We start from the raw sequence: 140,185 nt of genomic DNA, 5'->3' as shown, positions 1-140,185 counted from the left end.
TGTCTGCCTGCACTTTGTCTGAAATATACACAGCAGGGAGTCTGAAATTTATGCCGGGACGAATATGTACCAGTGCTGAGATGGTTAGGATTAGCTGGAAGACTGAAGAGAAAAAAGAGAGTAGCATTGCAAATAGCAATGGATAAATGAAACTACATGTGAAGAATTAACCTTAAAAATATTTTTAAAAATATATAATTTAAAAAATCCCATGTGGAAAAACAAATCACGTGTAAATAAACAAATCATGTGTAAATAAATAAATGAATGAAATCACACGCAAGTCAAACACACGCCCAACATGAGAAAAGTTTTCTAAATGTGTGAAACCTGCGTCAATTTCACGTGGAAAATTCACATGACCGCAATAAAGAAGGAGCTGATTATAAACGTCCTACAAACGTCCCACATGACATCTAGTCTAAATGGCCTTTTTTTTTTGCGTAGACAATTTCAGAAAATCACAAATAAATAAATAAATAGAAATGTCTATATTTAAACTTTTATTGTAAAAACAAAAAGAAACTGGCTGCTAACATGTTGAAAACATGGTTGAATTCATCATGTCACGGTTCCCATGGCGACAAACACCATTTGCTCGTGTTTGTATTAGCTACTGTTCCAGTCTGGTCCTGCTCCTGTCCTGTCATTAGTTTGTTACCTGAATGTGTTCACCTGTCCTGTGCTTAATCTGCTTAAACCCTTTTGTGTCAGTGTATCATCTCAAAGTCTCATCGATTGATTAGTGTGTTACTAAGCCTTATTTTCCAAGTTTCCAAGTTCATGTTTTCATTTGCTTTCCCCTGATGCATACAAACGTTAATGAAGATTTGTAGAATAATACATTTCAGGACGTCCAAAGGTTCTGTGAGTCTCCCAAAGTCCAGATTCAGACACAGACAGCAGGACAGCAGTAGAATCACATTACTGCTCGCTTTGGTTTGCATACTTGAGTTTCTCTCCATATGAGCCCCGGCAACAACAACAACAACAACAACAACAATGTAATATTGATGTGACTGAAGCATGCTGCCCAGGTAACAACCACATTACAATTATAAACTGATCTCATTTCAAAGGAAGTGTAAGAAATATGATTTTTACCTAATAATTTTGTCTTTGCAGTAGTTATTGCACCAAGACTGTAATATAAGATTATATATTCTTTATGACATGATCGCGTTCAGAGTTGCATAATGAATCCAAAGACATTAAATGCGATTTAAGTCCAAGAAAACTGTTTTATTGGCTGCATTTGAGAGTGTAATTATTATTTTATTTCTCTAAACTCTCTGAAGTGTGTTAGAAATGCTATCTGCCCGTCCGTCCGTCCGTCCGTCTGTCTGTTTCCAGCTCGATGAACACGTCTGTAGCTAATCAATATCATTCTTCTTCAGCTGCATCAGATCAGTTTTCTGACCTTGCGGAGAATCGCAGTATTTGTTAACATGTTTCTGAGATCGACCTCTCGCTTGTCTGAGATTTCCGCACAAGACAACCGAGGCAAGTTTTAACAGATGCGCAGTGCCTGTTGAATTCACTGATTTATTTATTTATTTGTTTATTGTATCTTTTTCTTTTTTTTTTAATTTGAAAGGTTTTTTTCCTTTTAATGTGGAGCTTGCTTGAGCTCATGGGTAGGGTTGCCAGGTTTCCACCTGAACTGCAACTCAAACAAACTGCATAAAAAGACATGAGACTAACCCATATTGTAACCCATATTGAGAAAAGGTCGACATGTTATTCTGCAATATGTGGACATTACAGGCTGAACCCGGTAACCCTGCACGTGGAACCAATACCACTTTAATTAACATTATATTAACCGGACATGCATTGTTTGGTTTGAACCCGACCTAAATTTAAATCACAATACGAAAACGGATACGAGTATTTTATTTTATTCTATCAATATTTTTTTTTTATTATTTACAAATTTGAACATACAAAGAACACAGTATAATATAGTGAAGTATGTAAAGACAGATGCCAAGAAAACTGGCCACATTAAGATAAAAGGGACTGGGCTTTAATCTGTCTTATCCTTTGCTCTCTGTTGAGCTTAGCGGTCGTACCCTCCAACATGAAAAAATAAGTACACCCCGTGGAAATTGTTGACGTCTTTGTACATATTTGGACGAGCAAACTTTTGATCATCTTTGAAACAGTGTCTATTAACAAAGTTGATATACTCGAACAAATCCAGAAGGAAAATTATCTTTTTCAATCATTTATTCAACAGAAATATCAATAGATATGATGTTCTTCTGTGGAAAAAGGAAGTACACCCTTGGCCTCAGAAGCTAGTCTTTCCCCCTTTAGCAGAAATCACTTCTTGTAGGCGTTTTGCATAATTGTCCATCAGTCTTGCTGGAATTTTTTTACCACTCGTCCATGCAATATTCTTTCAGCTGCAAGATGTTTGAGGATTTTATTGCAGGTTCTGCACATTTCAAATCCCCCCCCCCAACATTTCAATAGGATTCAGATCACGTCTTTGACTAGGCCGATCCACGACCCTGCTTTTCTTCTTTTTGAGCCGCTCCTTGGTGGATTTGCTCGCGTGCTTAGGATCGTTATCCTGTTGAAAGGTCCACTGTCGGTTCAACTTCAAGTTTTGGACAGACGGCCTCACGTTATCTTCAAGCGCTCTGATATGATGCAGAATTCATAGTTGAATCAATGAATGAAAGCTGTCCAGTCCCTGAGGAAGCGAAGCAACCCCAAACCATAACATTTCCACCACCGTGCTTCACAGTTGGTATGAGGTGCTTCTCCTGAAAAGCTGTCTTTGGTCTGCGCCAAACATGTCTGCTGTTACTCTGGCCAAACAACTCTATCTTTGATTCGTCTGTCCAGATCACATTACTCCAAAAGGCCTGGTCTTTACCTAGATGCTCATTGGCAAACTGTAGTCTTGCATAGACTTCTTTTTGCATCAGACAGTCTGCTCTTGGGCTGAATTAGCTGGGACAGACAGTCCTGGACAAATCGGCACTCGTTTGAAATCTGCACCATTTGTAGATGATGTTCCTTACAGTGGATTTATGTATTTCAGATAATTTGGAGATCTTTTTAAATCCCTTGCCAGACTCATAGGCATCCACAACCTTTTTCTCTGAAGGCCTTACGGAACTCTTTATATCTTAGCATAATGACAACACACACCTCAAAAACAAAGGGAACACCAGAGACTAGATATGAGAGGAGTATAAATAAGACCAATTCCACCTGCACTCCCTGAGCAGGTTCTGATCACTGGCAGTCAATCCTGACCACCTCATTCTAATTTTATGGATTCGAAGGTGTGATAAATGAAGGGATGTGCTTACTTTTTCCATGTGACTGATCTCTTTTTTTGTTCATTTAAATTCTGAAAATGTCGATTTTACGTGTCATCTTCTCGAGTGTATCAATTATTAAAGGCACTGTGTCAGCAGCAACCTTAGTTTTCCGCAGGAGGTCTCCCATCGAGGTACAGGCCAGGCTCAACCCTGCTTAGCTGCAGTGGGAACACAGACAAGAACTGCAGGGAGATACAGCTCTGGCGAAGGCAACACTAAAAGAGATCGATATGACAGCTGAAAATATCATCGGGATTTCCCAGCTGCTGCCATTTAACAATCTTCCAACATTTGTTTCTAGCATATGTTCGTCATTTTTTTTATTTATTTTTTTTGTCAAATGTTTTATGATAACAGGATACGATGGTTCCAGAGTACACATCCTACCCCCGGACAAGTGTGTGTAGAAGAACCGACTATGTTCATGTTGAAGTGTACAGCGAAAGGTGGACACTGTGTGGTGAACCAAGTAGAAATAACTCAAAAAAGAATAATTTTATAAGGACATGAATTCATTTCCTATTCAAGAGTGAAAAAAATGAAAAACAAATGAACACAACGCAAAGCAACAACCTCTTAACACCCACTCTTTTCTGATCTCGAACACTGTGAAGTTCATCTTCAGGTTTAGTTGTATTTCCTCATTCGGCATGCTCTCATGGTGACATTCATTCAAAGGAATGTATATTCATTTTCACAGCAGACGAAGCAGATTTACTGTGTTTAATCAGTTTCCCCGCTGCGCACCGGTGCTAACATTATACAACAACGTCCTGATAAGCAGAAAACGTTTTTTTTTTGTTTTTTTTTAATCTTCTCGTTGTTTTTCCAAATGCATAAACCATGAAGAAGCGTGGCGTTTATTATATGTTAATGAATACAGAGAGGGGAAACATTCACCTCGTACAGACTCGGAAAGAAACCGATTTAACCTCTCACAGTCAGCCTCGTGACTACAGATTTCGGTGCAGGCAGGATAGCATTAATAATGTCATAGCCTCAAGCAAAATGATTTAATAGCAAGGTCACTGGTGCACACGCATCTATGATGTAAGAATCTGGGAATTTTGTTCCATTTAAAACTGGAGATGAACAGAAAGTTTTAGAATTGCGAAAATATTTAAAACTATGAACGGAGATGTTCAATATCTTGAATATTCAATATTCCGCGCTATTTCTAGGTCATTATTTGTGATGTGTTAACTCTTTTGTATTAAAAAAAAAAAAAAAGAAGATCGTCAGGATTTACACAAACTTGTGGAGTCCAAAGGAGCTCGAGTGCATGCTGTCATTAAAGCAAAAGAGGGACAAATCAAGTATTAAGAAACTCTGAAATTCATGTAATTAATTAATTAATTAATCCAAGATTCTAATTTACATAAATTATTGCTGATAATGAAAAATGATGAAAAAACACTGCAGAATAGAAGCATTTTCACTCGTGCTCTCAGACTAATGGACCCCACTATATCTTAGAACAGAATTGGTTCTGCCTTTTTTGTAGAATTACAATTTTGCAGATTTAATTCAGATTATTTCAGTCCCTCCAGGATTTTGCGATCGCAGAAACGAACACAACATCAAGCAAATTCTGCGATACTCTGAGGAGCTTGAAATTTTTTTAAAAATTACCGCGGATTTTCCACAAATCTGTGTCGTCATGTGACGTCGTCACAACGCTCATTCGGCCAAAGCCCTAATCGATTCACGTGCATCGAACACGAGTATAGCTAAAAAAAAAAAAAAGTCTCATTTACCAACAAACATCACTGCGAAAGAGCACGCGAAACAATTTCGTTCGACTGTGAATTCGCCAGTTCAAGTAGTTTACGGCAGCAAAAAAGAACACAAAATAATGTCATAAGTTGCATGGCAAATTTTGAAAAAATGCCGCAGCGAAATCAAGCATTTTTGGCCGCGACAATCACAAAAGCCCTCTGTGAAATCCTGACTGATTATTTGTCATAAAACAAGATTTCTGTGGCTGTGGTGTATTTTTAAATCACCCCAATGTGCTGTAAAAATTGTGACGCTGCAAACCCTGTCATTAATCACTCTGTCCTCTGCTCATCCCCTCTCATGGGCATTGATTAGCACTTGGTGCAGTTCCCACCTTTGACCACTAGGTGCAATAATAACACCATCCATACATCCATTTTCTGTACCGCTTATCCTTATTGGGTCACGTGGAAGCTGGAGACTATCCCGGGGACATGGGACACAAGGCGGGGCAATAATAACTCTATGTAGCTAAACGAGGCAGTTAGTGCAGAGCTACGATTTGCATGAAAACATGCCATTAAATGAATGTTACCAGTTTTACTTTTTAATACTTGAGGTCATTTAAAAACATAACATTTTGACTCTTATTTAAGTACATTTTGGCTGGACATTTCACCTTTTAACTTGTTTTGACACATTATCAACACTTTCACTCGAGTATAATATTTTTTCTGCCTCGGTTGAGGTTTGTATCTCTGTCTGCTCTCGGGCCTCAGTATCATCGCTGAACGCTGAACTCTGAACTCTGACCCCCAGCTTTTTACTGTACTGTATTGTTCATATGAGAACACCGCCTGCCTTTTATCTTCTGATGCCAGTGATGTGCGTCAGAAAACCACAGTCGAGTGGAAGAGGTGACTGACATCTGATGAATGGTGAACTACCACGATCTGAAACTTGCCAGAGGAGCACAGATCACTGCTTCTGAACTAAAGGACACAGTGTGATACTGACATTTCAGTCCTGTGTGTCTCTCATATCAATACCGAGAGAACGTGAAAGCCAAAGCTCTGCGTCAGATCAGCGGTTTGATATCACTGACTGACCCTGATAACAACGACAACAACAACAACAACAAACCGGCTGTGCTAAAAACAGTCATGATTGACAGGTCTGCATTTAATGGGATCAGATTGCATTTGCATGACAAATCTAATCCTGAATAATTAATTGACGTCATAGTTCAAGCTCTGAGAGAGCTCTGAGAGAATGAGAGACAGGAAGCGGCATTCCAGAGAAGATGAAACAAAAAAAATATTTAATTAAACCTCGAACATTATAGACAGCTCCATGTCTTGTGAGATTAGTGTAGATTAGTGTAGACTTTTTCTCTCAAGCCATAACAGTTGATGTTCTCAGACTCACCTCATGTTGTCTGATGTCAATCATCATGTACTGCGTCAAAGTGGATCTGAGTCAAACTGATTAGGAAAGTTAGTATGGCTACCCTGCTGAAGAAAAAAAAACAAACAATTGAAACCCTCATAGAATTTGTAATGGTTTTTATGGCTATAATGGGAATTGTATTGGTCTTAATGGAAACTGTAATGGTCCCTGTGGGTGTCTATTCGTTGCCTTCTATTGGTGGGATGTTATGTCTAATGGATACCATTAAGGACTGATAATGGTAATAGTTTTAATTGTTTGCTGATGGATTGTAAAGGTATTTGTAGTGGAATCCATTGGAATTTCTGTGATGGTTTCTATTGTTTCTTTGTTTTTCTCAGCATGGTAAGCACTCTCCTTTTTTTTACTTTTGTTGAATCGTAATTTTGTTTGTTTGTTTGTTTGAATGAACGAATGAAAGGGTTAAAGCTTTTCTGTTTACAGTCTTTGATATTCAGAGTAAATACAACATTGATGCCCTACCGCTGGATGGAGCACTCATATACTGAAGGCTACAGCCTGGAGGTTGCTGAGGACAGTGCCACATGAAGTATCATGGAGATGGTTTTAGACCTCAATTCCACATGGACGTTCTCGCTGTGGTTGCTGGGACGACGGTTGCTGCGATGGCCTCGGGACTGTATTTACTCCATGCAGTTTTACACTCAGGTCTCCTTTAGTGAACGGTGGACTAGTTCAACAAACAGACTTCATGTTAAAACCATAATGAACTTTCCTTTTTCTCTCACACTATCCGTCGTTACCCAGATGAGGACGGGTTCCCTTTTGAGTCCGGTTCCTCTCAAGGTTTCTCCCTCATATCATCTCAGGGAGTTTTTCCTCACCACCGTCACCATCGTCTCGCTCGATAGAGATAAATTCACACACTTAAAATCTCCATCCTGTGTTTATATGTTTCTGTAAAGCTGCTTTGAGACAATGACCAAGTTTACATGGACGGCAGTAATCTAATTATTGACCTTATTCTGAATAAGACAGTATCCTGATTAAGGTGTTTACATGAGTTACTTTTAGAATATTCCTTTCATGTTCCCGTTTTACATGATATAGAACATAGAGCGATTAACGGCACACGTCACAAGTGCAGTTAATTATCCGTCGTGCTGTATGTGCTAATAGACGACTGCTTGAAGCCGTGGGCTGCGTCCGAAACCGCGTACTTACCGTCTATATAGTAGCTGAAACACACGTATTTCTCCTACTATATACTGTAGCAGGTAAGTACGCAGTTTGGGACGCAGCCATGCTCTCTTGTTTGCCGTAAAACGGTTGAACGCTGCCGTTCGTGTCCTGTCGCACAATGCGGTGAAAACTCCCACACGATGTTAATAGTGTGATTAAAGTGTGCACATGTCTGTAACACACGTCGATAACGCGACTAAAACAGGAATACTCCACACGTCTTAATTCCATCCGTGTTTACTTCGAGTATGACTTTAATCGGATTAAGGTCATCGATAATCTCTGTTTACATGCGAGTTTCTTAATCAGAGTATCGTCTTAATCGGGTAAATATCGGATTATATAATTTGGGCTGCTGTGGTTCATGTGGTAGAGCGGGTTGTCCACTAATCGTAGGGTTAAAGCTTCAGTGTTCTCCTGTGCTTTGGGGTTTCTTCCCCCAGTACAAACATATGGTCTGTAGGCTGATTGGCATCTCTAAATGCCATTGCGATTGTGTCCTGTGATTGTGCCCCGCCTTGTGCCCCGAGTTCCCTGGGAGAGGCTCTAGGCTCCCTCGCAACCCTGTGTAGGATAAGCAATACAGTAGAAGGATGGATGGATACATTGATCACCGATGTTCCGCCATGTTTGCAGGTTGAATTCGGTGAAGCAAGCCTTCACGTAGCTCCTCCTCCTGTGTGCATGGAATTGTGGGCAAAATTAGCTGAAAAAGTGTCCACAAATTGAAAATCGGAAATAGTAGACCATACGGCACCACACATACTACGATTTGGGACACACTAATTGTAATCTCGGATACTATTTAGGACAGATAATAAGGCGAATTAGGACGCAGCGTTAATGTGCATTTGTGGCATGTTCTTGTGTCCGTATTCTGTGTTTTTACCATTTTCCTAATTTGACTATGATTAGACTATGGTTATTGGATTTGCCATAATAAACAACACACTGACTATACACATAGATAAAGAACTAATATTAGTAGGTTATTAAAGTCTTGATAAAACACTTATTTTATTACTCTCTTTCTTTTACCCTGAACGAGATCAGATCTCCTCATGGAGAGCCGCATTATTATGTAAATTAGTGCCATAACACACTCGATTGAACTTTACTCTCTAATAAGACGTTCAGAAGGTGAATCTAGCTTGTTAAAGACATTAACATGCGGTTTTAAGAACTTACACTCTTCTGGGAAGGCTTTCCACTTGATTTGAGCATTAGTGAGTTCAGGCACTGATGTTGGGTGAGGAGGCCTGGGGTGCAGTCGATGTTCCAGTTCATCCCAAGGGTGTTCAGTGGGGTTGTCAGGATTCTGTGCAGGACACTCAAGTTCTTCCATCTTCTTCCAAGCTTAACACACCACGTCTTCATGGAGCTCGCTTTGTGCACACGGGCGTCGTCATGCAGGAACAGGTTTGCCTCTTCATTTCAGTGAAGAGAATAGATAGACAGACAGACCAATAGATAGATAGATGGGTGGATGGATGGATGGATAGATACATGCACCCGCTTTAGGTTTAAATCCGAATACAGATTTGTGGAGCCGCGAACACAGACACACATGTAAACAGTGCCATTGTGTTACACACCTACTGTGCACTTTCACGACCATGTATTTATCTTTGTGTTTCAGCTCAAGGTCAAATGTACTGAACGACGTCGTTTTTCAGGTAGGTTTTGCAGTCATTCCGTTTCTTATTAAAAATGCTGTGAATAGTTCTCCTCAGTTCCTCTTCAGGAATGAGATCAGGAATATGCAGCCTCCTCAATGAAGACCTGTACATTATATTACATTTGGCTTTCATGGGGTCTGAATTTAGCAGACAGAATCAAATCTTACCCTTAAGAGCCTGCAGGAGAGCTCTATAGATCTGAGGAGCCACGAATGCTGTAGCAGCAAGGTGGTGTCTTTGATGTGCTAGTGACGATGATATCAACGACAGATGGAAAATTGCTTCTCCGCTTCTACGCTGAGATTCTCTATAAGAGATTATTTTCGACAGTCATGAAATATAAAACTATAGGAAAGAATTCTGTTTCATGTCACATATAGGATACTGTATTGGGATATCGCACTGGGAACACCGCCCTCTTTGTTTTTTATACCGTGAATTGATTTGTTCATATTTCATTCCCTTTGGAGTGGTTTGTTTGGAGAGCCTTCAAAGAAAAGGGAGAGAATGATTTATTTCTCACAGTCGTGAGGGTGACGTGAGTGTTTTATTTAACACTTTATTTGTGCTTTAATTTGTGATTCCATTTGCCGTAACACTGGCTTTCAGACTCTTCTGATGGGGGAATAAATCCATAACTGTAAAATATAAGCGAAATATTTTAAGAATTTATTTCAGACTGAAGATAATTCCAGTCTACACTGAGACTAAAGCTGACTTTTGGTTTATTTTGTCAGAGCAGATATCATTTTATTTTCTGAGGTTTTACAACTGCTGTTATGACCACTGCTCATTAAACTGAGGTTTTATTTCCTGTCAGCTCTGTTCTTTATTCTGGGTTTTGCCATAAAAGCCATAAATAAGCTGCAAAACTTCAAACCCAGAGGCATTTATTTTATTTATTTATTTAGCATCCGCTGTGAGGAACTTCCAGGTTATGGTTGTTTGCGGATCACGCCGTCCTTGAGATGTTACAGCTATAAAGGGTTTGCTCTTTTGTGCCTCAGCCGGAACATAATGTACAGTTAGGGCTTTCTGTTTGATAAACCATCCAGGATCATAATGTTTGTATGTATTTGGCAGTGTAACTTGTTCAGTACTGTACTTCAATCCGTTCTCTTGATCTGAAGCAAGCTTTGGAAATAAAAACCTTTAAGCCAATAAGGGGCACTGAAAAGTGGCACTGAAAAGCCAGTAAGGGGCACCGAAAACTATTCGTTATTAGGGTTGAATTTCTCAAATCGTTTTCTATAACAGCGGCTCTGACAGTAATAACAGCTGTAACGTAAATCATAGGTTATATTATATTAATGAGTTTCTTCTAATATGTTATTATTTCTAGAGTAAGAATTCATTCATAGGGACTTGTACATCAGCCAGTCCAAATAATAATATAACAAGGCTAACTGGTTTGGGTTTAAAATTGATGTTATAACAAAGAAAGAAGCATACAATGCCCTCCAAAACTATTGGAATGGAAAGGCTAACTCATTTGTGTTTGAGATCAAAATATCGAAATGAGAAGAGAGTTTAGAGTTTCCGCTTTTATTTCCTGGTATTTGTATGTAGATGTGTTAAATGAGATAGAACATAGCACATTTTGTAACGGAACACCAATCTGTAGGCAAGCAAAAATATTGGAACATGTGACTGTGATGGTGTTTCTTGTTACCCAGGTGTGTCCTGTTAGATTGATTGTTTAAAGAATAAATAGCTCTGAACATCTAGCCTTGGTTCGAGCCTTCAGTTTCAACTGTGAAGACTGCATTTGTTGTCGAAAAGGATAAGCTAACATGAAGATCCGAGCGCATTGGGTATATCCAATACGACAATCTGGAATGTCCTGAAAAAGTAAGAAACTGCTGGTGTACTGAGCAACAGACACCGAACGGGTCGGCCGAGGAAAACAGCTGACGACAAAAACAGTGTGAGAGCTGTGAAGGAAAACCCCAAAACAACAGTCAGTGACATCACCGACAACCTCCACAGGGCAGGGGTGAAGGTATCACAATCCACCGTTCAAAGAAGATTTCAAGAGCAGAAGTATAGAGACCATATCACGAGATGCAAACCTCACATCAGCAGTAAGAATCAGAAAGAAATACAGAGATGATCCACAAAAGTTCTGGAACTTTTGGAGAAAGAAATGTGGAGAAAGAACGGATCTGCTCCAAAACATGATCCAAGACATACAAGCTCATCTGTGAAACATGGTGGAGGTAGTGTCATGGCTTGGGCTTGCACAGCTGCTTCTGGAACATTCTCACTAATCTTTATTGATGATGGAACTCATGATGTCTCACATCTCCATTAAACCACATAATACACACACACACACACACACACTATGCTATACCATAAGGTGATTTCATCTTCATTTTTCTCTGTAAGAAACCTGTTCGGTTTGCATTTATATTCCACATCCACATCCATACTATTATTTGGATTTCTCCAGGCCATTTTTGCATATACGCATCTGTGATTATTTGCACACCTCTCCCTCATATGTGCTTGTGAGCGCATATTGAATTTTGGTCTCTCTTTAGCACATGTAGACGTGAGTCTCAGCTCCGACACGCCGCAGCCGCACCCACTGTTTCCTCGGCAGCTCATGGAGGGAACATTCAGAAATAAACCCTTTCATCTGAATTCGCGAGTCGGTTCTCTCAGACACATTTATAGCAGCACAAATTGGTGTTTTCGTTCGTGCACTTTGGGGGGAAAATCAATGACACTTTTCCGCAGCACATTTAGAAAGCAAAATCGATCGAATCCTGAAACGCACTTGCTGTTAGGTCTCTTCTTACAAAGCTGTACATATTCTGCGATAGGCAGACTGCAGAGCTACAGTTTATAATACACACACACACACACATTACTATATAATTTGAATATTAAGAATATTATTTTATTACAAATATTGCTTCTTGTCCATAAACTCAATGTGTGATATATATTTAAGGGCGGCTTTTGTCAGAGGTTCAAGCAGAGGTCGGAGAACAGGTATGCAGGAGCATCATATGAATATTCATAATCATATGTATGAAAATATGCAAGGGTCAAAACACAGAAATGTCAAATAGGAAACACGGGAAGCAAGGCGGCGAAGTGTACAATACAATTGGCAAAACTTCGCAACGAAAACCAGAAACAGCAGGACATACAGGAAATAAGCAACTGATTCAGGGCTAACATAAAACTGGTGAACTCAATAGAATAACAGTGCCAAGACAGGGGCAGAGATGAGACTAGAACCAAAACGAACAAAGGTGCATGGCAAAACATAAACAAAAGCATGCCTATGTAGGACAAGAATCTGTACTGCATACTCAGAGGTACTTCTTTTTATTATTATTATTAATTCTGGCTTCAACTCTGCTTGGCCACGCCTCCTCAATTTTCTCACTTGTGTCTTATTTTGTAATAAGGTTTTGCATGTATAAGGTTTCTACTTTTACACTGGTGAAAATGTCAAACCAACAAAGTTATTATGCTTATAATTAATGTCAGCTGCAATATAATGGCAATTTAAATAAAAATGCGTGGAAGCTTCAGAAATTTAAAAACAACCTCTAGTCCAATACTCCTGTATATACTGTATGTAAGTATTTGGATTATGTTCATAAAGCATGAGATGGCCTTTACAGTTAAAAGGATCCCCGACTGCAAAACGTTTGAGAACCCTGGCTCTAGATCAGGAATGTCCAATCTTATCCGGAAAGGGCCGGTGTGGGTGCAGGTTTTCATTCCAATCAAGCAGGAGCCACGTCTGATTCCACCTGTTTAATCTTGGCTCTCAATAGATTCAGGTGTGGCTTCTGCTTGGTTGGAATGAAAACCTGCACCCACACCGGCCCTTTCCGGATAAGATCGGACACCCCTGCTTTAGCATCTACGGTATTACAGCACATATCAGAGACCTGAAGTGTTTGTGTTTAATAAATGTGTTTCATTTCACAGTCTGGTCCACCAAAGTGTGTGTGTGTGTGTTTGTGTTTCAGAGTGAGACTTAACTACACTGACACTTCACTAATCACACGTTGATCAGAAGACATCAGATGTCCTTTTAGGTAAACTCTGGTGAAGCTATTTTACTCTCCCAGTCATGATTAACGTGATACATACCAATAAGACTAAAAGGCTTATAAAATAAAGGTTTGCAAATAAACAGCTACATGCCAGTCGGTGTGTGAGGAATCATCAAAAAAGAGAAAACCCTCCACGCTTCCACCATTGATCTGTAACATGGGGTAAGGTCCACCACATGAGTCTCATAAGAAATAAATGATGGAATGAATATCTGGTGGTCTTTCGCTGAAAAAAGGAGGATATGTGATATAATATTTGTAATATTAATTTTCTCATCCAAATGTGATCGAACTGCTTTTACTCAATGTAATTTTAAACAGCGTGAGCATGACCGGTTCGAGTAATATTAACGTGATCCAGTTATGTTATAAAACCATGCGAGCGATACAGGTTCAATCCTGACGAGCGAGGGAGTAGGTTTCGGTTAAATTCGCACCCCCACCTCCACACACACACACACACACACACCAATCCTGTTACTCAAACCAGCCCATCTGGCGCCAACAACCATGCCATACTTAGTCACAGAGATCAGACTTTTTCTTCATTCTGATGTTTGATGACATTAACTGAAGCTCTTGACCTGTATCTATATGATTGTATGCATTGTGCTGCTGCCATACGATTGGCTGATTAGATAAACACATGAATGTGCAGGTGTACAGGTGTTCCTAATAAAGTGAGCGTATACAGAACATGATTAAAGACATAAATCTATGGTTCAAGTAGTGACCACAGGAGAAAAGTATCGCCTAGCTGAGAAAACCCCTTTCCTCAGAACGCATGTTTATGTTTACACGGCTATCCCGTCAGTCATTTCATAGACACTCCCTCACACCCGTTCACTCCGCCTCCGGCTAACATTGCTAATACCGCAGCTTAGCACTCATAAGAGCTTATTATAAAGAGGAAAAAAAACAGCGCCTGGACTTGTGACCATTCTCACAAGTCATTATGGGTGGGTTGCACACACAAGTATTAAATTAAGCACAGTTTAGAGCTAATGTAGGATTTGTTGATCTGGGCTTTATTTTAAATCGAGTTGTCTTGCACCACTTCATTTTAAACACAGATTAAGAAATCGAGGATAAGAATTCTAACCTGCGATTAAAACCTCCATTTACCATTCATTTTCTCCGTCATGATGGATTCGCCACGGACAACACTGCGGCAGTGCGTGCGGACTTCATAAACGTGGAAATATACGAATTCTCCAGAGTAACTAAACCGCAACAATGTAAGGGATTGTGAACTTTAAACTTTTGATTAACTGCAGTTATTAATCGCATAACCGATACAGGATGAGAAAATGAAAAAACTGAAACCAAAAAAATGATTAAAAATCTGAGTTTAAAGTGATGGAGCAGGATTAAAGTTAATCCAGGTTTATTATGAAATTAAATCCAGGACTAATGTGATGGTTTAAATGTAAGCCTGCTTATTTTTAAACAAGGTTTAAAGTTGTGTGAAACAGAATTATTAGATAGACCTTGATTTAATCTAGATTTAAGATTTATCCTTATTGGTGCAGCCCACCCTATGCGTTGGATTGTACGTGTTTATAGTGTTATATGGAGCACTTGAAAGTCCAATCTAACCTTTTTTTCATGGGTGGGAAAATGGGCAGGGCGGGCTCAGAGTAAAAACAAACAAACAAACAAACAAAAAACATTCGAATCTTCTTCAGCTCCGTGTACTTTAACGCCTGAGACCTGATCTTGTCTTATTTGAAGAAATCTTACATAATGCACCTTTGAAATTTCACACAAAAATAAAGTAACTCAATCAGAGTTAATCGTTGTTAGTCACACAATGTTCAGTTACAGAGTGCTTATAAATTTATAATTTATTCAGAGAAGTCAACTGAACAGCACGGCTTGTGGTGAAAGAACTGATGAAGACCAATATGAGATACTTTAGCGAAATTGAAATTTCCCAGACAAACATTTGTACCAATAAAAGCAAATTTGTGTACAGTACAATTAGGATGACTGAAGATTGAGACACTTTCCTCTGAAGGAGTACGTATCAGTTTACTTGGTGGTAACTGAAAGCTTTGGCGTTATTAAGATGAAATGTTACATCTTTATTTATATATGTATATATATATATATATATATATATATATATATATATATATATATATATATATATATATATATATATATACAGTGTACAGATATTAAAGGTGCGAATTTATCCCAACTGAGCAAGCCACTGAGTGGCAACGGTGGCAAGGAAAAACTCCCTAAGATGTTTTAAGAGGAAGAAACCTTGAGAGGAACCCGACTCAGAAGGGAACCCGTCCTCATCTGGGTAACAACAGATAGTGTGAAAAAGTTCATTATGGATTTATATGAAGTCTGTATGGCGTTAGGAGCAGCCGTAGTCCCAGCAGTCTGGAATTAGAGAAGATTTGAGCTCCATCCAGAGGCAGAAAGGATCTGGATGCTGGAGTTGATGATTTGTTTTATTCCTCTTATACCACAGCAATTTACCGACGTTAATTTTTTTTTTTTTTTTTTTTATTAAAGAACATCTTTTCATTTTTTTATCCATTTATAGCTACACATGATAGAACGTTGTGGAATTTCTGACTCTTACAGTCAGAGTGATGACACTGGAGACTCCTTCCATACTGTAAACGCCACACAAACATCTCCTTATTGAAAATTTCACCATGTCAAAAACTGCACACATTTTTATATATATATTTTATTTATGTGGAGCTGTTACTATAGAAACCGTAACGTAGGATGTAGAACCAGGGTGTGATTTGCGGCTGCGCTACTGTCAGAGCTGCTGTTATAGGAAATGAACTATACACCAATCAGAATTATAACACCGGTTATAGTAAAATCACTGTAAATTAATTTTTTTATGTTTATTTTTGTCAGTTGTTCTCATACCTTTCTGTGATGAAGGATGTTCAGAGTTGTGGAATTTTTTATAGCTTACAGAAGCAAACAAACCTGCTTATTTCTGTGTCAGTTAAAGCACTGTAACTGATGTCATGTTGTTCCTGTTTGCCATAGCTTCAAGTCAGGACATCTGAAAAACGCTGAGCGCAGCTTGTTAAATAAAAGCTCCAAGAGACGAATTATTATTTATGAGGACATGGGTGGTCCGTCCTAATTTTTCATCATTACAACCCTGAGGTTATGAATTTTAATAAGCCACTTCTATTCAAGTTCACAGTAATTCTTTCCAAAGTGTATTGCTTACAGCTTTTTCTGACACACAGTTATATCATATTCACGCCTTCCATCATTTTAAATATGATACAGAGGATGAATAGAGATGCTGGGGAGTGATCAGATTACGTTTAAATTTTCACTGTAGTGCCTCGGAGAAATTGTAGAGAGGACGACTACGATGAAGAGGTGGTCTAAATTACAACGGGCCTCGTTTATCATGAACGGATACGAACAAGTTTACTCGTAAACCATTCACAAGAGCATTTACGCAGTGGCTGAGCTGCATTACTGGACCATTTTATTCAGTCATTTTCAGCTCTCTGTGAGATTTGTCTTTTATTGTCTTGTGGGCGTGGCTAAATGTAAATCGCCTGTGGTAATTTGGTGTCTGGCGTGTTAACATATGCATGTGTGTGTGAAGAAAAGCAGTGTTACTGAAACTTTTGGAAACACGGCAGGAACGTTAAGATCTGAGTTTTGGCTTGAAGGTCAAATGCACCAAAGCATCGTAAAAGCAAACAGCTGCTTTTATTTTTCACTCAGATGCGACTACTGCATATATTTTATCAGTGACGGCTGCTCGGGATGTTGAATGGAAGCGCTAAAACTGATTTTACCTCCCATCAGTGATCCACTTTTACTGTTAGGAAGCCATTAGGGTTGAGACTCATAGCACCGGGTCTATTCATATAGGCATTACTCATACACACACACATTGAAAGAGAGATATTAGAGATAATGGATATTAAATATTAGAAAGACAGAGATTTATCAGATGATGCCATCCTATAGAACAGCACATCTACAGGGTCACACGATCACAAAGATGTGAGGCTCTCAGGAGCCGAAAGTGACATATGAATGAATGTTCAAGGTCAAAGCTGTCTTTGATGTTAAATATCAGTGGAGGAGGAAAGGCGGAGGGTTTTATTTTCAGTATGCCGGTGTTAAAAGAACAGCAGGAAGAGCTCAGCGGGTCGATTTGTAACCTCGCGGCTCCATCGAGTGACCGCAACCCTCTGCAAATGTCCCCCACGTGCACATCCTGACCCATAAATACATACAAATCCATATCCATATCCATCTACACCTATTTTTCTCTCAGAATGATCTATATATGCTCTGAGAAACCTTCCTTTCATTTGTCCCTACCAACTTTAAAGACAAACCTACGTCTATGACTCTGAGAATATAATTAATTTAACGTCTTGAGTGTCCAGGTGTAATGTTTAATCCCAGAGTTCTGATTATTTTGATCAGGTGATCAAACATGCTGAACAGATAGTTCAATAGATTTCTGCTATGATGCATCCAAAGCTCTTAGCAATCATTAAGTGCCAGGCACACAAAAAGGGCAATGAGTTTGTTATCAGAGGTAACAATGCTGCAGGCACGGAGGTGAAAAAGGCCTCAGGCTGTGAAGTAGCAGTGATGGCACTGCTTGTTCAGCCTCAGCCTACTGTAGATGACATTTCCTGCATACAACATCAGGAAAACGCATATGAACATTCAGTACGGCTACAGAGAGGCACTACTAGAGATGCACACGGCCCACGGCGCTCACATGAAGAAGACATGATTGCACACACCGCACTTCTCATTGTTCTCATTTCAGATGCGCATGGTTCTGACCATTGGGCGAGGGGAGAAAATAAAACAGCAAGGGTGCTGGTCTCCGTACTTACAGGTAATGGTAGATAATTTATCTGAATGTGAAATCTGTGCTCAAAACAATGTCAGGAAGGGAACATCAGCACCAATAGGGTACATACCAGTACCAGAAGGGCCACTCAAACACCGAGTGATTGACGACGTCGATATGGTGAGAAGTGTGAGAGGGAAAAGGTACATGCTAGTGGTGATTTAATATACAGCCTATATTAATCCGTATTGCCTTTAATTTGTACTGTAAACACCTGTGTCGCACTGTCAGCCTCTCTCTTACTCATCCCTCGCTATGTGGTAAGAGTATAAAGGAAGTCTTTCAGCAGACTAACAGACAGACAACTTGTTCTCCATTTCTGGCTTAAAATGAAATGCTTGTTTGGTCCAAATCCAACCTCAGAATAACAGAATAAATAGATTCAACACTAAAACAACAACAGTTTATTCATACAACTATTTACAAAGAGCACATTTTATAATGAATCAAATATAAAATAACTGCATTCAACATTTGAATTATCGCTAAAATTTTTAGCATATCACTAGGTTGGACGTTGCAGTCCAACCTTAACACAGCATGTCTTCATGGAGCAGTGTTACGGCTTCTCTCCTGCATGGATGTGTTCGTGTCTTATGAGAGAACGCTTGTTAGTATATTTCGCCCCACACCGTACACAGATAAACGGTGTCTCTCCTGTGTGAACGCGTTGGTGTTGTCGGAGATTATTCTCTCGATTAAAACGCTTTCCACAGTGTGAGCAGAAATACGGCTTTTCTCCTGTGTGAATGCGTTGGTGTTGTCGGAGATTATTCTCTCGATTAAAACGCTTTCCACATTGTGAGCAGAAATACGGCGTCTCTCCTGTGTGAATGCGTTGGTGTCGTCGGAGATTATTCTCTCGATTAAAACTCTTTCCACATTGTGAGCAGAAATACGGCTTTTCTCCTGTGTGAATGCGTTGGTGTCGTCGGAGATTATTCTCTCGATTAAAACTCTTTCCACATTGTGAGCAGAAATACGGCGTCTCTCCTGTGTGAATACGTTGGTGTGTTTTGAGAGTAGACCTGTGAGAAAATTTCGCCCCACACTGCACACAGATAAATGGTTTTTCTCCAGTGTGAATGCGCTGGTGTTCCCGGAGATGTTGTTTCAACCTGAAACTCGTTCCACACTGTGGACACTGATACAGTTTTTCTGCTGTGTGAATGCGCTGGTGAGTTTGGAGATGAGCTTTCTGCTTGAAACTCGTTCCACAATGTGAGCACTGATAAGGCTTTTTTCCTGTGTGAATGCGCTGGTGAGTTTGGAGAGTATATTTCCGTGTGAAACTCTTTCCACACTGTGAGCACTGATACGGTTTTTCTCCAGTGTGAATGCGCTGGTGTCTTTGGAAACTGCTCTGGTTCGTAAATCTCTTCCTCCTACTGGAGGCTCTTGTGGACACCATGTTCTTCTGTGTCTGTAGGGAGGAAAAGATGGAAGTCAATAACAAGCGACATTATCCCAATGCCCCATGAAGAACTGTAATTTTTTCTATGTATTATTATCGTTAGGGACGCATCAATACCATGGGTTAAGGAGTTTCTAAAACTGCTAATTCCATTGCTCAATAATATCAACACGGTCAACACTCCCCCACACTCGCTTAGCTGAGCTTGTGTAATGTCTCGTCTCCCCCTCCTGAGGAGACGAGCAGATTGACAGAAGGTTTTCAGAGCTGCCCAAATGTCTTCTTTTTTCCACGGCCTAACCAAACCTGAGCTTTCAGAATCAGAATCAGCGTTACTGGCCAAGTATGCTCGAGTATACAAGGAATTTGTTGCTGGTTTATAGCGACCCTACAGTGCACACTTACACATACAGTGCTGGATATAAACAAGACACCGAGTAATATAAAAAACACTAATGACAGATACCACAGGACAGTTTACACACTGTAAAAAAAAATGCTGACTCATCTTAATACATCAAGTGGCCTTTTTCCATTGTTTTTTTTTTTAGTTTTGTGAACTTCAACAGAAAAGTTCACTTTAATAAAAAAGTAATTGTAACTTATAAAATGTAGTTAGGAAAAGTTAAGTCATCTCCACTTCTTTATTCAACTGCAATCCAAGTTGCCTCAACTAGCATTTAAGTTAGATGTACTCTATATTAATTACATCAAATAAATAAAACTGTATCCAAAATGAGAAAAGTATCAAATTAACAAAAAACACAGCATTATCACACTTCAAAGGCTCAGTACATGTATTGTCTACAAACACACAGTATACGCCTTGTACACAAGTTGACCAATAAAGTATTGCTGAAGCACACAAACCAATGAGTAATTATGATCAGAAGCCATTTAAAGTGTTAGTTCACCACAAAATTAAAATTCACTGATAATTTACCCCAAGTAAACACATCCATGATTTGTATGCCTTTGTCTTCATAGGAACACAAACATAGGTCCCGAAAACGCAAATGAATGGGTGCCAGAACCTTCAGTCCAAACAGCAGATAAAGGCCACATCAAAGTATTCCATGCAATTCCAACGTGTCAATGAATGTGTTCTGAACGCAAATGTTAGATCTATTGTAACAGCAATACTTCAGCTCTCTTTAGACCCAGAAAATATAAAATACTCACTTTAGAATCAAATTTCTCGCCAGTGTCTACAACTGGGTCGGGATTTCCGGTCTGTGAACACGTGCTGATTACACGTGCAGAACCATCAACCAACAACCCTGACCGACTGAACGAGTGAGAACGACTCAAACGATTCAAGAAGAGGATTCTGAATCGGTTCATTTAAGGAATCATTACAAAAGCCGCTTACCCATATTCAATGGTTTGAATGAATGAACTGAATCAGTTGAACCGACTCTTCATTTAACCAAATCGCTCAGAAAGCCAACGCCGACGAGAATTTCCGGCTTATTTTAAAACTTATTAATATTTTTGATGCATTCAAACGAATGGGACACGAATGTACACTTCCAATACACTTATATTTTAAACACACACCTACATTATGCACCGCATGCCAAACACGTTCACAAGAATCTGCTGCAGCTGAACCAATCGGTCTGATTAGCATCAGATGCTCACAGACCAAAATGAGGCACGGATTTGCTCGAGAAATTTAACGGCTTGAGAAGTGACATAGGCAGCATGTAACTGGATTATTTTATTCATAAATGACACACACAAAAACAGAACACAATACTCGCTAAAAAAATATTTAAAAAAAAATTAAAATAAGTTAGCTCAAAAACGTGACATAAATTACCTCAAAAAGTTTTGTGGAGAAAAACCATCTGTGAAGCAGTTTACCGCCTACAAATGCATCTATACTCGCAATGCACCTCATCCGTCAGCAATTTCTTAAATACATATAATAATAATAATGAGTATTTGAGTAAAATCAAATACATCCTAATCTTGACATTCATATAAAATAAAATGAATTATCTGACTTGGACGCATCCAAAATGTCCACCGAAGAAAAAGAGCACAATCTTGCTTGTGAAGGAAACCTAGCGGCTTGCGGAAGTGACGTAAGCAGCAATGTAATTGGTTAATAGTTAATACATTGTGTTGAGCACATTGAACACTAGGGAAAACAAATCACCTGAAATACTCAATCCAGCCCATCTGGCACCAACAACCGTGGTTGAAGTCAAAGAGATCACATTTTTCCTCAGTCTGATTTTTGATGTGAACATTAACCGAAGCTCTTGACCTGTCTGCATGATTTTTTGCATTGTGCTGTTGCCCCGCCCCCTCCTCCCCCACACAGCATACAATAAACATCTCCACTGGTGAAAGGAATCCAGTTAAACATTACAGCCATGATAAAATCAGGAAAAAAATATTTGTTAATTTCTGCTGGGGAAAAAAGCAAAACAGACCTCATGTGTGTAGCTCAGTAAGACTATGATTGCTGGATATTAGTGAGGTGCTGTGTGTTTCATCCTTTGTTCGAAAAAGTAACAGCTCCTTTGAGGGGAAACAAAAACAAAAAGTAAATTTTTTCCCCCTGGCTTAGTGACAGAAGGAGAGCAGGGCCAAACAAATATACATCTGAATGAGGTGGGCCTTGGAGGAGCTCAGAATGACAACACCAAACACATGAGTCACACAGAACATACACACTGACTAATTCAAGAACCAGTAAAGCAAACCAATCTATCGCTGGACAAAATATTAGACTTTTACAATGCAACTCTCTCTTTAGAGATCTCTTGAAATGATATGATCATGCTCATGTGCCCTGAGAGTAAATCCTAGTACCATCTCTATTTGTATTGCATAATTATATTTATATATCAGACTTTCAATTTATTGAGTGGAATGAACCTCATTTTGTGAACAATTTGAAGGGAGAAAAGAAGAAAAGCTGTTAATGCTAACCCTGTCTCTAAACATATCTCTAAATCATAACCTTAACCGTTATAACCTTTCATTAGAATTATCAAAAGTAAGACTAACATCATGTTAGCTAAATAAATAGTGAAAGTCCGGTGCCTCACTGTTTTGAGAAATGAACTGACACTGGTTCCAGTTTTCAGAAGAGTGCTGATAAAAATAAAAAAGTATGAAGAATTACAATACCATGATCGTCTTGCATTCACGGTGGAAAATATAAGCTTTCCTGCTTATTGAACCACCTGCCGGTGTGTAATACTTTACTTTTCCAAAATGTTTCTAATACAGCCTGATTCACTTAATGTACAATCTGCATTTTGAACTTAACTTCAGTGAGTGGTGTGTTATGTATTTTATAGCTCTGATAAACTTGAAGCTTTTAGACTTTTCAGAATAAAATACAATGAAATACACTAAGCGAAGGCCTGGAAATTTTAATGACCAACAACCAGCTAATGATGTCATAATGAGCGTTACAGCAAACTTTATGTGGAATCTCATAGACATCATTCCCAACAAGTCCCAACAATTACTGTTTTTATTAAATGCATTCAAATACTGATCTTGCATATGTGCAAATAATTATGAATACATGCCAATTCAAATGGTTGTCAATCACATTTAAAAAAAAAAAAATTATATTAGTAAATAAACAATTCCATTTTAACCCATTTTTACTAATACATTTCAATTATTTCAATTGTTATAATCAATATGAATATTTTTGTACTTGACACTATGTATATAACTACTTCTCATATTTCCTAGCATATACATGTTTCAACATTAAATCAAGTGATTCTCCCCTGAAACATATCTTTGTAAATCAAACAATTACGAATTTACGCATGTAACCCTGTTCCCTGAGAAGGGAACGAGATGTTGCATGTACCATAACACCATGGGAGTGCCTCTCACGTGGCCAGCATCTGAAGCTTGTGTAAAATCATGCCTATTTATAGGCCTGCCATGATAAGGTGACGTGGCAATTAAGCGCATCACGTGATATAGATATGGCACCTGTGAACTGCGCTATCAGCATTTATTATCTGAAGCAAAGACACAATTCACAGGCCTGCCCCGGTATGACAAAGCTATGCAATGTCTCGTTCCCTTCTCAGGGAACAGGGTTACATGCGTAACCCCGACGTTCCCTTTCAAAGGGAGCTTCGACATTGCGTTTAGCATAACACTATGGGAACGAGTATACCCACTCCTTCATACTGAGGGTACGGCCTGTTCAAAAAGACCCAAGCCCGAGGGTCACTGCAAGACACTCGAGCCTGGGGTGGAATGAATATCCAGGCTGTAATAACGAATGAATGTGTGTGGCGTAGACCACCCTGCAGCAGCACACACATCCTGTAAGGACAAAGCCTTCACGGAGGTGACCGCCCTAGTGGAATGAGCCCTTATGCCCAGAGGCATAGCGAGACCGCGCGCCTCACAAGCAATAGAGATTGCTTCCATTATCCAATTAGAGATGCGCTGCTTTGACACAGCATCACTTCTACTGTCGCTGCCAAAGCAGACCACCAGCTGCTCCGACTTACGCCATTGGCCTGAGAGGTGGATGTAAGTACAGAGAGCGCTTACTGGACACAGAAGGTGGATTCTCTCTTGTTCCGATGTGGGGAATGGAGGAGGGTAGAAAGCCTGCAACACCAGAGGGTGGGCAGCCGATGTAGGCACTTTAGGAATATAATCCGGCATAGGATACAGGAAGGCCTTGGCTAATCCAGGGGCAAAGTCAAGGCAGGAAGGGGCAACAGAGAGAGCTTGAAGATCTCCTATTTGCTTGAGAGATGTCAAGGCCAGCAGAAGAGATACCTTTAGAGTCAGAAGCTTCTCAGAGTTTGACTCTAAGCGCCCCTGACAGACCTTCCAGGACCACAGAAAGGTACCAGGAAGGTATTCGTGGCCTGCAGATGGGCCTCAGCTGCCTGACAGCACGCACGAACCTTGAAGTTAGAGGATGTTGCCCCACAGAGGCTCCATCAACCATTGCTGGCCGAAGTGGTGGCCACGTAACCCGATTGTAGAAGGAGCCCACCCCGCTGAGAAATGGATCCCTGTGGATGGGAATCTCCCAAGGAGTGCCATCTAGCAGGGATATTATCTCTGAGAACCATATTCGAGCTGGCGAATAAGGTGCGACTAGCAGCAGACCTAGACTGTCTTGGTGAACTCTCGCTAGAACTTGTGGGAGCAGAGCGATCGGGGAAAAACATACAGATGTGACCTCAACCACACCATGGCGTCCAGCTCTAATTGTGTGGGAGTAGTGAAGGCGGACCACAGCGGGCCGCGTGTTGTCTCCTCGGAGGCAAACACATGAAATCCCGCTTGGCCAAACCTCGCCATATAGACTCCACCACTTGTGGATGGAGCCACCAATTCCTGGGCCTCAGCCCTTGCCCCAACAGGATGTCTGCCCCCATATTCCCAGAATGTACATTGCACTCACTGACAAACTTTCCTTCTGCCCAGAGAAGAATAAGTTGTGCCTGTCTGAGCAGGGGGCACAGACATAATCCTCCCTGGTGGTCAATATATGAGACCACCGGGGTGTTGTCTGTAAACAGATGGTGACCTCTCAACTGAGGAAGAAGGAATTTCAGTGCTAGAAATATGGCCCACATTTCTTGGCAATTTATATGCCACTCCAGATGAGGGCCGCTCCAGATACCGTGAGCTGGACAGCTGTCTAAGACTGCACTCCAGCCCGTGAGGGAGGTGTCTGTCATTACCGTCTTGCGCTAAGGAGACACCCCTAGAGTGTGACCCAAGGCTAGAAACCAGGGACACTCACATTCTCAGAGCACATAGGCATCGCAGCGTGACACTGATTACTCTCAGAGGTTTCGTCCTTGGACGAAACCCCCAACTTCTCAGCCACCACTGAACGGTCTCCTGTGCAATAGGCCCATAAGCTTCAATAATCTCCCAAGATCGGGCTTTATCGTGTTCAGTAATGATAGGATTGACCCTATGCATGTTGGGGATAGTAACGCCCTCATCGTCGTAGAATCCTCATAACCCCTGGAAAAGTTGTCCACTGCACTGGGGAAAGCATACTTTTCTGAGGTTCAACCTGAGCCCCAAGCTCTTCATGTGGGAGAGAACAACATCTCGATGTTGAACCACCACTTCCCTGGATTGTGCTAGAATTAACCAGTCGTCCATATAGTTTAGTACACGGATGCCCTGGAGTCACAATAGAGCCAGAGTGACATCCATGCATTTTGTGAAGATCCGAGGGGATAAAGCTAGCATCATTTCTATGTGGGAATATGCATCTTTTAGATCTATCGTCACAAACCAGTCCTCAAACTGAATGTGTGCAACGATAAGTTTTGGCGTCAGCATCTTGAACCTGTATGTCCGAAGAGTACAGTTCAGATGACGCAGATTTAAAATTGGCCTCATACTCCTTTTTTTGCGGATCAGGAAATAACGGCTGTAAAAACCTCCCTCCCACAGGGAACGGGCTACATGTTCTATGGCCCCCTTGTCAAGAGGGATCTTACTTCCTGCACTAACCTTGGGCTCTGGTCTGTTCTGACTACTGTGGTGAGCACACCTCTGAACCAGGGGTTCAAGCTCTAAACTATACTAAACTGGGAAGAAAAAGGCTCATCCAGCCTTAGTAATCACTTCAAGCAGCTCTTTATATGCTGCTCTCATTTTTTAGCACATCCTGTGGGCTCCTCAGAGTCAGAGAGAAATTATTACTATTATTTTTGTTTTTTTCTTTCTATCTTTTTTTCCCTTTTGGCTTTCCATAGCGGAAGGAGTCATCACGACACGAGCTCCAATAATAATCCAGCGGAGAGCCGAACCCGGAAGACAGAGCAAGAGATAGAGCAGGGCTCGTCTCCGGCTCCTCTTCCGGATCCATAACAGATCCCCCGGCCCTGAGATGGCTAGCTGCCATCCGCAGCGGCAGGCCCAGATACACGAGGCTCTGAAACCCAACTCACTTTGGCTTCCGAGAAGAGCGCGAGTGGAGCTGCTTAATGTAGGCATTAACATGCGCAGCCTCTCGAGGCTGCCATCGCATGCCCCAATCTCTAGACACTTCACCCAGAAAGTGTGCACTATTCCCCGTGATGAAACGGGAGCAAACTGTAACACACTTCCTGATTTCTCTCACTCATATTTTTCTCTCTTGCTTATTCCTTTTTTTTCTTCTCTCTTTTTTTTTAAAGGGATAGAAAAGTTCTGAAATTTTGAGAAAAGATAGCGAGGAAATGAAGCGTCTTTTTTGTTTCTTTACACAAACAACTGCCACACAGTGTTTCACTGAATATAATAAAGGCTGATGACATGGTTCAAAGGTGCCATATTTATATCACATGACACACTTAATTGCCACATCACCTGATCAAGTCAGGCCTATAAATAGGCATGATTTTACACAAGTTTCAGATGCCGGTCATGCGAGAGGCGCTACAATAGTGTTATGCTAAACGCAACATTGAAGTTCCCTTTGAAAGGGAATGTGCGCCATTTTACAAGCGCTGCGTTCTGTGGACCTTGTGCAAGTTGCGCACAAAATGGCGGTCTGGACTCTGATAAACCTGATTAGACCATCAATTATCCCCATTCAACATTTACTAACCGTACAGGTGCTGTTCTAACCATTAACCAATAGGCATATGAGACTCTTTACGCTATTTAAACATGAGTCTAAACAGTTTAGTTGACAAGAGGGGAAGATTAATAACTAAAAACAACTCAACACGCCGTTTCCTCACAACAAACTTTATGTGCCATGAGGAAAAGCCGCGCGAGCTCCCCCTAGAGTACAATCCGGCAAAACCAATCAATCATGAACAACACAAAACCAATTGATTGCAGATCCACTTGAATCTATCATTTTCAGATTTAAAACAATGAACTAAACAAGAGAACATCTTCATAAGCACATTTATCTATATTAATTCCAAATTACAATTCCATGAATTAATAATTTTCACTTTCTAAACACAGATTTTAAATCGGGTTCATTTCAATGTAATTTCAATCTGTCACACATACATTTCCTCCCTTCCTTCCTTCAAAAATTTGTACTTCCAGCTGCAAGCTGATGACATCATAACGTGCATTACCAATCAGAAGCTTCACACGAACTCTCTCTTTCTTAAATTTCTTGAATTTGTGAGAATTGCACAGTATTACCAACTGCCAGGTGATGATGTCATAATGAGTGTTATAGCAGCTTCACCTAAGGGTCATTCTATAATTTGGGTATATTTGGAATTTGACAACATGAAGAAAACAAGTTTTCATTTTTCCCAAAACACAAACAGGATCTTACATAAACCCCTTCAAAACAAGTACTTATTCTATTAGCCAAACGCAGGGTTACTTGGTTTTGGATTTCTTTTTATTTAAGATATATTCCGGTCACCTATGTTACTGACAAAATAAGTATGTTAATAGCTTGGAAAAATATCTAGAATTTAAATAGTGACCTGATTGATGGATTATGTATCCTCTTACCAAAATAAAAAAATAATAAAAATGTATGGAAAAAATATTTAGAGATGTAATAACTCTCTATTTTCACAAAAGTAGTTAAATGGTCTTCATATTTTCTCAAACAAGTCAAATTTGTACATGCAGTTTTGGAAAAAAAAAATACCTTGAGGGACAAAGGACACCTCTGGTAGTCTCTTAACACTAAACATTCTGTACAGTAGACAACTAAGTACTTTTAAAAATTAAAAACTGAGCAGTAACACAGTTGACCATACGGAAACATAGTTGACAAAGGTAACACAGATGACTGGGCATGGGAAAGTAGAGAAATGAACAAGAAACCATAGATCATATGTTATACTTACAACAACATTAAAAAATGTGTTATTGAACAAGTTTGCACACACTGCAACTGGATATTGAACAGAATCTGGATACTGAACAAGTTTGCACCCGCTTAAATTGTTAGAGAACAAGTTCTTGAATGAAACCAAAATAGCTCATATTTGATGTGTTTGTGAGAGAGTGGGAAAGAGGAGAGAAAGAGACAGAACAGTTTAATGCTTAACGTTGTGATGCTGAGAGCTCCTTCCATATTTCTCTGCTTATTTGAACATGAAGTGATGTCACTTGCTTTTGGGAAGGAATTAACCTGAGAATATCTTCAAACAAGTACCACAGCACATCGTCTCGCCTGGGCCAGAAAAAGCCATTCTGATCAATGCATGCACTTCACTCTCACATGTGTTTCACTGACCAAGGATAGTCCCAGAGTAAACATCATCATACTTGACAATGCACCACTGACCAATGAATCAAATATAAAATAACTGCATTAACTCTCGCATTAAAATTAATTTTTAACATTTGAATTATCACTTAAATTATTAACAGATTACTAGGTTGGACGTTAACATTAACAAATTTGGATGAGTTAAAAGTACACTATTACATCCAAACACCTGACCATCACTCCCATATGTGCTTGTTGAACATCCCATTGCAAATCCATGGGAAATAATGAGGAGTGTGTCCCCCTGCTGTTATATAAAGCCCCTACTAGAAAGGCTTCCCACTAGATTCGGGAGTGTGGCTGTGGGGATTTGCACCCATTGAGCCACAAGCGCAGTAGAGGTTGGTTGTTGGGCGAGGAGGCCTGGCATGCATTAGGCATTCCAGTTCATCCCAAAGGTGTTCAGTGGGCTTGAGGTCAAGGCATTGTGTAGGACTCTCCAGACCTTCCAGTCCAAGCTTAACACAGCATGTCTTCATGGAGCAGTGTTACGGCTTCTCTACTGCATGCATGTGTTCATGTCTTTTGAGAGAACGCTTGTTAGTATATTTTGCCCCACACTCTATACAGATAAATGGTGTCTCTCCTGTGTGAACGCGCTGGTGTTGGCGGAGATTATTCTCTCGATTAAAAATCTTTCCACAATGTGAGCAGTAATACGGCTTCACTCCTGTGTGAACGCGCTGGTGTCGTCGGAGATTACTCTCTCGATTAAAACTCTTTCCACAGTGTGAGCAGTAATACGGCTTCACTTCTGTGTGAATGCGCTGGTGTTTTCGGAAAGTACTCGAGTTAGCAAAACTCTTTCCACACTGTGAACACGGATATGGTTTTTCTCCTGTATGGATGCGCTGGTGTGTTTTGAGAGTAGCCTTGTGAGTAAATTTCACCCCACACTGCACACAGATAAATGGTTTTTTTCCTGTGTGAATGCGCTGGTGAGTTTGGAGATGAGATTTCTGGTTGAAACTCGTTCCACACTGTGAACACTGATACGGCTTTTCTCCTGTATGAATGCGCTGGTGTTGCTGGAGAGTATATTTCTGCCTGAAACTCGTTCCACACTGTGAGCACTGATACGGTTTTTCTCCTGTGTGAATACGCTGGTGTCGTCGGAAATTACTCTCTTGATCAAAACTCTTTCCACACTGTGAGCACTGATACGGTTTTTCTCCAGTGTGAATGCGCTGGTGTCTTTGGAAACTGCTCTGGTCCGTAAATCTCTTCCTCCTACTGGAGGCTCTTGTGGACACCATGTTCTTCTGTGTCTGTAGGGACGAAAAGATGGAAGTCAATAACAGGCGACATTATCCCAATGCCCCATGAAGAACTGTTTAATTTTTTTATGTGTTGTTATCGTTAGGGACGCATCAATACCATGGGTTACTTTCACACTGTTTTTAATCACCTCAGTCAACCGAACAAGTGTGGAAATACAGCAGAGAAGCCATTATGGTGACGAGTAACACTGACTGAACATCATCTGCTTCTCTCAACTTCCCGATCTCACAAACCACCATCTGTTATTGATCACGCACTCTGTTCCTAAATTCTGTAATAATTGACAAGCTCAAAATTTCTCATGCCTACTTGGGTGTTATACTGTGGCACATTAACACTACCATCTCTAAATCATCACTAAACTACAACTGTGCTCCTACATTTTAATTAATTTTTGTAATGCTCCTGAAGGAAACTGTTAAAGTAGAGCCCTGAATTACCCATTACATTCTTGGGTATAACTAACACATTTTAAAGACTGCAAACATTTTGTCCATCACTCACATTAGTGAATAAACACTGTAGTGCCACTTTGGAAATGAGTGAAATGATTTAACCTTACTGCTCATCCTCACACTGCACATGTACACACTGACACACAGCATTTGATCAACTCCTTTCTCTCTGTGTGTTCAGTAAAAGACTAAATACTAAACTTTCCCTCAACATCTTGAAAACATGAAGCTACTAGAACAACAAAAGTGAATAAAACTCACTCTGAAATACACACCGAGGGCCTATGGAGCACGTTTTTCTCCCTCTTTCTCAAACAAGAAAAACACTCTTAAACCCAAATTCACATACAATTGTGCACAAAAGGATTCCAATATTACTTTAAAACCGATACTACATCAACACTTACACTCCTTGAGAAATAATGAAGAGATTTACTTTCAAATGTCTCCACAGAAATTGGCCTCAATGGTGAAGACTCGCAGCCATCCGTTTTACAAACACACGCATAAAAACTGCATCACGTTGTAACTCGCGCTGCTCGCATGTGAACTCTCGCGATACTTCTGGACAGAACGGGAACTCACGTACCTGCTTCTTAAAGGGCCAGCGTAACATTTTATCACTAGATGAGAAGGACATCTGTGCACACTGCAGGGACAATACGCTTCATTAAGGGCTTTAATAACCAGTTTCACCATTGGAATGTTGTCTTCTTTTTCACCTGGTTACATATAATATAATATAATATAATATAATATAATATAATATAATATAATATAATATAATATAACATTTGCAATCACAGTGCAGGAGAAAATAAGGAATGCAAAGTGCAGTCTTTTTTATTTAGCTATTTATTTAAATCCCTATCCCATTCATTTCTACGGTTTGGTCATCTGGTGGGCGTGGTTTCGGAGCGCAGGCGCGTTATTCAAACAGAGCGAGACGACCGTTGAGAATCAGACAGCGAGAGACAGCGCGAGACAGCTCCTTTCAGGTAAATTGAGGTACTTCTGTTGGTTGTATGAATAAAACACTTTTATTATCACAATTCTGATTAGCATAGGTTTACAACAGGTTTTATTAGTAGTAGTAATTATTATTATTCCTCTAGTTCACTCTTTCAGTGTAGCAAAACTTTATTTATACTTTTTACACGTTAAACAAACTCCATTATTGCGTTTTAAACGGATATGACAGGATAGATCCCTCAGCTTGTCTTAAATTGACTCTTTATGACAACAATGGGAAACAATTCTCTTCACATTTTTTTTTATGTTACAGCCTTATTCCCAAATGGATTAAATTCATTATTTTCCTCAAAATTCTACAAACAATACCCCATCATGACAACGTGGAAGAGGTTTGTTTGAAATCTTTGCAAATTTATTAAAAATAAAAAACAAAAAAAGCACATGTACATACGTATTCACAGCCTTTGCCATGACACTCAATTTTGAGCTCAGGTGCATCCTGTTTCCACTGATCATCCTTGAGATAGGTCCCACAGTTAACAATGCATGTCAGAGCACAAACCAAGCCATGAAGTCCAAGGAATTGTCTGTAGACCGCCGAGACAGGATTGTAGGAAGATCTATGGAAGGGTACAGAAACATTTCTGCAGCATTGAAGGGCCAATGAGCACAGTGGCCTCCATCATCCATAAATGGAAGAAGTCTGGAACCAGCAGGACTCTTCCTAGAGCTGGCCACCCGGCCAAACTGAGCGATTGGGGGAGAAGGGCCTTAGTCAGGGAGGTGACCAAAAACCCGATGGTCACTCTGACAGAGCTCCAGCATGTCTCTGTGGAGAGAGAAGAACCTTCCAGAAGAACAACCATCTCTGCAGAACTCCATCAATCAGGCGTGTATGGTAGAGTGGAGAGATGGAAGCCACTCCTCAGTAAAAGGCACATGACAGCCTGCCTGAAGTTTGCCAAAACGCACCTGAAGGACTCCTGAAGACCAAAGCTTGAACAAAGATTGAACTCTTTGGCCTGAATGGCAAGCATCATGTCTGTAGGAAACCAGGCACCAGTCATCACCTGGCCAATACCATCCTGACAGTGAAGCATGGTGGTGGAAGCATCATGCTGTGGGGATGTTTTTCAGCGGCAGGAACTGGGAGACTAGTCAGGATCGAGGGAAAGATGAATGCAGCAATCTACAGAGACATCCTTGATGAAAACCTGCTCCAGAGTGCTCTGGACCTCAGACTGGAGCGAAGGTTCATCTTCCAACAGGACAACGACCCTAAGCACACAGCCAAGATAACGAAGGAGTGGCTACAGAACAACTCTGTGAATGTCCTTGAGTGGCCCAGCCAGAGCCCAGACTTGAACCCCATTGAACATCTCTGGAGAGATCTGAAAATGGCTGTGCACCGACGCTTCCCATCCAACCTGATGGAGCTTGAGAGGTCCTGCAAAGAAGAATGGGAGAAACTGCCCAAAAATAGGTGTGTCAAGCTTGTAGCATCATTCTCAAAAAGACTTGAAGCTGTAATTGGTGCCAAAGGTGCTTCAGCAAAGTATTGAGCAAAGGCTGTGAATACTTATGTACATGTGCTTTTTTGTTTTTTATTTTTAATAAATTTGCAAAGATTTCAAACAAACTTCTTTTTATGTTGTCATTATGGGGTATTGTTTGTAGAATTTTGAGGAAAATAATTAATTTAATCCATTTTGGAATAAGGCTATAACATAACAAAATGTGGGAAAAGTGAAGCGCTGTGAATACTTTCCGAATGCACTGTGCGCCTTGCAGAATCTGCAAAATGTTAATAAATAAATAGAATGGATAATAAAAATTGCATTTTGGTTGTTTATTTAGTTTATTTAGCAGTTAAACTGCCCACTTTTCTTCAGAAAAATCCTGCAGGTCTTGCACATTCTTTGCTTTTTCCAGCATCTTCTGCATATTTGGCCCCTTTCCAACAGCGAATATAAGATGTTGAGATCCATCACTTCTCGTACTCGTACACAACTATTACAAAAGGTACGAACATTCACTGATGCTCAAGAAGGCAACACGATATGTTAAAAGCCAGAGGGGTGTAAACTTTTGAACAGGATGATTGAAGTAAATGGTTATAATTTTGTCTTAAGATCTTTTTTTCTTTCATTTACTGCCCTTCAGAAGCTACACGAGATGCATACTTGTTTCCCAGAAGACAAAATAATAACACTTTACACGGATCATCCTGTGATGTAAACGTCTGACCTCAGCTGTAGCTTTGAGTTTGTACTGTATGTGCATCTGTTTTCTTTTCAGTAATCAATAGATCCTGTGTTGATTTGTACAGCTGATGTTACCCGGTGTTCGGTCATGCATGTTTTTCCCCTGGCCTCTAGGCAGAGGGCTATGTGATTGGGAGCTGTATAAAGCACATCCCTATAGCAGGCCGAGACATCACCTACTTCATCCAGCAGCTCCTCAGAGACAGAGAGGTCGGGATTCCTCCAGAACAGTCTCTGGAGACCGCAAAGGCAATCAAGGTGAATCTGCAATCTTGCTTTTATCGTTTTTTTCTCTCCTACCCGCTACCTAATGCATAACAATTCTCGAGACATTCGTATAAAATCTGGGCATGCTGTCACTGTGATTGTATCGGTGAAATTAGATTACAGGCCTCAGCTTTGCTAGATCCAGATGTTTGCTTCAGCATGAGAAGAGAGCAATCAGATAGCATCGTACAGTCTTAACAACATCAGATCTATAAATATCATCTGCTTTGGAAATTATATAAATAATGGAAAAATACGAAAAGGGCGTAAAAATAGTCAAATGGCAGACCAAATGAGAACTGGTGATTGATGGTAATGAGATTTAATTATTGATTTCTGTGCCTTGTTAATGAGGAATGGCTTCAAGGCTAAGCTAGATCTTTGTCACAGAAATAAAAATACAATCGTCTATGCCTACCACGTACAGGGAACAAACAAGGATGAACAAAACTGTGCCTTCACACCAATAATTCACAGCAAGGAATAAAACAGTCGTGTCATGCTGTCGTAGGAAAATAATCAACAATGGGCTGGTGTGATGAAGCGGAGCTTGTTTGGGATTATTTTCCAAAAGTACCAAGGTGTTTTATTTCTCTTATACCACATACATTTCCCCAGTGCTTATAGATATATACTTTTATTGATTTAAATGCAGCACATCATAGTTTTTTATCCATTTTTTGTTACATTTTATGTTGTGCAATGTTCATGAAACAAGATCTCAGTTATGTTTAATAACAGCTATAAACAGTCTTTTCCTCACCAACCTGTCTTTTGTCTCGATCTTGATGTTAATAAGACATAAAAGAACATAAAATGCAGCTTGTCTTGATACCAAGAAACTGCAAAGAAGCGTAAACTCCTCTGACACATATACATATACATTACAGCACAGTGAAATTCTTTTTTTCACATATCCCAGCATGTCAGGAAGTTGGGGTCAGAGTGCAGGGTCAGACATGAAACAGCGCCCCTGGAGCAGAGAGGGTTAAGGGCCTTGCTCAAGGGCCCAGCAGTGGCAACTTGGCATTGCTGGGGCTTGAACCCCCGACCTTCTGATCAGTAACCCAGAGCCTTAACCGTCAAGCCACCACTGCCCGAAATACTAAAATAAACATCACCTTACACACGTAAAACCTACAAGTTGTTGTATAAACTGTTACTATAGAAATGATAATGTATCAGAACAAGCGCATTAATATACACCTGTGATTTGCAGCTGCGCTTCCATCAGAGCTGCTGTTATAGAAAATTAACATCAACACCTTCTGACCAATCACAATCAAGCATTCAAGGTGTAATACACAATCGAGCATTCGAGGTGGAATACACCAATACATGGTGTAATACTCCATGAAATGCTCAGAGATATGCTACTATTAGGATTATACACGACTAGGATTGAGGACAATATTTCTCCCAATATAGTATTTCTATAACATTTAATAGTGCTTGACTTGAATTAAATGATGGATACAAAGCTACAGCTCAGCAGCCAACAGTTAATTACTGATGTTGTTGTTTTTTCTTTCTTTCAACAAGGACCACCTCTTTTCACTGTTTAAGAAAAACTGAGGTTGTAAATCTGCTGTTTCTCCTGTCCTCTAACAACTCATTAGTCAACCAACCTGCCATTTAACCTTGAATGGTCTCTGCCACATGGCAAGTGAATTTTTAGCTGGTTGTCAGATGTAATACAAGGACATCATCTTGAAGTGAAAATTTCCTCGGTTGGGAGCGCTGATTATAGACCCATTGTTGCCTTTACTGGTCCTGGAGCAAAGTCTCCTGTGATAATTGACCCAGTGTGAGTTTTGTTCACAGGTCATGCACATACTGAGCTGTTTGTCCAGTATTTAATTTTGTTCAGCATGCCTCTGAACACAGAACGTCGGTCCAGAAAGGCTTTCTTTACTTTCAGCATAATTGCAGGCCTGCTGGTTTTCAGCAATCAACAAAAGTTTGTACCTGAAGGTCCTATTTGCACTTAGTCCAGCTATACTCATATCCAGCAGCCTCAGTCCGCACTCATGGTACAGACCCATGTTAAATCACGCCCAAGCTGCTTTAGTGTAAATCACAGACAGTGTTTAAATGAAGGGGGAGGAATTACTCACCAATTAGCAGAACATTTTGGAGATTTATGATACTGCTTTTCTGAGGTAAATGTTTGCAAGAGCTATGGCAGCTCTGCTACTATTGGTGTGTGAGTGTGTGTGAATGAGACACCTTGTAAAGCTCCAGAGCAGTACACATATACACGTTATGTATTAGAATAGTATTTTCATGTATGGCTGTCATTATGGTAACAGAAGATAAGGCGTAACCCTTGTACAATAGAGAGCAGCCCGCTATTACATACAGCATTGAGTCATTTCTAATTGCTTATCCAGTATGTTTAAAAAGCATTTTTTTGGCAACCATGAAGTAATGAACAGCTTTGGTTTCTCAAAAAATATTGATGTTTCTAAAATAAATACTGTCTACACAGAGGGCTCGTTGGAAGGGAAACTGGAGAAAAGTCATTCAAATGAAAAGAATCCCAGAGACTGGATAAACTGGATAACTATATTTTTTCATATGACTATTATAATATGAATATTATGAGGTTTTTTTTTTATAAATGAATAAACTCATTATCCAATAATGGGATCATATCACCATGTGGGATGGAAATGTCTGTGTGAAATCTGCTTTAAACTCACAATTGGTGTGAAACGTATTATTGACATCATATTATAGGACTCGTTTTCTCGATTGGGAAAGACATCACGGCAACAGGTTTATTATCGGCACGCTCTAGTCAAGCCTTGTACCGATATATTTACTCCCTCCTTTTAAAGCTGAGAACAATTCATTACGTTTTAATACTCTTGTTACAGATTCATCAGGGGTGATTTTCACGGGCTGCAGCTTGTATTTGAGGGTATTATTTAGCTCGATCACACCTGATCACACCTGACTGACTACAATCGGGAACTGAAGTGAACAGAGTGTTTGAATTCTAGTACTAATATGAGTAACTGTGTGATGTCACGTTAATAAAAACGGGGATCTACAAAGTAATAAAATCCGCCAGAAACGGAATACATGGTTAGCTTTATATAGCTTCTATCAGTGGCTTCATGAATATATAAGCCATAGCCTTGCGGGATAAAGTGTCATTTCATGCTTGAGGCAGAACGTTTATAGCACTATTGCCCTGCTTTTGTTAACACATCATTCTAACACACTGTCCTATATTACTGGTATTAAAAAACATTTTTCTTGCACTTAAGGAGCTAGGAGATTTGTTTTTCAGATTAGATAATAGATGTAAATCATGGTTCTTTCTGCTTCAGTGAGCTCAGCAGGGGTGGAGTGATGTGTGTGACCTTCCCAGGTTGTTGATCATGACACATGCAAGTGCGCTGGGTGATGGATGATCTACTGAAAACCCTGCAGTTCCAGAATCGAGAAAGGCTGGATGAGCTATGTTTGAGTTTGTACTCATTCTTACACACTGCTTCTAGGCTACAGTAATAAATAATGCAACGGAGCTTCTAAAGACGTGTTTTGTTTTTTTTACGATTCAAGGTTTCTGTGAAGACGCCGGTGGGTAACTCTAAACCTGAAGTCTTCTTGAGTTGAATGGGCAGAAATTACGATGTCAGTAACCTTGAACACGTTGCTAAAAAGGCAGCCTCCGAGCCAGTGATTTTTTGAAAGACTTTACTGGATCATAAATCCTGGCGTTTATGTGAACTGCAAAATATCTGAATCCCTGACAGGCATGATGATGTTTTGCTTTGTTTTTTAATTTTTTTTTACATACTGTATTTATCTTTCTCTTATATGCACAGACTGCTCTGTGTGACCTGCATGTCTGACAGAAAGCCCACTTTAAGATTTCTCCCAGCTCTATGAAGTTCTTACTGCCAAACTCACGGCTGAAGCTGTGAATCCACTTCCTCCTGTCCCCTAATCACCGCCGTGAGACGTCGGCTTTATCCAGATGTTTCTACTTTCTCTCTCCTCTCTTTCTCCTGTTTCTTCCTCTTCTCCACATCTCAGTGACTGGACCAAGAGCTCCAGGAGACAGCATTCTGACAGCGCCCTATCTCAGAAATTGGTCTGCACTTATGTAGTGCTTTTTTAACCTTAGTGGTTCTAAAGCACTTTACACTGGGTCATTCACCTATTCACACATACACCAATGGTAGTAGAGCTGCCATGCAAGGCGCTAGCTCATCGGGAGCAAGTTGTGGTTCAGTGTCTCGCCCAAGGACACTTCGGCATGTAGAGTCATGTGGGCCGGGAATCGAACCTTGAACCCTACGATTAGTGGACAACCCGCTCTACCACCTCGAGCAGGTCAGCTGAGGATTCTTTAAACTCTTCCTGCTTTGTAAAATTGAAGCCCTCGATCACTGGAGGTCAACATACAGACAGGAGTAGAGTGGACTTAATTCTATACATTACAGAGAAACAGTCTGAAAATGAGAACCATCTCGATCCATCTTCTTACCCCAGGTGCATGTTCATGAGTGAGCTATCGATTTTAATCTTCACAGACAATGAAATGAAGTCTTATGAAGTCACTGTCACTCATCATTTAATATTTATCCCACTTCTGACACCAAACTGTTAGATCTCAGGAATCTCAGATTATGCCTTATGCCTGTCGGATCGTCTGTCATGCCTTCCAGCCTGTTTTACCATTAACTTCTATTAACATTTAGAAAGTGTGGTTTACCGTGGAGCGTTCAGGCCTGGGGGGTCTAAAATGAACACACTGACTTCTTGCATGCTCATAAAGACATCCCACTTTATTCATGCAAACCAAGGGTATTTATACACATTGATAACAGCAGTGCATGGACGGTTTCTACTGGTCCAGGTGTCAGACAGATTGAAACAAAACACGCAGCACATAGTCATAATACAAAATAAGTCCTGTGTCATGTTGACACGGAAATACATAATAATATAATCAAGGATAGCAGTTGATCAGCTTATTGAAAGAGGTCATTAAATGAATACAAGGTAATTAAATGATTACATTCATCATAGGTATTTGATAGCAGTTCATAATATGAGAGTACATGGTATAAGAGAATTTCCTTTCAATCCTCTCTTTTATTCTAGCGTAGCATAGAATGAACCAAAAGGAATTCTCTTACGTCATAGGTTAACTGTCATATGTTAACTGTTACGTCATAGGTTAAGAGAGGATTACTCTAACGAAAAAAAACAAACCTCGCACTCAGGGGTGGGCGAAAAAAAGTCTAAGGAGGAAAAATTCCCACCCTGCCAGCACTATGTGCTCGACAGCACCCTTTACACTTTTCTCGTGAGTGATTTCATACACACTTGCGTTACAAATATTTTGTCACAGGAACAGAAAAAGACAATAACGTAAAAACATATTAGTACAGAACATATTAGTAGTAACATATTAATACAGAAAAAACTATATGTATATGTGTAAAGTGTGAATCAGGTCAGCCAGCAGGACAGGACTTCCTTCCTTTGTAGACACGTTCACAGATGCTCAGACCTCGTCAGGGGTACAGGTATGTTCTCGAATGGGCAACCTGTCATAGAGAATAGGTGGAGGAAAAATAGAATGGACAGAGCGCATTTGTTAACAGCTTTTAACCAACTTGCATGTCTCCATATTGGTCCTTCTGAGGTCAGAACACTTGTTCTCCTGGAATAAAAAGTATGATTTACTGTGGGGGTAAAGGTAATTTTAATTTAGCACGTACACAACACGTCAAGTAATTTAGACATGTAGTCATCCAGATGAACATCAACACCAATTTCTGTGGATTGAGAAAGGTTAGTAGACATTTTCCAACCAGTAGGGATAGTCGACCGAGTAAATAACACCTCAAAGGGTGAAATGCCTATGGTTTTAGATGGCGTCTTTCAAATTTCAGTAAGAACGGCAGGTAGAAGGTCAGGCCAGGCAGTACTCTTTCGCTGCTGCATTGTTTTGCTCAGACAGTCTTTCAGAGTGCGATTCATACGCTCAACTACACCAGATGACTGTGGGTGGTATGGTATGTGAAATTTCCAGTCAATAGCTAAATAGTCACAAAGCCGTTGAGTTACTTGTGATGTAAAAGCGGTGCCTTTATCTGAGTCAATTTGCAAAGGTACACCGGAGCGCGGTATGATTTCTTTCGCCAAAATCCTGACGACAGTTTTAACATTTTCCCTCGCGCATGGAAAGGCCTCAACCCATTTAAAGGAACGGTCTACAATGACCAACAACATTCTATGCGGTCGAAACGGTCGGCATATGGGTAAAATTGACCTGCAGAGACATTCAAAAAGCATCAAAAGGCCTCTGCTTTACAGCAGAATCAGTGGCATTGTTTGTAGACATATCAAACATCGTGAGAGATGTGTCTTTATTTGAGGACGTAAGTCACGTATACAAAATTTGGAGGTCATATCAGACAACACTCCTGATAGAGAACGATGTGAGACGCCGACTTTGTTTTGACGATCGCGAGAGCTGTTGGTTTAGCACAGGAAGAGATTAGATTGTCGACTAGTGTGGAATTTGAGATTGGCAGGCTTAGAACACGATCCGTCTACAAAAACATACTTACTATTAAACAAAGGAGTATCAGACAGATCAGATCGAATGCTACATGAAGAAACAATTTCTTTTAAACAATCATGATTTTCAAGGGAATGGTGTCATCCTGTGAATTTAGCAGACGGTGTAGAGCATGAGCAATTGTGTCAAGAGCGGTGGAGCATTTAACGGTCAAATTTGCGGTAGCACAGAGAATAGTTTCATAACCACTTCTGCGCTGAGCCGTCATGTGTTGTGTTTCAATGTTGGATAATTCCCGTTTCACCTGTGCAACACCAAAGGGTGTCAGAACCAATCATTCTGCACCTATTACCTACAGAGCAGCCACTCCCAGCCATTGCACGCAGATGGCAAAGTTCCGTGTAGCCTGGCAGACCCAGAGCTGGAGAGAGGAACATGAAACAGTTTTTAAATGTTTAAATGCAGAAACCAGTATGAGTTGTGTGTTTCACTGGAGTATGGGTCCCAGGACTCAACTGTGGATCCAATGTTCTGCTATGCGCTTGAGCTGTTTTGTAGTGGGCAGTTGAGAAGTCATCACAACCGCCTCCGGCCGTCCGACAGCCTTCTCTGTCCTTTTGATAAGAGAAAACCCAAACATTTGACTTCTGTTTTACATAGGTGCAATGTTGTACGTGAAACCTCGAATCCATTGTGAGCCAGATGTTCTAGCAGTCTCAAGGTTGCAGTTCTGCAGCAAGCTTCTGACTGGCGTCGTCTGTGACATGGAAATCTTGCAAAGAGTCTCAGAGTCTCGTGTCACCACACAAGAAAACACGGGGCCAACGTAGTCCTCTGGCAGGCGTGTCCAGGTCAGCTGGCGTCCCCATGCGTAAATGCAAACAGTGGCTGAACACTGAAACAACAGAGCACAATCTACCACGCTAAACCACGCATGGTGTGAAGCTATTAATGTATTAGAAACAGGAAAAACACAACATTGAAACACAGGTCTTGTGTAACTCGCCCCGTGACATCAGGCTTGGGAACAGGATTAACAGGTGTGTTATACTAACTTACACAGGGCTTCAAAACACCTTGCTGCGACAGAGAATTAACAATAACATCAATATCAAGGGCTTTCGATTCAGACAAGGGATATTGTTGTTTTACATACACAGGATGAGAATGTTTTGACTTAGCTGATGGGACATTGCATGTCCTCGTGGTCTGACCAGACAGTTAGGCAGAGTCTGTAAACTGGGATCTGATTCTGAATGAGACATATTCTGCCACATTGAACAGCTGATTTAGAAAATTTACTGCGTTTCCACAATCAGAGGTTTAGAAATTTAGAGCCCGAGAATGCAAAATTAAAAGGACACTCCGGCAGGTTTACGAATTCATGTGTGAAAATTAATTCATGATCCAAACTTTATAATAATTTGTACTCATTCATAACAATCCCTGAATATTATATACAATGGCAATAAGAAGAAAGTCTTTCGTTTGCGTTAAAATGACGTATCACCGTTAAAATGACGTATCAGCGCGCTGTTCTATCCGTGAGAGCAGCGGCAGGGCCCTCTCTCGCACGCTCTCCCCCTCTCTTGCGCGCTCTGTGTTTAGATTAACGTCATCATGGAATTCAAAACACTTTCATTCAGTTTCCAAACAGGGAAAAACACGGAATTCAAATCTAAATTAAGAGTGATTTGGAGCTATGTTTAATTAAAAACACTTTTTTTTTTAATTTAGTGTGTTTCCCTGTTTGGAAACTGAATGAAAGTGTCCTACACTTCACCGCATAATAAATCTTTCACAGGAGAGATCAATCAATATGTAGATACAGTGCAGTGTGTATCTGTAAAGCCGATCTGATCTGTGAGCTGATGAACAGACTGAAACACGATCTAGTCTTTACAGCGACTAGATTTTTACCACCATGTCCTGCAATCTGTCTCTACTTTTACACACTGCTGTACTCGGCTGTGTTATTCAGCTGGATCACATCCTCCTCTAACGTCTCCTCTGTGATTTACGTTATTCCTCCAGAGCGACTCGTTACTAAATGCAGAGTGTTGTTATATGTTATCCTCGGCTTGTAGCTGGGATCTGATTGGCACACGATAACATTATTGAACACAGTGTTCCCCTAAAGAGCACAAACAGGGCTGAGAGATTTACACAAGCTGACCTGGATCTCTGCGTAATGGGTTTTGAGGAGCGTCAGGTGAATTCCTCTCAGAGTTGCTGGGAGCTGCAGGGGTGGTTATGCAAATCCCTGTATGTGTGGCTCAAGGTGAAAAATGACTCCACGTTTTTATTCATGAGTCTGCATCTGCTATTCATTAATGCGGTGAATTAACGGCAGCCTTGTTTTCTGTGTCTCCTCATTCTCCTTCAGGACAAAGTGCTTAGGTTTATGTCCACAAAAAAATGAATTCCCTTAACCCAAAAGTTGAAGGCTGATTGAAGCGTGCCATAGAAACATAAATTGTTTAGTAATGATGACAAATTGCTGCAATCATGTTTTTCCATCTCTAAGCTTTTCAGACATTGGAGGCCATTTTATTGAAAAATACCCAACTTCAGAATAATGGCAGTTCTGATAACGTGTTATTCTCACCAGGGAAAATTCACTTTGAAGGTCTTATAGAGCTGATAATATCAGATCAATTACAGTGTCTTGCTTAAGTATTCACCCCCCAGGAATACTTACACATTTTGAAGTGTTAAAACCTGGAACCGGAATGGTCTTAAATGGCATTATGTGTCATAAATCTACACAAAATATCCCATAATACTGACATTAAATCCATTAGTAGCAAATGGAAAGAATATGGCACAACCGTGACTCTGTCTATCCACCAAAAGTTAGTGAGTGGGTAAAAAGGGGATTAGTCAGAGAATCAACCAAGAGGATAAGACTATATATTCAGGGAGTCATAGGTTTGATGCAGTTGCAGAAAAATGATCGTTTAGTGAAAGAATGTGATAGTATACTGAGTGTATTGAATCAAATGAAAGCTGAAGCTGAAATGTTAAAAGAGTGTGCTAAATACAGGAGAACTGAGTGCATTAGGAAATTAAATCAGAAATATGGGAAAATAGCACAAGTTTGTACTAAAGAACCGAGACTCTCTGCTCTTACTGGACAAATAGATGAACTGGAAAAATTGATAGAACGCTTAAATCTGAGGAAAGCCCGGTAAAAACATACATCCTGTTTTTGCATCCTGTTTTTACAGCCAGTGCTCAAAAACACACAGCTTTAAGACGAATTCTCAAAAACCACAATCCCCCAATCTCTGTCTCGCTGTTAAAATCCAAATAAGGGCACGCTTTCTGTTTTCTACATGCAGTTTCAGAGTTCGCGCTCGTAATTGCATCCGGAGACCTTTTGAGAAAGCGTTGCGGTCTAGAGCAAAAACTTAGACTCTAGCGCCCGAAACCACAAGCAAAAGGTGTATATAAACTGAGGAAAGGCGAGTGTTCATTGCCATTCCTCGGGTGAATGCTTACTCGTTTTAGTTTCTTGTGAAGGAAGATCCTGCGTGGTCTAAAGGGATTTTTTTTTTATGTCTCTTCTTAAAAGAAAACCATTTTCAGACTCTGCGTAGTCGCTGGTTTTTCTTTATTTTATTTTATTTATATTCTGAGTTAAGATAATTGTAATCCTTTTGTTCTTTAATAAACCGAAGTCCATATAAAGGACGATTCGTATATCTTACTCCAAGAGTAAAATTCCTTTGTTACACACTCCTTCAGCATAAGGGAAAGGATTTCATTGGTTCTCTAGCCCAGCGGCACGAAGACTCCGCCTTCTGAGAAGGTAAGAGGAACTGATTTTACTTGCTCGATCAGTTGTATGACAGAGTAGCAAGTAGAGGATTAAAATTTGGGATATTAATTCTCATGAAATTCAATATTGACCAGCTCAAGTTTTCGCATGCATACTTGTGTGTTATATTGTGGCACATTAACGTTACTATCTCTTAAAAAAACAAACAAAAGAAATACCTCAATCGTGCTCCTAAATTTTTGTAATTAGGAGCACAAGTGCTCCAAAAAAGAAATTGTTACCGTAGAGCCCTGAAACTTGTTAACGTAGAGCCCTGAAACAATTCCCCCCAAAAAAGGTGGATGATGATTCATCCACAGAGTAAATCTGTATTATGAAAAAAGTTTTAAATCAAGTTTGTAAAAGTTGTGGGAAGCTTGGTGATGGTGACGTTGAAGTCGAGTGACCGTGGTGTGGTTCGTTTATAGCAAACGGTTATCTGTTTATTTCTGCCAATTGTTTAGGCTTCAGACTTCATAAAAGTTGTGTTCATTTCATCACAAATCCTATTGTGTTTTTGTCGAGGGAACCGGTGTGATGCTAACTTCTGGGTTCCAGTACAAAATGACGTCATCCCTGCGTCACCGCTCTATTGAGTTATTTGGCTGCGTCTCTCCTCCTGAAAACACCATTATTGAATTTTCTGCATACGCCTGAATTGTTTTCATTTGGTTGCATATTGTTATATTGGATGCATATTTTCATTTGGTTGATGGCATTTTTATTTTTACTTATCCTATATTTTGGGTAAATTTTTATTTATTTTTTGCTTCTACCAGATGATGCACTTTAAGGACCAATCTAATTGATGTAAAGATTTGTACATTAGCAGGAATGTAGCACGACATGGAGGTGAAATCAGCGGTCTGTTTATTTAAATGTGAAAGTGCAGTAAAAAGATGTTGTCCCTAAAATCAATCAATAATCGTGATAAATAATCATGATCTGAATATTGATCAAAATAATTGGGATTATCATTTTGGCCATAATCGTGCAGCCCTACTTTGAAATTCTGGAGGGAACATCGGCCGGCATGGCGTGGGGATGTAATGACGTGTGATGTTAATTGATCTCTGTTCTATAACATGTAAAACAGGAACATGAAAGGAATAGTCTAAAAGCAACTCATGTAAATACCTTAGTCACAATATTGTCTTATTCAGAATAAGGTCAGTAATTAGATTACTGATGTCCATGTAAACATAGTCACTGATATTCTGGATGCTGAGGGTGGGAAGGTAGTTAAAATGCATATAAAATGTTTTTTATTTTCTTATCTTCCATGTTTTCTCACTTAAAATGTTATATATACAATATAAATAATAAAAACGCAACCAATTTTTATATAGCACCTTTCCCCAGCCGTGATGGACTACATTTCCCAGCGTTTCCCATGCGCTGCTTCATCTTCACCATAATGTCAATAAACACTAAAGTTTATTTTCAAGGTTTTCCAGTACTTTAAATGACTAAAAGCTCCTTGTACAAGCCCTGATGAACCTCTTAAATAACAGTTTGAGACTCTTTAGTTTTTATTCACAGGAACTGTAAGAGAATTGTTTCCCATTTTCATAAAGAGTCAATTTAAGACAAGCTGAGGGATCTATCCTGTCATATCCGTGTTTAAAACGCAATAATGGAGTTTGTTTAACGTGTAAAAAGTATAAATAAAGTTTTGCTACACTGAAAGAGTGAACTAGAGGAATAATAATAATTACTACTACTAATAAAACCTGTTGTAAATCTACACTAATCAGAATTGTGATAATAAAAGTGTTTTATTCATACAACCAACAGAAGTACCTCAATTTACCTGAAAGGAGCTGTCTCGCGCTGTCTCGCGCTGTTTGATTCTCAACGGTCGTCTCGCTCTGTTTGAATGACGCGCCTGCGCGCTCCGAAACCACGCCCACCAGATGATTAAACAGTAGAAATGAATGGGATAGGGATATAAATAAATAGATAAATAAAAAAGACTGCACTTTGCATTCCTTATTTTCTCCTGCACTGAGATTGCAAATGTTATTATATTATATTATATTATATTATATTATATTATATTATATGTAACCAGGTGAAAAAGAAGACAACATTCCTATGGTGAAACTGGTTATTAAAGCCCTTAATTAAGTGTATTGTCCCTGCAGTGTGTACAGATGTCTTTCTCATCTAGTGATAAAATGTTACGCTGGCCCTTTAAGAAGCAGGTACGTGAGTTCCCGTTCTGTCCAGAAGTATCGCGAGAGTTCACATGCGAGCAGCGCGAGTTACAACGTGATGCAGTTTTTATGCGTGTCTTCTCCATTGAGGCCAATTTCTGTGGAGACATTTGAAAATAAATCTCTTCATTATTTCTCAAAGAGTGTAAGTGTTGATGTAGTATCGGTTTTAAAGTAATATTGGAATCATTTTGTGCACAATTGTATGTGAATTTGGGTTTAAGAGTGTTTTTCTTATTTGATAAAGAGGGAGAAAAACGTGCTCCATAGGCCCTCGGTGTGTATTTCAGAGTGAGTTTTATTCACTTTTGTTGTTCTAGTAGCTTCATGTTTTCAAGATGTTGAGGGAAAGTTTAGTATCTAGTCTTTTACTGAACACACAGAGAGAAAGGAGTTGATCAAATGCTGTGTGTCAGTGTGTACATGTGCAGTGTGAGGATGAGCAGTAAGGTTAAATTATTTCACTCATTTCCAAAGTGGCACTACAGTGTTTATTCACTAATGTGAGTGATGGACAAAATGTTTGCAGTCTTTAAAATGTGTTAGTTATACCCAAGAATGTAATGGGTAATTCAGGGCTCTACGCTAACAGTTTCCTTCAGGAGCATTACAAAAATTTATTAAAATTTAGGAGCACAGTGAAGTTTATGGGTTTTGTTTTTAAGAGATGTAACATTAATGTACCGCAATATAACACACAAGGATGCATGGGAAAACTTGAGCTGGTAAATTAGGACAGAATTTAGGAACATAGCCGCTCTGTGGTGATTGGCTGAAAGTTTAGGAAGCGCTTGATTTGATCTGCAGCGGCGTTTTCTTTGAGCCGAGGACGAACTTTAAACGTCAACATCGCAGTTGATCATGTTCATGTAATCGTGCGCAGTCTAAATCATGATCGATATTCGATTAATTGTGCAGCTCTGATTAATATAGAGTACATCTAACTTAAATGCTAGTTGAGGCAACTTGGATTGCAGTTGAATAAAGAAGTGGAGATGACTTAACTTTTCCTAACTACATTTTATAAGTTACAATTATTTTTTTCTTTAAGTGAACTTTTCTGTTGAACTTCACAAAAAAAAATGGAAAAAGACCACTTGATGTATTAAGATGAGTCAGCATTTTTTTTTTTTTTACAGTGTGTAAACTGTCCTGTGGTATCTGTCATTAGTGTTTTTTATATTACTCTGTGTCTTGTTTATATCCAGCACTGTATGTGTAAGTGTGCACTGTAGGATCGCTATAAACCAGCAACAGATTCCTTGTATACTCGAGCATACTTGGCCAGTAACGCTTATTCTGATTCTGAAAGCTCAGGTTTGGTTAGGCCGTGGAAAAAAGAAGACATTTGGGCAGCTCTGAAAACCTTCTGTCAATCTGCTCGTCTCCTCAGGAGGGGGAGACGAGACATTACACAAGCTCAGCTAAGCGAGTGTGGGGGAGTGTTGACCGTGTTGATATTATTGAGCAATGGAATTAGCAGTTTTAGAAACTCCTTAACCCATGGTATTGATGCGTCCCTAACGATAATAATACATAGAAAAATTAAACAGTTCTTCATGGGGCATTGGGATAATGTCGCTTGTTATTGACTTCCATCTTTTCCTCCCTACAGACACAGAAGAACATGGTGTCCACAAGAGCCTCCAGTAGGAGGAAGAGATTTACGGACCAGAGCAGTTTCCAAAAACACCAGCGTATTCACACTGGAGAAAAACCATATCCGTGTTCACAGTGTGGAAAGAGTTTTGCTGACTCGGGTACTTTCCGAAAACACCAGCGCATTCACACAGGAGTGAAGCCGTATTACTGCTCACACTGTGGAAAGAGTTTTAATCGAGGTAGTACTCTCCAAGAACACCAACGCATTCACACAGGAGAGAAGCCGTACCCGTGCTCACAGTGTGGAACGAGTTTCGCACGGAAAAATGCACTCCAGCAACACCAGCGCATTCACACAGGAGAGAAACCATTTGTGTGTGTGCAGTGTGGGACGAAATTTTCTCACAGGTCTGCTCTCAAAGCACACCAACGTATTCACACAGGAGAAAAGCCGTATTTCTGCTCACACTGTGGAAAGATTTTTAATCGAGAGAGTACTCTCCGACAACACCAGCGCGTTCACACAGGAGAGAAGCCGTATTTCTGCTCACAATGTGGAAAGACTTTTAATCGAGAGAGTAATCTCCGAGTACACCAACGTATTCACACAGGAGAGAAGCCGTATCAGTGTTCACAGTGTGGAAAGAGTTTTGCTGACTCGGGTACTTTCCAAAAACACCAGCGCATTCACACAGGAGTGAAGCCGTATTACTGCTCACACTGTGGAAAGAGTTTTTATCAAGAGAGTAATCTCCGACAACACCAGCGCATTCACACAGGAGAGACACCATTTATTTGTATAGAGTGTGGGGCAAAATATACTCACAAGCGTTCTCTCAAAAGACATGAACGCATCCATGCAGGAGAGAAGCCGTAACACTGCTCCATGAAGACATGCTGTGTTAAGCTTGGACTGGAAGGTCTGGAGAGTCCTACACAATGCCTTGACCTCAAGCCCACTGAACACCTTTGGGATGAACTGGAATGCCTAATGCATGCCAGGCCTCCTCGCCCAATAACCAACCTCTACTGCGCTTGTGGCTGAATGGGTGCAAATCCCCACAGCCACACTCCCGAATCTAGTGGGAAGCCTTTCTAGTAGGGGCTTTATATAACAGCAGGGGGACACACTCCTCATTATTTCCCATGGATTTGCAATGGGATGTTCAACAAGCACATATGGGAGTGATGGTCAGGTGTTTGGATGTAATAGTGTACTTTTAACTCATCCAAATTTGTTAATGTTAACGTCCAACCTAGTAATCTGTTAATAATTTAATTGATAATTCAAATGTTAAAAATTAATTTTAATGCGAGAGTTAATGCAGTTATTTTATATTTGATTCATTGGTCAGTGGTGCATTGTCAAGTATGATGATGTTTACTCTGGGACTGTCCTTGAAGTCAGTGAAACACATGTGAGAGTGAAGTGCATGCATTGATCAGAATGGCTTTTTCTGGCCCAGGCGAGACGATGTGCTGTGGTACTTGTTTGAAGATATTCTCAGGTTAATTCCTTCCCAAAAGCAAGTGACATCACTTCATGTTCAAATAAGCAGAGAAATATGGAAGGAGCTCTCAGCATCACAACGTTAAGCATTAAACTGTTCTGTCTCTTTCTCTCCTCTTTCCCACTCTCTCACAAACACATCAAATATGAGCTATTTTGGTTTCATTCAAGAACTTGTTCTCTAACAATTTAAGCGGGTGCAAACTTGTTCAGTATCCAGATTCTGTTCAATATCCAGTTGCAGTGTGTGCAAACTTGTTCAATAACACATATTTTTTAATGTTGTTGTAAGTATAACATATGATCTATGGTTTCTTGTTCATTTCTCTACTTTCCCATGCCCAGTCATCTGTGTTACCTTTGTCAACTATGTTTCCGTATGGTCAACTGTGTTACTGCTCAGTTTTTAATTTTTAAAAATACTTGGTTGTCTACTGTACAGAATGTTTAGTGTTAAGAGACTACCAGAGGTGTCCTTTGTCCCTCAAGGTCCCCCCCCCCCCCCCCCCCCCAAAACTGCATGTACAAATTTGACTTGTTTGAGAAAATATGAAGACCATTTAACTACTTTTGTGAAAATAGAGAGTTATTACATCTCTAAATATTTTTTCCATACATTTTTATTATTTTTTTATTTTGGTAAGAGGATACATAATCCATCAATCAGGTCACTATTTAAATTCTAGATATTTTTCCAAGCTATTAACATACTTATTTTGTCAGTAACATAGTTGACCGGAATATATGTAACATAAAAAGAAATCCAAAACCAAGTAACCCTGCGTTTGGCTAATAGAATAAGTACTTGTTTTGAAGGGGTTTATGTAAGATCCTGTTTGTGTTTTGGGAAAAATGAAAACTTGTTTTCTTCAGGTTGTCAAATTCCAAATATACCCAAATTATAGAATGACCCTTAGGTGAAGCTGCTGTAACACTCATTATGACATCATCACCTGGCAGTTGGTAATACTGTGCAATTCTCACAAATTCAAGAAATTTAATAAAGAAAGAGAGTTCGTGTGAAGCTTCTGATTGGTAATGCACATTATGATGTCATCAGCTTGCAGCTGGAAGTACAAATTTTTGAAGGAAGGAAGGGAGGAAATGTATGTGTGACAGATTGAAATTACATTGAAATGAACCCGATTTAAAATCTGTGTTTAGAAAGTGAAAATTATTAATTCATGGAATTGTAATTTGGAATTAATATAGATAAATGTGCTTATGAAGGTGTTCTCTTGTTTAGTTCATTGTTTTAAATCTGAAAATGATAGATTCAAGTGGATCTGCAATCAATTGGTTTTGTGTTGTTCATGATTGATTGGTTTTGCCGGATTGTACTCTAGGGGGAGCTCGCGCGGCTTTTCCTCATGGCACATAAAGTTTGTTGTGAGGAAACGGCGTGTTGAGTTGTTTTTAGTTATTAATCTTCCCCTCTTTTCAGCTAAACTGTTTAGACTCATGTTTAAATAGCGTAAAGAGTCTCATATGCCTATTGGTTAATGGTTAGAACAGCACCTGTACAGTTAGTAAATGTTGAATGGGGATAATTGACGGTCTAATCAGGTTTATCAGTGAACACGCTAAGTGAGTCCAGACCGCCATTTTGTGCACAACTTGCACAAGGTCCACAGAACGCAGCGCTTGTAAAATGGAACACATTCCCTTTCAAAGGGAACTTCAATGTTGCGTTTAGCATAACACTATTGTAGCGCCTCTCGCATGACCGGCATCTGAAACTTGTGTAAAATCATGCCTATTTATAGGCCTGCCATGATCAGGTGACGTGGCAATTAAGAGCGTCACGTGATATAAATATGGCACCTTTCAACTGTGTCATCAGCCTTAGACTGCATGGCGTTTGTTTGTGTTCGCCAAGTCTACGTCTGCTGCTAGTAGCACCTATTGGCCAGCTCGAATATGGTTTTCAGAGATATTATCTCTGCTGGATGGCACTCCTTGGGAGATTCACATCCACAGGGATCCACTGTAGACCCAGTGAACTGCGCAATAGCTACAGTCCTGGAGTTCTTACAAGAACATTTCTCAGTAGGCTGGGCTCCCTCTACAATCAGGGTTTACATGGCTGCCATTTTGGCCATCCATGCCCCTGTTGATGGAGCCTCTGTGGGGCAACATCCTTTAACATCAAGGTTTATGCGTGGTGTCAGGTGGCTGAGGCCCATCTGCAGGCTGTGCATACTTTCCTGGGACCTTCCTGTGGTCCTGGAAGGTCTGTGTTGTGGATAAAAAATGTCATAAAATAAACATAAGGGAGGTCCAGATCCAGATCCAGGTCCAGTAACGGTGAGAGAAGGGACTGACGACGGGCACCGGCACCTAGACATACAGAAGCGGTTTTAGTCAGAAATGGATAAATTGGTAAAACACTTTAAAGATCTTTATGGGTTATTAGTCGAAATAGTCGAAAGAAGTGTACGAGCTGAGGAGTGCTAAAACACACACACACACATGCTCGTACAGTCAAGGGCGGGCAAGTAGACACAACATACACACACACTCTCTCTTTCTCATACACACACATGAATAACTTTAATAATATCTTATAGTAATAGAGAAACTCTATAAAAAACAGAATAGTAGGATATGCAGGACAGTAGAACTGTAAGTTGGAAGTACAGTAAACCGCTTTTCAAGTAGTATAAATATATATAAAATAAGAAATATAGTGCAAATATAAAAATAAATTATAAACGAGAAATACAGGAAAAAACAGGAAAATATAACTTACTCATGATTCGGATGGTGAGGATTCTCGTCTCGCAAGGAAAGCCTTAATTTTTAGAGAACCATGAAGAAAGCCAGTTATAAGGGTGGCTGCCCCCCCCCCTCGAGATAACGATAAGACCAAGGTCCCTCCCGGTTGTTTAGTCGTCTTGCTTACATCATTTTTTTAACCTAGGGAATTGAGAATCCTGGTTTTTGAAAACCTAGGTAAATGAGAATCCTGGTTTTTGACAACCTAGGTAAATGAGAATCCTGGTTTTTGACAACCTGGGTAAATGGGAATCTTGGTTTTTGACAACCTAGGTAACTAGAAACCCTGGGTTTTTGTTTCCTGGGTTGTTGAAAGTGCCTGGGTTCTGATTTTATGTGTAAATTAAAACCCCTGGTTTCCATTCTATGGGTAAGTGAAATAGGCCTTTTCTGGAAACCTATGGGTTATCTAGTGTGTAAATACAGTATAAATACTGGAGCTTAAGCTCAGGATATGGGGATCACTTTTGAGAATTCTCATCGGTGTGGATCTCGTGTGGTGGAATGGAACAATAAAGCTGGACCCTTGCTTCTTCTCACTCACGGCTGGTGTGTTTTTTCTATCTCCAACTGGGCTCAGAGGTAGATGTGAGTATTGGCTTCTAAGTTGAGTTTTAAATGTTTTTGGGTAATAAGCTAAATTTGAGCCAACATTTGGCGACCCAGATGGGACTGGGCTAAGATCTATATGTCTGGAATCTCTCCCGTGGGACTTCGCTCTCTAAGCAACAGACAGGCCGTATAGGAAAAGGCATTGCAGACGCCTGTTATTTCAAAGCTCTGTTTTAGTGGTCTGTTGTTACGACTGAGAAGCCCCGGGGTGGGAAGAAAGACTAAGTGGGTCTCCAAAAGAACCTTGAGTGAGTGAGAAGAGGTAAGAGAAGTGTAGATTGTAGAATGTACTTTTTATAATTGTAATAAAGAAATGGTATATGTGTTGTGTGAGTGAAAGTCCTGCAATACCGCTGGAGGAAGGGAAAAAAGGTAGAAAAAGAGTAGAGAAATAGAGAAGTACTCCAGGGCTGGATAGAAAGCAGGTGGAAAATGAGGCCTCAGACCCCAGATACCGGCTACTAGACTAGACTAGCAGTCTAGTGGCGGCTGCATTGGTGGGGACCCCTAATACCGCTGGAAAAGGATTAGATAAAAGATAGATAGACTAGATTCCAGGGCTGGATAGAGAGGGGAATAAATCCTGGGCCCAGGTCCGGGTCGTGCAATACAGCATGCCCGGTGTATGAATGGAATGTGTACTAACAAATGTGTGTGCTTATAATATATGTGCTTATAATATGTATAATATGAGTGTGGTGTGAGAGCGTGTAAGTTTTGGAGACAGGGAAGATGTATTTATTAGTGCTCTGAACATGAGCTCCATACCTGAAGTAATTGGATGAGTTGGATAAGATTCAGAGAAAAGAATTCTTTTGGGGAAAGTTGGATTTAAGTTGTATGACTATAAGCTCCATGCGTACGGAGCTGGTATGGAAGTGTGCTTAATACTTTGAAAACTTCATGTAGTAACATAAATAAGTGTAATAATGTGGAATACAATGTGTGTATGTGAGCTTGCCTGCGTTGTTGATAGAAAGGAGGGGTGTATGTGTGTGTTCCTGTCCGTTCTTATCTGTGAGTCTGTGTGGAAGGACAGGGAAAAAAAAAAAAAAAAAAAGGGGGAAAAAGGTAAGACAATTCGGTGTGTGTGAGTTCTTCAGAGTGAGCTGGGTAATGCGGAGCATTGTGAGATATCTTGCGGACTTTGAATGTTTCGAATCCGGTACATACTTTAGGTGAGTCGGCGAGACTGTGTGTATAATTAATTTGGTATCAATAACTGCTGTATAAGTGTGTTAAAAATTTTGGGGAGCATGCATGCCAATGGCACATATTTTAGACATCTGTTCGACTGCCCATTGTGTAAAGAAGAATTACTAGACCTGTAATATATAAAAACATATTCCCAGATTGTGTGATCCAGGGAAAAAGGAAGACTGGAGGTGGAAAAAAAAGTGTGCATTTTCAGGCCCCAGAAGTCACTGTTAAGAAATGAATGAGTCCGACGCTCCAAATGTGGAGGAGAAAGTCCATTTGGACCTTTCATTTATATTCCATTTATATTTATATTTCATTTCATTTATATTTGTAGCATTTTAGTAACTATTGTTATATAACTTGAAGTTAGTAAATTATATTTAAAAAAATTGTGTTTACAATTATGGTAATTAAGTACATAACACTTAAATTCCTTTTAAATAATGTGGAAAAACTAGTTGGAAGTTTATATATAGATTGTGGCTGGTCAGAATCATGCGCGTCGGAGCTCCAAATCATTCTTTTCATTTTAATTTGAATTCCCTGTTTGTGTTTCCCTGTTTGGAAACTGAATGAAAGTGTTTTGAGTTCCATGGTGACGGTTATCTAAACCACCGAGCGCGCGAGAGATTTGTTTTTCTTCCTCTTTTAGTTATCTAACGCCCTATATTAAAGTCAAAGTGATTCAATGTATATATATACGTGGATATATTCCTGTAAAAATTAAAATCAATCAGTATGTCTTGATGTTATCAGTTCGGAGAGAACTTTAATAATAGTTTATGTGGTGTGTATTGTGCCACTTAGTTTCTTCTGCACAGACATCTTTATCTTTGCCTGACTAATGATAAAATTGATCAGCTGACATGTGAACCTGTTCGTTTTGAGTGATATTAATAAAAAACCCTGAAAAAGTAAAACCGACCCGAGGTAACAGTCTCAGGCTGATCACAATGTGGTCCGTATCAGGCTAGGTCACATCCTCCCTGTTGAGATAATGTTGAGCCTAAACATTTGGTTTTAGAGAGCAGTCTACCTTCATGAACTGACTCGCTAACAAGAGCTGGAGTAACTATAACTAATTTGTGTATCGGTGATTCCTATACGGGTACGTGTCTATACAATATCTTAAGCAGTGTAAGTGCGAATTCTTCTGGCATGTGGTATTCATGTTGTATAATGCTGAATAATTTCTGTATGTTTTCTCTTTAAATGCTGTGTATATGTCCAATGATAAGTAATTAGTAAGATCAGATGGCAGTAGTAGTCTGCACATTTTAAATTCTTTATAATGTGTTGTACGCCTGTTACAGATGTGATATCTGAATCAGTAACATTAGAATAAGGTGATGATTTGATTACTTACTTTTGCCGACATGTTGTGCTGATATGAGTTTGGGAGGTAGTTTAATTACGGTCCCTTTACAATAGTGTAGTTTGAAGTGTTTTTTTCCTGAACCGTAGATTGGTAAATAGAATAGAGTAGTTATGCAAATATATATGTGTGGGTGTGTATATGTATATACATATGTGCTATACGGTGTGCTATGGATATGTCATACAAAGTATACGAGTTACAATATTTAAATAATACAAAGCAGTGGTCACAAACTCGAGAACCTGTGAAGTGAATTGAATTGATAATACGTTATACAGCAGCTGTGAACTGGATGCAGGTGTGTGTGATCTGGGAATTGCAGTCCATGGCAGCCAGCCATGTTTGATGACCGCAGTGAAGGATGGGAAATGTGGTTTGTGATATGAGTAGATTTAACACTACCTTAAAATGGTCAAATACAGTTTAAATGAAATGGATACAATTATAGGACGAATCTTATGCTTCTTACAATTGGGCGTTCAGCCAAGGTAACAACTTGGTGGTAAATTGAAACAAAGCTCACAGATGATAAATTTTATTTTAGACTAAGTTAAATACATATTCACATTCCTCCAAAGTGAGCAACATTTAATTGTCATGAATGACAGTATTTAATCTCTGCAGCAATATTTCCTGATTCACTGGGTTGGGAGCCTCTTCTAAATCAACAGACAGGGAAGTGCAGAGGGAACTGTGACATTGTTTTAAGACTTTCAAAACAACAGGTGTGCTGATATGTTTGTATGACCTTAGACTTCTTGCAGACTGATAACATGAACGATTTACTGAAAAAGCTTTCTACAAGGGACATAGGCGAGGAGGCCGTGTTATTGGATTGTAATGATCTAATATAGTTGGGTGTCCCTGATTTAATGTAATAAATAAATAAGAAAACTGATTTCCAAATTTCTAGTATAACCCCTTTGTCTAATCAAGGATTAAAATGATACATTGAAAGAGATGAAATAATATCAACTGCTAAGTTTAGAAATACAGACTCCACACAATCAGGGCCTTGTGATGTGTTTATATCGAACTTGAGTGATCTGTAAACATCACAAGTCTTAACACGTTAAAAACTGAACTCCTCATTTTGAATTGTTTTTAATAGCTTCCTGCTTTATTAAAATCAGGGTATAGTAAATCACGATAAATATTCACTGTTTTAAGGACTAGATCTGATGCATAAATTGAACATTTAATGATGGGGTTTGCAGTTGTGCGTTCCCAGTTGTCTGTCTCCAGTTTCCGGTACTATTGTCCTGTAAACAATATCTTCGATCCTCAGAGAGAGGATGAAAGGACATGCCCAATTACCATTATTACAGCAAGCTGTGATAACAAAAGCGATAAGTTTTGCGATACAACCAACCCACCCAGTAACCATTATTTATAGTATGATGTATATAGAATATATATATATATATATGTATATATATATATAAGATGTCCCAATTGTAACCTATAACTGTAATTCCATTCCACATGATATTATTATGGATCAGCGCTTTTTCCAAATGACTGCATGTGAGAGCTCAAGGCCATTATTCCTCTTAACAATTCCTAGATTAGTAGGACACCTGGCGCCGCGAGCTGGAAGCGTCTCCTTCGCGGGGCTGTGGGCTCCCCTGTGGTGTACTCCTCTGTGGTCATAGACTCCCTTGCACGCTCCCAAGGCCGTCAGGACATGATTGGGGTCATCCTCCGCCCCATAAAAGCACAACAAATGTTCCTGGACGTTATCAAGTATGGTCTGCAGTGGATCACTGATTGCTCACTAAAGGACAACATCCTGAGATCCGGGTGTTCTTTGGACAAGCCTGACATTGAATGAACTTATGCTTTGCACCTGAACTATGGCTGACAAACAATAACAAAGACTGTGTCTTACATGTGACCGAAGGGGTTGGGTGCTGCTGGGGGGGTCCCGGCTCAGGAGAATGGGGCGCTTACAGGGCTGAAATTTATGTATTGAAAATAATGGATTTGGTGGCACAAGGATTGCCAGGCTGGAGATGCTCTCTTAGTGCAGATCATTGGGAAAATTGCTCTCTCACACATCGATCTTACGTTTATCACACCAGTCGATGTGCCACCCGAACTAAAATTCTTAAACCTGTTAGTGTACCTAACTCACCAACTGTAAGTGTTGTAGTGGTGTCATTAATTCTGTGGAGCCAGTCACTGAGAACACTCACGATTGCCAAGCCGAAATTTGTATTTCGTTGAGCTTAAAAGTTTTGGGTCTGAAATTTCACAAACATTATGAACACCCTGTTCTGCCCAATTGGCTGAATAGAAGTCTATCACTAAAGAATGCAACCTGGTTAAGGGTAGAATTGTTAAAAAAATATATATATATATATAATAAAAAATAAATAAATAAATAATATAAATACTGACGTTTAGGCCCATGGATTGTGTCGTCTGTTTGGAGTTGTTTGAATGCAATGAGGTTCTAGGAAAAAATTGGAACGCCACTTATCGGACAAATAGTTTAATTGAATTCTGACTGCACTTCTTGCTGTATGTATTACAGCTGCCCATGATCTTAGCCTCAGAGGGGAAAGGTAGAGGAATGATCTCTGTACTTGCAGGCAACGATGGAGGGTCACCTGAAGTGTGCTCAAGATTATTTATTATTTTTTTTCCTTGACCAGGGATAGGTCTGGCATACCCTGATTTGTGTTGGATACAATTTGTGCTGATACTAAACGTATTTCGGTAGATGCTCTACCTCTTGCACTAATGACCTATCACATGCAGACTAACAGCAATATGTATCTAACACCGCATGAAATGCTTATGGGTCGACCCATGTCTGTGTCTGTTCCTTATGATGGACGGCCGCTGGAGTAATTACAGATGAATCGGAAAACATATATAAGACCACTAACTATTATGTATGGAGCTATATATTCACAGGAACACAGCTAAGTGCAGTGTTATCAGTGTTATGTGTGAGGCGTCACCGCCTCAACGGGGGGAGGTGTTCGGAGGTGTTCGGAGGTGTTCGGAGGTGTTCAGAGGTGTTCACCCGGAGGTGGGAGTCCCGGAGCCACGAGAGAAGGCTGACTACAGGGCAGCAGCGGACTAGAAGCAGCGGACTAGAACATGCAACCCCTGGAGGATGCTCAATCCTCCAATGACGAGATGGTGGGGAACACGTGAAGGTCCGGTACGAAGCGTCAACGGGGGGTCTGCTCTGTGGCAGACAGGATGAGAAGATGTGAAGATCCATACCCTGGGTGTACGTGCTAGCCTAACCTCTCCCCAAAGGGTGGCTCTCTACAGTACGTAAAGTGCTTGAGCTGAAGACAACCAGCATACAGAGAGATACAGATACTGCATACAACAGACTGTCAAGTATTGTTAGAAAATGTTATAAAATGTTTGTGATGTGACGCAATCAGGCACAGAAAAGTATAATGGTGCTGCCGAGCACATAGTGCTGGCAGGGTGGGAATTTTTCCCTCGTAGGAGGTTTTTTCGCCCACCCCTGACTGCGAAAGACTGGGGTTTGGTTTTTGAGGGGAAGCAAGAATCTGCAGGTCCCGACAAATACAAAACGTACGGCAGTAGTAGTAGTAATGAATGATTAGGGAAACTCAGTTAATCACACTTATAATCGATGTAGGGTATAATCAAAGTAGTTAGATTCAAAATGAGATATATATATATATAAAAGGAGAAGTAAGTTAAGGGTTAAGAGTTATAACGAGGTACATCTACACATGTCTCGGATCAGTGTTGCGTAGAAGTGGTTAATTTAAGGGACCCATTTGAGAACGGGGACGGGCGCAGGGATTATGGCTTCGTTAGGCTTCGTAATCCTCCGACAGCTAGCGGGGGACGGCCATGGGGTGCGGCAGAATCAGTTCCTCCACGCTTAATTAAAGTATTGTATGAGGCTTCATAGCCTCAGAGGGGGGAAATGTTGTGGATAAAAATGACATGAAATAAACACGAGGGAGATTGAGTATGAGTAAAAATGTAATTTTATTGGTAATTCACAGGACGGGTGGGTGCGTAGTCTGGAGGAGAGTAAGAGGGGGAGGAAAATGGGGTGCGTCCTGGGGACATGGGGAAATCAGGGTGGGTGAAGTGAGCGGACCACTGAGAGTCGGGCGGACTGGTGGGTGAGAAGAGGGACGGATGGTCGGGGCCCGGATCGGAGAAGACAACATCATCATCCTCGGATTGGAAGCTGGAGGGGGGTTCTGGGTCTGACTGTGTAGAGGCGTCAACACGCACGTTCGTGGGGCAGATTCTGTACCGAAGAAGAGGGGGGAACCCCGGATCTCCATTCTTGGGGGGGGTGCTGTGAAGATAGTTAAGTAGCATCATGATATCAGCAGTGAGATGCACAAGCTGGTAATGAGTGTCCAGATCCAGGTCCAAACCCTGATCCAGGTCCAGTAACGGAGAGAGAGGGGACTGACGACGGGCACCGGCACCTAGACACATAGAAGCGGGATTAGGCGGATTGGAATTACGAGCAATTTAAGAGCAGTAATAGTAAAAAAGTCAAAAAGAAGTGTACGAGCTGAGGAGTGCTAAAAACATACATACACACACACTCTCTTCCTCATACACACACATGAATAACTTTAATAGAATCTTATAGTAATAGAGAAACTCTATAAAAAGCAGAATTGTAGGATATGCAGGACAGTAGAACTGTAATGATATTAAGAAGTTGGAAGTACAGTAAACCGCTTTTCAAGTAGTATAAATATATATAAACTAAGAAATATAGTGCAAATATGAAAATAAATTATAAACGAGAAATACAGGAAAAAAAGGAAAATATAACTTACTCATGATTCAGATGGTGAAGATTCTCGTCTCGCAAGGAAAGCCTTAATTTTTAGAGAACCATGAAGAAAGCCAGTTATAAGGGTGGCTGCCCCCCCCTCGAGATAACGATAAGACCAAGGTCCCTCCCGGTTGTTTAGTCGTCTTGCTTACGTCATTTTTTTAACCTAGGTAAAACAGAATCCTGGTTTTTGAAAACCTAGGTAAAAGAGAATCCTGGTTTTTGAAAACCTAGGTAAATGGGAATCTTGGTTTTTGACAACCTAGGTAACTAGAAACCCTGGGTTTTTGTTTCCTGGGTTGTTGGAAATGCCTGGGTTCTGATTTTATGTGTAAAGTAAAACCCCTGGTTTCAATTCTATGGGTAAGTGAAATAGGCCTTTTCTGGAAACCTATGGGTTATCTAGTGTGTAAATACAGTATAAATACTGGAGCTTAAGCTCAGGGTATTGGGATCACTTTTGAGAATTCTCATCGGTGTGGATCTCGTGTGGTGGAATGGAACAATAAAGCTGGACCCTTGCTTCTTCTCACTCACGGCTGGTGTGTTTTTTCTATCTCCAACTGGGCTCAGAGGTAGATGTGAGTATTGGCTTCTAAGTTGAGTTTTAAATGTTTTTGGGTAATAGGCTAAATTCGAGCCAACAGCTCCTCCAAGGCCCACCTCATTCAGATGTATATTTGTTTGGCCCTGCTCTCCTTCTGTCACTAAGCCAGGGGGAAAAAAATACTTTTTGTTTTTGTTTCCCCTCAAAGGAGCTGTTACTTTTTCGAACAAAGGATGAAACACACAGCACCTCACTAATATCCAGCAATCATAGTCTTACTGAGCTACACACATGAGGTCTGTTTTGCTTTTTTCCCCAGCAGAAATTAACAAATATTTTTTTCCTAATTTTATCATGCCTGTAATGTTTAACTGGATTCCTTTCACCAGTGGAGATGTTTATTGTATGCTGTGTGTGGGGAGGAGGGGGCGGGGCAACAGCACAATGCAAAAAATCATGCAGAGACAGGTCAAGAGCTTCGGTTAATGTTCACATCAAAAATCAGACTGAGGAAAAATGTGATCTCTTTGACTTCAACTATGGTTGTTGGTGCCAGATGGGCTGGATTGAGTATTTCAGGTGATTTGTTTTCCCTAGTGTTCAATGTGCTCAACACAATGTATTAACTATTAACCAATTACATTGCTGCTTACGTCACTTCCGCAAGCCGCTAGGTTTCCTTCACAAGCAAGATTGTGCTCTTTTTCTTCGGTGGACATTTTGGATGCGTCCAAGTCAGATAATTCATTTTATTTTATATGAATGTCAAGATTAGGATGTATTTGATTTTACTCAAATACTCATTATTATTATTATTATTATTATTATTATTATTATTATTATTATATGTATTTAAGAAATTGCTGACGGATGAGGTGCATTGCGAGTATAGATGCATTTGTAGGCGGTAAACTGCTTCACAGATGGTTTTTCTCCACAAAACTTTTTGAGGTAATTTATGTCACGTTTTTGAGCTAACTTATTTTAATTTTTTTTAAATATTTTTTTTAGCGAGTATTGTGTTCTGTTTTTGTGTGTGTGATTTGTGAATAAAATAATCCAGTTACATGCTGCCTATGTCACTTCTCAAGCCGTTAAATTTCTCGAGCAAATCCGTGCCTCATTTTGGTCTGTGAGCATCTGATGCTAATCAGACCGATTGGTTCAGCTGCAGCAGATTCTTGTGAACGTGTTTGGCATGCGGTGCATAATGTAGGTGTGTGTTTAAAATATAAGTGTATTGGAAGTGTACATTCGTGTCCCATTCGTTTGAATGCATCAAAAATATTAATAAGTTTTAAAATAAGCCGGAAATTCTCGTCGGCGTTGGCTTACTGAGCGATTTGGTTAAATGAAGAGTCGGTTCAACTGATTCAGTTCATTCATTCAAACCATTGAATATGGGTAAGCGGCTTTTGTAATGATTCCTTAAATGAACCGATTCAGAATCCTCTTCTTGAATCGTTTGAGTCGTTCTCACTCGTTCAGTCGGTCAGGGTTGTTGGTTGATGGTTCTGCACGTGTAATCAGCACGTGTTCACAGACCGGAAATCCCGACCCAGTTGTAGACACTGGCGAGAAATTTGATTCTAAAGTGAGTATTTTATATTTTCTGGGTCTAAAGAGAGCTGAAGTATTGCTGTTCCAATAGATCCAACATTTGGGTTCAGAACACATTCATTGACACGTTGGAATTGCATGGAATACTTTGATGTGGCCTTTATCTGCTGTTTGGACTGAAGGTTCTGGCACCCATTCATTTGCGTTTTCGGGACCTATGTTTGTGTTCCTATGAAGACAAAGGCATACAAATCATGGATGTGTTTACTTGGGGTAAATTATCAGTGAATTTTAATTTTGTGGTGAACTAACACTTTAAATGGCTTCTGATCATAATTACACATTGGTTTGTGTGCTTCAGCAATACTTTATTGGGCAACTTGTGTACAAGGCTTATACTGTGTGTTTGTAGACAATACATGTACTGAGCCTTTGAAGTGTGATAATGCTGTGTTTTTTGTTAATTTGATACTTTTCTCTTTTTGGATACAGTTTTATTTATTTGATGTAATTAATATAGAGTACATCTAGCTTAAATGGTAGTTGAGGCTACTTGGATTGCAGTTGAATAAAGAAGTGGAGATGACTTAACTTTTCCTAACTACATTTTATAAGTTACAATTACTTTTTTATTAAAGTGAACTTTTCTGTTGAAGTTAACAAAACTAAAAAAAAACAATGGAAAAAGGCCACTTGATGTATTAAGATGAGTCAGCATTTTTTTTTTTTTTACAGTGTGTAAACTGTCCCGTGGTATCTGTCATTAGTGTTTTTTGTATTACTCTGTGTCTTGTTTATATCCAGCACTGTATGTGTAAGTGTGCACTGTAGGGTCGCTATAAACCAGCAACAAATTCCTTGTATACTCAATCATACTTGGCCAGTAACGCTGATTCTGATTCTGAAAGCTCAGGTTTGGTTAGGCCGTGGAAAAAAGAAGACATTTGGGCAGCTCTGAAAACCTTCTGTCAATCTGCTCGTCTCCTCAGGAGGGGGAGACGAGACATTACACAAGCTCAGCTAAGCGAGTGTGGGGGAGTGTTGACCGTGTTGATATTATTGAGCAATGGAATTAGCAGTTTTAGAAACTCCTTAACCCATGGTATTGATGCGTCCCTAACGATAATAATACATAGAAAAATTAAACAGTTCTTCATGGGGCATTGGGATAATGTCGCTTATTATTGACTTCCATCTTTTCCTCCCTACAGACACAGAAGAACATGGTGTCCACAAGAGCCTCCAGTAGGAGGAAGAGATTTACGAACCAGAGCAGTTTCCAAAGACACCAGCGCATTCACACTGGAGAAAAACCGTATCAGTGCTCACAGTGTGGAAAGAGTTTCACACGGAAATATACTCTCCAAACTCACCAGCGCATTCACACAGGAAAAAAGCCTTATCAGTGCTCACATTGTGGAACGAGTTTCAAGCAGAAAGCTCATCTCCAAACTCACCAGCGCATTCACACAGCAGAAAAACTGTATCAGTGTCCACAGTGTGGAATGAGTTTCAGGTTGAAACATCATCTCCGGGGACACCAGCGCATTCACACTGGAGAGAAACCATTTATCTGTGTGCAGTGTGGGGCGAAATTTTCTCACAGGTCAAATCTTAAAACACATCAACGTATTCACACAGGAGAGACGCCGTATTTCTGCTCACAATGTGGAAAGAGTTTTAATCGAGAGAATAATCTCCGACGACACCAACGCATTCACACAGGAGAGACGCCGTATTTCTGCTCACAATGTGGAAAGAGTTTTAATCAAGAGAATAATCTCCGACAACACCAACGCATTCACACAGGAGAAAAGCCGTATTTCTGCTCACAATGTGGAAAGCGTTTTAATCGAGAGAATAATCTCCGACAACACCAACGCATTCACACAGGAGAAAAGCCGTATTTCTGCTCACACTGTGGAAAGCGTTTTAATCGAGAGAATAATCTCCGACGACACCAGCGCGTTCACACAGGAGAGACACCGTTTATCTGTGTACGGTGTGGGGCGAAATATACTAACAAGCGTTCTCTCATAAGACACGAACACATCCATGCAGGAGAGAAGCCGTAACACTGCTCCATGAAGACATGCTGTGTTAAGCTTGGACTGCAACATCCCACCTAGTGATATGCTAAAAATTTTAGCGATAATTCAAATGTTGAATGCAGTTATTTTATATTTGATTCATTATAAAATGTGCTCTTTGTAAATAGTTGTATAAATAAACTGTTGTTGTTTTAGTGTTGAATCTATTTATTCTATTATTCTGAGCTTGGATTTGGACCAAACAAGCATTTCATTTTAAGCCAGAAATGGAGAACAAGTTGTCTGTCTGTTAGTCTGCTGAAAGACTTCCTTTATACTCTTACCACATAGCGAGGGATGAGTAAGAGAGAGGCTGACAGTGCGACACAGGTGTTTACAGTACAAATTAAAGGCAATACGGATTAATATAGGCTGTATATTAAATCACCACTAGCATGTACCTTTTCCCTCTCACACTTCTCACCATATCGACATCGTCAATCACTCGGTGTTTGAGTGGCCCTTCTGGTACTGGTATGTACCCTATTGGTGCTGATGTTCCCTTCCTGACATTGTTTTGAGCACAGATTTCACATTCAGATAAATTATCTACCACTGCCTGTAAGTACGGAGACCAGCACCCTTGCTGTTTTATTTTCTCCCCTCGCCCAATGGTCAGAACCATGCGCATCTGAAATGAGAACAATGAGAAGTGCGGTGTGTGCAATCATGTCTTCTTCATGTGAGCGCCGTGGGCCGTGTGCATCTCTAGTAGTGCCTCTCTGTAGCCGTACTGAATGTTCATATGCGTTTTCCTGATGTTGTATGCAGGAAATGTCATCTACAGTAGGCTGAGGCTGAATAAGTACCATTGGTGCCGTGACTGCTACTTGGCTTTACTGTGTGTCAGAAAAAGCTGTAAGCAATACACTTTGGAAAGAATTACTGTGAACTTGAATAGAAGTGGCTTATTAAAATTCATAACCTCAGGGTTGTAATGATGAAAAATTAGGACGGACCACCCATGTCCTCATAAATAATAATTCGTCTCTTAGAGCTTTTATTTAACAAGCTGCGCTCAGCGTGTTTCAGATGTCCTGACTTGAAGCTATGGCAAACAGGAACAACATGACATCAGTTACAGTGCTTTAACTGACACAGAAATAAGCAGGTTTGTTTGCTTTCTGTAAGCTATAAAAAAATTCCACAACTCTGAACATCCTTCATCACAGAAAGGTATGAGAACAACTGACAAAAATAACCATAAAAAAATTAATTTACAGTGATTTTCCTATAACCGGTGTTATAATTCTGATTGGTGTATAGTTCATTTCCTATAACAGCAGCTCTGACAGTAGCGCAGCCGCAAATCACACCCTGGTTCTACATCCTACGTTACGGTTTCTATAGTAACAGCTCCACATAAATAAAAAATATATATATAAAAATGTGTGCATTTTTTGACATGGTGAAATTTTCAATAAGGAGATGTTTGTTTGGCGTTTACAGTATGGAAGGAGTCTCCAGTGTCATCACTCTGACTGTAAGAGTCAGAGATTCCACAACGTTGTATCATGTGTAGCTATAAATGGATAAAAAAATTAAAAGATGTTCTTTAATAAAAAAAATAATTTAAAAAATTAACGTCGGTAAATTGCTGTGGTATAAGAGGAATAAAACAAATCATCAACTCCAGCATCAGACCATCACATTGTTGATTATTTTCCTATAACAGTGCGTATATATATGTATATATATATATATATATATATATATATATATATATATATATATATATATAAAAATAAAGATGTAACATTTCATCTTAATAACGCCAAAGCTTTCAGTTACCACCAAGTAAACTGATACGTACTCCTTCAGAGGAAAGTGTCTCAATCTTCAGTCATCCTAATTGTACTGTACACAAATTTGCTTTTATTGGTACAAATGTTTGTCTGGGAAATTTCAATTTCGCTAAAGTATCTCATATTGGTCTTCATCAGTTCTTTCACCACAAGCCGTGCTGTTCAGTTGACTTCTCTGAATAAATTATAAATTTATAAGCACTCTGTAACTGAACATTGTGTGACTAACAACGATTAACTCTGATTGAGTTACTTTATTTTTGTGTGAATCCAACGCATAGGGTGGGCTGCACCAATAAGGATAAATCTTAAATCTAGATTAAATCAAGGTCTATCTAATAATTCTGTTTCACACAACTTTAAACCTTGTTTAAAAATAAGCAGGCTTACATTTAAACCATCACATTAGTCCTGGATTTAATTTCATAATAAACCTGGATTAACTTTAATCCTGCTCCATCACTTTAAACTCAGATTTTTAATCATTTTTTTGGTTTCAGTTTTTTCATTTTCTCATCCTGTATCGGTTATGCGATTAATAACTGCAGTTAATCAAAAGTTTAAAGTTCACAATCCCTTACATTGTTGCGGTTTAGTTACTCTGGAGAATTCGTATATTTCCACGTTTATGAAGTCCGCACGCACTGCCGCAGTGTTGTCCGTGGCGAATCCATCATGACGGAGAAAATGAATGGTAAATGGAGGTTTTAATCGCAGGTTAGAATTCTTATCCCCGATTTCTTAATCTGTGTTTAAAATGAAGTGGTGCAAGACAACTCGATTTAAAATAAAGCCCAGATCAACAGATCCTAGATTAGCTCTAAACTGTGCTTAATTTAATACTTGTGTGTGCAACCCACCCATAATGACTTGTGAGAATGGTCACAAGTCCAGGCGCTGTTTTTTTTCCTCTTTATAATAAGCTCTTATGAGTGCTAAGCTGCGGTATTAGCAATGTTAGCCGGAGGCGGAGTGAACGGGTGTGAGGGAGTGTCTATGAAATGACTGACGGGATAGCCGTGTAAACATAAACATGCATTCTGAGGAAAGGGGTTTTCTCAGCTAGGCGATACTTTTCTCCTGTGGTCACTACTTGAACCATAGATTTATGTCTTTAATCATGTTCTGTATACGCTCACTTTATTAGGAACAAAATTATACTTTTATTATTATTATTATTGAAAGAGCAGTGTACAGGGGGATGTGTATAATAAATAATTACCAGATCCGGAATAGAACACTATACGTTGTGACTATTTCATGAAACAGAAAGCAATAAAACTCAGCTCTGAAATAACAAATAAACCCCCGAATGATGTAATTTAATTTAAAGATGGTGCATCAAAAGATTACAGTTGTTATTTGTAATATTTATGGATGCTCAGTATTGCATTATATACTGTAGTATTGCTGGCTTATATATTAGTTCTGATAGCGAACACAATCACATTACAGTTATTATAGGACTGTTGAATAAACAGGACTTTTCAGTAAAGAAAAACAATACATATATACATACACACACATATATACATACACATACACACACACACATATACATACATACATACATACACATATATATATATATATATATATATATATATATATATATATATATGCCTGCATCCTCCACCAGTGTAGGGAAATTCTTCGACAGGAGGCCGTTCGACAGGTGGTCAGGGAAGTTTGCTTTTATTTTCTTTGCTTTTCCCTTTAGGGGTGAGGAGGTAGGTGTGTGTGTGTGTGTGTGTGTGTGTGTGGTTTGCGTTGCAGAGTTCTTCCGGGGGTGTGTCGGAGCTTCCCGGAAGTGTGAGGGCTTTCTCGCCGTGTGTTCAGCGAGCAGCGGCCTCATCTGGAAGAGAGAACAAACACACACACAGAGACAGACAGAGACAGACAGAGAGCGAGAGAGAGAGAGAGAGAGAGAGAGAGAGAGAGAGAGATTAGCAAATGCCAAAGTCAAACAAATGATGGGTATTGGGGAGAAGCGATGCGCACATGTCACAAGAGTACTTCTCTCTGGACGAGCAGAAGAGTGGCCTCTTATACTCTTGTTTTTTTTTAAGCAGGCTGAGGGTAACTCTTTATGGCTGCAATTTTCCTTCGCCTGGGGCTTGAGCAAACCCCGGCCAATACGGTACCCGAGATACTGTGCCACAGTGGTAAGTGACACTTTTTGGGGCTGGCGGTTAACCCGGCCTTCCGGAACTCCCTCAGAACTTCCTCCAGGTGGAGGTGTGAATGACCACGGAAAGAGTGGAAAGCGGAAGAGTGGCCTCTTATACTCTTCCCTCGTCTGCTGGATGGTGGATTTTTTCCGATTGGCGCACCAATCACCGGCCAGAGGTGTGTCGGCGGCTCCGCCCCACCGTCACATGCTTTCTGGTCGCCGTCAGAGCGATTTTAATACCTTGCGTGCCAGCTTTCGGACCTTCGCGACAATATATATTAGCTGAGCTTGTGTAATGTCTCGTCTCCCCCTCCTGAGGAGACGAGCAGATTGACAGAAGGTTTTCAGAGCTGCCCAAATGTCTTCTTTTTTCCACGGCCTAACCAAACCTGAGCTTTCAGAATCAGAATAAGCGTTACTGGCCAAGTATGCTCGAGTATACAAGGAATTTGTTGCTGGTTTATAGCGATCCCACAGTGCACACTTACACATACAGTGCTGGATATAAACGAGACACCGAGTAATACAAAAAACACTAATGACAGATACCACAGGACAGTTTACAGTGCAAACAAAATCTTAAAAACCACTCACCAAGAACAGTTAAGAGTAAAGTGATATTACAGTGCAGTGATTGTTAGAAAACACTATATGTATTGAACAGTAAATAAATATATTGCTTTCGCTTCTGCAGCTGCTTTTACCACAGCCTTTTTAGTGTTCCTTTACCTTTCAAATGCATAAGGAGGACCCTATTTGAGGATTAATTTGAAATCCTTTTTCTTACCACTCGCACCACTGATTGAGGATCGGAACCGACCGGGTCACATGTGTGGTCCAGTGTCTAGTGTGTAACCCTGGGCTACACGATACACAACTCACTTCATCAACAACGTCACAATCCATGAAAGGCGCATTTATTAGAGAAAGTAGAAACTACAGTTTGCCCAGGAACTAAAAAAACAACAAAAAAAGTTGTGAAAGTGGGTGGTTATCCTGGTCAGTGTAACACCACTTTAAATGACTGATATGATCATATTTTGGGAAATAGAACCAAGTTCAGCACGAAATACTAGAGGAACGGGTGGGTCTGATCAAACTTTTGGCAGGTGCAGGTATACAATAAACTACAGTCCAAACTTTTATTATATCGTGAAAGGGTCATGAAATTGCTCTATTTCAGCACCTATTTAGTTCTAATCACAGTTTTGAAAAATGCTAGAAAAGTAGGCGTGGCAATCCGCAGAGTGGAGGGGAAGAGAGGAGACAACACAACAACGGCTTCTGATCCAGTCGGTTTTATTCCACTTTCATTGAATTAAAATCAACAATCCCACAAAGTGAACAAATACATCACACATGGTTAAACAAGCTCACAGTACATTACACAAATAAATGCACAGCCATTTGCATTACTTTGCATTGAAAATATATATGAACAGGTAGTGCATTTTTAATAACTTCTCAGACCGTTATTTTGCTGCGTTTACTGACAAATAGAAGCTGAAATGAAATTCTCTTATACCATGTACTTTCTTATATTATGAACTGCTATCAAATACCTATGATGAATGTATACATTTAATTACCTCTTTGAATAAGCTGATCACCTGCCATCTTTATTATAGTAGACTTATTTTGTAGTATGACCCTGGATGCTGTGTGTATTGTCTAAATCTGTCTGGCCCTTGCACCAGTAGAAACTGTCCACGCAGTCCTGTTATCAATGTGTATAAATACTCTTGGTTTGCTCGAATAAACTCGGATGTCTATTTGAGCATGCATGTGTCCGTGTGTGTTCACTTAGGCTCCCCAGATCGATCTGAAACGCTCTGAGGAAAACCACACTTTCTAGCTCATAGCAGCACAGAACTAAAAGTTAATAAAAGTAATGGTAGAACAGGCTGAAAGGGCTGACGGAGGTCTGGAAGACATAATCTGAGATTTGGAGATTCCTGAGATACATGGAAATCTACCAGAAGCCGTTCGATCGGTTATACTCAAGGAGCTCTACCGGTTACACTCACGGTATGGAAGGATTGCTTTTTTTCCCTAAAGATTCGTGTCTATGGAAGAGAATTTATCAATCGCTACTACACACACAAGTTAAACACAACGGCTGCGTTGTGATCTTTCAGACTGAATGCAGGGATCATACAGATGCTTCACAATGAAATTCCAGGACTTTTCAAGCACTCGTTCATATTTTATATATATATATATATATATATATATATATATATATATATATATATATATATACATATATACATACACATGTATGTATGTATGGAGAGAGAGAGAGAGAGAGAGAGAGAGTTGTTTTCAAGCACTATACAAGAGCTGTCATTCAAGCATATTCTTTATTCCTTGTTTTTAAACTTAAATAAATAAATAATAATAATAATAATAATAATAATAATAATAATAATAATAATAATAATAATAAAAGAAGAACATAGAAGGCCCATCCATTGATCATTGGCTGAAAGATCTCTCACACTGTATTGCATTGGAAAGAATAACCTACAGTATAAAATGTTGGATCTTTTTATACATTTTCTGGAAAATAACCAACTATTAGATACCTCTCACTCCAATTATTGAAATGTGTATATATATATTTAGGGAATTTCCCCAGTGTAGGATCAGTAAAATTTCTTTTATTGTGCTCATGTATTTGAAAATATCTGGATATATCCATCTTAGCCTTTGTACTAGGGCTGCACAATTAATCAAATTGTCACATTTGCGACTGAAAGGAAATTCTCATATCATGTACTCCCATATTATGAACTGTATTAAGACACCTTGGATGCGTGGAATACTGGGTTGTAATTTCTGTTTATGTGTCTTTGTGCTATCAAATACCTATGATGAATGTATTCATTTAATTACCTCTTTGAATAAGCGGATCAACTGCCATCCTTTAAAATAGCTGACACACGTAGAATATTTTGTAGTATGACCCTGTGCACTGTGTGTTTTGTCTATCTGTCTGGCCCCTGCACCAGTAGAAACCGTCCACGCACTGCTGTTATCAATGTGTATAAATACTTCTGTTTTGCATGAATAAACAGGAAGTCTCTGTGAATAGCATGTGTCAGTGTGTGTTCATTTAGACTCTCCAGGCACGCCTGAACTCTCTGTGGTAAATCACACTTTCTAGCTCATAGTAGCACAGAACTAAAGTTAATAGAAGTAATAGTAAAACAGGCTGAAAGGGCTGATGGAGATCTGTAGACATAATCCGAGATTCCTGAGATATTTGGAAATCAAACAGCGACTGAGAAGTATTTTGGGCGAATGTGAATAAATATTTATTCACCCCGGTGCGAGTGACCTGTTCAGAGTTGTATAATACAATCGGAATAAAAACTACAGGAAGTCCAAAATGCATCTACACCGCACAACAGTTACTTTCACACTGTTTTTCCATCACCTCAGCCAACCGAACAAGTGTGTAAATACTGCAGAGAAGCCATTATGATGAAGAGTAACACTGAACATCATCCGCTTCAACTTCGCGATCTCACAAACCGCCATCTTTTATTGATCCTGCAAAATGACCTGAACCAGCAAGTGTGACCTGCTCGTGTAGACACAGCGGTGTCGGGCGGAGTAAATTAATAATACTAACACTACAAGGTGGGTTTAATTCAAACTTCTTTATTAAATAATTCCTCACTAATCATAATCAGAGACTGTATACTGTCTCTCTACACCAGGGGTGCCAGACGTACAGCCCACGGGCCAAAACCGGCCCCCTAGGGGGTTCAATCCTGCCCGCAGGATGAATTTTGAAAGTGAAAAAAAAATGCATAAAATGCACAAACTAGAAATTTTTAATAAAATGCTATTCCTAAATTATCCGCTAGGGGCACACTGTTTTAGTCCGAGTACAAGACAGGGCACAACTCTGCGACTCAGACAGAACAGCAGATGGTAGCAATGCGCCTTCTGCGGTTTGTTATTATGGTGTAGTCTAACCTCTTTTCTACTCACCCCTACACCCTCATTAGCCAAAATGTCTCTGTCAAAAAGGAGAAAAGTGGATATTACTTTTCTCCTTTTTTGACAAAGGACCAAAAGATGCCAATTTTCAGGAGCAAAAACAAAGTAGTCTAGACAGGACTAAGTCCTTTAAAATGCTGCTTCAGACACAGATTGCACGTAAAGAATACAGTTCTGTGAAAATGAATCCTTGCTGTAGTAATAGTTAAAAAATGTGCAATTTAATGTTAGTCAACAGCTTCACTACGAAAGAGTTTGGTTTGGTGGAATCCTATTGTTCATGCAATGCCATAAATTTTAAAGTGCAATGCTATATTTTTCAGTTCCAAATACCCGTGCCTTAAACTTTTTTGCATTTGTACAAACACTGTGACCAGTTGTACTGCACACATGTAAATGATCATCAGAAGCAAACTGCACATGTTTGTCTATAAGAAATCTGAGGCTGTTCAAGATATGCTATGTAAAAGGATACTACATTAAACATGAAGATTTTCCTAATGTACTTGTACTTCTTTGCACGAAAACAAAAGGAAAAACGTGGACTTATTATTTATAGGTAATTATGCTAAGATTTTACTGGGCCGGCCCACTTGACATCTAATTAGGCTGTATGTGGCCCCTGAACTAAAATGAGTTTGACATCCCTGCTCTACACCAACTCTAATAGACAGCACAATCACTTCATTTAAACTCAGGGTTGCCAGATATCACTAGAAATGTCAACTCGTTTCCATTTTTTTTTATTTAAACCCGCCAAAAAATGGAATTTCAGCGGACATGGCAACACTGAACTGGGGGAACCAGTCTAAAATAGAAACAAACAAAAATAAAATGTAAAGACAGAAAATGTGCTTAGTTAAAGAAATCTTATAATAAAATTATAAATAAAATTTCTATTTGTAATTGTAAATTATTACAAAAATTTTATAATAACTTCATAAAATAAATAAAATGAGAAATGAAATAATGTTTAATTACTATGGGATGCATTTAATATCAATTTGTCATTAACGCGTAAAAACCCATGGTGACACAAATACTGGGATGAGCTGGAAAGGTCCTTTTAAAGCTTTATCCCTGACTTAAATTCTTAAGGGTTAAGCTTAGTTCACAATTCCCATAGAAGGCTATTCGCCTTCTTGCTAATATGGATTTTAACACATTTTTGTGTTAGTCTACTTTTAATTAGGACTGTTTATTGTTTAAGAGATTTTAAAACAAATTGCTGTTGGTCAATTAACCAACAGTACTTCTAATTGCTATTATTTTAATTCAATTAACAGCGACCATGAGCAGAGAACTCACATTTAACTGTTTATGACCTCCTGATTAAAGTTTAAACAAAAAAAAGATTGGTATCTCAAGGCCCCAGACGGCGACTAAATTGGTCGCCAATGCAACTAACTTTTTAATTTTGCGACCATGTTTTTTCTGCCGGTCGGTCGCCAGTGGCCACCGTTACCCACAAACAAAATTTAAAAACAAATTAAATAGAAATGACCATACATCTTGTTGTGTTAGGCTACTGAACTCGCATCTCCTCTTGCGCCTGCGTCTACCTGCCCTATCTCGTGCACTCCTGTATGGCTTCCAATAAATAAACTTTGCACTTTTGTGGTCAGTGGTTGAATCGTCGGCTGTATAGATGAACAAACAGGTTTAATGTCGCGTTTATCGGGTTAAAAAGTTGGAAGTGTTAACTTTATTAAAAGGTGTTTAATTTAGTTTGATGTGGTTTAGTTCGTTGGAATTTGAATGTATACGTTATATGTAGGCTAGCTAACTGCATAGTTAACTAACGTTAGCCAGCTGACTAGAAAACGAAATGCACAAAAAAAAAAATCAGACTTTTTCTCATTCCCTACCGTCCAAACCCTGCCTCCTCTACATCAGATGCTGACGATGTTGAGACCAACTCGACCACTGAAAGTTCTCAAGTGACATTTGAGTCGTCCCAGCCCGTTTCAATCGGTGTGCAATCTTTTACAGATGATGGCAGCCAAGCGCAGCAAGTCGAGTCTTCTTCTCCCGTCTCTGCGGCTCCCGGCCCGACAAGACAGTTTAAACAAGCTACAAGAGTTCGCCTGGTTACGTTATGACAATGGGAAAATGTACGGCACCTTTTGTGCTAAAGCAGGACAAGATATTGCTGGTAAAACAGAGTTCATTACCAGTTTGAGTCATTTAAAAAAAAAAAAAAAAGTGAAGAAGCATGGAGACAGTAAAAAACATCAGAACGCCAGGGATTGTGTCATTGCTAGGTCTGCCCCTCCTGCCACCCCAACCTTGAACGTGCTAGTGATAAAGTAGCAGAAAAAGAGATGAGGGAATTGAAAATAAAATTCAATGCAGCCTAGATGACTGAGCCTGAATAAGCAGGAAATATGATTCAATATGATATACTGAACATTGCACATAGTGTATGTAAAGAATACATTACATTACATTACATTTATTCACTTAACAGACGCTTTTATCCAAAGCGACTAACATGAGAAAAATACAAGCAGAATACATTGTGTAAACTATGGGAGGCAGAGTAAACAAAGTCACACAGTACAGAGGGGAAAGAAAAGGCAGTGTGAGGTAGCTGTTTAACAATGATATCATCATATGTCATTTGACATCACTATATTTTGGCTCCTGAAATTTTGATTTCAGGAGCCAAAATTTCCTAATTGATTTGGCACCTAAATTTTGGCTCCTAGATTTTTTTTTGTTTTTTTTTTGCCTGGAGCCCTGTATCTGGATCGGTTGTAAAAATCCTGATCGGTGCATCCCTAATGAACACCATTAGACTAAAGCGCTTTGCATCTGATGGGTAAATGAACTCACCCGATCACATCCTATATGAGATTAATCCGATAAATACACAATATACACAGAGCGGTTCGAGAACTGACTCCAGCCCAGAACCATGACAGTGGAAATAATAGTGTAGCTTTAAATATATTTAAGAGGAGCAGACTTCAAAGACTGAACATTGAGGTTTATTGTATTTGTTTACAAGGCGGAACAGGTTAACGGATGTTTTTTGCATACAGTCTGTAAAATTAACTGAAAATATTATTTAGTTTATCAGAAGGTAAACTAAAGTGTCATGGCTCATACTATGTTCCTAAATTCTGTCATAATTAACCAGCTCAAGTTTTCATACCTACCTGTGTGTTATACTGTGGCACATTAATGTTACCATCACTGCACATGTACACACTGACACACAGCATTTGATCAACTCCTTTCTCTCTCTGTGCATTCAGTAAAAGACTAAATACTAAACTTCCCCTCAACATCTTGAAAACATGAAGCTACTAGAACAACAAAAGTGAATAAAACTCACTCTGAAATACACACCGAGGGCCTATGGAGCACCTTTTTCTCCCTCTTTATCAAACAAGAAAAACACACTTAAACCCAAATTCACATACAATTGTGCACAAAAGGATTCCAATATTACTTTAAAACCGATACTACATCAACACTTACACTCTCTGAGAAATAATGAAGAGATTTATTTTCAAATGTCTCCACAGAAATTGGCCTCAAGGGTGAAGACACGCATAAGAACTGCATCACGTTGTAACTCGCGCTGCTCGCATGTGAACTCTCGCGATACTTCTGGACAGAACGGGAACTCACGTACCTGCTTCTTAAAGGGCCAGCGTAACATTTTATCACTAGATGAGAAGGACATCTGTGCACACTGCAGGGACAATACGCTTAATTAAGGGCTTTAATAACCAGTTTCACCATTGGAATGTTGTCTTCTTTTTCACCTGGTTACATATAATATAATATAATATAATATAATATAATATAATATAATATAATAACATTTGCAATCTCAGTGCAGGAGAAAATAAGGAATGCAAAGTGCAGTCTTTTTTATTTAGCTATTTATTTAAATCCCTACTCCATTCATTTCTACTGTTTAATCATCTGGTGGGCGTGGTTTCGGAGCGCAGGCGCGTCATTCAAACAGAGCGAGACGACCGTTGAGAATCAGACAGCGCGAGACAGCTCCTTTCAGGTAAATTGAGGTACTTCTGTTGGTTGTATGAATAAAACACTTTTATTATCACAATTCTGAATAGCGTAGATTTACAACAGGTGCTTATTATTAGTAGCAATTATTATTATTCCTCTAGTTCGCTCTTTCAGTGTAGAAAAACTTTATTTATACTTTTTACACGTTAAACAAACTCCATTATTGCGTTTTAAACACGGATATGACAGGATAGATCCCTCAGCTTGTCTTAAATTGACTCTTTATGAAAATGGGAAACAATTCTCTTACAGTTCCTGTGAATAAAAACTAAAGCGTCTCAAATTCTTATTTATGAGGTTCATCAGGGCTTGTACAAGGAGCTTTTAGTCATTTAAAGTACTGGAAAACCTTGAAAATAAACTTTAAAGTGTTTATTGATATTATGGTGAAGATGAAGTAGCGCATGGGAAACGCAAATGTAGTGCATCACGGCTGGGGAAAGGTGCTATATAAAAATTGGTTGTTTTTTTATTATTTATTTATTTATTTATATTGTATGTATATCATATTTTAATTGATAAAACATGGAAGATAACAAGAAAATATCCAAATAACATACATTTTATATGCATTTTAACTACCTTCCCACCCTCAGCATCCAGAATATCAGTGACTATGTTTACATGGACATCAGTAATCTAATTACTGACCTTATTCTGAATAAGACAATATTGTGATTAAGGTGTTTACATGAGTTGCTTTTAGAATATTCCTTTCATGTTCCTGTTTTACATGTTATAGAACAGAGATCAATTAACATCACACGTCATTACATCCCCACGCCATGCCGGCCGATGTTCCCTCCAGAATTTCAAAGTAGGGCTGCACGATTATGGCCAAAATGATAATCCCAATTATTTTGATCAATATTCAGATCATGATTATTTATCACGATTATTGATTGATTTTAGGGACAACATCTTTTTACTGCACTTTCACATTTAAATAATCAGACTGCTGCTTTCACCTCCATGTCGTGCTACATTCCTGCTAATGTACAAATCTTTACATCAAATTAGATTGGTCCTTAAAGTGCATCATCTGGTAGAAGCAAAATATAAATAAAAATTTACCCAAAATATAGGATAAGTAAAAATAAAAATGCCATCAACCAAATGAAAATATGCATCAAATATAACAATATGCAACCAAATGAAAACATTTCAGGCCTATGCAGAAAAGGCAATAATAGTGTTTACAGGAGGAGAGACGCAGACAAGTCACCCAATAGAGCGGTGACGCAGGGATGATGTTATTTTGTACCGGAACACAGAAGTTAGCATCACACCGGTTCCCTCGACAAAAACCCAATAGGATTTTCCCATAGGCTTTTGGATTATTGCAAATAATAATCCCTGTGATAAACAAAAGTTTACAGTACTAACACATTTTATCCATCAAGTTAATTTTCACAAATGAACACAACTTTTATGAAGTTTGAAGCCTAAATACAATTGGCAGAAAAAACAGATAACCGTTTGCTATAAACGAACCACACCATGGTCACTCGACTTCAACGTCACCATCACCAAGCTTCCCACAACTTTTACAAACTTGATTTAAAACTTTTTTCATAATACGGATTTACTCTGTGGATGAACCATCATCCACCTTTTTTGGGGGGAATTGTGAGAACAAGTTTCAGGGCTCTACGGTAACAATTTCTTTTTTGGAGCACTTGTGCTGCTAATTACAAAAATTTAGGAGCACTTTTGAGGTTTTTCTTTTGTTTGTTTTTTAAGAGATGGTAACGTTAATGTGCCACAATATAACACACAAGTATGCATGAGAAAACTTGAGCTGGTCAATATTGAATTTCATGAGAATTAATATCCCAAATTTTAATCCTCTACTTGCTACTCTGTCATACAACTGATAGAGCATGTAAAATCAATTCCTCTTAACTTCTCAGAAGGCGGAGTCTTCGTGTCACTGGGCTAGAGAACCAATGAAATCCTTTCCCTTACGCTGAAGGAGTGTGTAACAAAGGAATTTTACTCTTGGAGTAAGATATACGAATCGTCCTTTATATGGACTTCGGTTTATTAAAGAACAAAAGGATTACAATTATCTTAACTCAGAATATAAAGAAAATAAAATAAAGAAAAACCAGCGACTACGCAGAGTCTGAAAATGGTTTTCTTTTAAGAAGAGACATTAAAAAAATCCCTTTAGACCACGCAGGATCTGATAGTTTTTCTTCCTTCACAAGAAACTAAAATGAGTAAGCATTCACCTGAGGAATGGCAATGAACACTCGCCTTTCCTCAGTTTATATACACCTTTTGCTTGTGGTTTCGGGCGCTAGAGTCTAAGTTTTTGCTCTAGACCTCAACGCTTTCTCAAAAGGTCTCCGGATGCAGTTATGAGCGCGAACTCTGAAACTGCATGTAGAAAACAGAAAGCGTGCCCTTATTTGGTTTTTGAGAATTCGTCTTAAAGCTGTGTGTTTTTGAGCACTGGCTGTAAAAACAGGATGCAAAAACAGGATGTATGTTTTTACCGGGCTTTCCTCAGATTTAAGCGTTTTGTTTTGTGCTATATTACTATTTGTGCTATTGAATTGTTTGTGCTGTACACCAAAGACATTTGGGTTTGAGATCAAAAGATGGATTTGAGACAGAAGTTTAGGATCTCAGCTTTTATTTCTTGGTATTTACAGCTAGATGTGTTAAACAACATAAAACATAGAACCCTTTGCATCAGACCACCCAATTTTTATGCGAGCAATTTTCAGTAACTGCATCCAACCTGTGACTCACTGACACCAAACTGCTGCTTTCTTCTTTTGTGAAGCATTTCCAGGTTTTTACCACAGCTTCTCTCAGTCGTTGTTTGTTTCGGGGGGTTTCTCCCTTCAGTCTCTTCTTCAGGAGGCGAAATGTTGCTCAACTGGGTTTAGGTCTGGTTTTGCACCAATACAGCTTCTCTCCTGTGTGAACGCGCTGGTGTCGTCGGAGAGTACTCGAGTCAGCAAAACGCTTTCCACAGTGTGAGCACTGATATGGCTTCTCTCCTGTATGAACGCGCTGGTGTCGTTGGAGATTACTCTCTAGATTAAAAATCTTTCCACAGTGTGAGCAGAAATACGGCTTCTCTCCTGTGTGAACGCGCCGGTGTCGTCGGAGAGTACTCGAGTCAGTAAAACTCTTTCCGCATTGTGAGCAATTATACGGCTTCTCTCCTGTGTGAATACGCTGGTGTGTTTTGAAATTAGGCCTGTGAGTAAATTTCGCCCCACACTGCACACAGATAAATGGTTTTTCTCCTGTATGAATGTGCTGGTGTTGCTGGAGAGTACATTTCTGCCTGAAACTCATTCCACACTGTGAACACTGATACGGCTTTTCTCCTGTATGAATGCGCTGGTGTTGCTGGAGAGTATATTTCTGCCCGAAACTCGTTCCACACTGTGAGCACTGATACGGTTTTTCTCCTGTGTGAATACGCTGGTGTCGTCGGAAATTACTCTCTTGATCAAAACTCTTTCCACACTGTGAGCACTGATACGGTTTTTCTCCAGTGTGAATGCGCTGGTGTCTTTGGAAACTGCTCTGATTGAGAAATCTCTTCTTCCTACTGGAGGCTCTTGTGGACACCATGTTCTTCTGTGTCTGTAGGGAGGAAAAGATGGAAGTCAATAATAAGCGACATTATCCCAATGCCCCATGAAGAACTGTTTAATTTTTCTGTGTATGATTATCGTTAGGGACGCATCAATACCATGGGTTAAGGAGTTTCTAAAACTGCTAAATCCATTGCTCAATAATATCAACGGTCAACACTCCCCCACACTCACTTAGCTGAGCTTGTGTAATGTCTCGTCTCCCCCTCCTGAGGAGACGAGCAGATTGACAGAAGGTTTTCAGAGCTGCCCAAATGTCTTCTTTTTTCCACGGCCTAACCAAACCTGAGCTTTCAGAATCAGAATCAGCGTTACTGGCCAAGTATGCTCGAGTATACAAGGAATTTGTTGCTGGTTTATAGCGATCCTACAGTGCACACTTACACATACAGTGCTGGATATAAACAAGACACCGAGTAATACAAAAAACACTAATGACAGATACCACAGGACAGTTTACACACTGTAAAAAAAAAATTGCTGACTCATCTTAATACATCAAGTGGCCTTTTTCCATTTTTTTTTTTTTTTTAGATTTGTAAACTTCAACAGAAAAGTTCACTTAAATAAAAAAGTAATTGTAACTTATAAAATGTAGTTAGGAAAAGTTAAGTCGTCTCCACTTCTTTATTCAACTGCAATCCAAGTTGCCTCAACTAGCATTTAAGTTAGATGTACTCTATATTAATCAGAGCTGCACAATTAATCGAATATCGATCGTGATTTAGACTGCGCACGATTACATGAACATGATCAACTGCGATGTTGACGTTTAAAGTTCGTCCTCGGCTCAAAGAAAACGCCGCTGCAGATCAAATCAAGCGCTTCCTAAACTTTCAGCCAATCACCACAGAGCGGCTATGTTCCTAAATTCTGTTCTAATTTACCAGCTCAAGTTTTCCCATGCATCCTTGTGTGTTATATTGTGGCACATTAATGTTACATCTCTTAAAAACAAATCCCATAAACTTCAAATGTGCTCCTAAATTTTTATATATTTTTGTAATGCTCCTGAAGGAAATTGTTAGCGTAGAGCCCTGAATTACCCATTACATTCTTGGGTATAACTAACACATTTTAAAGACTGCAAACATTTTGTCCATCACTCACATTAGTGAATAAACACTGTAGTGCCACTTTGGAAATGAGTGAAATGATTTAACCTTACTGCTCATCCTCACACTGCACATGTACACACTGACACACAGCATTTGATCAACTCCTTTCTCTCAGTGTGTTCAGTAAAAGACTAGATACTAAACTTCCCCTCAACATCTTGAAAACATGAAGCTACTAGAACAACAAAAGTGAATAAAACTCACTCTGAAATACACACCGAGGGCCTATGGAGCACGTTTTTCTCCCTCTTTCTCAAACAAGAAAAACACTCTTAAACCCAAATTCACATACAATTGTGCACAAAATGATTCCAATATTACTTTAAAACCGATACTACATCAACACTTACACTCTTTGAAAAATAATGATGACATTTACTTTCAAATGTCTCCACAGAAATTGGCCTCAATGGTGAAGGCACGCATAAGAACTGCATCACGTTGTAACTCGCGCTGCTCGCATGTGAACTCTCGCGATACTTCTGGACAGAACGGGAACTCACGTACCTGCTTCTTAAAGGGCCAGCGTAACATTTTATCACTAAATGAGAAGGACATCTGTGCACACTGCAGGGACAATACGCTTCATTAAGGGCTTTAATAACCAGTTTCACCATTGGAATGTTGTCTTCTTTTTCACCTGGTTACATATAATATAATATAATATAATATAATATAATATAATATAATATAATATAATACATTTGCAATCTCAGTGCAGGAGAAAATAAGGAATGCAAAGTGCAGTCTTTTTTATTTAGCTATTTATTTAAATCCCTACTCCATTCATTTTTACGGTTTAATCATCTGGTGGGCGTGGTTTCGGAGCGCGCAGGCGCGTCATTCAAACAGCAAGACGACCGTTGAGAATCAGACAGCGCGAGACAGCGCGAGACGCTCCTTTCAGGTAAATTGAGGTACTTCTGTTGGTTGTATGAATAAAACACTTTTATTATCACAATTCTGAATAGCGTAGGTTTACAACAGGTGCTTATTATTAGTAGTAATTATTATTATTCCTCTAGTTCACTCTTTCAGTGTAGCAAAACTTTATTTATACTTTTTACACGTTAAACAAACTCCATTATTGCGTTTTAAACACGGATATGACAGGATAGATCCCTCAGCTTGTCTTAAATTGACTCTTTATGAAAATGGGAAACAATTCTCTTACAGTTCCTGTGAATAAAAACTAAAGCGTCTCAAATTCTTATTTATGAGGTTCATCAGGGCTTGTACAAGGAGCTTTTAGTCATTTAAAGTACTGGAAAACCTTGAAAATAAACTTTAAAGTGTTTATTGATATTATGGTGAAGATGAAGTAGCGCATGGGAAACGCAAATGTAGTGCATCACGGCTGGGGAAAGGTGCTATATAAAAATTGCTTGTTTTGTTATTTATTTGTTTGTTTATTTACTTATTTATTTATTTATATTGTATGTATATCATATTTTAATTGATAAAACATGGAAGATAACAAGAAAATATCCGAATAAAAAACAATTTATATGCATTTTAACTACCTTCCTACCCTCAGCATCCAGAATATCAGTGACTATGTTTACATGGACATCAGTAATCTAATTACTGACTTTATTCTGAATAAGACAGTATTTTGATTTAAGGTGTTTACATGAGTTGCTTTTAGAATATTCCTTTCATGTTCCTGTTTTACATGTTATAGAACAGAGATCGATTAACATCACACGTCATTACATCCCCACGCCACGCCGGTCGATGTTCCCTCCAGAATTTCATGTATCAACATACAGTTGTCTTCATTATGGTACCGTATACAGTTTTGGGTGTTTCGTTTTTAATTTTATGAAAGCTTCAAGTGCACTTTATTATTTGTCATGCTATACGTGCTAATAGACGACTGCTTGAAGCCACGGGCTGTGTCCAAAACCACGTATTTACCTATTATATAGTAGCTGAGACACATGTATCTCACCTACTATGTACTCTAGTAGGTAAGTACGCGGTTTGGGACGCGGCCGTGCTCTCTTGTTTGCCTTCAAACGGTTGAGTGCTGCCGTGTGTGTACGTGTCCTGTCGCACAATGAGGTGAAAACTCCCACACGATGTTAATATTGTGATTAAGGTGTTTACATGTCTATAACACACTTCGATAATGTGACTAAAGTAGAAAAACTCCACACGTCTTAATTCGATTTGTGTTTACTTCGAGTATGACTTTAATCGGATTAAGGTAATCAATAATCGCTGTTTACATGCTAGTTTCTTAATCAGAGTATCATCTTAATCGAGTTAATATCGGATTATTGTTGTCCATGTAAACGTACTGAATGATACAGGTCAAGAAGTTATCGTACAAAGTAGGGCTGCAGATTATGGCCAAAATGATAATCCCGATTATTTTGATCAATATTCAGATCATGATTATTTATCACGATTATTGATTGATTTTAGGGACAACATATTTTTACTGCACTTTCACATTTAAATAATCAGACTGCTGCTTTCACCTCCATGTCGTGCTACATTCCTGCTAATGTACAAATCTTTACATCAAATTAGATTGGTCCTTAAAGTGCATCATCTGGTAGAAGCAAAAAATAAATAAAAATTTACCCAAAATATAGGATAAGTAAAAATAAAAATGCCATCAACCAAATGAAAATATGCATCCAATATAACAATATGCAACCAAATGAAAACATTTCAGGCGTATGCAGAAAAGGCAATAATAGTGTTTACAGGAGGAGAGACGCAGCCAAATAACTCAATAGAGCAGTGACGCAGGGATGACGTATTTTGTACCGGAACCCAGAAGTTAGCATCACACCGGTTCCCTCGACAAAAACCCAATAGGATTTTCCCATAGGCTTTTGGATTATTGCAAATAATAATCCCTGTGATAAACAAAAGTTTACAGTACTAACACATTTTATCCATCAAGTGAATTTTCACAAATGAACACAACTTTTATGAAGTTTGAAGCCTAAATACAATTGGCAGAAATAAACAGATAACCGTTTGCTATAAACGAACCACACCACGGTCGCTCGACTTCAACGTCACCATCACCAAGCTTCCCACAACTTTTACAAACTTGATTTAAAACTTTTTTCATAATACAGATTTACTCTGTGGATGAACCATCATCCACCTTTTTTGGGGGGAATTGTGAGAACAAGTTTCAGGGCTCTACGGTAACAATTTCTTTTTTGGAGCACTTGTGCTCCTAATTACAAAAATTTAGGAGCACGATTGAGGTATTTCTTTTGTTTATTTTTTTAAGAGATGGTAACGTTAATGTGCCACAATATAACACACAAGTATACATGAGAAAACTTGAGCTGGTCAATATTGAATTTCATGAGAATTAATATCCCAAATTTTAATCCTCTACTTGCTACTCTGTCATACAACTGATAGAGCAAGTAGAATCAGTTCCTCTTACCTTCTCAGAAGGCGGAGTCTTCGTGCCGCTGGGCTAGAGAACCAATGAAATCCTTTCCCTTACGCTGAAGGAGTGTGTAACAAAGGAATTTTACTCTTGGAGTAAGATATACGAATCGTCCTTTATATGGACTTCGGTTTATTAAAGAACAAAAGGATTACAATTATCTTAACTCAGAATATAAAGAAAAGAAAATAAAGAAAAACCAGCGACTACGCAGAGTCTGAAAATGGTTTTCTTTTAAGAAGAGGCATAAAAAAAAATCCCTTTAGACCACACAGGGTCTGATAGTTTTTCTTCCTTCACAAGAAACTAAAACGAGTAAGCATTCACCCGAGGAATGGCAATGAGCACTCACCTTTCCTCAGTTTATATACACCTTTTGCTTGTGGTTTCGCAACGTTTTCTCAAAACGTCTCCGGATGCAGTTACGAGCGCGAACTCTGAAACTGCATGTAGAAAACAGAAAGCGTGCCCTTATTTGGATTTTAACAGCGAGACAGAGGTTGGGGGATTGTGGTTTTTGAGAATTCGTCTTAAAGCTGTGTGTTTTTGAGCGCTGGCTGTTAAAACAGGATGCAAAAACAGGATGTATGTTTTTACCGGGCTTTCCTCAGATTTAAGCGTTCTATCAATTTTTCCAGTTCATCTATTTGTCCAGTAAGAGCAGAGAGTCTCGGTTCTTTAGTACAAACTTGCGCTATTTTCCCATATTTCTGATTTAATTTCCTAATGCATTCAGTTCTCCTGTTTTTAGCACACTCTTTTAACATTTCAGCTTCAGCTTTCATTTGATTCAATACACTCAGTATACTATCACATTCTTTCACTAAACGATCATTTTTCAATATCAGCTTTTCAGTTCTCTTTACATCCAACGTGTCGAGCTGTAAATCTCTCAGATCTCGCTGGAGGTGCATAATGTCAGGAACAGCTTCCTTAGTGGCCCCCAAACCAGAAGACTTTCTAGTCCGTCTTCCTCCATGTTGCTGGCTTGCCCCCCTCCTTCTTCTTGGACCTCTTTTTTTCCTCACGTGATTCTGTTTCCCTGGACTGTCAAGGTTGAGGTTCTTTACATAGTTTAATCATAATACAGTTTTAATCATTTCCACATAACATCACATAATACATCATCTTGTATTTTACTTTAAGCTGGACATAACGGCAGGACTGAGGCTACATATATCTGAGATCCAAATCTCCTACAACATCAATTATGACAGAATTTAGGAACATAGTGTGAGCCATGACACATTAATTTACCTTCTGATAAACTAAATGTAATATTTTCAGTTAATTTTACAGACTGTATGCAAAACGCATCCGTTAACCTGTTCCGCCTTGTAAACAAATACAATAAACCTCAATGTTCAGTCTTTGAAGTCTGCTCCTCTTAAATATATTTAAAGCTACACTATTAGTTCCACTGTCATGGTTCTGGGCTGGAGTCAGTTCTCAAACCGCTCTGTGTATATTGTGTATTTATCTGAATAATCTCATATAGGATGTGATTGGATTAGAGCTGCAACAACTAATCCATAAAATCGATAATAATCGATGATGAAAATCGTTGTCAACGAATCTCATTATGGATTAGGTGGTCTGCACACGGCACGGGGGAGATTTACTCATTGTATTACTTCTGTTCCGAACACACGCTTCGGAGTGTAAATACTCAAGTTGTCTCCCAAGTGAAGTATTATACACTTACACTATGCACTAGTGTCTAGTGTGTGGATTTTAGAAAGGTAATATTATCTCAAATTATATCACTAGTGTTTTTTTTTTTACTAACCGGAAGTATAAGCCACTTCCTAGTTGACGGCGCATGACGTCATACACACGCTAGCATTAGTAGACACCCGGGTCACAGACCATGGCTTTCTTTAGTTTACTTTCTGTCAGCATTACCTTTTATTCAGCAACAGTGAACTCTGAAGGTGTTGAAGAAAAGCTCGTTACTCTGGTTGTATTTGGAGAGGTTAACTACGTTCTAACTAGATGCACCAAGAGGTAAGTTAAAGTGAAACTGGTTCTCTGAGCTGCTCGGTCTCAGCTATAACACTGACTGGAATCCTAATGAATCCTAAATGCATCTCTGCTTCATATCTAATAGCGTCTAGTGCAGATAGATGACTTGTACCTTTTAAATAAATAAGTATTTATATAAATCTGATTGCTAGGAATTCTAGTTTTAGCATTTTCTTGCCATTGCTGATGAGTACCTCAGCAAAAATTTTCCTCATCGGTTAAGCTTTATTATCGACCCTGGGTCTTCACGGTGTCGGGGTTTGGCAGACATTTGAATGAAAATCACCTTTCATTCTAATTATGGACATACACAACTCTGAGTGACCATTTAACACAGCCAGCTCGAGCTTTTGGGGGTTATATGTGCATTAAGGTGACACAATTCAAACTGATAGCAGGGTAGTTCTAATAAAATTGCAAAAATCTCATTTGTGTCATTCATTGCTATTTTTATGTAAAGTTTTACTGTTTGATTACACATTACACACCGTATTAACTCACTTTTATACAAAAAGGGATTATAAACATGAGGGGCTACAAGCTAGTAGACATCTTGACCAGACAAATTAAGCCATGGACATTCAAGGAAAAGTTCCAGATGCATACAATTCCTTGTGTTCAAAGGTCAAACTAAAAATGACTGAATGGTGACAGTTACTTTATATTTCTTAAGCATTAATGATTTTTTATAGGTATACTAAATAAGACCAGTCGAAGTGGTTGTGTTTTGTTTCATACTGGTGCTTTTTTACCACTTTTGATCCAAGACATGTGAAGATGCTGTGAATTTGTCACGGGGACTTATCTGTCCATTTTGTTGGATTTTATTCCTAATTTACTCTTGGCCAATTCCCCTCACACCTCAGGTCTCCCCTATCATATTACAGCTACCAACCGGGAAGGCTGAAGACAGAAAGATCAGACTTTAGTAAAAAGTGAATTGACAATAACACATGAAGTGCATAGTATGAACTGTAATCATACAGAAAGGAAGAGGAAGAGAAAAGAGGCGTGGCTTTCTCGCTGCTGACCCTGAGCACTCTCAGAAGGTGGATTGTTTTGTTTGTTTTAAAACTATTTTGAATTGTTCCCTTTTCAAGTTTGTTTGTTCCACTTTTTGAATAAATTAAAGAAAAAAATGAACCTTTCCACGATATTTAAATTTTGAGATGCACCTGTATACTGTAAAGGCACTTGATTGTTTTTTCCTTTGTTAGAATTGATTTTATTATATTTATACTTTATTATATTTGAGTTACATTGTGGGTGTTTTTGTGTGAACGAGATTAACTGTCAAGTGTTTCTGTTACCAAAAATAAAGCTTAGTAGTTTTTAAAGAAAACAATATCAGATGGCTATCGGAATCAGAATAGAAACAGTGGATCCTAATGAACTCTGACCTCCATTATTTGCCCCATAATAGAAGAAACTGAGTCAATGCTTTGTAGAAGAATTACGTTTTATCTTAAACACCAGCACAGATTTAGGATGTAATCCTATAGGAAGTGGTTACAAGGCGAGTGAAACACAGTGTCATAAATTTTCTCTCTCTCTTTGTTTACTCTTCCATGTGTGTTTATTTTTATTCTAGTCCTGACTCCGCCCCCTGTCCTGTCATTGATGTGCTTTATTTGTGCTATATTACTATTTGTGCTATTGATTTGTTTGTGCTGTGCACCAAAGACATTTGGGTTTGAGATCAAAAGATGGATTTGAGACAGAAGTTTAGGATCTCAGCTTTTATTTCTTGGTATTTACATCTAGATGTGTTAAACAACATAAAACATAGAACCCTTTGTATCAGACCACCCAATTTTTATGCGAGCAATTTTCAGTAACTGCATCCAACCTATGACTCCCTGAATATATAGTCTTATCCTCTTGGTTGATTCTCTGACTAATCCCCTTTTTACCCACTCACTAACTTTTGGTGAATAGACAGAGTCACAGTTGTGCCATATTCTTTCCATTTGCTACTAATGGATTTAATGTCAGTATTATGGGATATTTTGTGTAGATTCATGACACATAATGCCGTTTAAGACCATTCCGGTTCCAGGTTTTAACACTTCAAAATGTGTAAGTATTCCTGGGGGGTGAATACTTAAGCAAGACACTGTAATTGATCTGATATTATCAGCTCTATAAGACCTTCAAAGTGAATTTTCCCTGGTGAGAATAACACGTTATCAGAACTGCCATTATTCTGAAGTTGGGTATTTTTCAATAAAATGGCCTCCAATGTCTGAAAAGCTTAGAGATGGAAAAACATGATTGCAGCAATTTGTCATCATTACTAAACAATTTATGTTTCTATGGCACGCTTCAATCAGCCTTCAACTTTTGGGTTAAGGGAATTCATTTTTTTGTGGACATAAACCTAAGCACTTTGTCCTGAAGGAGAAGGAGGAGACACAGAAAACAAGGCTGCCGTTAATTCACCGCATTAATGAATAGCAGATGCAGACTCATGAATAAAAACGTGGAGTCATTTTTCACCTTGAGCCACACATACAGGGATTTGCATATCCACCCCTGCAGCTCCCAGCAACTCTGAGAGGAATTCACCTGACGCTCCTCAAAACCCATTACGCAGAGATCCAGGTCAGCTTGTGTAAATCTCTCAGCCCTGTTTGTGCTCTTTAGGGGAACACTGTGTTCAATAATGTTATCGTGTGCCAATCAGATCCCAGCTACAAGCCGAGGATAACATATAACAACACTCTGCATTTAGTAACGAGTCGCTCTGGAGGAATAACGTAAATCACAGAGGAGACGTTAGAGGAGGATGTGATCCAGCTGAATAACACAGCCGAGTACAGCAGTGTGTAAAAGTAGAGACAGATTGCAGGACATGGTGGTAAAAATCTAGTCGCTGTAAAGACTAGATCGTGTTTCAGTCTGTTCGTCAGCTCACAGATCAGATCGGCTTTACAGATACACACTGCACTGTATCTACGTATTGACTGATCTCTCCTGTGAAAGATTTATTATGCTGTGAAGTGTAGGTCTGGCTGTAATAAATATTAAATGATGAGTGACAGTGACTTCATAAGACTTCATTTCATTGTCTGTGAAGATTAAAATCGATAGCTCACTCATGAACATGCACCTGGGGTAAGAAGATGGATCGAGGTGGTTCTCATTTTCAGACTGTTTCTCTGTAATGTATAGAATTAAGTCCACTCTACTCCTGTCTGTATGTTGACCTCCAGTGATCGAGGGCTTCAATTTTACAAAGCAGGAAGAGTTTAAAGAATCCTCATCTGACCTGCTCGAGGTGGTAGAGCGGGTTGTCCACTAATCGTAGGGTTGGAGGTTCGATTCCCGGCCCACGTGACTCTACATGCCGAAGTGTCCTTGGGCGAGACACTGAACCCCAACTTGCTCCCAATGAGCTAGCGCCTTGCATGGCAGCTCTACTACCATTGGTGTGTGGGTGTGTGTGTGAACGGGTGAATGAGACACAGTGTAAAGCGCTTTAGAACCGCTAAGGTTAAAAAAGCACTACATAAGTGCAGACCAAGTTCTGAGATAGGGCGCTGTCAGAATGCTGTCTCCTGGAGCTCTTGGTCCAGTCACTGAGATGTGGAGAAGAGGAAGAAACAGGAGAAAGAGAGGAGAGAGAAAGTAGAAACATCTGGATAAAGCCGACGTCTCACGGCGGTAATTAGGGGACAGGAGGAAGTGGATTCACAGCTTCAGCCGTGAGTTTGGCAGTAAGAACTTCACAGAGCTGGGAGAAATCTTAAAGTGGGCTTTCTGTCAGACATGCAGGTCACACAGAGCAGTCTGTGCATATAAGATAAATACAGTATGTAAAAAATTCATACACACATGCCTAATGGAGACGATATGATACTTTAAGGAGACTGATTATTGCCATTACAGAAATTAATCATGGAATCTAATACGTGACATATATGGGAAATGTATGGGAAATATTTTTAATGTATTAAAAAAAAAAAATTTAAAAAAAAATTCATCATCATGCCTGTCAGAGATTCAGATTTTTTGCAGTTCACATAAACGCCAGGATTTATGATCCAGTAAAGTCTTTCGAAAAATCACTGGCTCGGAGGCTGCCTTTTTGGCAGCGTGTTCAAGGTTACTGACATCGTAATTTCTGCCCATTCAACTCAAGAAGACTTCAGGTTTAGAGTTACCCACCGGCGTCTTCACGGAAACCTTCTTGAATCGTAAAGAAAAAAAACACGTCTTTAGAAGCTCCGTTGCATTATTTATTACTGTAGCCTAGAAGCAGTGTGTAAGAATGAGTACGAACTCAAACATAGCTCATCCAGCCTTTCTCGATTCTGGAACTGCAGGGTTTTCAGTAGATCATCCATCACCCAGCGCACTTGCATGTGTCATGATCAACAACCTGGGAAGGTCACACACATCACTCCACCCCTGCTGAGCTCACTGAAGCAGAAAGAACCATGATTTACATCTATTATCTAATCTGAAAAACAAATCTCCTAGCTCCTTAAGTGCAAGAAAAATGTTTTTTAATACCAGTAATATAGGACAGTGTGTTAGAATGATGTGTTAACAAAAGCAGGGCAATAGTGCTATAAACGTTCTGCCTCAAGCATGAAATGACACTTTATCCCGCAAGGCTATGGCTTATATATTCATGAAGCCACTGATAAAAGCTATATAAAGCTAACCATGTATTCCGTTTCTGGCGGATTTTATTACTTTGTAGATCCCCGTTTTTATTAACGTGACATCACACAGTTACTCATATTAGTACTAGAATTCAAACACTCTGTTCACTTCAGTTCCCGATTGTAGTCAGTCAGGTGTGATCAGGTGTGATCGAGCTAAATAATACCCTCAAATACAAGTTGCAGCCCGTGAAGATCACCTGATCACATGATTATTATGCCTGAGTATGTTTTTGGCCAGGAGAAAAATTATAGGCTTTTTTTTGTGGATTTGAATGTATGCAACACTTGTGAATGGGTGAGCTTTTATTTTTAAGGCATCTGTAATTAAACAGTGAATAAACACACCAATTGTGAGTTTAAAGCAGATTTCACACAGTCATTTCCATCCCACATGGTGATATGGTCCCATTATTGGATAATGAGGAAAAAAACCTCATAATATTCATATTATAATAGTCATATGAAAAAATATAGTTATCCAGTTTATCCAGTCTCTGGGATTCTTTTCATTTGAATGACTTTTCTCCAGTGTCCCTTCCAACGAGCCCTCTGTGTAGACAGTATTTATTTTAGAAACATCAATATTTTTTGAGAAACCAAAGCTGTTCATTACTTCATGGTTGCCAAAAAAATGCTTTTTAAACATACTGGATAAGCAATTAGAAATGACTCAATGCTGTATGTAATAGCGGGCTGCTCTCTATTGTACAAGGGTTACGCCTTATCTTCTGTTACCATAATGACAACCATACATGAAAATACCATTCTAATACATAACGTGTATATGTGTACTGCTCTGGAGCTTTACACGGTGTCTCATTCACACACACACCAATTGTAGCAGAGCTGCCATATAAGGTGCTAACTTGCCATCGGGAGCAACTCAGGGTTCAGTGTCTTGCCCAAGGACACTTCAGTATGTGGAGTCACGTGGGCCGGGAATCGAACCACCGACCCTACGATTAGTGAACAACCCGCTCTACCACCTGAACCACAGCTGCCCAAACCTTCACCACATGATCCACCATAACCACTGATAGTCAGGGTTCTCTATTGAAAATCATTTCAGGAGCAGGGTTAGTCACAGTTCTGGAAATGGATGTGTCTGAGAGAGAGAGAGAAAAAGTGAAAGAGAGAGAGTGAGAGGGAGTGAGAGAGAGAGTGAGAGAGTAAGGCAATAAATTAGAAACAGATCAATTTTGTAGATTAAAGATTTTCGCTCTGGTTTGAACAGCGGAGTTCTCCTTTAATCTTTGCTTAAAATGAGATCCATATTGCTTGTACACAGACCACTGTTCAACTAAATAATTAAACAGCGTACATTTGAGGGTAAAAACAGGATTAATTGCTGTGTTATAAGTGCTTTCTAATTGTAAAGCGACCTTGGTGTGTAGAAAGGCGCTATATAAAAAAAAAAACATTATTATTATTATTATTTTTAATTGTATTGTTTATACATTTATAAATGTACTGAAATAGTTCAACATTGTATAAATATCATTTCCCCTTCCTGTCCTTCCATCTCTTCTGTAAATATATTATTTCACACCCATGCATTGTTTAATGTGACTGTTTATCCTGTCCATGTCTCATAAACAATGACCTCTGTTACAAATATAAACCGATTTTCAAATACTCACATAATACAGAAGTGTCTATTGTATGCACACGGTCTTCACAACAAGCTTCCAGCCATGTGCAAAGTGACTAAATTCGAATCAACCTTAAAACTTCATTTCAAATATCACACAAAAGTGATCTTGACGCACAGGAAACCGTCATCGTGTATGGCTTCTCTTACATGGATCCTGAGCGGTGCAGCAAGTGCAGGAATCTGAAGAGGACAGAACTTCTTGTCTATATTTTTAGTGATGAATGAAATCCCTGTTGATTCTACAGTATATTCCCTTTTTGATCTCACACTAAATCATTTCTGCTTTTAAGTAGAGTGATGATCACAGCACTGACTCCAGGACTGCATCTACAGTCGCAGTCCAGCGTTAGGACATGATACCGAACACTGGATTATGTCGACAGATACTGGGGCCGTGCTCTTCGTAGTCTTTCTTTGTGTGACACACATGGAAGAACTCGGGCTGTAATAATAATAATAATAATAATAATACAGAAATACTGTGTAAGATGGCATCAAACATATATTTAAGACAAAAATTCAGCAATCATTTAGAGTGTGCTTTAAGTCAAACTTAAAAAGCTGTAAATTGAAATGAGAAGCTTGCTTGTGTGTGTGTGTGTGTGTGTGTGTGTGTGTGCGTGTATTGGTGTATGCAGATTGTTACCGTGGAAGCCAACATGGACCCTCCAAACCAGACAGCATATCTCTGCATATGATGCGTGATCACCTGTACCTCAATTGGTTTAGGCTGCGAGAAAGAAAGACAGTAAGGTAACAAGATAAACTCAGCAATACATGATAGAAACCAAGCTCAAGGCTAGACATTGACACACACACACACATTACACACCCAGGTTCTCCGCTAACATGGTCCTGTAACAGAATATGGGTGGGTTGTACCAATAAGGATTAAATTAAGCACAGTTTAGAGCTAATCTAGGATCTGTTGATCTGGGCTTTATTTTAAATCGAGTTGTCTTACACCACTTCATTTTAAACACAGATTAACAAATCGGGGATAAGAATTCTAACCTGCGATCAAAACCTCCATTTACCATCCATTTTCTCCGTCATGATGGATTCGCCACGGACAACACTGCGGCAGTGCGTGCGGACTTCATAAACGTGGAAATATACGAATTCTCCAGAGTAACTAAACAGCAACAGTGTAACTTTCACTTCCACTGGAGTGACTACAAAGGGATCGTGAACTTTAAACTTTGAATGGGAAAAAAAAAAAATTCAACTGCCATTATTAACCACTCATTCGATTAACCGATACAGGCTGAGAAAATGAAAACATTTCAAATAAAAAAATTAAAATCTGAGTTTAAAGTGATGGAGCAACAAGATTATAGTTAATCCAGGTTTATTGTGAAATTAATATACATTAAATTAAATTTTAAACAAGGTTTAAAGTTTGGTGCAACAGAATTATTAGATAAACCTTGATATAACCTAGATTTAAGCTTAATCCTTATTGGTGCAACCCACCCTATGAGTAATAACCTAAGACCAGTTCCTCTTTGCTCACATTATATGGATATTTATATTGCAATGAAAGAACCTCTGTCTACTCAGGGACCTTGAAATCATCACTCAACCCTCTTACACCCACTCCTACATCACACCTGGAGCTAGTATTTTGTGTCTAAACGTGCTGTATTGTTCCAGCTCTGCGCAGTAGGGTTATATTTAAACGTTGTGCATTCCCAGAAAGACTTTGTCGAGTAGTACATTAAGGTTACTGGACTTACAATCACACTCTTGCAAACATTTACCTCAGAAAAGCAGTATCATAAATCTCAAAAATGTCAATGTTCTGCTAATTGGTGAGTAATTCCTCCCCCTTCATTTAAACACTGTCTGTGATTTACACTAAAGCAGCTTGGGCGTGATTTAACATGGGTCTGTACCATGAGTGCGGACTGAGGCTGCTGGATATGAATATAGCTGGACTAAGTGCAAATAGGACCTTCAGGTACAAACTCTTGTTGACTGCTGAAAACCAGCAGGCCTGCAATTATGCTGAAAGTAAAGAAAGCCTTTCTGGACCGACGTTCTGTGTTCAGAGGCATGCTGAACAAAATTAAATACTGGACAAACAGCTCAGTATGTGCATGACCTGTGAACAAAACTCACACTGGGTCAATTATCACAGGAGACTTTGCTCCAGGACCAGTAAAGGCAACAATGGCTCTATAATCAGCGCTCCCAACCGAGGAAATTTTCACTTCAAGATGATGTCCTTGTATTACATCTGACAACCAGCTAAAAATTCACTTGCCATGTGGCAGAGACCATTCAAGGTTAAATGACAGGTTGGTTGACTTTAATGAGTTGTTAGAGGACAGGAGAAACAGCAGATTTACAACCTCAGTTTTTCTTAAACAGGGAAAAGAGGTGGTCCTTGTTGCTCTGGTGATGGAGGTAGAACAGAGGTAAGACCAGCATGCCCAAAAACAGGTATTATAATCTTGCTCCAATACCACATCCATTTCTATCTGCCCCAGAGAGTAGTGGTTTCCCAATTGTATTTCGATCTTTCTTTCAGATCTGTTTTCCTCTGCCTGGTTGGTCGTACAGACCTAATAGAACACCATTCAGATTCCTTCTGGCATCATTTTGCAGAGCCAGTTATACCCAATACCTGGACACAAGAGAAAAGAAATTCTGGGGTTGGGGTAATAGAGGAATCTCACAGTGACTGGAGCAGGGTCGCTGTAATTGTGCTGAAGCAGGATTGTGCATGGATTGTCACAAGCTGAACACAGTTTCTAAATTGCTCATTCAATACCTCATATGGACAAGTTCCTGGATTAGCTGGGTGCTGTTCATGTTTTTTTTTTTTGTTTTGTTTTTTTCCCAACCCTGGATTTAACCAAGGGCTATTTGCAGACTGTCTTGTCACCAAGTCCGAGGAGAAATCAACTTTCACCATCCTGTTCAGTTTACACCAATTTATTACACGTGTTTGGGTAGGCTCACAACAAACTCAGTGGAGTGTTCAATTGGATGGTATGGTATCTGGGTTTTCACTTGGATCTTGAGCAGATGTGCCCCACAAATTATTACGATGGCAGCAATCACAACCCGCCTATGGTCTAGGTGAGACAGTTCCTGGTGCTTGCAGGAGATCATCTTGGGTTGTACCTAACTACTCATACCTCATCAGACTTACCCTGGGTCTGCTCTGTCCTCTGGGTAGGATGCTGTTGAATTCGGTACATTGGTACACTGGAACTAAACACACTAGTCAGTGGGTGGTAGCCCATGGTAAAAGTATGATAAAGTTTGCCCGAGGGTGTTAACAGATAGCAAGACCTTATATTATTAGCATGCTAAAATGGAGTGAAATTAAATGAAAGCTACCACAGCTTCACCAAGCAGCAAACTGGATTTCATGCATAGCTTCCTTCCTTTATTTGTCAGTACTGCAGAATTTCATGCAGTGCTAACTTCCATTTAGCTGAAGCAAACTGCCCTTTAATGTTTTGATGTATTTCATGCTGAATCGCTAACCTTTATCCGGCCTCCACTTAGCTCCTCACTGAGTCGGAGTCTGGCATCGACTACACGCTTCAGATCCCTTTGTAGCCGTCGACCAAAGTCCCTGAACATAGTGGATCCTCCAGAGAGCACTATATTCTAACACACACACATACACACACACACAAAGTAGTGTTCTTCATCAGTTCAAATCCTCTGGTTTTAACATTATTAAACTTACCCAGAAATGATTACACATCATGCCTGATATCCACGTCTCTCACCAAAGAAGTACATCAAAACCAGAAATACACTTTTCCTGATGAATGTATCCGCAGAACAGTGGCTCAGGGCCTAGCTCTTTTCAGCGTCCATGCTGACCGTGCAACATCTTTAATTACAGCAACAGAGACTGCATCTCAGAATAAAACGGATGTTAAGATAAAATTCTGCAATTCGTAAGAAAACTCGTTTTGCCCCAGCTGCTGAGAGTCTCTGACGAGCAGCGAGGGAGGCATGTGCAACTTAAATGGAGGTGCATATATATATTTTTTTCCCGGGAGCAGAAAGCATTATCTATAAAGAAAAAAAAATCATGGCAGATTTGTACAAGAAATGATTGATCCTAGCGAGTGAGCTGTTGAAAGAAAGAAACAACAACAACATCAGTAATTAACTGTTGGCTGCTGAGCTGTAGGTTTGTATCCATCATTTAATTCAAGTCAAGCACTATTAAATGTTATAGAAATACTATATTGGGAGAAATATTGTCCTCAATCCTAGTCGTGTATAATCCTATTAGTAGCATATCTCTGAGCATTTCCCTTTTTTTTTTTTTTTTTTTTTTTTTTTATTAAAATGGATATGTGCACATGGCAGTCTGTCCAGGGTGTACCCCGCCTTGTGCCCGATGCTCCCTGGGATAGGCTCCAGGTTTCCTCGTGACCCTGAAAAGGATTAAGCTGTATAGAAGATGGATGGATGGATGGATATGTGCACATTTTTGCACCCAATCAGCAGGATAATGGGTGACGACTTGGATGAAAACTAACATGCAGAGTCGGAGTAAGCTGTTGGGTCACCAGAACAGCTTCCATGCACCTTAGCACAGATTCTACACATGTCTGGAACTACGGTCCCCTCTGAAAGTATTGGAACAGCAAGGCCAATTCTATTGTTTTTGCTATACGTTGAAGACATTTGGGTTTGAGATCAAAATATGAATATGAGATGACAGATCAGAATTTCAGTTCAGTTTGGTTCTCCCTTCAGTCTCCTCTTCAGGAGGTGAAATGCTGCTCAGCTGGGTTAAGGTCTGTTAATTGACTTGGCCAGTTTAAAACCCTCCACTTTCCCCCCGAGGAAGTCCTTTGTCGAGTTGGCACTGTGTTTTGGATCGTTGTCTTGCTGCATGATGAAGTTCCTCCTGATTAATTCGGATGCATTTCTCTGTGAATTGGCAGAAAAAAACGTTCCTGTAAACTTCTGAATACATTCTGCTGCTACCATCGTGAGTTCCATCATCAATAAAGATTAGTGAGAATGTTCCAGAAGCAGCCATGCAACCCCAAGCCATGACACTACCTCCACCATGCTTGACTGATGAGCTTCTATGTTTTGTATCATGAACAGATATATTCTTTCTCCACACTTTGTCCTTTCCATCACTTTGGTAGAGGTTCACCTCGGTTCCAGAACTTTTGTGGATCATCTCTGTATTTCTTTGCGAATTCCATTCGGGCTTTCTGATTCTTACTGCTGATGAGTGGTTTGCATCTTGTGGTATGGCCTCTATATTTCTGCACTTGAACGGTTGTTTTGGGGTTTTTCTTCACGGCTCTCACAATGTTTCTGTCATCAACTGCTGTTGTTTTCCTTCGCCGACCTGCTCCATGTCTGGTTGTTAGTACACCAGTGGTTTCTTTCTTTTTCAGGGAATTCCAAATTGATGCATCGGCTATTCAAAATGCTTATGCAATGGCTCCGATAGATTTTCCCTCTTTTCTCAGCTTCAAAATGGATAGCTTTTCTCCCATAGACAGCGCTCTGGTCTTCATATTGATTCATCCTTTTTACCAACAAATGCAATCTTCACAGGTGAAAATGAAAACTCAAACCAAGAGTAGACATTCAGAGCAGTTAATTATTTAAACAATCAATTTAACAGGACACACCTGGGCAGTAAGAAACACCTATCAGTTTACAGTTCCATGTATTCAAAAATATTTTTATCACTTGAGAAACGGGTGGGTTCAAACAACAGGTGCCATGTGCTAAGTTGTTCAACACATCTAGATGTAAATATGAGGAAATCAAAGCTGAAATTCTGATCTGTCGTCTCATATTCATATTTTGATGTCAAACATAAAAGTACTCAGTGTATAGCCAAAAAAAAGCACACACACAAAAACCCAGAATTGGCCTTGCTGCTCCAATACTTTCAGTTACGGCCACATGAATACAGCTTGGTTGGAGGTGTTGGAAATGAACCTTTCTGTTTGCTGATGAGTGTCTACTGTTGAAGTGAGTTTGGTGGATGAACAGTGACCTCTAGCTGAGAAACCGAAACATAGACATGAGGGTTGTCTTCAGTAATAATGATTTCCTCTCATGAGGGAAGAAATGATGATGATTTAAAACAACTTAGTAGCGCCAATGAGTCTAGATGATAGTGGTGATTCTGCTGAAAAATCCATGAACCTTGTTAGTTAGAAAGACTGGATATGCGTCTCAGATGCTACAAGTATCCTGGATGTTAGTTAGAAGAGGCCGTTTATATAATATACTTATACCACAGCGTAGTGAACTCTCAAATCTGATTGGTCAGAAGGTGTTGATTAATTGTCTTAACAGTAGCTCGGAATGCACTCGTTTAATAATCTGTATGGTAACAACTCACTCGCAGTGACTTGTACAGACGATCCCAGACGTGAACAAAATGTAATATGATGTTTATTTAACTGTTAATACGATGTTTCATGTAACTATTAACAGACAAAAATGACAACATTGCCAAATGTTGTGGTGTAAGAGGAATGAAAACACTTCAGGATGTGCTGTTAGAGGATAATAATACTTTGAGGTGGTAACAGTGACACCGCTTCATCAACCCCAACCCATCGTTGATTAATTCTCTATAGCAGCATGACACCGAGTGAGTGTTTCGTTCAGGCTATAATATACACGTGATGTATGTTGGCGTAACGTACCTTGTAAAGAGGCCTTCTCACATCTATCGGACAGCTCTGAATGACCTCATCTATGATATCTGAAATGGGCTCCATGAAGTCCGGGTTGGCAAACTGGACAGACAAAAATCCCAAATCACCGAGGACACAACAATGTTAACTTCACAGATGAAAAACTAAGAAGCGGTAAGGTCGTGAGCTACAGTTTGTTTTTTTTTTTCTTTCTATGATGAAAAAAGTAAATAACAATGATTAATAGCTAAATAATAATCACCCTTGTACTGGCAATCTATGATGAAAAGTAATGACATTGTACAAATTTAAAACTTGAACTTTTCCACATTTGTAGTGTTAAAATCTGGAACTAAAATGGACCGGATTATACTGCAATGCCATATGAATACTTATTAATCAATAAGTATTCAATTGTTGGGAAAAAAATCCAATATTGATTTTTCTCACCACTTCCCATATTATTCTGTGTAGATTTATGACATATAATCCCAATTAAGTCCATTTCACTACAAAATGTTCAAGCGTGTGGGGCGTGAATACTTTTGCAAGACCAAAGCGCTGTCTGTTACCTCTGGATGGAAGAAAATCTCTGGTCCAAGAAAGCGTTCATATCCCACATCTATCTGAAACTCATTTTTGTTGACGGCATTGATGCCTTTATATTTCTTTATCCATTTCGCTGGGTCTGTGTCGTACTTCGTGAACTCTTTCACAATGTCTGGGCAGATGTAGCAGAACCTCTCCTGAAGGCAAATTAAAAAAAAAAAAAAAAAAAGACACATAATACAGCACACGGCTTCTCTATGTGAAGCACAGCAATCCGTTCAGCCATTTTAGGTCACTCTCACTTCCGCTGCGCTCTTTAATACGTCCATCTGATTAATAAAGGCTTGTGATTGGCTGCGATACCGGGCGTGAACGCGCTTAAAGACATATTTAAAAATCACTACACCACATCGCTGTCGTAATGCTTGATTGTGATTGGTCAGAAGGTGTTGATGTTAATTTTCTATAACAGCAGCTCTGATGGAAGCGCAGCTGCAAATCACAGGTGTATATTAATGCACCTGCTCGTTCTGATACGTTATCGTTTCTATAGTAACAGCTTATACAACAACTTGTAGGTTTTACGTGTGTAAGGTGATGTTTATTTTAGTATTTCGGGCAGGGGTGGCTTGACGGTTAAGGCTCTGGGTTACTGATCAGAAGGTCGGGGGTTCAAGCCCCAGCACTGCCAAGCTGCCACTGTTGGGCCCTTGAGCAAGACCCTTAACCCTCTCTGCTCCAGGGGGCGCTGTATCATGGCTGACCCTGTGCTCTAACCCCAACTTCCTGACATGCTGGGATATGTCAAAAAAAAAAAAAAAAAAGAATTTCACTGTGCTGTAATGTATATGTGTAATGTATATGTAACAGAGGAGTTTACGCTTCTTTGCAGTTTCTTGGTATCAAGACAAGCTGCATTTTATGTTCTTTTATGTCTTATTAACTTCAAGATCGAGACAAAAGACAGGTTGGTGAGGAAAAGACTGTTTATAGCTGTTATTAAACATAACTGAGATCTTGTTTCATGAACATTGCACAACATAAAATGTAACAAAAAATGGATAAAAAACTATGATGTGCTGCATTTAAATCAATAAAAGTATATATCTATAAGCACTGGGGAAATGTATGTGGTATAAGAGAAATAAAACACCTTGGTACTTTGGGAAAATAATCCCAAACAAGCTCCGCTTCATCACACCAGCCCATTGTTGATTATTTTCCTACGACAGCATGACACGACTGTTTTATTCCTTGCTGTGAATTATTGGTGTGAAGGCACAGTTTTGTTCATCCTCGTTTGTTCCCTGTACGTGGTAGGCTTAGACGATTGTATTTTTATTTCTGTGACAAAGATCTAGCTTAGCCTTGAAGCCATTCCTCATTAACAAGGCACAGAAATCAATAATTAAATCTCATTACCATCAATCACGAGGTCTCATTTGGTCTGCCATTTGACTATTTTTACGCCCTTTTCGTATTTTTCCATTATTTATATAATTTCCAAAGCAGATGATATTTATAGATCTGATGTTGTTAAGACTGTACGATGCTATCTGATTGCTGTCTTCTCATGCTGAAGCAAACATCTGGATCTAGCAAAGCTGAGGCCTGTAATCTAATTTCACCGATACAATCACAGTGACAGCATGCCCAGATTTTATACGAATGTCTCGAGAATTGTTATGCATTAGGTAGCGGGTAGGAGAGAAAAAAAACGATAAAAGCAAGATTGCAGATTCACCTTGATTGCCTTTGCGGTCTCCAGAGACTGTTCTGGAGGAATCCCGACCTCTCTGTCTCTGAGGAGCTGCTGGATGAAGTAGGTGATGTCTCGGCCTGCTATAGGGATGTGCTTTATACAGCTCCCAATCACGTAGCCCTCTGCCTAGAGGCCAGGGGAAAAACATGCATGACCGAACACCGGGTAACATCAGCTGTACAAATCAACACAGGATCTATTGATTACTGAAAAGAAAACAGATGCACATACAGTACAAACTCAAAGCTACAGCTGAGGTCAGACGTTTACATCACAGGATGATCCGTGTAAAGTGTTATTGTTTTGTCTTCTGGGAAACAAGTATGCATCTCGTGTAGCTTCTGAAGGGCAGTAAATGAAAGAAAAAAAGATCTTAAGACAAAATTATAACCATTTACTTCAATCATCCTGTTCAAAAGTTTACACCCCCCTGGCTCTTAACATATCGTGTTGCCTTCTTGAGCATCAGTGAATGTTCGTACCTTTTGTAATAGTTGTGTACGAGTACGAGAAGTGATGGATCTCAACATCTTATATTCGCTGTTGGAAAGGGGCCAAATATGCAGAAGATGCTGGAAAAAGCCAAGAATGTGCAAGACCTGCAGGATTTTTCTGAAGAAAAGTGGGCAGTTTAACTGCTAAATAAACTAAATAAACAACCAAAATGCAATTTTTATTATCCATTCTATTGATTTATTAACATTTTGCAGATTCTGCAAGGCGTATGTAAACTTATGACCTCAACTGTACATAGTGAAAGAGACTACATAAAGTTTTGCCGGTCTGGTATAGCTGAATAAATCTATTGAAGCAGGTTGTTATAAGGTTCGATTATATTCTGGGTGCGAACGAATACGAATATACTGTATTATTTAGACTGAACAGATAACGTGTTGCCAGAAAGGTCCATTTCCAACACCTCCAACCAAGCTGTATTCATGTGGCCGTAACTCTTCAATCGTTCAGTCAAAATTATTCAAACTGCCTCTGAAAATCTAATGTTCAACAACATTAATGAATATATTTTAGAATTCAAATATTTCTACTGATGAATATCTGCCAGTGATACTTACAGTTGCAATAAAAATGATTCAACCCCATTGCAAATCAGGTTTATTGTCAAAATTTACAAACGTTCCGCTGTTTGCAATGAACAAATCAATAAAAATCAACAAAAGCCATTGAAATAGTTCAACAAAACGACTGCGTCAAGTGATTTCCACAAATGCAACTTATAATGCAACTTATAAAGACTTATAATGTCTCAAAATGATTCAACCCCCTGAATAGAATCCCTCACAACAGGACAGATAATAACAAAACAGGTGTTGTCTCAAGCACACCTGATGAACTCATCAAGGGCTTCATTAATTGCACCAGGTGTGCTTGAGCTGGATCACATGAAATACCTGAACTGGCTAAGGGCATGAAATACCTGGGCGGGGCAGAAAAAGGAAGCTATCAACGGTTGCAAGCAGATTTCTGAGAAGGCAGGTTGTGAAAAACCCTCGAGTGACTGCAAAAGACCTGCAACAAGCACTGCGGTTTCAGTGAGCACAGTAAGGCGTGTACTAAACGCAGAATGTTTCACCACTACTGACCCAAAAGCACAAGAAAAGTCGACTCAAAATCATATAAATAATCCACAGAAGTTTTGGGATTCTGTTCTGTGGAGCGATGAAACAAAATGGATGGATCGGCGGTACGTCTGGAGGAAGAAGAATGAAGAAAGAACACTCTGTACACAGTCGAGCATGGTGGAGGCTCGGTGATGCTCTGCGGCTGCTATGCATCCTCTGGCACTGGAAACCTGCAGCGTGTGGGAGGTGAGATGGATTCATTGAAGTATCAGGAAATCCTAGGAGAAAACATCACGCCGTCTGTGAGGAAGCTGAAGCTTGGGCGTCATCGGACCTTCAAACAGGACAAGGATCCTAAGCGTACCTCAAATTCCACCAAGGCTTGGGTGCAGAAGAAGTCCTGGAAGATTCTACAGGGCCATCACAGTCACCTGACTCGAACCCCTTAGAAGATCTCAGGTGGGATTTGAAGAAGGCGGTCGCAGCACGCAAACCCAAGAATATTACTGACCTGGAGGCCACTGCTCATGAGGAACGGGAGAAGATTCCTCAGGAACGCTGCTGGAAGATCTGCATCTCGTTTGCAGCAGGTCATAACAGAAAAAGGGGCTCTACTAAGTACTGAACATGCTTGCCATGAAGGGGGTGAATAATTATGAAACTGGAGAAATCATTAAGTTGCATTTTCAGTTGAATTTGCGGAAGCCGCTTTAAGCGTTCGTGTTGAACTATTTCAATTGCTTTTGTTTGATTTGTTCACTTCAATCAGCTGAAAGTCTGTACATTTTGACAATGAACCTGATTTGCACTGGGGGTTGAATTATTTTGATTCCAACTGTACATACGAGTCTTTTTTGTCCTCTTCTGCTGTGAATCTTCTTCATCATGGTTTTTTTTTTTGTTGCTTTTTTAAATGATTTTATGCAGTCCAAAACTCTCTAATCTGTTGTACTCTGTACATCTCCGTTCGATTCTCCCCTTTTGCTCTTCCTGACGTAAATCATTACATTACCGAAATACAGTTTGAATTATTTTGATACGACACACCGGGTTTTATAGGGTTAACATGCTTGTGTGATGCATTTACAGGAACTGTCACAGCCAGAATTCACACACCATGATGACCCTCACATCTAGTGTAGAAATCAACTTCCGGTTTAGGCCACACCCACTTCAGGATAAAATCTGGGTGTAGATATGGATATTCAAAGCTCTAAATAGTGCAGATATACTATAGATAGTGGCATTGTATTACACCCAAGGATTACAACTTAATCACTATTTGTGCTGCAGACAAAACAAAGATGCACCGAAGGCCAATTAAATATGGATAAGTACTAAACAAGTATATTAAACAATCTCTCAGAACCGAAATGAGTTCCTTGGTTAAACATTCATAGACAGTGCTTCTGTTAATTACAAGACAAATATCTGCCGCACGCTGAAAAGAGCCTAATTAAAGTCAACGGCAAAGTTTTCCTTTTAGATCTCGATGCTTTCCAGTAAAATAAAACCCGGTAACATAGCTCAATTCTCAACTTACTTATTATCTCTTCATTCAAACTATTTTCTGGAATGATTAATTAAATAATTGCACAGATAATGGTTGTCGTACATATCTCCTCAGGAGAAGATTTTTGAATAGAAATAAAAACCGTGGTATTAACGGCAGTCATGCTAACTAGCACCTGTTAGCCTTCATTCACTGGTGGTGCAGGTGACATGTTACTTTAGTAGTTCCTTTAAGGAGTTTTATTTCATCACACTTACTACGTTTACGCGGACTGCGGTAATCTGATTATTGATCTTATTCTGAATAAGACGATATTCTGATTAAGGTGTTTACATGAGTCGCTTTTAGAATATTCCTTTCATGTTCCTGTTTTACGTGTTATAGAACGTAGACGGATTAACGGCACACGTCATTACGTCACCGCGCCACGCCGTCCCTCCGGAATTTCACGTATCGACATACAGTTCGTCTTCGTTATGGAACCGTATACAGTTTTGGGTGTTTCGTTTTTAATTATTTTACGAAAACTTCAAGTGTGGTTAATTATTCGTCGTGCTGTACGTGCAAATAGACGCCTGCTTGAAGCCGTGGGCTGCGTCCCAAACCGCGTACTTACCGTCTATATAGTAGCTGAAATACATGTATCTCGCCTACTATACAGAAGGTAAGTACGCGGTTTGGGACGCGGCCGTGCTCTCTTGTTCGCCGTCAAACGGTTGAGCGCTGCCGTGTGTGTACGTGTCCTGTCGCACAATGCGGTGAAAACTCTCACACGACGTTAATAGTGTGATTAAAGTGTGTACGCGTCTGTAACGCACGTCGATAATGCGTCTAAAACAGGAATACTCCACACGTCTTAATTCCATCCGTGTTTACTTCGAGTGTGACTTTAATCAGATTAAGGTCATCAATAATCGCTGTTTACATGCTAGTTCCTTAATCAGAGTATCGTCTTAATCGGGTTCATATCGGATTATCGTCGTCCATGTGAACGTAGTGAGTGATATATTAATACTAAAAAAAGGTCGTTGTACCACAGGTATCGCATGCGTGACTCCATCTCCACTGTCAATGACGATTCCTGTTAGCGTTCGCTCTCCAACCTGCCTGGACGTCCACGAGGCTGCTAGAGCCAGAACAGCCTGCATGTCACCACACACACACTCACGGTTACACAAGAAATATTACACACCGACACTGTAACAAGCTCTGTCAAGTCTGATCTTAGCATTCAAAGAATTACACGCGCATATTTATTTGTAATATATATACTGTACATACAGAACGTTCTCGAGATTTTCATAACTGGTCACTCTTAGCCTATGACTTATTAAATGAATAAAAACGTACTTTTATTCGTGGTGTTATAAAGTTATTTAATGTGATGAACGGTAATGTTTTTTTGTACAGCACTTTGGATCAACTGCTGTTGTCTTCAAATGCGCTTTATAAATAAATCTGACGTGCGAATTTTAATTCACGTGTACGTTTTTATTTTAATTTTACGTTTACGTTTTACAAAAATATCTGAAGTACATAGAAGCACTTTTACCTGGACGGCGATGTAAAGGCCAGGAACGTTGAACGTTTCAAACATGATCTCGGCTAAATATTCTCTGTTCTCCGGTGTGTTCAGAGGAGGCTCTGTCTGATTGTAATAAAAGAAAGAGCAGGGGGAAAAATTCTTAATACAGATACGTGAATACACAGACGTGACAATCCAAAATAGGACAAAATGTCTGGATAACCGTCACCTACGCTCGCTTTATTAGGAACACCTGTACACCTGCATATGTAATCATGCCATTATCCAGACAGCCAGTCATGTGGCAGCAGCACAATGCATAAAATCCTGCAGATACAGGTTTCAGCTAATGTTCACATCAAACTGAGGAAACATCTCAGTGATCTCAGTGGTATGGATGTTGGTGCCAGTTTGAGCATTTCAGAAACTGCTGCTCTCCTGGGATTTTCACACACAACAGTCTCTAGAGTCTATACTTACAGAATGGTGCCCGAAACAAAAAACATCCAGTGATCGGTAGTTCTGCAGGTGGAAACATCTTGTTGATGAGAGAGGTCAGAGGAGAACGGACTGTTTTGAGCTGCCAAGAAGGTCACGGTAATTCAAATAATCAACCACTCTTTACAACCATCTCAATGCACAACACGTCAGACCTACAGCAGCAGGAGAACACACTGGGTTCCAGTCCTGTCAGCCAAGAACAGGAATCTGAGGCTACAGTTGGAACAGGGTCACCTAAACTGGACTGCTGAAGACTGGAAGACGTTTATCCAATTCTATTACTAATTATTACTACAATACATTATTTAAATAATGGAAAGAATATAGCACAGTTGTGACTCTACCAAGAGAACACCGTCCACCAAAGTCAGTGCTTGGGAAGAGAGTGGATTAGTCTGAAAAGCAACCAAGGGGCCAAGCGTAACTCTCAGTATGATGCTTCCACCACCATGCTTCACGTTCTTCATGGTGCTCTGGGTAATGATGACTGCTGGCTTTCTGCCAAGGTCAAAATCTTCCATTTTGTTCTAAATCAGACTAGAGAACCTTTCCCCACATATCTAATGAGTTTCCAACATGCCTTGTAAAGCCCTGCTGTGTGGAGAGTTCAGGTTACGGTGGACCTGTGATCAGCTTCTCCTATAGAGAATAATAACCGAATTTCTCTATTAACACCATGTCCGTGACCTTCACGGTGGATTGGGCAGTGACGTTGAGAAATGCATCCTACTGACTCTAGGTCATATTCTGATCACATGTACAGCATCAATTTCACTGCGTTAGCCTTTCGTTTCCTGTACTATACACCGTATGCTTTAACATATACCGCTTAAAAGTACCGCCTGTGAGGAGGAGTCAGACCTCTCACCACGAGGAAGTTGTGATCTTCTGGCTCGGCTCTGAGGTATTTAAAAATGACCTGCTCCATAAACTTCTCCATCAGATCCCAGTCCTCGACGATGCCATGCCTGATGGGCCACTAGAACACAGACACACATACACAGATCCATGCAATAGGGTTTGACAACAATTCTTGGACAAGCGTGAATACAAAACACTTATCCTACTGGCACTGGCTCATGTGTGATACAGTAACATCACCTTGGTTGCATAGTTGGGCTTGTCGAGTGCTTCATCACCGATGAAGAAATCCAGATCATCCACTCCCTTCACGAGGCGTCTCTGAGCCTGGTCTCCAACTCCAGCTGTCTCTCTGATCGCAATGCCTGTGTGTGTGTGTGTGTGTGTGTGTGTGTGTGTGTGTGAACATAAGATGACAACATACAGTATATTCTTACAGAACACACATCTTTGTGTGGTTTTTTTTTTTAATGAAACACACACGTGAATACACTGATTTCTGAAGTATATCACATAAATACAGGGACTGTCATTGTGTGAGCCATTTTCCTGTTTCCTGTTCCATAATGTCTTCTTTTTTTACACTCTCCTGCTTCCCTCGTTTTTTCCTTCTTCTTTTTTTTCTAAATCTATGGCCTTCCTGTGTATTGACCCCCACTGTATATAATGATTAGCGCTGTTGGATTTGCCCTAAATGTTTGAACACCAGAGGTCCCAATCTGCACGGCCGGGAGAGTTCAAATATACAGAGAGCACGCTGATCACGTGACCACATCCTTTCCAGGAGACCCTGTGAGATCATCTGCACCGGTGAAGTGACTGACCGACATGCGTCACGGGGTTACACGACTGCGTATTAAATAAGTATCAAAAAGAGCTCTTCATTAGCTTAACACCAAAGGCCAGTTTAACCGACTTTGGAGCTCTATTTCTGCTACGGAGCTCATTGTCTTTCAGTTGATTACTAAGTCCTAAGGTCAGACATTTTGTATGTTCAAGCTAAATTTTTGGGAGAAATGTATTTATCTATGTTGAAGATATGGTGAGCTTACAGAGCATTTTCTTTACAATATTAAACCTCTGTTCGTAGCAATCATTAATTTATTTTGTTTTACACAGACGAAAATGCACACAGTCTCGCATTGTTTATTATACAGAAATTTAAATAAATAAATAAAAAAAAAAGGTCTCACGAATCGTGAATGCAGTACGATGAACTGAATCGAGTCGTGAACAGAGTGTGTTGTTACAAAGTTTAAAAAGTGCCACTGATTTAACTCCACAAATGCTGTAGAGGCTAGCGGATATCGATTTACATTCCATACTCTCGTATCTACACACCTTTCCTCTTAGTTTCACTGCAGTTACCGAACATTAAGACGATAACTCGGTGACACTTCCTGTATCTTCATTTAGATTTTTACCCAAAGCGATATCTTGTTAAGCCGTAGAAGAGCGCACAGTGCAAATCGGAGGGTTAGAAACAGAACAAAGGCAGTGTTCGACTGTAGACCGGCTTTAATTAGCACTTCCCTATGGTGTTGTTTAATTAAAAACCTGACCCAAATATCTGAAATGAGGAAAAAGTATATCACCCTGCTAGCACTAAAAAAGCATGATGCAGTCACGGCATCACCAAAGATGAACCTGCGTGAACGGGTGAGCCAGGAATCTTAACCGTACAGTACTTACAGGACGGCATGATAAACTGCGGCTCAGTGTTTCCAGCATAACCGATCTTCATGTAGCTGAAACAGAGGGCAATAATAATAATAATAATTTATCGTAGTAGTGAGTAAAGGAGGCTGGACTTGTGTGTTAAACTTGTGTTGCTCCTTAGTGAACACTGCATCACATCAAGAGCGCCACTATCTTCATAAACAATGTCCAGAAATTAAAACTCGACATGTTTAGGACTAACACAGTGATATATAAATGACACGACGGCAAACGTTACAGTAAATCTAACGTTACAGTAAGTCCTATAATTATAATTATCACATAAACCCCTGCAATAATTTGGTTTGATTGAACAAAATGGCTTCCGCACTCAATATCCAGCAGCTTATAGCTCACAGTTCACCTGTTATTTTGCTTATTTTTTGTGCTCTTTAAGTTCATCGTGTGCCACGAGATGCTAAAGAGAGATCATGAGATCGTGACATGTACCTGAATTTAAAATTTTTTTTTTTACTTTTTTGGACTTTTTTTGTTACTTCAATGCACTGTAAAGAAAACATGCACAGAGTTTGAAGGAGAAGCTGACCGAGCACTCGTCTGCTTACGGCTGACTTTACGTGCTGTTTATGATGTCGTCCATAAACGGTCCTCAAGATGAACAGTGATTAAGATGCGTCTCCTCTGATGTCCTCCATGTGACAAAGAAGGGACGATGCTGTTCATTTATTAATAGTGTCATGGTTATGTATGTAATATTAACCTCAAATGGCATTCCATAGCTTTTAACTGAGACACGCTCCTGTTTTACTTAAACTCCGCCCCCATATGCGTAAACCTCTCGCAACTTATGAATATTGTGTTATTGAGTCTGTATTTACATCTGAGGTCTGAATATCATCTCAGATCAGCTGAGAGTAATCCTCACTAAGCGTGCTGTATTAACTCAACTCTTAATACAGACCAAAATAAAGTGAGTGTGTGTGTGTGTGTGTGTGTGTGTGTGTGTTTTGTACCCTAACTCACCCAGTCCCAAAGTCGATGACACATGGAGGTAAAGGCACTGCCATGTCCTGACTCTGGTGAAGAAACAACACCACACACACACACACACACACACACACACACTGTCACTTTGACGAACTTTTAAATTAACACACAATTTGTCACACTGAAAACGAACACACACACACAGTGTCACATTGACGCACTTTTAAACTAACATACACATACACACACCATCACCTTTTCACACTGACGCACTTTTAAACACGCACACACACACACTGTCACACTGACGCACTTTTAAACACGCACACACACACACTGTCACACTGACGCACTTTTAAACACGCACACACACACTTCATCACCTTTTCACACTGACGCACTTTTAAACTAACACACACACACGCACACTGAGTTAGTAATAATAATAATAATAATAATAATAATAATAATAATAATAAATACCTTTTACAGAGATGACTGTATCTCCGGTTTATGGAACACACACTGTTTCTTTTCTCTTTTTTCCATCTCAGACTGACTGCTTCCCGAGTCAAAGGCAAAGCGCAAAAATAGAAACACACCGCATCTGCCAAAAATAATCCCCCATGCCCTTCTCTGCAGGGATATTTGTCTGGTTTCCTCCACCGCAGACCATGCAAATGCCACACACCCGCCCACCCACACACACAGGTCTGTCCTGTATCAGAAAATACTGCATTGTTCCCTACTCCCTACAAACTACAGTCTTCTGGACTACATTTGAACACTCAGCAATTCGAGGTCTAAAAAAAAGGACACTATCTTCAAGTAAAATTTAAATGATAGCCTTTACAAATTTATTTAAAATAATTATATAAAATAATATATAAAAAATAATATAATTAAATTACATGAAACTATAAATATCAACGAATGATATGCATGGCATGTGTGTGTGTTGGGGAATAAACACAGTCTGTTTTTTTTTAACAGTTATGTAGACTAATACAGTTTTAATGCATCTAATGAAACGTCATGTAAACCCGAAACCAGCAGGGGGCGATATGTGACCGCTTACTTATATCACCATATACTGTACATGCCTTATTACATTCATGTGACCTTTGTGAAGCATCTGCAACTATAAATATGAATATAATCAATGTAATATATAAAATAAATATAAATATAAATATTACTACCCAGGAAAATGGCAAATGTCAATTAATTACAAATGTATATATAATTTTATAAGATAGATAAATAGACAGACAGTCAGACAGATAGATAGACAGACAGGCAGGCAGACAGATAGATCGATCGATAGATAGATAGATAGATAGATAGATAGATAGATAGATAGATAAGATGTAGCTTGTTGTCTAGTTGCTCTTCTTCGTGCTTTTCTATGGTGTGGTGTATTTAAATTTTTAAAAAAATTCAGTTTCCTCTTCCTCTCTCCTTATATAAATATGCACACATATATGCGTATATATACCGCACTACATATAGTGTATAATCTCTTCATTTATACCATATATAGTGGACTTGTACACTATGGTTTTCATTCATTTAGAACGGAGCCCATGTGTTAGTGTTTTATTTATTTATTTATTTGTTTGTTTGTTTGTTTTGATTGATTTTTCATTCAGGCCAACGCACTAGCTACCTTTAATTTAAAGGGGTCCTTGAGATGCGCCATGTGTCTGTGTGCTGCGGAGTTAAACTGAACATATCATTACTCATTTGTAAATATTGTCAGATAATATCATTTAAAATCTAGTTTACGTTGTGGCGCAAATCTTAAATGTTTGAGTTCTAGCAGAGAAGAGTTTAAATATAGCGCATGCGCGGTATGTTTATTTCCTACTTCCACACGTCATTATTTTTGCGTGTAATTATTATTATTATTATTTTAAAACAGTAAATATTTGTGCGCGTGACGAGGCACCAGTCGTGATTTTACTTTATTATTTTATTGATTGAATCTGAAGTACTTTGTTTTGCTAGGAATGATTTACCCGGAAGTAGATAGGGGACAGATCCGTACTGCGCATGCGCAGAGCCTACACGGTGGTGAGAGGTGAGGAGATGTCAGGTCGGGTCAGGATGGCTGAAAATTGTGCACAGGTAGAGAAAGACTGATGATTATATACTTTGTTTTTGCAATATAAATATCAGGTCTTGGTAGGATTTACGTATTCATTAGAAAGTATTCGACGTGTAGAGATAAAATTGCACGCGAACATCATCCAATCAAGTTACATGATAATTTGTTAGAAGTAAGGCAGAACCAAAATACACAATATTACGTAATCTCATTACTATATAAGATATAAAATATTAGATTTGACACTTTCATTGTGTGCTGTGTGTCATTTCGGGTTAATATCCACTAGGGCAGAGAGTTTATAGACTTAATATTCACCCTTATTAGTCAGTTAGTTATTTGTAAGCACATCTGGGTGGGAAATTACTCTAGCATAGGGGTGGGCTATATGACCAAAACATATATATCAAACTGTCAGCAAAAGAGTAGTACATTATTTAAAATAAATAAATAAATTCATTTTCAGTAGTCGCTTCATCCTGATCAGGGTCACGGTAAATCCGGAGCTTATTCATCACAGGGCTACATGCACACACATCCATATACTGTCATGTTTTTGGGAGATGGGAGGAAACTGGAGAACCTGAAAGTGTGTCACCCCTGATTAATGTTACTGCAGGTTATTACCTAGGCACTTCATGTCATTCACAGCTCTTAGCCAGGATTGAGGGGAGGCGATCACTCAAAGACATGGATCAGCACATTTTCCCTGTAAATGGTGGTCCAGCTCAAGGTAACTGAATTCAAAATTCTACCTGCATTGCACTGCAACATGGAAACTGAAATCCATTTATCCATCCATCCATCCATCCATTCATACACTCATCCATCCATCCAATAATTCAACCAACCATCCATTCATCAATTAAGTCAACCAACCATCCATTCATCCATCCATCCCGACATCCATCCATTGATTTATCCAACCAAATAATAGAGACTGAAACATTTGCCATTAACTATATTTTGTTACCAATGAACTTCCATCCATCCATCCAACCAAGCAATCCAACCAACAACCAACCAACCAACCAAGCAATCCAACCAACCATGCAATGGGAAACTGAAACACTTGTTATTAATTACTTCTTTACATTACCATCCATCTAGCTCTCCATCCTTCCATCAAACCATACAGTAGAAACTGAAATGCTTGTCATGACCCATCAATCCAACCAATCAACCAACCAGCGAGTCATCCATCTGTCCAACCATACAGTAGAAACTTAAATGCTTGTCGTACACAATTCATTGTTCACATTACAATCCATCCATCCATCTGTCCAATTGAAACTGAAGAACTTGTCATTAAAATATTTTTTGTTTTTCACCTCCAGGTGATGTCATTGAGTTTCACGGAGTAGAAGGGAGTGGTAAGACCGAGATGTTGTACCACCTCCTGAGCCGCTGCATCCTCCCCACACACTGCGGAGGCTTGGAGGTGGAGGCCTTCTTCGTAGACACGGACTACCACTTTGACATGCTGCGTCTGGTGAGCATCCTGGAGGCCCGTCTGACCTCGTCGCCGCTGGAGAGCGAGATGGAGGAGGTGGTCCGTTCCAGTTTGCGTCGCCTCTCTGTGCTCCACTGCTCCAGCTCCGTCCAGCTCCTCCTCACACTACACTATTTGGAGGGAATCCTGTGCAGCCGGCCCGCCCTCTGCCTGCTCGTCATAGACAGTATTTCCTCCTTCTATTGGATTGACCGTGCCAACGGGGGTGACAGCTTGGTTCGGCAGGAAGCCAACCTGAGGAAGTGCACCGAGATACTGGATAGGCTCAGGAGAGACTATGGCGTTGTCGTTTTTGCCACCACACATGCGGTTATGAGGAATTATTCATCCAGCTCGACAGCGTCTGGACCGGCAGAGCCGAGCAGATCCACTCCTTCATGGAAGTGCAGCTCGGACTTCGACAAGCAGTATCTTTGCCGAGCCTGGCAAAAATTACTAACACACAGACTTCTGTTCTCAAAAAGTGACCACAGTAGTGTATCTGAGGACCACAAACAGCTTTTCTCTGTGGCAAGTAACACTGTAAGGACTAAAGGTGTTCATCGATGTGTGTTTTATGTCACAGAAGCGGGCGTTCAGTTTAGCGAGTGAGCAGAAGAACTACACACATCTGTGCACATCTGTGATTAAATCCTTCGAGTCAGCTGTTTCAGGGCACAAAACAACAGGAAGTGGCCAGGGTCTGCAGTCTTGGGTTTTTGCACTGTCTGATCTCTGGAAGAAGTGAACATTTATATAACGTATAAAACAAGATAATCAGCAGGCGAAGGACAGTTTATAAGCAGTAGCGATGCTTTACAGATCAGAGGACTCATCATCTCGTCTCATCAGACATTTGACATTTTTCATATGTTAAGAATTAATTATTGATTTTGTTATTTTGTAACGCAACATTGAATTTTAATAAAGAAGCTAGAAATGACGTGTTTTCATACTTTTGATGTACGTACATGTGTTTACCTTACACCTTATCTTGTGTTCATAGAGATTTTCTGGGTATAAAGCATCACTGGGTCAAATATGTGCATCTGTTTTTATTTATTTATTTATTTATTTATTTATCACTCACGCATTTTTTTCCCCACATTTTAGAATAATAATAAAGTCATCAAAACTCTGGAGTAACACAAATGGAACTATGGGAATTATGTTGTGATAAAAAATATAAATCTAAATAATTTAGTAGTTTATCATCTTCAAAGTAGACACGCTTTTTGCTAGAATCTCCAGAAAGGTATTCCTGTCATTTTCCCTGAACAGATTTCTTCAGGAATTTCCCTGAGATGTTTACTTTTAAACCGTATTAAAGGAGTTCACACCGACGCCGGACTCGTATCGGCTGCTTTTCGGAATATTTCACTCCGAGTCGTCCGTTTAAGAATATATTTTTGTAAATCAAATGTTAGTTCCCTTAAGGAGCGAATACGTTGACACGATGATATTTTTGTCTACGACACCGATTTCAAACATTTAATCACACGCCTTCAGATCAAAAGGTTTTTAAGATCATGAGGAAACATTTCAGTCGAGTGTCCACAAACTTTCGACTGGTCGTGTATACATGTGTATGTATAATATAGCAGCTGCACCTGGGCAAGCGTTGGAACGATGTCTTGCCTCAATCTGCTTTCATTACTAGGAGTGTTATCAAATGACGGTCCGTACAGGATTCCGCGGGATTTTTTGGTGATGGTCGCGGCCAGAAACGTGATTTTTCTGCGACTACGTGAATCGGCGAAATCGCGATCGCACGAAATTGTTTTGCACGGTCTTTCAGTGACGTTTGTGAGATGTCGGAGATGTTCGATGACATCGCGTGACGCATCTTGGCGTCAAAACCTGCTGAAAAATCGCAAGATTCTCAGAATATCGCGTATTCTGCCCGATGTCGCGTTCCTTTTTGCGATCGCAAAATCACGAAACATTGGAGGGACTGAAATGAGGTTGTTCCGGTACTCCTCAAGTTACTCTGTGACTTGTTCCGCATTCATCTTAACTCGCAAGTTGAAAATCAGAGAAAAACATGTAGGTGTGTGCTCTGTTCGCGACAAGTCAGCTAGTTTATAACGTGTTTGGCGAGTGTTACAGATTTAACCAAATAACGTGCACTGAACTCAGAGTTGAGGAGAACTTCCTAAGCCGAGGGGGCGTTTTCTTTGTTTCCTCTTACTCTGAGACAGAAACGACAAGTTAGTCGAATACAGCGTCAGTTCGCGTAAAGAAAGGTGCGTCCTCGGTGCCTTTCTATTTACAGTATCTCACAAAAGTTAGTACACCCCTCACATGTTTGTAAATATCTGATGATATCTTTTCATGTGACGACACTGAAGAAATGACACTGTGCTACAGTGTAAAGTAGTGAGTGTACAGCTTGTGTAACAGTGTAAATTTGCTGTCCCCTCAAAATAACTCAACACTCAGACATTGATGTCTAAACCGCTTAACAATCATGACCATCTTAACATCTTAACAAATATGACCAAAGCTATATCCCTGTTCCGCACATCACAGTGCAGGAAAGTGCTCACAAAGGTAACAGTTCCAGGGTCCCCACTTCAATCCTGGGCTTGGGTTACTCTCTGTGTAGAGTTCTGCATGTTCATCTCTTGTCCCTTTGTGTTTCTTCTGGGTTCTCTTCCTAAAAACCTGACAGTCTCTATGTGTGAATTTCCATGTGCATGGTGCCCTGAGATGGTCTGGCCTCATATCCAGGCTATATTCCTGTCTTATACCGGGACAAAGTGGATTACTGTATTACTGTATAGATACTGTATCTGGATTAGCAGTGACTGAACTGGTAAAATACACTGAGGATATGAGACTGAACTTGTAAGATGTGCAGTTAGATATCAGGCGAGTAGGAGCCATATAACGTCTAGACTTGGGCCTCCTGGATCATTGGTGGATTTGGATGTGAATGTAGAACACATCAGTGTTGAATTGGGTGAACGTGGTGGAAATCAATAGCCTGTACCCGTCTACTCTCCTCTCAACCGTGACCTGCGCAGTCCATTAGGTATTGTAGACGGCCCTTCCGTCACCACGAGTCCAATAGGGACAAGGTCTTTGTTGTTGATGGAGAAGGGGTTGTTTTGGGGGTACTGTTTCTGCCAAGGGTCCAGCAGCCACTGTTCTGAGTAGAGAAACATGGAAAGAGGGTGAGTGAACAGTAAGCTACGGGGTTGGTTCTTGATTTATATACTTTTAAATGGATCGATGCCTTGTGGCATCTGCAAGCTTAGTGTTAGTTCATGTGAGCTTTCTCCCATACTCATTCAGCCCTGAGGAACCACTCATCCACTGTCGGAGCCTCTGTCTAGGTTGGTCTTCTGGTCGGTGCTCTCCACTTATCCATACTAATGAGGACTCTAACAGATTCTGATGATCCGTTTAAAGTCTTTGGACGATTGTTTCCACTCCTCTAGTGCCGGCGTACTTCATCGCATCATAGTTTCGTAGTGAAAAGAAAGGACATGGATGGAGTTCGGATGAATACCATGTCATTGTGATAATATGGCTCTTATTCCCACTTCTGGGGCATCTACCTCCTCCACAAAGGGCAATTTAGAATCAGGATGTTTTAGCACAGGGGCTGAGGTGTACCTTTACTAGGTCTCTGAAGGCTTGGGTTGCAGCAGAGTTCCATCTAAGCTTATTTTTCCTCCTTTCAGCAGGGTGATAAGAGGCGCTGAAAAATTGAACAAGCATGTGATAGAAGTCTGCAAAAACAAGGACTCAGTGGAGTTTGTTGATGGTCCGAGGCTCAGGGCGAGTTGACTACTGCTTTGCCATTTTGACCCCCTGCTCAGGAAGGACTCTGGTGAAACAGGCATTTCTTAGCTTTGGCAAACAACTGGCGATCAAGCAAACATATCAGAACATTAAATACATGCTGAATATGTTCAGATTGGATATCCGAGTGTATTAAAATCTCTATACACTATAACAATTTGTCCAGCATGTCACATAACACATCATTGTTGAATGCCTAGAAGACAGAGAGGAGATTTATCAATCCATATGGCATGATGAGGCTGTCAAAATGCCCATAGTGCTGGAAAAGACAGTTTTCCACTAATCTCCCTCTCAAATGCTGATAGATTGCATGCTCTTCAGCGGCATAATGTGTTGAAGGAACAGGAGTTACAATCCAGTGCTCCACTAATATTGGCACCCTTGATAAATATGAGCAAAGAAGGCTTTAATCTAATTTTTAATCTAATTTTTTAAATCTAATTTTTACTATTGTCTGTTGTGTGTCTTTATTTGGTTTTATTCTGTTTTCTATTTTACTTTCTTTACTCTATTCAGCACTTTGGTCAGCTTCACTGTGTTAAACGGGCTTTATAAATAAAATGTACTTGCTTACTAATACAGACGCACGTCCAATTCCAGGTCGATTCATCATAACATTTCCAGTCGACTGGAACTTCTTAATTATCGCCCTGATGGTGAAATGGGCGTTTTCAATGCTTGTGCTATTTTCTTACAGCCACGCCCCATTTTGTGAAGCTCAACAACCTTTTGCCGCACATCACAGTTATATTCCTCGCTCTTACCCCTCGTTATGAATGACTAAAGGAATTTGGCCTGTGTGTTTCCTCATATTTATACCTCTGTGAAACAGGAAGTCATGGTTGAACAATTTCCTGTTCCTAGTCACCCAGGTGTACTAAATTAAATTACTAAATTGTTGTGCACCTATATTTAACAAAGTTATTTATTTATTTATTTATTTATTTTTTTGCAATTGTTTGATATCCGTGAGAGCCGAATATTTTTGTGAATCTTTTGAACAGAAGATCAAAAGATTAAACAATAAAAACATTTTTTCACAGCCATCTTTGCACATATTTACCAAGGGTGCCAATATTATTGGAGGGCACTGTAACTGCTCTTTAACAGACGGCAGCAAAGGAAGTGAGAATCAATACTTGGTGTCTTATTTAGAACCCTACAATCTACCGAGTGCACTTCTCGAGACTGTGTTTAACCTCTCCACAGTAGCCCTACAGCCTCAATATACTTCTTCATTTCTCCTCAGCCTTCAGCTGGTCGGTAGCCAACTGCATGGGTCTTCGTCCAAATCATGATTTGCAGGAGGACCTGTGGGACCTCGTTTCCACTTGATTTGCAAGGCATCTAAACTTTAACTGTCAATATGCCAAACAAGTGTGCACTACAAGTCTTCCTTAAGGCCTGTCCAAAAATGCATGGGCTCATTCCCAACGGTAAAGGTGGCAATGGTGCAGAAGTTCAGAGGATATTCAGTGAAGGAGTCTAAGTCTCATAAGTCTCATGAGTCTATCACCACCCTCTGTCCCCCTAGAGTATGATTTAAAGAGTGTTCAAAAATGTTAATTTTTGCTTAATTCCAATAAACAGTGAGATGAACGTGGAAGTACTGGCACTGCCAGAGAGGGAAGCTCCCAACTGATGGGTGAAATACAGAGAGAAATGCAGCAGGAAGCCCCAACACCGGTAGTCGAGATGGCAGATTTGACGAGAGGAAGAGGCAGCGCTGGTGATGGATGAAGAATAGAGCGAATGGGGAGTTGGGAAATTTAGTTTTTGTGAAATTTTTTCCATCGTGGAGTCCCAATGTCCATATTTATGACAGGTTCAGACAGTTTAATGGCATTTCTACATTCCAAATTTGGTCAGACTGCTGCCTCCATGTCAGTGGTGAAATCTTCTGTCATGAAGCTGTCATGAAATTTTCTGTCATGAACCAGGAAGCAGGCAGATATCCTTCAATCCATCAATCAATCAATCAGAGATCCTGAACAATGCAGGGCAATCAAACTCGTACACAAAGGACAGAAGCAAAAAAAAAGTCAAACTGGTAATAGCAAACAATATACAATGTTTAGAATGTGTATGGGGAAAATAACAAAACCTCACAAAGATTACCGATGAGTGAACCAGGTTAAATTCACTGCACAAATGAAACTAAACAGGACAAGTGCAGTTAGTAATCATTTGAGTGGGAGCGATATAATGTCCGGACGAGTGTCGGCTTCTGAATCGGTGATGGATTTGTACATAACGAAAGAATGTAATGATTTACAAATGTTACAGCCATAAATGAAAGTTAAATTCTCTACTTGTATCTCTTCAAACAAGTCAACTACATAACCCAGCTAAATGGGTTGATTTCACCTTCTAAATATCTACACAGGGATAATGAGTGCTGACAGTGTGGGTCACTTATTTTAAACCCAAGTGACGCTAGTTCAGGCGTGTCCAATCTTATCCATAAAGGACCGGTGTGGGTGAAGGTTTTCATTCCAACCATCCATCCATCCATCTTCTATACCGCTTTATCCTTTTCAGGGTCACGGGGAACCTGGAGCCTGTCCCAGGGAGCATCGGGCACAAGGCGGGGTACACCCTGGACAGGGTGCCAGTCCATCGCAGTCATTCCAACCAAGCACAGTCTATTGAAAGCCAAGCTCAACTGATTAAATAGGTGGGATCAGGTGTGGCTCCTGTTTGATTGGGATGAAAACCTGCACCCACACTGGCCCTTTGAGGATAAGATTAGACACCCCAGTGCTAGTTAAAGTGATATTATCATCTAGCTTGATTGGCTGACCTGTGGCACCATAGGTCATGGAACCATACGTCATGATAATGATTTTCATGGCACTCGCAATGACCGTTAACTGTTCTCTTCAAGTAAGTTTATTAAATGCTTTTTAAAAACACAGACAGGATCAGAAAGTAGACCCGAATGTTCAGTTTATTCATCGGTTGTATGAAGGAAGCATAGCAAACTGCTAACTACATTTTCCCACACAGGGAACTGTCCAGTTTTGGTGAGTCTGTGCCCATGATAGCCTCAGATTCTGGTTCCTGGCTGACAGGACTGGAACCTGATGTGGTTCCTCTACTGTTGTAGCCCATCCACCTCAAGGTTGTGTCGTGCATGCAGAGATACTTTTTTGCTCACCACAGTTGTAAAGAGTGCTTATTTGAGCTGCTATAAACTTCCTGTCAGCTCAGGCCAGTCTGGTCGTTCGACTCTGATCTCAGCAAGGTGTTTCAGCCTGCAGACCCTCTGTTCACAGGATGTTTTTTTTTGTTTTTCACACCATTCTGTGTTAACTCTAAAGCAGTGGTTACCAACCCTGTTCCTAGAGATCTCCCTTTCTGAAGACTTTAGCTCCAGCTATAGGCGTGCCCACCTGACCATCCAACCATTGCCTTAAGAAGTTCTTGATCAACTAAGACAGGTGTGTTAGATTTTGGTTGCAGATGCAACCTACAAGAAGGTAGATCTCAAGGAAGAGGGTTGGTGACCACTGCTCTAGAGACTGGAGATAAGCACTTTCTGAAATACTCAAACCAGCCCATCTGGCACCAACAACCACGCAATGGTTAAAGTCACAGAGATCACACTATCCCCCCATTCTGTTGTTCGATGTGAACGTTAGATGAAGTTTTTGCATTGTCCTACTGCCACATGATTGGCTGCATAGGATCTTGCATAGGTCGGTCGAATGATCTGATTTGATCACGCCACCGCGTCTTCTAGACCATTTCTCCAGATTGTGGTTGACCCTAAATCAGAAGAAGTCCTCTTTCAGATCATTTAGTCTCAAGATTCATCTTTCATAACAGCATCATTGTAGTTTCCATGTCATCCTCAACTTCAGCTTCCTATGCCACATCAACTGCTTGACTATCCTCACTGCCTGACGCTTTAGTGGCTTTCTGGGTCCTCTGTACAGCCTGTATATGGGCATTATGAACCACAAATACACCATGATGAGCATCAGGTGGCTGGTTGACACAGGTGAGATTTCTATTTGTCAGTTATCCTTTTCATATAGTGAATTTCTGTGCTCTGTGCTCTCCTTTTGGCACCAGTATGGTGTCCGTGGAAAGCAGTCCTAGATTGTGTTTTTTTCCTCTCTTTTTCCTCCCTCATTCTACTTCCCTATTAGCTGCTCATCTATAGTTGTTAGGGCTATGTACCCTTGTTCTGAATGAGTCATGACTGCATCCAAAAATAGTCCAGATAATACAGTAATTACCCAACTCCTATGTGCATTATACCTGCTTAATTTTTTTTTTTAATCCTGAAACGTAAACACGGTTTTCGACCACCATGTCCGACTGATGTTTCCATGCTTGAAGGGTTTGCCACAGCACCTTCCACTCAGGTAAGGATCTTACGTCCCAGCTCCCGGGGGTTATATGTGGTGTCCACATCCCGACCACTTTCACGTAAGACTGCTCAAAAGCAAGGGACTGAGAACCTACACTATGGGAGAGTTGTTCAAAAGTTCTAGCAGCACCGCTGAAGTATCCCTGTGACTGGAAAATGTTTCCTGAGTACAGTGCACTTAATCTGTGCGATACTGTGCTATGCTTAATTCCCATGGGTTCCCTCACGACCTGTCCAATTCAAGTGGTCACCCATCCGTGCTGAAAGTTTGTGTGGCTACTGTTTCTGATTCTTAAGCCGGCTTTACGCCGTAAGGTTTGGAACTTGATTTTGCAGCTGTGTGTATTCTTTTTCACAGGACTGTACAAGTTTGGTCATGTGACCTACAAATTTACATTCATGGCACGTGGCAGACGCCCTTCTCCAGACCGACTCACGTTTATCTCGTTTTGTACGACTGAGCCGTTTGTATTAATATGACTTGCATGTAATATGTCCAGGTGCTCATCCTGTGCAAATCATTTATAATTGCTACCTCAAGCAAGATTTCTTAATGGACATATTCAATAAAAAACCGATCCCCTCACAATGGTACATTAGCATCATTCGTTTCTGTGTATACTCACTTCTTTCAGTCCATTTCTTCGCCTGTTTGTTCCTACAATTCAAAACCTCTTGTCCTTTGCCTGTTGGTCATGTTTTTCCCGTCTATTCTCCTGTTCTGCCCTTTCACTCGTATGCTATCGGTTTATATAAACACTATGATTTTGACCTTTTTTTTTTTTTTTTTTACTACTTTGTCTATGATTACTTTCTTGCCTGCTGTTTTGTTTGCTTTTGTTCCAATAAACTCCTTTCTTTTTTTTTTTTATTGAGTTTTAACCTGCAGTCATCTCCTCTTGGTCTCCAGATCTGATCTAAAATAAATAAAATAAAATAAAATAAAAAAGGCCGTGTGACATCTGGCAGTTTAAACAGAAATGTCAAGAAGATTTGACAAAGATAGGCCAAGTACTTGGGCACAATCAGTCAGGACGCTGCACAGACGATATGAAAGACGTCGCAGGCTAGTTACAAATAGTGTACGTACAAATTATTACAGAATATTTACGTCGCATGCAGAAAAAGACGTGCAAACTGAGATCGGACTGAGATCGTTTTAAAACGATTGCAAGTTGCCGCTGAAGCGTTTTTTGTTTTTTTTTTAAACCCTGATCATTTTTTCATTTTGAACTACCTCATTTGAAATGCTCTAACTTCTGAAAATCTACCCAAAGAATAGCTATAAGAGAATTGAAAGTGTGTATGATTAAACGTTTTCACTACAGCGCTGTTGAATCCTGGATTCTGATTGGTCAGAAGGTGCTGATTGATTCATTTTACTGTAGCTGTATTGTAGCTGCAAATCACAGGTTTCTATATTAATGTGCTGCTCCGAGGAAAGGTTTGCTGTTGTGTAACAGACATAAGCACTGATACAGTGAGGTTTACCGTAAGGAGACGTTTGTTTAACGTTTACGGAAGGAGTCTCCAGTGTCAGTGTCTTTGTAACAGTCTGAGGTAAAGCTGTGACTATTGAAGTTTTCTGGAGTTTACGCTTCTTTGTGGTCTCTCTCCCCGTTAACTCGGCTAGTTACGGCTGTTATAATCGGTATGGGGAATTATCTCATGGACGTTTCACGTTTGCATAAAAAGTCCAGAGTATTGTTCATTAATAAATAAATGACCTTGGTATAAGAGGAACAAAACTCCTTTGCAGTGCGCTCTTGTAGGAAAATGAATAACTCCATCACTCCGTTATTGGTTATTTTTCCCATAACAAGTGCAGAAAGTGTTAATCAACACCTTCTGACCAATCAGATTTGAGACAGATTCAACATAACCGCCCTACAGGACAATAGGGGGTAGCTTTTCCTTTCGATTTGATCAGATCTTGACGTTTTCTGCATGTAACTTTCAGACACACGGACGTGTCGGTGTTCTTCCGGGGAATCTTTAACGTAAATCTGAGACGACGGAGAAGAAGCTGTGCTGGGTGTACTCACGTGGACTTTCTGGAACACTTTGTGGCCTCCACACTAATCTAAACTGAAGGTGAAATTTCCTTTATAGGAACAAATCCTGTTGTTTTTTTTTTTTCCTTTCATGCAAGAAGGTTATTACCCAGTGTCCACGTATGCTAGAGAGTGTACGGTCCTCTCCGAAACTATTCGAACATCAAGGCCAATTACATTTTTTGAAAAGATGGATTTGAGACGACAGTTTAGGATTTCAGCTTTAAATTCAGTGGTATTCATATCTAGATGGGTTAAACAACTGCGATGGACTGGCACCCTGTCCAGGGTGTACCCCGCCTTGTGCCCCATGCTCCCTGGGATAGCCTCCAGGTTCCCCGTGACCCTGACGGACAAACGGTATAGAAGATGGATGGATAAATGTGTTAAACAACATAAAACATAGAACCTGTTGTATCAGATCACCCAATTTTTAGGCGAGTAAAAGTATCGGAACAGATAAGACTCGAAGTAAATTAAAGTAAATAACATTTTGGGGGATTTTTCTTCGCAGCTCTGACGTCGTTTCTCCCATCAGCTGTTGTTGTTTTTCATTGGCCGATCCATTCGGTGTCCGTTGCTCAGTAGACCAGGGGTTTCTTTCTTTTTCAGGACATTCCAAATTGTTGTATAGGCTATGCCCAATGCTTGTGTAATGCCTCTGATTGATTTTATCTCTTTACTCAGCTTCAAAATGGCTTGCTTTTCTCCCATAGACTGCTCTCTGATCTTCATGTTGGTGTAGCCGAGTGGGACTTTTCTCTATAACCCTTCCTGGTGGCGAAGTGGAATAATCTACCCTATAGACTTAGCTGTGTCAGTTACCGGCTAGTTAATCATCACCATGATTAACGCAGATGGCTGAGTGTGCGTTGACCCGTTTCTGGTTACCCCTCGTTTCCAATTTCGCCTTTTTGTCCAATCTCAGTCGCATGAGTGCAGTGAGAGTATGTTGCAGTGTGCAGTCATTTTATATACGTCGTATTGCAGTGAGTATGATCTCTTTCTGGACTGTTTTGAGCTATGAATAATGCTTGAACCTCATGGCTGCGAGTGTGTACGTGTGAGTGTGTATGTGTGTGCAGGTGGGGGGGTGGGAGGTCTTTAATCAGCAGGACACACGTACCCGGACTACGCTGCTGTTCCGTCTCCATTGTGAATTTGTTTTGCTTCAATGTTCTTTTTGTTTTGGTATCTTCTTCCATTGCTAGTGCTTGTGTGTGGATTTGCGTTATTTTGCTTTCTTGTTGTATAATTTGTATTCTGGGGGTGGGATGATTGAGACGGGGGACTTTACTGAAGAATTATCAATTGTATGAACAATCATTTACGGGAGGTTACATAATTGGGGCAGTGGTGGCTCGGTGGTTAAAGGCTCTGGGTTACTGCTCAGAAGGTCAGGAGTTCAACCTGCCACTGTCGGGCCCTTGAGCGAGGCCCTTAACCCTCGACTGCTCAGTTGTATAAATGAGATAAATGTAAGTCGCTCTGGATAAGGACGTCTGCCAAATGTCGTAAATGTAATTGCCCTTGGTGTTGATTCGCTTTTTTTTTAAAATAATATGTAGTATTTGTCATCTTGAAAAGCGCTGTGGGTTCCCCCGGGGACGTCGGTAAAAAAGCTACTTTGCCGACCCACTTTTTGGGTGTAGTGTTAAACACACTTGAGTGTGAGTTTCTGGTTGTCGTTGAGTGTGGAGTACCAGTGTGTGATTGCTTGTTAGGGTGGGTTAGGGGATTGGTTTTCTCTGTTAGTATCTTCGACCACCCGGGGGTCCCGCTCAATTTTTCATATCCTTTTTAAATACATTCTTCAGTATTATTATCTGTGGGTAATTGAATGTATTAAATGTATTAAAACTTAAATAGTCATCAGTGAATGTTGTGTGATTTTTATGTGGATTATTTTACGTAATAAAAAATCGGTTTTCATCGGCAGAACCGTCTCAGTTCTCTCTGGGAAGAACGGACCTGTTCATTTGAGTGATTGTATATCCTTCGGTGAAAGTCCCTAAGTGGCGTAGTCGGCTGTATTTTAAGACTTTATTCGGGATTTTTCTTAACGTGAGTCGCCTTGCCTCGCCTCTTATCCATCGTCTCTCTCTTCGCCTTTCCATCCCGGCGTACTAGCTTATCCTTTTTAACAAAAAATGCAGTCTTCACAGGTGAAACTGAAGGCTTTAAACCAAGAGTAGATGTTCAGAGCTATGCGTTGTTTAAGCAAACAATCTAACAGGACACACCCGGGTAACAAGAAACACCTGTCAATCCAATGATATATGTTCCAATATTTTTGCTCGCCTACCAGTTGGGTGGTCTGATTCTCTTGCGTTCTATGTCGTATAAAACACGTCCACATATAAATACCAGGAAATAAAATCTGAAATTCTAAACTCTCGTCTTCATCTTTTGAGCTCAAACCCAAATGTCTTCAGTCTTGCCGTCCCAATACTTTCGGAGGGGACTGTATATCACTGTGCTTTACATTTTATCACTGACCACAAATACCACCGGGAACTATAGAGATCAATGGCCATCATTGTACGTACAGTGCACACACTCACTCACGGGTTCACTCTTAGTTAAAAAATAATAATAATAATAATCTCTACTAAGACTTGTTCCCTCCTGTCTTTATTCATATCTTCAAAATACACAGCTGATATGTACGGCGCTTTAAAAACGGGTCTCATCTGGATGTTCCGCGCGTCAGGACCTGAGCTGGGTGCTCAAGGATTCGTAAAGGAAATGGATATGTAATACATCATTGCTTTCCTGCACTGTTTTCATGATGTTATGCTAACTGTATTGTATGATTATTTATTTATTTTGCTTTTTCTGCGTGTGTGCTGAAACTTTGTGCGCTGTTTATCTCGGCCAGGGCTTTCTTAAAAATCTCAACATGATTTTACTTACTTAAATAAAACTCATGAAGTGAATAACCTTGCAAAAAATGTCTCCTTGAACGAATTTCCTCTAAATGTCGAGTGGGTGCACAAACGTATTTCGTACATGCAGAGATATATCTGTAGTGACAATTACTAATTGTTCTGGGGGTTTGTTTTTTTTCTGGTTATATTAGTTTAATTATATCAAGTAAACTTTACTTCAAGTGAGTGATTCCAGCTCCATCTAATCGTGTTCCATCTACGTGAATAAACCGTGTAGATGAAGTCACAGATAACTGCGATGAGTCAAACTAGATGCATTACACCCGGAAAATACTCAGTAAAATTCCATTATTCCTTGATGATCGATTTCATGTCACTTTATGTAAAATCCGCTTTGATTTAAATGGTTATATGTCGCACAAATAAAACAATCAAAACGATATTTATTTCATGCAAAAGAGCTTTAATTAACTGTAAAACTAAACACTGTAAAAAAAATAAATAAAAAACAACAACAACAACAACACGTCTTCTAAACTTCATGTCTTGTCGTTTGGAACCATCGTACTTTTCCTGCAGCTCCTTTAACGTTGCTGTCGGTCTCTTGGAAGCCTCCCTGGTAAGATTTTATCTTCTCCTTTTCGTACAGTTTGGAGGGACGTGCCGTTCTCGTTGATGCCGCATTTTCTCCACTTGTTGTTGACGGCCATCGCGGTCTTCCACGGTACGCCGAATGTTTCGGAAATTCTTTTACACCCCTCTCTCCTGACCGATATATTTCAACACGTGAGATACCATGCGGGATTTCTAAGCGCTTTGCAGACCATGGCTTCAGCAGTCAGAGGAAACCGAAGTGAGGAGGATGTGAAGACGAGCCTACAGAAACAGCCGGTCTTCATTTGGGGTTAATCAGAATCATTTCATTGATGACATCTGTATGATATTTTTCCTATCTGTTTTTCCATACAACGTTTCTGATTGTTTTTCACTTAATGTTTCTACGCTGTCATCTCATACTGAGGGTGGAAGAAGTTCTGACATGATTGATCTTGGTTTCATTTTTTTTCCCCCCCACAAAAAACAGGGGTGTTTTAATTTTTATATACGCTGTACTTGTTTTAGGGTGAATAAGTAATCAGTTTAGAGCACGATGTACAGCACGGATACACAGAATATACGGGGGGGGGGGGGGGGGGGGGGATGATCGACTTATCTGTAAGATAATTGAATCAATCAGCAGGCATTTGCGTGAAATGAGAGCTGATTATAGGCTGTGTGTGTTTTCATTCATCTCACTGATGAAACTCAACCCGCACTGTTACGTTTCATTCAGACGACCCCCCCCCCCCCCGCCTTTTGTCTTTCTTTCTTACGTACACACACAAAAGAGTTTTTCATGCAAATAAACCTGACATTGAAGATGGTATTCACCTGGAAATGTAAAATAAAGGGTTCATTAAAGGTGACGGATGTCAGTGAGGATGTGTAGAGCAGTCCAGGTGCAGAAGGGAGTGAAAGAGAGAGAGCAGTGGGGAAAAAAAAACATCTCGCTGATTCCACCCGCTTCCTTTTACCCTTTTTTACAGACTCCTCTATATGTGTGTGTGTGTGTGTTGGTGAATGTGAAAACACAAGGACTGATAATACTCAGATGAACGTCAGGATGGTGAGCTTGGTGCCACGCTGGTCTCTCCATCCTCAGAAGAGTCTAGTAAGGCATAAACCACTTGGGTGCATGCTGTGATGGGAAAATAATCAACAAAGGGGTTTGCGTTGATGATGTGACGTCGCTGTTACTGATGACTCTGGCGATTCAGGACTGCAGGTCCTGAAGTGTTTTATTTGCCTTAACACACAGCAATTTGCTAGTTCTGAAGAACTATTAAAGAACATCGTAGTTGTACGCTTTATCCATTTACAGTTACATTTAAATGCAACTCTATACTTTCAAGAGTAAAGGTACCAGACTGCACCTTTTTACTCGTCACTGATGCGGTACCATCAGAGGAACATGTTTTACACCTGGAAATGTGAATATGTGAATGTGAATGTACGGTAATTGGACCACTGATGTACTTTAAACGTACGCCGCAAGCATCTTTCCAGCTAAAAGGTTACACAATAAAGGTACACTGTATACAAGTAGTATAGATTGACCAGCCATTTTATTAGGAATCATCCTGTTCAAAAGTTTACACCCCCCTGGCTCTTAATGTATCGTGTTGCGTTCTTGAGCGTCAGTGAACGTTTGCAGCTTTTGTAATAGTCGTGTACGAGTACGAGAAAAGATGGATCTGAACATCATATCGCCACTGCCGGAAAGGGGTCAAATATGTATGTCAAATAAATATGCAGATGATGATGGAAAAGTAAAGAATGTGCAGGATTTTTCTGAAGAACAGTTTAACTGCTCGGGACAAACGAGGGACTCATGAACAACTCTCACAAAACATAAACACATCATGTTGTTGATCATCCAGGTAACAACACACGGTATTAAGAATCGAGCATGGGTAAACTATGTAATTGTACGTTTCTGCAGATTTGGGCCAAGACGTGTCATGTGACGTCATCACAACATGCATTCGGTCAAAGGCCTCTTCAAGTCATGTGCGTTGAACATGAGTACAGCTAAAAGTTATCCATCCATCCATCCATCTTCTATACCGCGTACTCCTTATCAGGGTCACGGGGAACCTGGAGCCTATCCCAGGGAGCATCGGGCACAAGGCGGGGTACACCCTGGACAGGGTGCCAATCCATCGCAGGGCACACAATCACATACACACTCACACACCCATTCATACACTACGGACACTTTAGACACACCAATCAGCCTTCCACGCATGTCTTTGGACTGGGGGAGGAAACCGGAGGAAACCCCCGCAGCACGGGAGAACATGCAAACTCCGCACACACAGAGCCACGGTGGGAATCGAACCCCCGAGCTAAAAGTTATCATTTACCAAAACAATTGCAAAACAATTTCATGCAAATTTGATTACCCAATTCAAGTAATTTTCCTTAAAAAAAACCACACACACACAAAAAAAAGACGAAATCTCAAATTGTGGAAAAAAAAAAAAAAAACAGCAACAAAATCAAGCATTTTTGACCGCAACAACCACAAAAAAAAAAAAACTCTGCGAAATCCTGTACGGACAGAACAGTCCCCTGGCTGTGTTTGTAAATCATTAAAAACCATTAATAAAAAAAAAAATATATCTACTTTATACACAATACGTTTTGGGGGCGGGGCTTTGTGGACGTAGGTGGAAATAGGGGCGGGGTCATTGAGTAAAAAAACAAAAAAAAAAACAATCACTCAAATCTTATTTAAATCCTCCCATTTAACTATTGGAGACGTTTTTATTTATTTATTTATTTATTTATTCGTTCGTTCATTTATTTATTTATTTAAAAACAAATCTTACATAATGCGCCGTTTCTGCGTGTCAGCAGAAGAAGCAGATCCGGTTTCTAAACTCCACTTCCGTGTTTTGGAGAACTCCTCCGTGTGATGACTGAAAGGCCGTTTTACCTCGAGTGCGCCCTCGTGTATCCCTCCGCAGGGTCACTCAGACTTTTTCGTTAACCGTTTAACGGTGTTTCTCGGCGTTTCCTGCGTTTCTGGTCGTTTCTCTTGCTTATATTCACTCACCCGACGCTGTGCTCGAGCATCGTTTAACTTTAAAACCAGCCATTTCGTGGCGAAACCTTTCCGCGTGGACCTATTTGTCCGAGGCGATGACAGGCGGTGCTTCGGTCCCTCTTAAACATGGCCACCATGATGGAGTAAACGCTACAACTTTACTATTCTGATTTTTGTTTTTTGGAGTTTTTTTCTCTCCCTGTCTCACCCGAACGAGGAATGTTTCATCTCGAAACATCTCACCGAACACCTGATCCATGTGAGAGCTTTGGGAAAAGTTTGTTCTCGGATTACCTGCTGAATTAAGTTGGAAAGGAAAGAAGGCGAAAAAAAAAAGAATCGCATCGATTCCGTAAGCAATTTTTCTCCTCTCTCTCTCTCTCTCTCTCTCTCTCTCTCTCTCTCTCTCTCTCGATTGCTCGGGGTGTTTGTTTTATTTGTTAGGTTTCACTGGGTATTTGTGAGTAAACAGGCTTGCTGTTTATTACAGGAACAGAAGGGTATTTAATCAGCACGAATGCAAGCACAAGCAAACAAACAAACAAACACCTTTTGATAGCGTTGCATGAACATTTTCTCCGCGCAGGGAAAGTGATAGTAGTGTAAAGTGTAAAGTAACAACCCGAACACACACCACATGACATCTGGGTTGTTAAATGAATGTCTTCGCGACGATGTAAAACACAAAAGTCAGCTTTATACCCGGAGCCGAGGCGACATTTAGATCAAAGTTCAACACTGGATATGCATGAAAGTGCACTTTAACTGTACACAGCGCGCGTTCAAGTGCAGGCCTGCAGGTTCACTGTGTTTAGGACGAAAATAATGATAGAATTCAGGATTAGATAACCAACACTGTGCCTTTTATCTCAATATCTACAGCTGAACACACTACAAGTACGCGGTGTGGGGCCGTGTTTTTGGTTTCTGTTCGGGTGTAGTGCTAATGGGTCACAAACTACTTATAATGTTGACACACTGTTTAGTACTGTGTGGTTTTGAACGCAGCCTTATGATGCTTTAGTGTATGACGAGTGGCGTTTTTATTCTTAATAAAATAAGGACAGGATCCAGTAAAACTAGTCTATCTAGCTTACTATACTGTCCGATACTATGCTATGCTATAGTATACTATAGTATACTAAAACTGCTTAGAATGGTGAAACGCTGTTTTCTTCTTCTGGTACGTTGTGGTTTTGAACGCAGCTTTACTTTGCTTTAGTGTATAGAGTGGAGTTTATAATCCAAATAAAACATGGACTGAATATAGGTTTGACTAAGGTCTGTTTGTCTGTCTGTCTGTCTATACTATAAACTACTTAAAATGTTGACACACTGTTTAGAACGTTGTTGTTTTGAATATAGCTTTACTTTAGCGTATAGAAAGTGGAGTTTATACTCCAAATAAAACAAGGACTGAATATAGCCTTGAGTAATGTCCGTCCATCCATCCATCTGTCTAACTATCTTACTATCGTATACTATACTATAAACTACTTATAATGTTAACACACTCTTTTGTACGTTGTGGTTTTGAACGCAGCTTTACTTTGCGTTAGCGTATAGAGAGTTGAGTTTATAATCCAAATAACACATGCACTGAATATAGACTTGAGTAAGCTCTAACTAAATCTATCTATCTATCTATCTATCTATCTATCTATCTATCTATCTATCTATCAAATTATCATACTATCCTATCCTATACCATACTATAAGCTACCTATAACAGTAGCACACTGTTTGTACGTTGTGGTTTTGAACGCAGCTTTGCTTTGCGTTAGCGTATAGAGAGTGGAGTTTATAATCCAAATAACCCAAGCACTGAATATAGACTTGAGTAAGCTCTAACTAAATCTATCTATCTATCTATCTATCTATCAAATTATCATACTATCCTATCCTATACCATACTATAAGCTACCTATAACAGTAGCACACTGTTTGTACGTTGTGGTTTTGAACGCGGCTTTGCTTTGCGTTAGCGTATAGAGAGTGGAGTTTATAATCCAAATAACACAAGCACTGAATATAGACTTGAGTAAGCTCTAACTAACTATATCTATCAAACTATCATACTATACTATCCTATCCTGTAATATACTATGAACCACCTATAACATTAACACACTCCTTAGTATGTTGTGGTATTGAACGCAGCTTAACTTTGCATTAGCGTATAGAGAATGGAGTTTATAATCCAAATAACACATGCACTGAATAGACTTGAGTAATATCTATCTATCTATCTATCTATCTATCTATCAAACTATCATACTATACTATCTTGTACTATAAACTACCTATAACATTAACGCACAGTTTGTACGTTGTGGTTTTGAACGCAGCTTTACTTTGCGTTAGCGTATAGAGAGTGGAGTTTATAATCCAAATAAAACAAGGACGGAATATAGGCTTGAGTACAGACTATAATGTCTGTCTATCTATCTTTCTATCTATGCTCTGCTCTACTTTACTTTACTACAAAACACAATGCTCACACCGGTACATTGTGATTTACATTGCTTTAGCGTGTAGAGAGCAGTGTTTATAGCCTTCGAATAAATAACCTAGGGAGTAAATAAATATTGGCTCAGATAATATCTGTGTGTGTACGCTCTCTCAGGAATCAAGGTACCTGCCATGTACTTTTACTTGTCTCTGGAGTGCTGTCATCAAGGGGACATGTTTCGTACCTTTGTGTAATGTGTTATCCAGAACCTTTAAGAAATCATTTCAGGTGCCTGGGTAAGTGGACCTTAAAGTACCCCTGAACTCAGAATAGGTGTTTGGAAGATAAGATTTTTGTACCTTAGTGTTACAGACACCAATACATCAATGTATCTAGGAGGGAAAAAAAAAACATTTGGTGATATTCCAGTTTTAATTTTAATGGTGATAATTGTGTGATGACTCATCCTGTACTAGTCTTGTGTTGGTCCAGTGCCATTCTCTGTAGGAAGGACTGTATACTGATTACGTCCTGCCCGTGGGGAGCGGTGTCTCTCTACAGTAGCAGCTTATTAGCAGTAAACATGGTTTGTTGGTTAGTTTTTGGCTGAAATGTCGCTGCCTCGGACTCGATTCCGCCTGTTACAGACCTTCAAGGTTTCTTTTATTAGTACGTGTCAGTAATGTAAAGTTATCGATCACTCAGGTGCTTCAGATATCTCCCCCGATGCTTTCTGCTTCATACGAGTGTATATTTGACTTTAGATAAAACCTTTTGCCTATCTAACTCGAGATTAGGCTAGTTTGGTGTCGCTAGCCAAGGTAATATTGTATGGGTTTAGCTGCTACAGAGCCTTGAAGAGTCCATTATCTGTCCTTATGCTCTTCTCAGGTCACGTTCACGTAAACGGGAACTCTTATAGACGTTCAAACACCTTGTTTTCCCGCCCAGCGTGAGAGGATGTCCGCGTTTCACTTTCAACCCCTTTAGTAGTAAATATCTGCGTATATCCATTTCCCGCTCGCGCTAACTGAGCGTGTGAGCTAGCGTCTGGAAGAATCGAGAGACCGTCGGCCAATAAGACGCGAGTATTTCCACGTATCTTCCTGTAAACCCCGTCTGATCGGTCTCGTCCCCGTTCACCGAAGATACAAGATGAAACGCCGCCGCCGCCTTTCACCGGCGTTCAGTGACGAACCGCACCGAGCGGAGAATTTATTCAGGGTTAAAGGGGGAAAAAAAATCTTGACGTGTAGTGGCAATGACGTGTAGCTCTAGCGGCAAGCTAGCCTTCTTAACCGTAGTAATGTCGATCTTCTCAAAAGAGCGATCAGTATGGTCAGTGCTGCAGATTTAACAAAGCACCGGGTCTGCATATTAACTGATGTACAGGCGATATTGCGATAAACTAGCGTATGAGTAGTAAAGCGGGACTTTACACCGGGCGGCCGTGTTGATTAGCCGTCGAGGAGTTAAGAAGACTGTTCCCAAGTTGATGAGTTGAAATTGCAAGTGTTTTCTGGTTGTAGGTGGAAAATTACAAGTTATAACTTGGACGCAGTTCACTACTGTTTCTGTCGTTCCTGTCCTTATAGGACGGTGTGATTCCTCGTGGAAAAACCGATCAGGAACGGTACAGTTTAGTTCCCTTTTGACTGAAAAGTCTTCCAAATATATGTCAGCATAGCAGGAGGTGGAAAATAACCTCTGGATTTAAGTGCAGGAAGGCTTCGGGCCTGGACTGAAGAGCTGTCGAGGAGTGCAGAACGTGTTTGGCTTCTCTAGATGTTAAATTTATTTATTTATTTCCAAGGTTTCAAGCTGCAGAGCATATTTGCCTTAATGGTCAATGAAGTAGACATTTGGCTCACCCTCGTAATACAATGGTGGTTTACTTCAGTGTGTGTGTGCGTGTGTGTTTCTCTCTACAAGTGTTTGATCACTGTCTCTTTTCTATAACCCTCTGTATCAGACGCTTCGAGCTACGTGAAGTAGATTTCTCCTGTTTGGAACCGAGTCCCAGCTAAATTTCTGTCACAGCGTATAGAACGCCCCGGGTGCTTTCTGCGTGCTGCGGTAAGGGGAGCTAGAGTCAGCTAGCCGACTAGCACGGGCGAGTTTCTCCCCAATCCCAGTACGTCACGGTTGAGTCACTCTGATTGGACAGTTGGTGAAAATTCCTGATGTCTTAAGTTCTTACGGAGAAACCGTGATGAGAAAATCGAACCGTCCTCGGGACCGACTTGTTCTCCGGATGTCCGTGTGTAAAGACGCTCTCTAACTCTTAAGTGCCGAGGTTTATAGCCGCATGTTAAAGGTGTGCAACAGGAAGGTATATTGGTAGAGTTTAGGTTTGCGTTGGTTGTGTTTCGGCTTTAAATGATGCTTTTCACCACAGTATAATAATTCTGATTATTTGTTAAGTAATGCTGTGATGTGTCTCAGTTGTGTATGATGAAGCTTAAGCTGTGTTTTTTTTTTTTTTTTAAACAAATCCTAACATTACAGTCATGTTTGTGTGATGGGGGTTAATTTTTGCCATTTTGACATTGGTGTATGAGCTTCAGATGGTGTGGGAGAGGATGGTGAGGGTGTGGTGGGGAGAGGATGGTGAGGGTGTGGTGGGGAGAGGATGGTGAGGGTGTGGTGGATGGAGGATGGTGTCAGTGTGGATGGAGAGGATGGTGAGGGTGGTGATGGAGAAGATGGTGATGGAGAGGATGGTGAGGGTGGTGTGGATGGAGAGGATGGTGTGGGTGAGGATGGTGTGGATGGTGAGGGTGGTGTGGATGGAGAGGATGGTGATGGTGATGGTGTCGATGTAGATGGAGAGGGTGGTGATGGTGAGGGTGGTGTGGATGGAGAGGATGGTGTGGGTGAGGATGGTGTGGATGGTGTGGGTGGTGTGGATGGAGAGGATGGTGATGGTGTCGATGTGGATGGAGAGGGTGGTGTAGATGGAGAGGGTGGTGAGGGTGGTGTGGATGGAGAGGATGGTGTGGGTGAGGATGGTGTGGGTGGTGTGGATGGAGAGGATGGTGATGGTGATGGTGTCGATGTGGATGGAGAGGGTGGTGTAGATGGAGAGGGTGGTGTGGGTGAGGATGGTGTGGATGGAGAGGATGGTGATGGTGTCGATGTGGATGGAGAGGATGGTGATGGTGTCGATGTGGATGGAGAGGATGGTGATGGTGTCGATGTGGATGGAGAGGGTGGTGTGGGTGAGTGTGGTGTGGATGGAGAGGGTGGTGTGGGTGAGTGTGGTGTGGATGGAGAGGGTGGTGTGGGTGAGTGTGGTGTGGATGGAGAGGGTGGTGTGGGTGAGTGTGGTGTGGACGGAGAGGGTGGTGTGGGTGAGTGTGGTGTGGATGGAGAGGGTGGTGTGGGTGAGTATGGGGTGGATGGTGATGTGGATGGAGAGGGTGGTGTGGATGCAGAGGATGGTGTGGTGTGTTGGTAGTGTTCTCCCCCTTTAACACTGGACTTGTCTGCAGAAGCAGCAGATCGTTAGTGTGTAATGTGAATCAGGTGTGTTAAATGAGGTGGAGTGTTAAACTGCAGTGTCTCTGTGAGACTCTCACTCCAGCTTTACCAGGTTTGCTGAATTCAAGTGCTTTTTTCCAGAGGTTTAAAAAAAAAAAAAAACCCTTAACAAATCTACAGATTTCTTTTACAGATGATTTTTTTTAATGTTATATATTTGGTATTTATTTTTTAATAATTTTTTTTTCCAAAATATTAAATGCAAAAAAGATTTTTTTTAGATCTTCAGATAATAATAATAATAATAATAATAATGAAATGTATTGTGGTATTTTTCTCAAACTGACGACTGTTGTGTAGCAGTCTGTTAGCGAGCCTCTGTGGTGTGATTTTATCGTGTATTAGTGCTGGGGATATGATGATTTAATCTCAGTTTCCTGATAAATCCTCACCATACGCTTTTCTGAGATATCGATCAGCGCTATCGTGATATCAACTTATTATTCGTAAAAAAAAAAAAAATTTGTAATAATTTCAAACTTGCACATTTATTGTATGATGTCTCTGAATGTTGGAGGTAAGAGAAGGTCGCGGCGCTTGTCGTGACCGCGGTGCACGTAGGTGAAGGGGAAGTAGATCTTGATTGACCACATGTGCACTTCCTAACCATACGGCAATGTGAGATCACTAAACTCATGACGTTTATTACTAAATCGGGGACGATCGCCGAATCGACAGCAGGTACGATCGTAAACCGATTTAACAGCTGATCCGTGCTGTCGTGATGCATTTAAACCACGTGGCCTGTGGGAGGAAAGGGTACACAAATACATGTATTGTTTCCTTTGTGCTCCTTCGGGAAGAAATACAGGTCCGATTTTCATGCGTCTCTAACAATCGTGTTGCTTGTTCGTCTGTATTTCTGAGACGATGCCTATTTCGGTACATATTTTAGTTTCCTCAAATATTCCCTTTCATGTAGTGTGTTATATATGTAGCTGTCCGAATGTAAAAAGTCTGTAAAGTTTCAAAAATCAAAGCGCACGACAAACTGAGTCATCGACTCCCAAAAGAAGGAATCGATTCTGAACAGCTGAATTGACTCGTTAGTGATTCCAGACTTTACTTCCTGTACTAACCCTACGTAGGTTCGTAACAAAAAGCCCCGCCTCTGGTCTTCATCGGCCGCTCGCTGACAGCGGTAGACCGATCACGACGGACTGGGACGTCTGACCAATCAGAGCAGAGTATGCTCTCTGAAAGGAGGAGTTTAGAACGAATCCTTTAGAACGGATCACTTAACGAGTCGTTTGTGTCACGGGGTGGTGGGGGGGGGGTAATTAATGCTGCAGTTTAAATTATGAGCATTATTATTAAAGTGTTTTTTGACCTCGGATGCATGTAAATTTATCATATGAGACCTTTAAAGCAAAATTAGCATTAGCATTGCGTTCAGCAAAGGTCTCATTTACCAACAAACATCACTGTAAAAGACCGTGCAGTTGCCATTTTGGCAATTCAAGTAGTATCCCTAATCGAAAATCGAGCGTGTTAGCCTGCAGCGATCACAAGAGAAATCCTGTACGGACTGATAAACTCTGAAACAGAGTCGTATAACGTGTTCGACTGAAATTGGTAATTCCAACATAAACGTCCCTTCTACTCGGAATTTCTACTCGGAAACCCGGGACTGTCCCCTTGACCCCGAGTTCAGCAAGTGACGACAAATCAACATGGCTGCTCACTATAGATGAGTTACACCGTATATACACACACATTAACTCTAGACCAATCAACATGCAGATAGTGTACGTCACTCGTTACCGTTAGTGGACTGGCTTGGTGCTGACAAAAAGAGGAACACGGAGGCATCCATTTAAACAAATTATTATTGTTATTATTATTATTATTATTATTATTATTATTATTTGTTCATGTCCCACTTCAGAGGACCGTGGAACACGGCGTTAAGCTGGCAGGTCGGAGGCACTGCGTCTGTAGTCGATCGATTTATAATAAGATGGCTGATTAAAACCAGGTTAATAGAAGAAGAAACGCCTTTCTCGTGCAGGACTGCTGACGAGGTAGAAGTGGATCTGTGCCATTTCAGAATCCTTCATTCACCTTCGGTGCGCAGGTTCTCCTGATCAGGGATACACAGTGCATCCGCAGTCTATCCTGGGATCACTTTAGGCTGGAAATCTGCCCTGGATTGCCCGCCAGTCCATCAGCATACACACTCCTTTACAGCCAGAGGGGCAGTTTACTGCAACGCAGTCACTCCGTTTGCAGGCGCGTGTTTAGGAGGTGGGCGGCTGGGGATCGGGTGGTAGAGCGGGTCGTTCACTGATCGTACGGTCGGGGGTTCGATTCCCGGTCCACGTGACTCCACGTACTGAAGTGTCCCTGGGCGAGACGCCGAACCCCGAGTTGCTCCCGATGGCAAGTTAGCGCCTCGCATGGCAGCTCTGCTACCACTGGTGTGTGTGTGTGTGTGAATGGGTGAATGAGACCCGGAGAACCCGGAGAAAACCCGCACGGACCTGAGACGTGGAAATGTGAAATTCCACAGAGTTCTGGAGCTTTTCCCGACACACACGTCACTATATTTGATGCAGTGTAAAATGCAGTATTACTGGCTACTCACACCTCCTCTACAACCACACATAGACCAC

The 140,185-nt window shown here is 40.0% G+C and overlaps 6 protein-coding genes across 30 annotated transcripts in view; 3 read left to right on the top strand and 3 right to left on the bottom strand.

The window, feature by feature from the left end:
* Positions 1-18,763: 18,763 nt before the first annotated feature.
* On the bottom strand, positions 18,764-31,329 carry LOC108273054 (gastrula zinc finger protein XlCGF7.1). Of its 7 annotated transcripts, XM_053684230.1 has the most exons (3): positions 21,809-21,876; positions 21,622-21,715; positions 18,764-19,805 (listed from the first exon to the last, which is right to left on the bottom strand). In XM_053684230.1, exons 2-3 carry the CDS (start codon positions 21,700-21,702, stop codon positions 18,942-18,944), a joined length of 945 nt encoding a protein of 314 aa, XP_053540205.1. In that variant the 5' UTR covers positions 21,703-21,715; positions 21,809-21,876; the 3' UTR covers positions 18,764-18,941. The 7 variants fall into 7 exon arrangements, with proteins under 7 accessions (XP_053540205.1, XP_053540208.1, XP_053540201.1 ...); XM_053684233.1 differs by lacking the exons at positions 21,622-21,715; positions 21,809-21,876 and adding an exon at positions 21,964-22,054; XM_053684226.1 differs by having other exon boundaries at positions 21,622-21,888.
* Positions 31,330-31,676: 347 nt separating this feature from the next.
* Positions 31,677-65,139, top strand: LOC108273077 (gastrula zinc finger protein XlCGF7.1). 5 transcript variants are annotated; one of them, XM_017482103.2, is made up of 3 exons: positions 31,677-31,774; positions 34,130-34,273; positions 48,496-50,594. In XM_017482103.2, the coding sequence occupies exon 3, from the start codon at positions 48,508-48,510 to the stop codon at positions 49,357-49,359; it is 852 nt and encodes a 283-aa protein (XP_017337592.2). In that variant the 5' UTR covers positions 31,677-31,774; positions 34,130-34,273; positions 48,496-48,507; the 3' UTR covers positions 49,360-50,594. The 5 variants fall into 5 exon arrangements, with proteins under 5 accessions (XP_017337592.2, XP_053540223.1, XP_053540216.1 ...); XM_053684241.1 differs by lacking the exons at positions 31,677-31,774; positions 34,130-34,273; positions 48,496-50,594 and adding exons at positions 61,973-62,060; positions 62,184-62,277; positions 64,098-65,139; XM_053684248.1 differs by lacking the exons at positions 31,677-31,774; positions 34,130-34,273; positions 48,496-50,594 and adding exons at positions 61,775-61,905; positions 64,098-65,139.
* A 14,506-nt stretch (positions 65,140-79,645) lies between these two features.
* Positions 79,646-82,277, bottom strand: LOC128634096 (zinc finger protein 239-like). Of its 3 annotated transcripts, XM_053684224.1 has the most exons (3): positions 82,113-82,277; positions 81,967-82,010; positions 79,646-80,633 (listed from the first exon to the last, which is right to left on the bottom strand). In XM_053684224.1, the coding sequence occupies exon 3, from the start codon at positions 80,619-80,621 to the stop codon at positions 79,908-79,910; it is 714 nt and encodes a 237-aa protein (XP_053540199.1). In that variant the 5' UTR covers positions 80,622-80,633; positions 81,967-82,010; positions 82,113-82,277; the 3' UTR covers positions 79,646-79,907. The 3 variants fall into 3 exon arrangements, with proteins under 3 accessions (XP_053540199.1, XP_053540200.1, XP_053540197.1); XM_053684225.1 differs by lacking the exon at positions 81,967-82,010 and having other exon boundaries at positions 82,142-82,276; XM_053684222.1 differs by lacking the exon at positions 81,967-82,010 and having other exon boundaries at positions 82,113-82,273.
* A 10,844-nt stretch (positions 82,278-93,121) lies between these two features.
* actr3b (actin related protein 3B) lies at positions 93,122-111,862 on the bottom strand. Of its 2 annotated transcripts, none has more exons than XM_017482008.3 (13): positions 111,663-111,862; positions 111,216-111,268; positions 110,205-110,260; positions 108,753-108,877; positions 108,520-108,630; positions 107,178-107,273; positions 106,660-106,767; positions 102,515-102,658; positions 100,794-100,967; positions 100,231-100,323; positions 97,055-97,180; positions 94,197-94,280; positions 93,122-93,992 (listed from the first exon to the last, which is right to left on the bottom strand). In XM_017482008.3, exons 2-13 carry the CDS (start codon positions 111,257-111,259, stop codon positions 93,897-93,899), a joined length of 1,257 nt encoding a protein of 418 aa, XP_017337497.1. In that variant the 5' UTR covers positions 111,260-111,268; positions 111,663-111,862; the 3' UTR covers positions 93,122-93,896. The 2 variants fall into 2 exon arrangements, with proteins under 2 accessions (XP_017337497.1, XP_053540194.1); XM_053684219.1 differs by lacking the exon at positions 111,663-111,862 and adding an exon at positions 111,435-111,517.
* Positions 111,863-112,851: 989 nt separating this feature from the next.
* Positions 112,852-115,722, top strand: xrcc2 (X-ray repair complementing defective repair in Chinese hamster cells 2). Of its 3 annotated transcripts, XM_017491759.3 has the most exons (4): positions 112,852-113,032; positions 113,190-113,309; positions 113,941-114,022; positions 114,627-115,722. In XM_017491759.3, exons 2-4 carry the CDS (start codon positions 113,235-113,237, stop codon positions 115,391-115,393), a joined length of 924 nt encoding a protein of 307 aa, XP_017347248.1. In that variant the 5' UTR covers positions 112,852-113,032; positions 113,190-113,234; the 3' UTR covers positions 115,394-115,722. The 3 variants fall into 3 exon arrangements, with proteins under 3 accessions (XP_017347248.1, XP_017347173.1, XP_047014593.1); XM_017491684.3 differs by having other exon boundaries at positions 112,852-113,309; XM_047158637.2 differs by lacking the exon at positions 112,852-113,032 and having other exon boundaries at positions 113,260-113,309; positions 113,909-114,022.
* A 15,728-nt stretch (positions 115,723-131,450) lies between these two features.
* The window catches only part of kmt2ca (lysine (K)-specific methyltransferase 2Ca), a 202,640-nt gene continuing 193,905 nt past the window's right edge, over positions 131,451-140,185 (top strand). For 8 of the 10 annotated variants that reach the window (XM_053684190.1, XM_017481966.3, XM_017481991.3 and 5 more), the window contains exon 1: positions 131,451-131,927. The gene's annotated coding sequence lies outside the window, so the exon portion shown is untranslated. The remainder of the gene's footprint in view (positions 131,928-140,185) is intronic. The other 2 variants (XM_017481997.3, XM_017481936.3) reach the window with 1 other exon arrangement.

Source organism: Ictalurus punctatus, chromosome 1 (genome assembly GCF_001660625.3).
Source record: "Ictalurus punctatus breed USDA103 chromosome 1, Coco_2.0, whole genome shotgun sequence".
Lineage (NCBI taxonomy): Eukaryota > Metazoa > Chordata > Actinopteri > Siluriformes > Ictaluridae > Ictalurus > Ictalurus punctatus.
This window is presented reverse-complemented; position numbering and strand designations above follow the sequence as displayed.

Coding starts and splice junctions, on each gene's coding strand:
- LOC108273054 (XM_053684226.1), bottom strand. CDS start 21,702: ATGAGGTGCATTGCGAGTATAGATGCATTTGTAGGCGGTAAACTGCTT. Junction 19,806..21,621: donor TCTCCACAAAACTTTTTGAG/GTAATTTATGTC, acceptor TCCTCCCTACAG/ACACAGAAGAACATGGTGTC.
- xrcc2 (XM_017491759.3), top strand. CDS start 113,235: ATGCGCAGAGCCTACACGGTGGTGAGAGGTGAGGAGATGTCAGGTCGG. Junction 113,310..113,940: donor TGGCTGAAAATTGTGCACAG/GTAGAGAAAGAC, acceptor TGTCATTCACAG/CTCTTAGCCAGGATTGAGGG. Junction 114,023..114,626: donor AAATGGTGGTCCAGCTCAAG/GTAACTGAATTC, acceptor TTTCACCTCCAG/GTGATGTCATTGAGTTTCAC.
- LOC128634096 (XM_053684222.1), bottom strand. CDS start 82,199: ATGCAGTTCTTATGCGTGCCTTCACCATTGAGGCCAATTTCTGTGGAG. Junction 80,634..82,112: donor ATCATTATTTTTCAAAGAGT/GTAAGTGTTGAT, acceptor TCCTCCCTACAG/ACACAGAAGAACATGGTGTC.
- LOC108273077 (XM_053684241.1), top strand. CDS start 62,197: ATGAGGTGCATTGCGAGTATAGATGCATTTGTAGGCGGTAAACTGCTT. Junction 62,278..64,097: donor TCTCCACAAAACTTTTTGAG/GTAATTTATGTC, acceptor TCCTCCCTACAG/ACACAGAAGAACATGGTGTC.
- actr3b (XM_017482008.3), bottom strand. CDS start 111,259: ATGGCAGTGCCTTTACCTCCATGTGTCATCGACTTTGGGACTGG. Junction 108,878..110,204: donor GCAGTTTATCATGCCGTCCT/GTAAGTACTGTA, acceptor ACACACACACAG/GCATTGCGATCAGAGAGACA. Junction 108,631..108,752: donor AGCCCAACTATGCAACCAAG/GTGATGTTACTG, acceptor TCTGTGTTCTAG/TGGCCCATCAGGCATGGCAT.